Genomic DNA, 124,801 nt, shown 5'->3' on the forward strand with positions numbered 1-124,801 from the left:
TGCAGGGTGTGATGTAAAGATGCTAGTTAACTTGGGGCAGATGCATGCGCATGAAGCTAATAAAACAGTGTTTTCATACAAGGTCTTATGCATTCGCTAATATGCGACTAGTTAACAGCGCAATTGTGCGTATTAATGTGTGTATGAGGAATGGTGCACTTAAATCTCACTTACTAAGTGAACACCTAGCAGTGTTGAATGCTGAGCCTTATAGTTCCACATGCCCCCTCTCTCAGCAGCCCCCACCTTTCCCAGGCTCAAAAGAAAAGCCCATTATTCTCCCAGACTCTTGTGTGAATGCAAATTAGCCAAAGACCCAAACCTAAAATAACACTCTTGGCTTTGAAGTTATTTCATTGCAGGAAGCTTGCTAATGTAAGGTGTGTATTCTAGCCGGGCCACCTGGAGTGAGAGCAGACGTTATCCAGGAAGCTTATCTACACAGGCTAGTTATGATGTGGCCATTTGCTCTGTTCTAGCTAATGCAATATATCCTTTAGGGGAATTATAATAATATGCACTTTATCCAGAACACCCAAACTACGTAAAGTCATGAAATGGGCTTTTGGTGAATCGCCGTAATGTGTGGCGATGGTCACAGATGCAATCACATGATGCTAACAGTATTATCGCCACATGTACTAAACTGTGAGTTTATCTAAAATGGTGCTTAGGCGGTCATTTGCAAAATGGCATCTTGCGGCCAGTCACAAGATGGTGTCGCTGCGATTCAATTTTAAACTGATCTTGTCTCAGCCAATAATCCAGTTTCGACATTTGTACTAAATTTTATTTAATTTTTTCATTCCGAAGCAAATTTATGAGTGAAGTGGGGAGAGCATGGGTGAACAACATGAGCCATGTTTGGCCCACAAAATCAACCTGGTAGTTCAGAATAATTTTTTTAATTAACGGGCATGCAGGAGATGCTGTGTGTGGCCATAAACATTTCTGTACATTTTTGTCATTCAGCAACCACATGTCAAAGATTGCAGCAGCTGTGGAAGTTTAACTTCCAACATGGCACATCAGGAAACAAATGTTTTTATTATTCAAGAGGCCTGAGGGAGTTGGAGAATGTATGTTATTGAAGGCAGGGAAAGGAAAGGTGGATTTGTAGGAAATTTTATAAATTTTTTTGATTCTGAAGCAAATTTATGAGGGAAGAGGGGAGGGGAGGAGGAGAGGCATTTGCAAAAAATATTTAAACAATTAACAACAGTCCTTGTTCCAGTAGAATCCTTGAGCACTACACCTGCTGCTGCTACTCGGAGTGGATCTTCATCCCAGAAGGGGACCAGGAAGACTACTAATAGTAGTTTAAGAAAACAATTGACTGTTAAACAATCTTTTGCAAGGGGAAGCAAGTATGACAGCAGTCACCCAGTTGCACAGCAGATCACTGACACCATAACATCTATGCTGGTATTAGATGTGCACCCAATACCTGCCAATAATGCAGTGGGTTTTAGACAGTTAATTGAGGTTCTATGTCCCTGCTACCAAATCCCATCTAGATGCCACTTCACTAGAAAAGCAATTTCCCAGCCTGTACAGGGACATTAAAAAATACATAATTAGTGTCCTCCAAAATGCCAATGTGCCCACTGTCCACCTAACCATAGATATGTGGACAAGCGGAATAGAGAAAACACAAGATTACATGACTGTAACAGCCCACTGGGTGAGTGTAATGCCTTCAGCACTAACAGCTGCAGCATCTAAGAAACAGCAGCTCACTCAGGCTACTCTGTGAATCACCGCTTTCATTAAGAGGCATACTGCTGGCAACCTTTTAGAAAAACTCAGGAAAGTCATTGCAAAATGGCTTACCACGCTTGGATAACACCAATATTGTGACAGCATTACGGTTGGGTGAATTCCAACATGTCCTATACTTTGTTTACACAATCAACTTGGTGGTGCAAGTTATATTTTTTAAATGACAGAGCTGTGGAGGAGATGCTCTCTATGGCCTGAAAAATTTATGGACATTTTCGCCATTCAGCAGGTGCATGTAGAAGATTGAAGCACCTGCAAGAAATGTTGACTTTGCCCTGCAACCAGCTGAAGTAAGAAGTAGTTACAAGGTAGATCTCCACCCTTTATATGCTTCAGCAGATGGAGGAACAGCAAAAAGCCATCCAAAGCTACACAGCAAACTATGACATAAAAAGATTAGGGGGAATGTACCTTACTCAAGCTTAGTGGAAAATACTTTCCGTGTTGTGCAAAGTGCTGAAACCCTTCAAAGTAGTCACCTGTGAAGTGAGTTCAGACACTGCCAGCTTGAGTCAGGTAATTCCCCTAATGAAACTGTTGGAAAAACAGCTTGAGAAACTGAAGGAGGACCTGAAACAAAGTGATTCTGCTAAGTATGTCTGACTTGTAGATCAAGTTCTTTATTCACTTTGCCAGGATCCAATGGTTGTCAGGATATTATAATCGGATCAATATATTTTGGTGACCATGCTGGATCCTAGATTTAAGCAATACATTGTGTCTCTTTCCCAACAGGCACAGATTGAAAAGATACAAAGAGCTGTTGGTAAGCAATATGTCAGCTCAAGTGGCATGTGATGCAGCAATGGCTTCTCCTTTAGTTACTCCAGCAAGTGCATGTGCCGAGAAAGAACTAAACTTTCCCAATGAGACCTCTACTGTGACTCCATCTGATATGGTCACCATTCAAAGAATGGTTGAGGACTATTTTACATTTTTTAATGATAGCGTCCAAATTGGCATGTCAAACAGTTCATTTGACTACTGGCAGGAAAAAAAGGCAAATTGGAGTCCCTTCCACAAACTGGCTTTGCTTTACTTGAGCTGCCCACCTTCCAGTGTGTACTCAGAATGAGTTTTCAGCACAGCTGAGAACATTGTCAGTGATCTGTGTAGGAGGCTACTTAAATGTGGAAGATGATGTCCATCAAAATGAACTATAAATTCTACAAGGAAGAACTTTACCACCAATTACATATTGGATTCCGGCGGGGACAAATTAATATTGTGTGAAGATGATGTACACAGTGATGAGGGAGAGGAATCGGATGATCATGGCGACAACATCTTGCCTCTGTAAAGCCAGTTTGTGCACAGAGAGATTATTGCCAGCAATGTCAGCTGCCCATTGGTAGCTTGTTTTGAAGGGGCAAAAACAAACCAATCACTTCATGATTGAGGATATTGTTGATGAAGGTGTTGGTGGTGGTGTTGGTGATGAAGATGTTAGGTGCTTGGATTTAGCAGAGAGATAAGAGCTAGCTGATGCTGGACTGCTCGTTGTTACATTTTTAGCCAAAGTTTCTGAATTGTGCAAAAACTTTTTTTAAGGATGGGCTGCAGATGATGTAACAGGGTCCCTAGATGGTTAAGGTTCCTACCTCTACTTACTCCGGCTTTACAAAAGTTACAGATAGCTTTACAATTGTCTGGTTTTGGGTAGAAATAATTCCACACATAAGAAGATAATCTTTTTGTCTCATACCCTGGCATGACAATGGACTTTTCCTTATCATGGGCAACAATTGTTTCCACTGGTGCCTGATTTACAAAAACAACATCCTCATCAACAACATTATCAACATCCTTATTAGCATCAGCTTCACAAATATCCTCCTCATCCTGGTGCACTTCTACAGAAGCATCCTCAATTTCTATGTCAGCATGTTGACTTATGCTGCTCATCCCCACATTTGCAGAGGACACACAAGTGGTGTAAGGAGGCTCCTCTTTGAGTACAGTATTGGAGAGGTAAGGCTCAGACATGGCACCCACCAACACACTTAAACGCTCCTCAGGGATTTGTGACATTTCTGAGTGCACAGTTGGTACCTGTGCCTTAACAATTTTAAAGGCCAAGGCCTTAGCCTTTCCTTGCCACTTCGTGTGGTGAAAGGCATGTTGCCAATTTTATGTCTTTCTGCAGCTAACTTTCTCTTTGATGTTTTTTACTTTGCCAATGTTTGATTTTAGATGCCCTGACTTAAGCTCTGTATTCCCTTGGCACCAGCTTTAGTAGATGACGTAGACAGACTAGTATCATAATGACTGGTGGCACTGTCAGCAGCTCCAGCACTAGTATGTGGTTCCTGTTCTCCTCTCAACTTGGCATTCTCCATATCAGCTATCACAAACGAAGTGGGGTACAGCACACACATCAATTTGTACCAATTTTAAATAATACACTGCGGTATCTATGACCTACAGAGTCATAATATTTTTTATGAATATTACACTGCAGTTCCACTTACAGTGTTGCAATACATGTATGAATATAACACTGTGCTACCACTTACAATGTCACAATGAATATTACACTTCAATTTCACAATGCATGTATGAATATTACACTGCAGTTCCACTTACAGTATCACTATATTTTTATGAATATTACACTGCGGTTCAACTTAGTGTCACAATACATGTATGAATTTTACACTGTGGTTCCACTTACAGTGTCACAATACATGTATGACTATTACACTGTGGTTCCAGTTACAGTACCACAATACGTTTATGAATATTACACTGCAGTACCATTTACAGTGTCACAATATGTGTATGAATATAACACTGTGGACTGACAAGCAGCATCACAGTACAAAAAAAATAATTAAAAAAAATAATATAGTACTCTGGGGTACAGCACAAAAAAATATATATATATTTTTAATGATATTATTAATATTATTAGCTTTAATCATTCTCCAAATCAACAAACACAAACAAAGTGGGGTACAGCACCCACATCAATTTGTACCAATTTTAAATACTACACTGCGGTATCAAAGACCTACAGAGTCACAATATTTTTTATGAATAATACCGTGCAGTTCCACTTACAATGTCACAATACGTGTATGAATATTACACTGCAGTTCCACTCACAGTATCACATTATTTTTTATGAATATTACACTGCGGTTCCACTTACAGTGTCACAATACATGTATAAATATTACACTGTGGTTCCACTTAGTGTCACAATACATCTATGAATATTACACTGTGGTTCCACTTACAGTGTCACAATATGTGTATGAATATTACATTGCGTTTCTACTTACAGTGTCACAATACATGTATGAATATTACACTGCGGTTCCACTTAGTGTCACAATACGTGTATGAATATTACACTGCGCTACCACTTACAATTTCACAATACATGTATGAATATTACACTTTGGTTCCACTTACAATGTCACAATACATGTATGCTATATTACACTGCGGTTCCACTTACAGTGTCACAATACATCTATGAATATTACACTGTGGTTCCACTTACAGTGTCACAATACATGTATGAATATTACATTGCGTTTCTACTTACAGTATCACAATACATGTATGAATATTACACTGCAGTTCCACTTAGTGTCACAATACGTGTATGAATATTACACTGCGCTACCATTTACAATTTCACAATACATGTATGAATATTACACTTTGGTTCCACTTACAATGTCACAATACATGTATGAATATTACTTTGCGGTTCCACTTACAGTGTCACAATACATCTATGAATATTACACTGTGGTTCCACTTACAGTGTCACAATACATGTATGAATATTACATTGCGTTTCTACTTACAGTATCACAATACATGTATGAATATTACACTGCAGTTCCACTTAGTGTCACAATACGTGTATGAATATTACACTGCGCTACCACTTACAATTTCACAATACATGTATGAATATTACACTTTGGTTCCACTTACAATGTCACAATACATGTATGAATATTACATTGCGGTTCCACTTACAGTGTCACAATACATCTATGAATTTTACACTGTGGTTCCATTTACAGTGTCACAATACATGTATGAATATTACACTGCAGTTCCACTTACAGTGTCACAATACTTGTATGAATATAACACAGCAGACTAACAAGCAGCATCACAGTAAAAAAAATTAAAAAATGTATAAGTACACTGGGTACAGCACAATAAAAATATATATGTATTTTAATTATATGATTAATATTATTAGCTTTTATCATTCTCCATATCAATAAACACAAACGAAGTAGGGAACAGCACACACATCAATTTGTACCAATTTTAAATATTACACTGCAGTATCAATGACCTACAGAGTAACAATATTACACTGTGGTTCCACTTACAGTGTCACAATATGTGTATGAATATTACACAGTGGTCTGACCAGCAGCATCACAGTAAAATAAAATAATAATATAGTACACTGGGGTACAGCACAAAAATATATATATTTTTAATTATATTATTAATATTATTAGCTTTTATTTGTACACTGGGCACTCTTGGGTGGACAGAGCACCCAGAACACCCATAGAGCAACAGAGCACCCCTGAAGGACACAGCAGCCCCTTTATGGATGGACAGATCACTCCTAGACCGATAGAGCACACCTGGGAGACACAGAAGCCCCTTGATGGATGGACAGAGCACCCCTAGACCAACAGAGCACCTCTGCAACACACAGCAGCCTGTTGATGGATAGACACAGCACACAGAGCACCATAGACTGACAGAGCAGAGCAGTACTGCAAGACACAGCAGACCCTGTTAGTACACTCTCCTCAGCCGATGTGAAATGGTGCAGATGACCGGGGACCTTTATATATTCCAAAACCCATGAGAATCCGACAGCAAGAGGATGACGTTTTGACTCGTTTTGGGACCTGAGTCTGGCGGGAAAACCAATGCCTGAATCGGATCCTACTCGGATCCCCTATGTTTAGATGGGTATGGGTCTCTGAGAACCAGACCTGCTCATCTCTCATATATATATTGTATATATGCTATATATATATATATATATATATTATTTATATATATATATATTAGGGGTGTGCACCGGCCACTTATCGTGTTGTGTGTTTTGGTTTTGGATCTGGATCTTTCTTCGTGTTTTGGATCTGGATTGGTTTTGCCAAAACTACCCTTCCGTGTTTTGGGTTCTGCGTTTTATGTTTTGGATCTGTATTTTTTTTTAAAAAAGCATAAAAACAGCTAAAATCACAGAATTTGTAGGTTTTTCTGCTCCTATGCTATTATTAACCTCAATAACCTTAATTTCCACTAATTTCCAGTCTATTCTGAACACCTCACACCTCACAATAGTGTTTTTATGTCCAAAAGGTTGCACCGAGGTAGCTGGATGACTATGCTAAGCGACACGAGTGGGCGGCACAAACACGTGACCCATCTAGGCGTGATACTGCTGTGGCAGACAGGATGGCAGTTTCAAAAACTAGGCCCCAAACTGTACATAATGCAAAGAAAAAAAAGAGGTGCAAGATGGAATTGTCCTTGGGCCCTCCCACCCACCCTTATGTTGTATAAACAGGACATGCACACTTTAACAAACCAATCATTTCAGCGCCAGGGTCTGCCACACAACTGTGGCTGAAATGATTGGTTCGTTTGGGCCCCCACAAAACAAGCTGGCAATTAATCTGTCCCTGCACAAACTGGCTCTACGGAGGCAAGATGTCATCCTCATCCTCCTCATCCACCGATTCCTCACCCTCTTCAGTGTGTACATCCTCATCCTCACAAAGTATTAACTCGTCCCCACTTGAATCCACCACCACAGGTCCCTCTGTACATTCTGGAGGCTGGTCTCCCTGGAAGAGCTGATAATTCATTTTGATGAACATCATCTTCTCCACATTCTGTGGAAGCAACCTCCTACGCCTTTCGCTGACAAGGTTCCCGGCTGCACTAAACACTCTTTCGGAGTACACACTGGAGGGGGGGCAACTCAGGTAAAATAGAGCCAGTTTGTACAGGGGCCTCCAAATTGCCTCTTTTTCCTGCCAGTACAGGTATGGACTGTCTGAAATGCCTACTTGGATGCTGTCACCGATGTAATCCTCCACCATTCTGTCAATGGTGACAGTATCATATGCAGTGACAGTAGACATGTCAGAAATTGTTGCCAGGTCCTTCAGTCCGGACCAGATGTCCAAACTTGGTCCTGCCTGCCCTGCATCACCGCCAGCGGGTTGCTTAGGATACCTAAGTTTTTTCCTGGCAGCCCCAGTTGCGGGAGAAAATGAAGAAGGAGCTGTTGACATGTCACGTTTTGCTTCAGCTGACAGTGTGTTCACCAGCAGGTCATACCCCCTCCTTTGCCTATGTCATAGGTGGATGTATAGGCTTGAATGGCCTCTTGCTGCTCCTCCATCCTCTGAAGCATATAGAGGGTTGAGTTCCACCGCGTCACAACCTCTTGCTTCAGGTGATGGCGGGGCAGGTTCAAGAGTGTTTGCTGGCGCTCCAGTCTTCGGCACGCAGTCGCTGAATGGCGAAAGTGGCCAGAAATTTTTCGGGCCACCCAAAGCGTCTCCTGCATGCCCATGTCGCTTTTCAGAAAATTCTGCACCACCAAGTTTATTGTGTGAGCAAAACATGGGACGTGCTGGAATTTGCCCAGATGTAATGCCCGCACAATATTGGTGGCGTTGTCAGATATCACAAATCCCCAGGAGAGTCTAAGTGGGGTAAGCCACTGGGCGATGATTTCCCTCAGTTTCTCTAAGAGGTTGTCGGCGGTGTGCCTCTTACTGAAACCGGTGATACACAGCGTAGCCTGCCTTGGAACGAGCTGGCGTTTCTGAGATGCTGCGACTGGTGACGCTGCTGCTGTTGCTGTGTAAGGTGATACATCTACCCAGTGGGCTGTCACAGTCATATAGTCCTTAGTCTGCCCTGTTCCACTTGTCCACATGTCCGTGGTTAAGTGGACATTGGGTACAACAGCATTTTTCAGGACACTGAGGACACTTTTTCTGACGTTTCTGTACAGTCTCGGTATCGCCTGCCTAGTGAAGTGGAATCTAGATGGGATTTGGAATCGGGGACACACTACCTCCATCAATTGTCTAAATCCCACTGCACTAATGGCGGATACCGGACGCACGTCTAACACCAACATAGCAGTCAAGGCCTCAGTTATACGTTTTGCTTCAGGATGACTGCTGTCGTACTTCATCCTCCTCACTAAGGACTGTTGGAGGGTCAATTGTTTAGTAAAAGTAGTGATGTTCCTACTTCCTCTCTGGGATGATGAACGACTCCCAGCAGCAGCAACAGCAGCAGCGACAGCAATAGGCGTAGCAATGCAGGATCCTCCGGAGGAATCCCCGATAGGAGAGTCAGTCATGCCAGTGACATGGCCTGCAGGACTACTTCCGATCCTGACTAAGGAGGAAATTGATGAGGAGGGAGTTGACGGTGTGGTTTGCAGGCGCTTGGATACAACAGGACAACGGGATTTAGGTGTCCCTGGACTGCTTACGGTCTTAGCCAAAGTTTCTGAACTTGACAGTAACTTATTATGAACGCGCTGCAGGTGCCGTATAAGGGAGGATGTTCCTAGGTGGTTAACGTCCCTACCCCTACTTATTTCACCTTTACATAAGGTACATATGGCAAGACAGTTGTTGTCCGGATTTGGATAGAAATATTGCCAGACCAAAGAGGTGGAATGTTTGGTCTTCTGCCCAGGCATGACCGTGATGGGCTTTTTCATCCCACGGACAACAACTGTCTCCCCCGGAGCCTGATTTAAACAAACCACATCACCATCAGAATCCTCCTCGCCAACTTCCTCCTCAGCGCCAGCTACACCAGTATCCTCATCCTGTTGTACTTCAACAGTGACATCTTCAATTTGCATATCAGCAAGTGGACTGTGGGTGCTCCTTTCAGCACTTGCAGGGGGCGTGCAAATGGTGGAAAGAGCCACCTCTTCCCGTCCAGTGCTGGGAAGGTCAGGCATCGCAACCACCACCACACTTGGACTCTCCTTGGGGATTTGTGATATATTCTTAGAAAGCACAGTTCTTCGCTGTGCTTTTGCCAGCTTAACTCTTTTGATTTTTTTAGTGGGAGGAGGGCTTCCATCGTCATGTGAAGCTGAACCACTAGTCATGAACATACTATGGATCGACCTTAGCCGTTCCTTGCCACTCCGTGTCGTAAATGGCATATTGGCAAGTTTACATTTCTCTTCAGCTGATTTAAATGTTTTTTTCAAGGTCATTTTCCTGAACTTTGTCATTTGGGATTGTATGTGCCCTCTATTATGACATTGGGCATCGGCCTTGGCAGACGACGTTGATGGCATGTTATCGTCTATGTCATGACTAGTGGCAGCAGCTTCAGCACTAGGAGGAAGTGGTTCTTGATCTTTCTCTATTTTATTTTTATCGGAGAAAGTTTGGTCCTCCATTTATGTTATATCGATTTGATATATACGTGCGGCTAAACACAGAAAATATTTTTTAATTTTTGCTGGAGAGTAGTGCACTTTGTGGGTTACACCAGCCTTTAAGAAATGAGCCAGCCAGCTCTTTACTTATGGGACACAGGCGCACGCTTGGCACTACTTTGTTGATGCACGTGTGGCTACTGCGCACACAATTCACAAACACAGAAAATAATTTTTTTTTTGGTTTGGACTGGAGTGTACTTTGGGGGTTACAGCACCCTTTAACTGTCAAGCCAGCCGGCCCTTTACTTATAACACAGGCGCACGCTTGGCACTACTTTGTTGATGCACGTGCGGCTACTGCGCACACAATTCACAAACACAGAAAATATATTTTTTGGTTTGGAGTGTACTTTGGGGGTTACAGCACCCTTTAACGGTCAAGCCAGCCGGCCCTTTACTTATGACACAGGCGCACGCTTGGCACTACTTTGTTGATGCACGTGCAGCTACTGCGCACACAATTCACAAACACAGAAAATATTTTTTTATTTGGTTTGGACTGGAGTGTACTTTGGGGGTTACAGCACCCTTTAACGGTCAAGCCAGCCGGCCCTTTACTTATGACACAGGCGCACGCTTGGCACTACTTTGTTGATGCACGTGTGGCTACTGCGCACACAATTCACAAACACAGAAAATATATTTTTTTTTGGTTTGGACTGGAGTGTACTTTGGGGGTTACAGCACCCTTTAACTGTCAAGCCAGCCGGCCCTTTACTTATGACACAGGCGCACGCTTGGCACTACTTTGTTGATGCACGTGCAGCTACTGCGCACACAATTCACAAACACAGAAAATTATTTTTTTTTTGGTTTGGATTGGAGTGTACTTTGGGGGTTACAGCACCCTTTAACTGTCAAGCCAGCCGGCCCTTTACTTATGACACAGGCGCATGCTTGGCACTACTTTGTTGATGCACGTGCGGCTACTGCGCACACAATTCACAAACACAGAAAATATTTTTTTTTTTGGTTTGGACTGGAGTGTACTTTGGGGGTTACAGCACCCTTTAATGGTCAAGCCAGCCAGGCCCTTTACTTATGACACAGACGCACGCTTGGCACTACTTTGTTGATGCACGTGCGGCTACTGCGCACACAATTCACAAACACAGAAAATAATTTTTTTTTTGGTTTGGACTGGACTGTACTTTGGGGGTTACAGCACCCTTTAATGGTCAAGCCAGCCGGCCCTTTACTTATGACACAGGCGCACACTTGGCACTACTTTGTTGATGCACGTGCGGCTACTGCGCACACAATTCACAAACACAGAAAATATATATTTTTTTGGTTTGGAGTGTACTTTGGGGGTTACAGCACCCTTTAACGGTCAAGCCAGCCGGCCCTTTACTTATGACACAGGCGCACGCTTGGCACTACTTTGTTGATGCACGTGCGGCTACTGCGCACACAATTCACAAACACACAAAAAATATTATTTTTTTAGCACTTGGGGGGAGCACCCCTGATGGACAGAGCACCCCCTGGACAACACTACAGCACCCCTTTAGGACTGGGACACTGCACAGGACTTTGGAGTGGACACAGCCCCTATGGAGAACTGACTGCACAACACAGTCCAGCCAGCCCCTATGGACTTTGAAGTAGTGGACACAGCCCCTATTAACAACAGCAGCACAGCACAACACAGCCAGCCCCTATGGACTTTGAAGTAGTGGACAACAGCAGCACAGTGCAGCACAGCACAGCACAACACTACTCTGCACTACACTACACTACACAGCCCAGCCAGCCCTAACTCCCACCCTCCCTCTTCACTGTCCACAGCTGAGTGAGAAAATGGCGCTGACGCGGGTACCTTATATAGGATCCAAAACCCGCGAGACTCGGAAGGCGGGATGATGACGTTTTGCCTCGATTTCAGATCCGAGTCAGGCGGGAAATGTCGAGCCTGACTCGGATCTGCCTCGGATCGGGGGGGCTCGGGGGGTTCGGATTTCAGAAATCCGAACCTGCTCACCCCTAATATATATATAATATATATCCAACAACAACCAAATTTAGGTTGTTCCGAGACCGGAATCCCTTTGGTGTACCGAGTTGCACCAAGTCCCGATACGGATATTCCAGCAGTTCAGTTCAAAATGCTGCTAACAGTTCAAAATGCTGTCACTTTAGCTTTTTTTTTCAATAAAAAAAATACAGATCCAAAACCGAACATGTGAGGGCGGTTTTGCAAAACCAAGACCAAAATATGAAGGTGAATCCAGATCTAAAACCAAAATCAAAACATGGGGGCCTGCGCACATCTCTAATATAAAACAAGCAATATAGGTGGAACTCAGGTAATAAACCAGACCTTAACAGCAGTTAAGTAGCCAACATTTCATCATCAGTGTTACCTGATATACTAGCAACCCAGGGCTGCTTGGCAAGGGAGAGATTTCATCTCGCCCAAGCCCCGTGCATCTCATAAAAACCTATGCCATGTCACCACAGTCTCCTGCATCTCACCATAACCCCTGCATCTCACAAGTGTCACCACAAACCCAACTGCTGCTGCAAAGCAACAGGGCACATTTCTATCTCTGATTGGCTCTCAATGTCTCAGAGAGCCAAACAGAGTGCAGTCCTCAGCCCTGCTGCAGCCAGTCACTCACATAGCAAAACTGTTTTTTCTGAGACTTGCTTAATTCCGAGCCTCAGTCTCAGATGTTCTTTTGCTGTTTCAGCACCCTGATGAGCTCCTATACAGAAGCTTGGTGCAAGATTATTTTCTGTGACTTGCTTGCGAATTGTCACTGCTCGTCTCCCTGTTATCACAGATGAATGGTTCATACATCTAAAACTAGGGGTAGATTTTTACTAAGTGTGGTTCTATAGAAGTGGAGGTATTACCCATCGCAACCAATGGGATTATATAGCACCTTCTAGAGGATAATAGCTAGAATCTGATTGGTTGCTATAGGCAACACTTTTACTTCTATAAACGAGCACCCTAAATATACCCCCTAGTGTCAAGCATACACAGATCAGTTGAAGGTGCATACTGACTGTGCATGTGTGTGCATCGCAGTGTGCATGATTTAGCATTGTGATTCCTCGCAGATACAAAACCGTCGCAGAGCAAGTGATGTCAGGTGCATTTGGGGGCTGGTGACAGGGGAGTGGTCGGAGAAATGCAGGCGTGCCTGTCCGTTTAAATGCTGTTACTTGGGTGTGCAAAAATTAGCCACTGCGACATCATACGTAGCTTGAGTGCTCACTGCATGCGATGAGGTTAGCAATTTCTGAGTAAAATCAGACCTGTTGTAATTGTGCATGAGGAGTTGATGTTACTCAATGTTCCTGATGTATATGCAGGATTGCAAAGTATTACAGATGTGTGAACGCGATAGTGGGCATCTCTATGCTGGCTTTGGGTGTCTCTGTACTGGGCTTTGCAATTGCAGTCATTAGCATATTTTTGCAGCAGACCTACATGTGTAATCGCAGCTGAGACTGCAATAGTGATCCGTAGTGAATCAGGTCCAGTGTCACTCAGCAGACCTCGAACCTGCTTCCCCCAGGCAGTGAAAGACTGCCCAGAAATTTTTTATCACCCTCCCCCAGGTGCTCTGGCAATCAAGATTGCTGATCACCTGGTGAGTAGATTAAAGCAGTGGTTCCCAAACTCGGTCCTCAATACCCTACACAGGTCACGTTTTGCAGGTCACCAGCTAGTGCACAGGTGTATTCATTACTCACTGACACAATTTAAAAGATCCACACTTGTGTTCTATTCACCCTCAATAGAACTCATAATCATACAAAAGCTTTCCTTTTGCTGAAAATATGTCACATGCACTGTATTACACACAAACACCTTGATCCCAGTGCTAATTTGTATATCCATGATTTTTAAAAAGTCATTGCTATGCATTTAAATGCCCAATTTATACAGCCAAAGTGCCCCACATGCTTCTATTCCATATTTTTTTCCATCATATTTAGTTTTCAGACAATGCTACATGAACTAAAATCAAATAAAACTGTTTCTCATGATTCTATTGAAAATGGCGATTTTGGGTCGATTTTCAAATTGACTGTTAGTAAATAATTTCTACTGATGGTTATAGGGAAGTACCGATGGTCTATTTGAAGTTTGATTTGTTTGTGCAGTCTAATTTCTTGTGATTTTGAGGGGATTTTGAGTCGGTTTTCCCTTTAAGTCCTACCTGATTGTCAAAATCACCACCAATTCACCTCAAAATTAACACAAAATTGGATGGAACTGAAATCAACCCTTAGTAAATTCACCTTGAGAAGTGTTCATGAGGTCAAGCAAGTGGAATCTAGGCAATGGCATAGCCAGGTTTTGAAATGAGGAAGAAGGGATGGTAAAAATAGGCGCTAAATGTATTAGCAATATGTACCACTGATTAACAATAGACTATTGCATGCCCTCACACAGAATCCAAGAGAAAATTGGGCTCAATATCCATTAGTGAGAATCAGGGTGCCAGCAGGGAGCCAGCTAATAGCAGGATACCCCAGGTTCACAAAGATTAATTTAGCCAGGAGATGCTTCCACTGTCACAAGAGAGCCATCACCAGCTGGGACCCAACAAGTTCAATTTTACACATTGATGGCATGATGTAGAGTTGGACATAAGTTGGTCACAAATATGTGATTTATTGCATTGGCAGTAAAGAAAACAGAATTTTAAGTTTAACATAACATACACTTCCTTTACCTGAATGGGTTGGATTGGGTCATGCAAGCATAAGCTAGTTACAGTAGGGGAGAGGATGTGTTCACTAGGAATCCCTGTAGTCTGGCCCTGTAAAGCTGGCTATGTACATTCTTGAGTCCCTCGACACAAATATATTCTGAAATTAATCAGATAATTCAACTTAACTTAAAATTAAAAAGTACTGATCTGCACCTCTGCTCTCTGACTCGGGGCTGATTCTGAGTCGTACGCAAACTGGCTGTGGGTGCAGGCAGCCACAGAAGCCAGATTTACTACCTTACACTAATGCAATAATCCATTTAACTAATGTAGGTGTTTGTGCATGTGCACATGGAAACGATACCCATGCCCTACATTGATTTTAGCTTGGCTGCATTTGTATCTGCACTTATACCAACCCCATGCAAGGTGCAAAAGTTCTGTCAGAAACAGGCTTCCCTTATCTGTACGCACAACTCTGGATCACATGGAGCTTTAGATACACATCCACAACACTCTCATGAAATTCCCATGACACTCAGGTTGATTACATGCGATCGCATTTTCTACTCCCAGTTCCCACCTATAAATGCTATATTTCAACAAAAGACAGATCAGCCAAGTTCTGTCTGTCTCAGGATAGATGAAGATCCTTAAAACTGCTTAAATTTGCTTCTATACATGCAAAAAACTCACCATTTGCATCTATGCTAAGAGATCCTCCAACTTAGAATAAGGTCCTCTGTTTCTATCTCCTTGCAATCTCCTCACAGCTCTGTTGTGGCTAAGAGAGGAAGCAAGAGACTATAGGATTACATGTCTCTCATATACAGCCATAGACAATCTTTTGCTACACAAACCCCTCTGTGCTGGCTAATGAGGCAGGCATCCCTTGGCTGTGGAATGGTGGCAAGAGATGTCCATGATATGTCTCTGACAAGGAGTTGAAGAGATTAGGCAGTTCAGGTAATGCATCGGGCTACAAGAGCACTAAAGCTAATCAAGGAAGTCAGCTAGCACTTCACCCAAATAAAGCCCAATACTCAGAGTCAGAGCTTCTGCCCCTGGTGGTTTCAGCAGTGCCACACACATATCAAAAGGTTATGGGCTCAGCACATAAACGCCCGGCACCTAAATGCCAGAAGACACATATCAGTGCAAAATGTCAGCAAAGCATGTCAGTGCAGAGTATTACTAAAGCAAATCAGTGAGACTGCATAACTGAAAGATAAAGATCAAATGGTGGCGCTGTCAATTAACTGCTGGTTCAAAGGAGGGTGTCAACCTCCTAACATATAATACATATACATATATAATAATAGCAATTGATTTAATCTAAAATCACTATATTCAAAATTAATAAGCATTAATTAGCAACATGCATATTCAAATTTTATACACTTATCAATGCAGTGAATAAAAATCTGACTGTATACGGCTTGAGATGAAAAGCATAATTAATCATTTATTGCTGCATAATAGAAAATATAATATAAAATGAAGTGTAAAAGATATAATATATAGTGTCCAGTTAAAAGTCTTAATCCAAATAATAATTAGTATATAAGAACAAAGTCATTGACCTCAGTGCTATGATCCGGGAGAATATTCAGTTTTGAATATAATTACCAGCCTCAGGATGCACAATCACGTCCTAACTTTTGGCAAACAATGCCTGCAGTGATGAAAAGTTGGAGTGGTATTGCTGGAATCAGATGGATGGTGCCGGTCCGGAAAGTCCAAGATGAGGTTACAATGTCAGATCAGGTAAACGCCAGTGGGTGCTAGACGTGTTTCATTGTGGAGAGCCCACAACTTCCTCAATAGCAAGACCCCCTTAGTCCAAGATGATGGCTTTAAATACCCTTATGTGGGTGTAAACAAGCAGCAGCTCTATAGGTCTGCACTTTTCTTACCATGGCGGTGCCCTGGGGCAGCTTAGCTGGGCCAGTTTGGGGGTGTCCTGCGCTCTGGATTTGAATCCTAGTATGTTAGGGACCTACCCGACAGAGGTTACCCGGATGCGGTGGGTAGGCCCATAACCTTGGCCAAGATTATGCCAAAAACCTCTATTCATTGCAAAAAATTATTTATTTATATACAATCAGTTAATTTGGAATTGAGCACCTGTACTTCTTTTTTTGTGCAGATATCAATTCCCTCCACAGGTAGCACCTCCAATTATATATATATATGTTCAAGGAGTGCAGTCTGAGGCCCTTTTCCCATATAAACTCAATTAGTGCATTGCTTTGCACACCTGGAAAGCCTGAGACACTTTCCACTCAGGCTAGCACCCTTATTACATTGGTTAGAGCATGGAGTCTGGCATTGTAATATGCACACCAGTCAGAGGCACAATATAGGTAAGTCCTGCAAATATTTAGACTGTATAGTGCAGCTTTGGTTCATTTTCGGGGCGTGGGTCCCCCTGGATTGCTTTGGCTGATCTGTTTCAGGGCACCGCATTATAGCACATTTTTCCTTTATAACACATTTTAACCCTTCACTGTTTGTTTATTATATATGTACTTCACTTTTTATTTTCATTCTTTATATGCAGCCTTGGCTGCTCTTAACTATCTCTTTTACACTGCACTTTTCTTACCATGGCGGTGCCCTGGGGCGGCTTAGCTGGGCCAGTTTGGCGGTGTCCTGCACTCTGGATTTGAATCCTAGTATGTTAGGGACATACCCGACTCAGGTTACCCGGATGCGGTGGGTAGGCCCATAACCTTGGCCAAGATTATGCCAAAAACCTCTATTCATTGTAAAATGTTATTTATTTATATACAATCAGTTAATTTGGAGTTGAGCACCTGTATTCTTTTTCTGTGCATATATCAATTGTCTCCACATGTAGCACCTCCAATTATATATATATATATATATATATATATATATATATATGTTCAAGGTGTGCAGTCTGAGGCCCATTTCCCATATAAACTATTCTGCAAGCATGCTGCAGGTGTTTTCTAGAATAGGCTATTAGCGGCAGGTGCATTTTTGCAGAATTAATAAAAAATGACTTTAGGGACTTAAAAATATGCTAGTACCCATGTTCATGTACCCCAAATTTGATGGGACCACTTAAAAAAATGAAAAAAAAAGCCTAAGTGCTCTCCTGCATCATTTCTTCAATGTCGGGAAAAAACACCTGCCGCGGCTATTTAAAAACCAGACTTTCTTTTGCAGGCAAAAATGGGGGCACCCATAGTGATCCCCCATGCCTGAACATCTTTAGAATTATTATTTTTTTCCAAGATCCCAATTCGCCGGTCCCTTTTTCGCTGATTTTAAATTGAATACGGGGATAAAGCAGGCACGCACCCAATACTTTATCCCAGGAAAAGCTCCGATGTGGAGTGAAAAGTCCAGCACAGACTTTTCACTCCCAAATTGAAGACGGGCCTAAAAGACAGTAGTAGAGATACAGGGCCTGATTCAGCATGGATCGCTATTCTGCTTATATGCATGCAACTGCATTGCTGATATCAGCAGTGCTATTTAAATGTGTGCATTCACATTGCATATGCAGCCTGACATTAGGACACCCACATCCCCTTACTCACATCAGTATACTAGGGCAACATAGTAAAACAATTGGTAACATCGAGTAACATCAGACCCATACACACAGTTAAGGAAGCCCAAACCTCACTCAGGAATTGCTAACTTCTGCGCACGCTATGAGGCCTCAGGAGGCATCAGGTATCGCAGTGGACAATTTATGCACACCCATGCAATGGCATTGAAAAGCACTGGCACGCCTGCATTCGCCCTACTACCCCCCCCTGTCACCACCCACAAACGGCACTTCCTGTCAATCACTCTTCTTTGGGTCTGCATAGCCTCAGAAAATGCAGATTCCATCACAATTGCTAGTTTGCGCATGCGCACTGAGGTGCATACGCATGCACAGAACGCAACAATCGACCGATTGCGTGCATCTTTATTACTCCATTCCTTGCTGAATCAGGCCCACAAACCATTTACAAACTAAAGGTCTAATAATGGAGAAGAATATCTCAAGAAAGATGTGAAAATCTTCTTGAAGAAGTATGGTATTGAGCATCAATTTACCTCTGCATACACGCCACAGCGGAATGCTATAAGTGAGCGTGTAAATTATACTTTAGTGGAGAGAGCTCATTCTATGAAATATATATATATATATATATATATATAGAAGCACTGTGAATAAGTTAAATGGTTTAAAATGTTCCCCGTGACTGGCATTGCGATAGGTATTGGGTATGATAAACTGTCCCTACCTTTCCCTGTTTGCGGTTTTCCTCCGTATGCAATTAAATGCTTTTAAGCTGCTGGTGTTGGATCAGTCAGCTGTGTGCTGTCTCCGTCTCCCGCTGATAGAAATTCAACCCACCGGGACCACGTCCTCTGCTCGGCTTTGTTTGGGGAGCCACTTCGTTTAGGAGTCCAGTTACCTCACGCTCACTCGAATGTGACATCAGTGGGGGGTCAGCTAACACCAATGTGTTTCATCACATGTGACTTTTTCAAGGGTCAATCTATGCTGAAAGATGCGGCCTAAATAAGTGGTTTTGGGTGGAAGCAGTGCCCATAGCAGTCCATCTGAAAAATCTTGCTCCCACAGTTGCCTGAAGGGTGAGACACCAATAAAGGTGTGGTCTGGGAGAAAACCAAGTATCAGACATCTCAGAGTTTTTGGGTGTACTGCCCATGTACACATAGCCAAAGAGAGAAGATGTAAGCTGGGTTCAAAGTCCATGAAATGCATCATGCTTGGATATTACCAAGAGAGTAAAGGTTACAGACTCTGGGATCCAAAGACCAAAAATCGTGTTAAGTATAATTTTTCAAAACACAGCGCCACTTAGAGAAAAGGTGGAATTGGATTTGCAGAACAAGTGATATGCCAGCAGCTAGAAGCATACCTGAACCAGAGGCTGCCAGCATGGACATCCAACCACAGAAAAGAACCTCTGCAAACAGTGAAAAAAAAACAAAGAGATAATATAAGGAATTGAAATATTAAATTTGGTGACCCCCAAAATATCCAAGAGGCAAAGTCAAAAAATGACTGGAGTGAGTGGAAATCAGCTATAGACAAGGGGATGGAGTCAAGTAATGACAATCGTATGTAGACTGAAGTTGAGAGACCAAGTCACCTAAAGACAATTAAGTGTAAGTGGATATTCTGCAGAAAGAAGAAGGCAGATGGGACTATTGTCTGTTACAAAGCCCATCTTGTTGAAAATGGCTATAAGCAGAAATCTGGTATTGGCTACAATGAAACTCTCCAGTAAGTAGCAATCTACAGCACACTACTGTACATCTGGTCATTGCTATATCTGCCTTGCATAACATGCAGTTGTACCAATTGGACTTCAACTCATCTTTCTAAAATGAAAAACTGACAGAGGATACATGGAACCTCCAGAACATTATAATGAGAACTTTTTAAAGAAGGAGAAGTTTATTTCCTAAAGAAAGCATTTTATGACCTAAAGCCAACTGGTCAATGTTGGTGCATCAAGTTAGATGCTACACTGCAAGAAATGGATTTTAAATGTTCAAAGACTGATAATTGTCTCTATCACAATTCTATAGGGGAAATTCTTTGTCTTCGTTGTATATATGGATGATTTACTGTTAGTGGGCCAAGAAGAGTACATTGCTGAAGTCAAAGAGTATCTTGGACAAAGATTCAAGATGAAAGATCTGGGACCTGCACATTATTTGTTAGGTCTGAGAATCAATCAGGACTTAGAGAAAGGGATCATAACCATTGATCAGCAAACTTACATTGAGAATATACTTGAAAAATATGGTATGAAAATTATGGTATGTCTGATGATAAGCCAAAAGGCACTCCTTTGACAAAGGTACCAAACTAACTAAAGACATATCACCGATAAGTGAGGAAGAAGCTGAAGACATGTAAAATGTTCCTTATCAAAACTACATTAGGCACTTGATGTACGCAAGCATTGGAACTCATCTTGACATTATGCATGAGGTAAGCATAGTGAGTCAGTTTGCCACCAACCCGGGGATGAAACATTGGAAAGCTGTTAGAGTTTATCTGGTCTGGAAACTCCACACTAGAGACATTCTATGATGTCAACTGGGGAGCACATGAAGATTATCTCCAGTCTTATACTGGATACTTGTTTCTGCTGGCAGGCATAGTGATAAATTGGTCAAGTAGGAAACAACTCAACATTGCCTTGTCTATCACCGAGGCAGAGTACATGGCATTGAGAATGTACATGGCATTGTATATGATACTCCAGGGGCAGAACTAGCGGTGGTGCAGCCAATGCCTTGCACCAGGGCCCACTGTGGTGCAGGGGCCCATAGCCGCCTGCATCCGACAGTGCTGCTGCCTGCCGACCTGGTCCCTACTAAGTAAATGGTTGGAGCTGGAGAGGGCCCACTCTGCCGCTCCGGCTCCAACATGACCTGACCTACAGTCCCACACCCGCCGTGGCCCGGCCCCTTGTTATGACACGCCACGCGTGACATCATGCACCATGTCATAACAAGGGGCTGGGGTGCTGGAAAGAGAGGAGCAGCGAGGTCGAAGCAGCCAAGGAAACAAGGTAAGTGGCGGCATCGGTGGCGACTGCGGTGGTATTGGAGAGGGAGGGGGGCGCATAGCTGAGACACGCTGGGGGGGGAAACGGGACATGCTGGGGCTGAGGTGGAGAATGTTTGACACGCTGGGGGTGGGGAATGAGTCTGACATGCTGGGGGGGGTGAGTCTGACATGCTGGGGGGTGAGTCTGACATGCTGTGGCTGGGGGGGAGGAGAATGAGGCAGACATGCTGGGGCTGGAGGGGAAGAATGAGGCTGACATGCTGGGGGGTGAGAATGAGACTGACACGCTGGGGCCGGGGGGGAATGAGGCTGATATTCTAGGGCTGGGGGGGGCGGAGAATGAGGCTAACACGTTGGGGCTGGGGGGGAGAATGAGGCTGACATGCTGGGGCTGGGGGGGAGAATGAGGCTGACACACTGGGTCTGGGGGGGAGAATGAGGCTGACATGCTGGGGCTGGGGGGGAGAATGAGGCTGACATGCTGGGGTTGAGGGGGGAGAGTGAGGCTGACGCACTGGGGCTGGGGGGGAGAATGAGGCTGACATGCTGGGGCTGGGGGGGAGAATGAGGCTGACACACTGGGGCTGGTGGGGAGAATGAGACTGACACACTGGGATTGGGGGGGAGAATGAGGCTGCCATGCTGGGACTGGGGGGGAGAATGTGGCTGACACACTGGGGCTGGAGGAGAGAATGAGGCCGACATGGTGGGGCTGGACAGACTGGATTTAATGACTGGGGGAACAGTGAGGGGTGGTGAAAAAACAGGGCTGGGCAGCAGGAAAGACATTGGATTAAATTACTGGGGGGCAGTGAGGGGTGGTGAAAAAATGTTGGGGTGAGGGGTACTAGGAATGGGCGGGGGCCCAAAGCATATTCTTGCACCTGGGCCCACCACTCTCTAGTTCCGCCACTGTGATACTCATATACAAAGAAGACACAATCAACATTAAGTGTGATAATAGAGGTGTGACTGATAGTATAGCAACAAGCATTACAGAAGATCCAAGCACGTTGTGATCAGGCATCACATTATTCATGAGCTGGTGGAAAAAGGATCTGTTGCTGTTGTTTAAATAGCTAGTGAGAAGAATCCTGCTGACATGATTATGTTACAGTCATTTATCATGTTTCTAGAGAAATATGGAGTAGAATTTGCTTCAAATGTTGATATGTTCTTCCTTGTGTAACCCTGAAATTTTTACAGGTTGCTGCAACAGATGTATGAGAAATTTTTGTGTAACATGGAGAAGCTTGCAGCAAGGGGGATATTGAAATATAGGGTGCACTACTGCACTACCCCCATGAATGCTCCTTAATTGAAGCATTCTACTTTACCAAGATGGCCACCATTTAGTCTTCTGCTCTATCTTGTCATTGTGTATGAGTGCCACAGTGGGACACAGACATGTTCCACTTAGCTCCAGAGACCCTGCCACATTAACCTTGAATATGGTCTGTGTATCCTACGTATCATGCTTAATCTGCCACCATTACCTTTATTCATCACCAGCGGTGCTCTGCATGTTCTGCTCAAGCTGCACTCCATCCAGATTAAGTGTGTAACTGTGAGTATGGCTGCACCAGCAACTACTACTACACTTCAATAAACCTGACAACTGGCTAAGCACCTTAATTGTTTAGTGTATCTGGAATTCTGGTGTTGATATTTAACTTTGCATACCACTGCCAAATAACACATGCATATCAACAGGGTGAAAGACTCCTGGCTCTGATCCTGTTGTAGCATTACCAAGTGCTTTGTTCCTGACTGCAGTATCTCCTATTAGGATTACCAAGTGCTCTGGTCCTGACTGCAAAATCTCCTACCAGCATTACCAAGTGCTCTATTCCTGACTGCAGAATTATCCACCAGCATTACCAAGTGCTCTGCTCCTGGCTGCTGTATCTCCTGTCAGCAGTACCAAGTGCCTCTGGTCCTGTCCATGGCATCCTCCTCCTGCATCTATCTCACACACGTCACTGTGGGTTCAGTCTCCCATTGGTTGCTTCACCAGGTGCCAGTTCTGAATCTACTGTGGTTTGTTCCAGCTCTGAGTTCCCTGTAGCAGGTTCCAGGTCTGTGAACCTTTGTTTTGGTCTCAGTCCTGAGTGTCATGTGACCAGGTCCAGTCCAGATTTCAGTTTTGAGTGTTCTGCAGCAGGTGCCAGTTCTGAGTCTCCAGTGGTTCATTACAGCTCTAATTTGCCTATAGCAGGTTCCAGGTCTGTGCGTCTGTGTTCAGGTCTCAGTCCTGAGAGTCCCATGACCGGTTACAGTCCTGAATTCTATAGTTCAGACACCAGTTCTGAGTTTCGTGTCTCAGACCTCCAGTATCCACAGAAACTGTGCCACTCTTCTGAGTAAGGCCCAGATGAGCAGAGCTTCATCAAGGCTCCCAGCTTCAACTGCTCATCTTCTAAACCAGCTAAGCCCAAGGGTCTCAATCCGTATCTTCAAAACACGACATTCATGACAGTGAGGCTCTTCTGTGAGTCTGGACCTGCCCCTCTGATGATGGAATTGGATAAATAATCTAGGCACTGCACAGGCTTGAAGGCTGCAAATGCTTGTGACTAATGATGATGATGCCATCAATATCCAGTGACAGATACAGATTAGTTACATGTTAAATCCCACTGAGACCACATAGGAGCCAATTCCCAGACACATGTTTGATCTTCCTATAGGTATCAGATAAATATATTTTATATTGATTTAATTTAGGTATTTAAGTATTGGAAGAAATATGCAAATGTCATTTTGTTGATATTTCTTTATTTATAACTGAAAAACTGAAAATAAAATTGATCTATTTATTTGTAACGTAAAAAACCTATATGTCCAGAAACAGTAACGAATAATTCACTTGTGTACATTAAGAAATTAGATATTTTAAGCAATACCAATGCAGTGAAAACTATGAAAATGGATGAAGTATTTAAGGGGTTATAATAATCCCCAAATTTCATTTCAGCAAAAGTATTTTCAGATTGATATTTAACCACAACACACAGATTTTGCTCAGTGTCTGGGTATAAAAGTCATACTTCTCAGTGACTCACATAACTTACTTTAGGTTTGACAACCCTGACAAGTTGAAAATGAGTAGGGATAATGTTATCAAATCCAGCTGTTGTTACATATTACAAGATATATGCATTGATCTTTGGAAAAAGCAAGTGTTTCTTGCTGTATGGGGTATGACCCTAAATACACCTCTCATCAAACCACATGCTTTACCAATATTTCTGAATCTTAGCCTTGGATTCACCACATGCAGATGTTTCAGGCATCTACCAATGTCAGATTACTATTTGCAGTTGACCTTCTGTAGAGCAAGCAAAACAAGATTAATATACATGTGTTTTACCTCTTAACCTTCATCACCATCAATACAACATTTCACTGGTCTTTAGACCACACTCCTGACAAATGTGTTCAACTGGGATTGCCTTAGTGTAACAAGGAAATGTTTTACATTTAAGGATGAGTTAACAATTAGAATAGGCTATTGATTAAGATAGTTCCATTATTTGTCCCATTATTAGCAAGGTTGAAAAATGATCAAGGCCATGATATTTAATTTTTGTTTTATAAAACATAATGGTGCTGCTCCTTAAGGAAAATTGAAAATAAATCCCAAAAATTCTTTCCTGACCCCAAAATTGTGATTATAATACATTTCTTCAATCAATAATCCCCTGTCTGTCTATTTATGTCTTATTATAAAAGCTAATTTAAACAACAGATGCAAAATGCATCCATTTCATGTTTATATTTATCCAGTTAATTTTCCATCAGAATCTCCCCTGGTAAGGAATGCACACCTTCACCACCCTTAATGCTATTACATATACAATGGTTTGTCTGTCCAGAACAAAATGGTAATTTTTATTTTCCTGTAGACTGTTTTCAGTTAAACGCAGAAATACATGTATGCTTTCAGATGACACGAATACGGCATGGTCGCTGTGTTACAGCCGTGAATAACCATTGACAAGGACAGCTGCCGTGCCATCACCGTAGTGAAGTACATGTATTTATGCATGCTTTAACACACCATGGTATTTAGTTCAACGTTCACCTTCTACCCGTCCACAGTCTTCAGTTTTACAAGTGTGTCTACACGGCACAAAACCGTTGCTTGTAAAAATGACTTGACCACGGAATAAATACTGACTTTTTTTCCGTCCTGACAAAACTGATGTGTGTATAATAAGCCTTACAAACCAAAAGCCCTTCCTATTCTCATCATAGGGCGCTTTTAGTCCATTCATAAAATTTTGACACTTTGTTCACTGTGTGGTCATTGTTATTAAAATTCTATTAGACCAATTATCTTCAAATGCTTTATATTTATACATAGTATTTTTTTCTAAGAAGAGTGCTCACAACACAGAGTTCTTTCCCTTCCTCTTGTGTTTCTCTAATTAGGCTCATGCAAAATATTTACCCAAGCAAACATAGCTAATATTTCTAACCTCTTTTTATCTTTACATCCTTATATTTCACTAATTAAGTTGCCTGTCTCTTATCCCTCTTTTGTTCTTTTGTGTCCTTATTATAATAGTGTACCACAAACAGTTGAGGAAATCAAGCTCTAAGGCAGACTTCCTTCATATCAAATTTATTCTCTCATCCTACAGTGCTGCCCTCTTCCTCTCAAAACAGTCATATTTCAAGAACCTCATCTCCACCAAGTCCTAAAACCCCCGGCGTCTCTTCACTGCTTTCAACTCCCTTCTCTGAACACCCCACCCTATCCATCTTACCAACTCTGACATCTTTCTCCCCTGTATCTGGAGAGGAAGTCATTGCCCTCATCCAGTCCTCTCACCCTTCCATCTCCCCCATTGACCCTATTCCCTCCCGTCTCCTCTGCTACCTTTCTCATTCTGCCTGTTCCCATCTTGTCTGCCTCCTCAATCTCTCCCTCTCATCAGGCACTGTCCCTTCTGCATTCAAGCTTGCACTAGTCTCCCCCGTTTTTAAAAAATTATCTCACTCTCTCCAACTACTGACACATCTCTCTCCCCCACTTTGCCCCCAAACTCCTTAAATATATTGTTTACATGGTCCTTCATGGTCCTTCCTCACTGTCTACCCCATTCGTGTCTTCCCTATCTTTCTGCCCCTCCCCTTTAGATTGTAAGCTCTCATGAGCAGGGCCCTCTTCTCTCATGTGCATCTTCTACCCTTACTTATACTATTATTTACTCCTAACAACGGCACCTAACACTTGGTTGATGATGTCCTGCTGCTTATATAAGTGTTATGATTGCTAATGTAGCAAATTTTATAAGCCATATCCTTCTGCATTGTTTGGTACTGTTAATACCTGTTTTCTTGTGTGCTCATTTCCTTATGTATTTTGTAAGGCGCTGCAGAACCCTGTAGCACCATATAAATAAAGCATTATAATAATAACTACACCCTATGTTCAAAAAGTGGTCTAACAAGTGACTATACAATGTTAAAATCTCTAGGTAGCTGGGAAAGCACATGTATTTGGTGCACCCCCTAGAGGAATGGACCCAATTCTGAATAGCACAGGCCTATTATAGAACAGGAAGGGAGTCTAAGCCATGGACATTATCAGGGTTGGTTCTAGGCCAAGTAAAGCCAAGGTTGAAATGTCCCTTTGGTGCCCAATGTTTTTGATCCTTATTTGATGTGGGCTTTGCCATGAGGAAGGCCAGGTTACAGCCGAAATCTCAATTGTCCTATAATGTTATCCCAATTTTGAAGAATAAAGTATTTTTAAAAAAGTCCCTGGTGAGTGCACTCTATTACTTTTTTTAGGATTATAATTGTGGAACCCCAAAGGGTGACACTGGGTTTGCACCCTAGGGATTGAGACTGTTGTTGCTGTGCATATAGGGTTTTTTGTGTACTAAAAAAACCTCTGAAGAAATGTATCTTTCCTGTGCCGACAGTTGGTACTCATTATTCATGTAGTAGATCACATGGTCTGCAAAATGCTTGCTTGTTTACGAATGTAAACAATGTTATCATCATACAACACATGTTCAACCAGACTCATGCACCCTGTGTCACCTCCTGCCCTGTGTCCCCTCCATCCTCCAGTACCCTTGTGTCTCTCCAGTCTCATGCCCCCTGTCACTCCAGCTTCCTGTCACTCCAGCCTCCTGCCCCCTGTTACTCCAGCCTCTTGCCCCTTGTCAATTTAGCCCCCTGTTTTTACCGCATCCTGCCCCCTGTTAATCCAATGTCCTGCCTCCTGCCACTCCAGCCTTCAGTCATTCCAGTCTCCTGTCCCCTGTTACACCAGCCTCCTGTCCAACGTCACTCCAACCATCTGCCCCCTGTCACTCCAGCCTCGTTCCCCCAATCACTTCAGCCTGCCCTTGTCTTTCCAGCCTCTTGTCTTTCCAGGCTTGTGTCCCATGTATTTCCAGGTTCCTGCTCCTGTCACTCCAGTCTCTTGTCCATCACTTCAGCCTTCTGTTCATGTCACTACAGCCTCCTGTCTTTCCAGCCTCTTGCCCACTGTCACTCCAGCCACCTCCCTCATCACTCCAGCCTCCTGCCACCTGTCACTCCATCCTCCTGCACCTTCACTCCAGCATGCTGCCTCTGTCAATTCAGCCTCTTGCCTTTATCTTTCCAGCCTCCTGCACCATCACTCCAGACTTCTGTCACTCCATCCTCCTTCACCTCACTCCAGCCACTCCAGGCTCCTGCCCCATCACTGCAGCTTCCTGCCCCAACAGTCCAGCCTCTGTCCTTTGCCAATCCATCATCCATCCCCATCATGCTAGTCTACTGCCCCATCACTCCAGCCTTCTAACCCCTGTCACTCCATCCTGCTGCCCTATCACTCCAGACTCCTGTAACCACATGTTCAACCAGACTCATGCACCATGTGTCTTCCTTGTCTCCCTTCTATCCTACTGCTCTTTGTGCATCTTCAGTATCCTGCCTCCTGGCACTCCAACCTCCTTCTCCCTGCCACTCCAGCCTCATCACTTCAGCATCCTGCCCTTTGTCACTATAACCTCCTGCCCCCTGTCACTCCAACCTTCTGCCTCCATCACTAAAGAATCCTGTCTTTCAAAAAGAGGTTAGACCAGACTAATGTTCTCTGTGTCACCTTCTTCCACATTTCACCTCCAGCCCCTTGTGTCTCTCCAGTATCATGCCCCCTGTGGCTCTCCACCCTCCTGCCCCTTGTGTCTCTCCACTCTCCTGTCCTTCCAGCTTCCTGTTGCCTGTCACTCCATCCTCCTGCCCACTGTCATCCCAGCCTCCTGTCACTCCAGCCTCCTTCCACATCACTCTAGCCTCCTGTCCCCTGGTACTCCAGCCACCTGCCTCATCACTTCAGCCTCCTGCCCCTTCACTTCAGCCTCCTGCCCCTGTTACTCTAACCTCCTGCTTCATTCAGCCTTCTGCCCCATGCAATACCATCCTGCTGCCACATAACTTCAGCCTTCTTCCCCATCATCCCAGCTTCCTGACCCCTGTCACTCCAGCCTCCTGCCCCCTTTCACTCCAGCCTTCTGCCGTACTACTCCAGCCTCCTGCCCCTTTTCACTTCAGCCGCTTGTCCCATCACTACATACTCCTGCTTGTCTTTCCATCAACCTGCCCCATGTTTTTCCAGGCTCCTGGCACCTGTCACTCCAGCTTCCTTCCCCATCACTCCAGCATCCTGTTCCCTGCCACTTCAGCCTCCTGTCCCATGTCACTCCAGCTCCTGCCCCCTGTAACTCCATGTTCCTGTCCTAACCAGCCTTCTGCTTCCTGTCACACAATCCTCCTGCCCCATAACTCCAGCCTACTGCCACATTGCTCCAGCCTCCTGCCCAATCACTCCAGTTTTCTACCCATGGTGACTCCATCCTCCTGCCCCATCACTCCAGCTTCCTGCCTCATCACTCCAGCCTCTTGCCCCCTGTCACTCCACCCTTCTTCCCAATCACTCATATCCTTCCTCCTGTCACTCAAGCCTCCTGGCCCTGTCAATAGAGCCTCCTGCCCCTGTCACTCCAGCCTCCTGCCCCCTGTCAAACCATCCTTCTGTCCCCTTTCACTCCAGCCTCCTACCCCATAACTCTAGCCTCTTGTCCCATCACTCCAGCCTCCTGCCCCCTGTCACTCCATTCTTTTGCCCTAATAACTCCATCCTGCTGCTCCATCACTCCAGGCTCCTACCTTTTCATCCTCCTGCTCCATTACTCTAGCCTACTGCCCCCTATCACTCCTTCCCCTTGCCCAGCCTCTTCAACTTACCTCCTTCTTAGACAGCCAGCATGTTCCAGCTCCTCTCTTTCAGTGGTGCAGTGTGGAGGAGAGAAGTGAGCCGTGCCTGCACAGAAAGCACATGTCAGAGAATTTGCCTCTGTGGAGAGCCACTGGGCACTGTTGGTCAGGCCTGGCATTAGTAAAAGACAGCAACTGAATTGGTGGGATGATTGCAGCTGTGCCTACAGGCTGTAGTGCCCTGGGCAATAGCCCTCTCAGCCCACCCCTTGAACTGCCTATGAATATGATGGTTATAAATTTAAAGCATATTGGAACAGTCTACAAAATCAGAGTCTATTACATTTCCCCTTTAGTCTTTAATAATTAGGCTGAATTCTCTAGAACTTCCAAAACAATGTACCCAAGGTATAAGAACACCATGCTGAAGGTTTCTCTCTAAGCACCCCTGCTGATTGGTGTTGTGCTTATATATAGTTATTTAAGAAAAATCTGTATTTTTTCTGTAGCACTAGTTATCCCAGAAATCCTTAGCACATGAAGAACTACAGTACAAGCCAGCAAGCCCTGGCACCAAGTGCCCACTGGGACCACTACTGCAGCAGGGATAAAGCACCTTTTAATCCATGTGGAAAACAATAACAAACCCTATTAACAGCAAGCACTTGCTCTTTGCCAAGTAATGGCACTAAATCAAACAGTGGTTAACAGCAAGGCCCTCTCTATGCAGTGAAAATGAACGCACTCCCTAGACTTCTATATTTATTCCAAACACTTCCTGTACGAGTCCCTATGCATGTACTACAATCACTGCAAACTTGTTTGGGAGGTTTATCTGGGGGCGGCAAAAAACCACGGTTGAGCCGTTTGACTTTGTCCAAGTCTACAGTTACTGGCGGACTAGGCCTTCCTTTACTGCAGAATTATTACTATGCTACCCAATTGAGTCATATCATCTCATGGCACTCTTCCACTGGTACAAAGAAATGAGTTGATATCGAAAGTGCTTCATCCCCAGACCTGGGTGTGGACTTTCTCCCCTGGTTACCGCATATTCACAGACCGGCCTTGGCCTATACTCATCCTTCTACCCAATTTACACTGTCGACATGGGTCGCAATTAATAGACGTTTCTCACTCACATCCTACCAATCTCCCTTAACGCCTATTTAGAAACACCCTCTATTTCCCCGCGGGCTTTTCCACTAGATGGGCTACACCTTGGCTTTCATCTGGGACTACACGGTTTTTGCATTTTTCTGGAGAGTGTGCTCCACCCACATTTGCAGACTTTCAGGAACGCTAACTGTAATCTGGAACAAACCATGTTGCAATGCAAGGGGTGCAAATACATTTATTTCATTTTTTTTTTTGCAAAAAAATGGAAAGATGAATCCACACAGGACAAGCAATTAAAAGATGACCAACTAATTTGTGTATAGTTTCAAAAAAGGAATAGATTCCACATGTCAAATAAAGGTTGGTGATGGTGCTCCCATGGATAAATGTCATTAATACATGTCACAGAGGTCTTTCCTGCAAGAAGGCAGGGGAGAATAAAGAAAACTCCTTCTTGGGGCACACTTATAAATAAAGAATTAAAACATATCTTTTAACAAATTCATATATAAAAGATGGAAAAAAAGACTTATACATAAACATTGTAGGTGATGCTGTCAGAGCAGAAGACCACACATCACTATTAAAAGCAGATTTAAATGCAACAATGTATGTAAGGCTCATTAGTCCTTACTTATGATCAGAAAGTGGTGAAATATTGTTAATAGTTAAATAACGTATATTTAATTAAACAGTAGGTAATTACTTATTCCTGCGCGTAACTCTAAAATCATATTGACTAAACTTTATTTGTTATTTTGTGAAGAATTGGCAAAGCAGGGGTCATGTAACTTATCTGCCAAAATGCTTTGTAGAGTTTAAAGAGCCTACTCCATGTTTGGCAGGGCTCTCTAATTTATAGCAATAACCAGAGGCTGAATAATGTGTCATGTCATATCATTTATATTGTCTGCATACAATTACAGGATAAGTGGAATCCATATTGCAAAGGCATTTTATTTTGGACTTGCTGTCTCATATTTCTGTTCCTGAAGAGTTTACAGACAAATTGATAATATTTTACAATGTTTTCTTTTTATCTCAAGTGTTTATGAATATTAGATATGAATTCGGTGTACTAAATCAATTTAAAAACTGGAGATTTTTTTGGTTGATTTAGTATTTAGTAGAAAACTTTCAGCCAAAATAACAGTGGCAGCTGTTATCATAAAAGAGAAAATTGTCAATGTGAAGGTAGATGTATCAAGCCTTGGAGAGAGAGAAAGTGGAGAGAGATAAAGTACTAACCGATCAGCTACTGTCATTTTTCTAATACAACCTGTAACATGACAGTTATGAGCTGATTGATTGGTACTTTATTTCCACTTTATCTTTCGCTAAGGCTTGATCTAGCTCCCCATATATGACTGTAATCTATCTACTGTATCTGCTTATCTAATATATATATTGGCACAAAAGTTATATATAATACTAAATCAAAATGTCTGCAGCAAACAAAAGCTGTAATTGGAGGGAAAACAGCCCTGACCTGATATGAAAAGAGCACTAGACTAGCAGCATTATGGTTTGTGAGACTAAATGGTAATGAATAAATAAATTTAATGGGCAAACTACTGAATATTTAAACAACATTATAAGTAATCAAATATAAGTATATAATGTTTACTGTATACAATAAACTCACGTAAAAAATCACATGAACAGTGGCGTCACAAGGTGGGTGCAGGGGGGGTGCGGGTAGCACCCGGGTGTCACCCGCCAAGGGGTGACACCAAAGTGCAGACTCCCCCTCTGGTGACAGGAGCCCGGTGCTGCACTGTAGAATTACGTGCAGCACTCGTCTCCTGTCACAGTGAAGGAGCCAGCAGTACAAGCACACTGGTCCCCCCGGGGGCAGCCCGCACCTCCTGGACCCCCGGAGACACTAAAACCGGGGTTCGGGTGCATGGCCCTGCCCCCACACATGAGGCCACACCCACTTGCCCTGAGGGCCTGCCCCCTTTCCCCGGCGAGCACGGCTGCGCCACACTCATTCTTGTACACCCGCACTGGGTGCAACCAAGGGTAAGGACGCCACTGCACATGAAAGAGAAAATAGTAACAGACTTTATGACACGTATTTACCAGTGAGATTGAAGAATGCAGAGTTTGTGCTCTATAAAGCTGCTCACAAATTAGAATATTTTATAAAGTCATAAAAGATAGTCAATTAGTAGGTATATTTCCTTGTTTTGTACATCCAGCTTTAGGGGTTCTGAGTCGCACACAAAGGAGCATATTCAATTGGGTGCAAGAATAGTAAAAATCCTGCACCTGCGGGGTTTTGCCTGCAGGTGCAGGATTTTTGCTATTCAGTCAGGAGCGGGGTTCTTGACTTTTTGCGCACCGGGAGGTTTTTATTCTCGCACCTCCAGAGCAAGTGTGATTTTTTTCTAAAATGGTTAATTTTAGGAAAAATCAGCAGGACTTGCCCTGGGACCCCGGCGGCACACCCCCTGAGGACTAATTAAGCAATTGGACGTTTCCAATTTGCTTAATTAGTCAGTAATACTCACCTTCCGAAGTGCTGTCTTCTGCATCCAGTGTCGGGACCCAGTCTCCTGCAGCAGCAGTGAGTATGTAGTGTGTGTGAGTGTGTATGAGTGAGTATGAGTGAGTGTGTGTGTGCATGAGTGTGTGTGTGACCTCCGGTGTATGCCCCACCAGAATGGGCACTGGGAGAACTACATCTAACAGCAGTCCTGCCCCTCACACCGGCCCCTGGAGCCTCCCAGAAGCCCCCAGGTCTCCCAGCAGCCCCCTCTCCATTGAGAAGATAGAGGGGAGGCCACCAGGAGACGTGGAGAACACCGGAGACCCCCAGGCAGGTAAGTTCAGAATTTATATTTATTTTTTTATGCGGCGCAAGGTTTTTCTAGCTGAAAGCCCCATGACCACTTTTTTTATTGGATACTGTGGGTATCGGGAGTGTGCACACCCACGGTAATCCAAAATTGGGCACGTTGGGCTCAGGGATTTTCCTTGCTAAACCTCGCACCCAATTGAATATTCCCCAAAGTGGCTGTAATTGTGGGCAGCTATGGAAGCCAGCTTTACTACCTTATTCTAATGTGTGATTCCGTTCTGATACTGTGAGGGTCCATGTGTCTGCAAGAGGAAAGCCATGATGCCCTTTGACTTTACACTAACCACTAATACTGTCATCATTAGTATAGACACTTGCACCAGCCGCTTGCTAGATGGCACTCCCATGATACTCCCCCAAGTCAGGGCAGTTCCATGCATCTTACTCATAATAGGAAGTAAGCAAAAATGCGTAAATTAACAATTGTGCATAAGCAAAGACTCACCATTTGCATCCCGGCACAGGGATTTTGATGCCTCAGAATCAGCCCCTTACAGTGCAACCCAAAGGGGAATAAAGGCTACTAAAGCTGGGTACACACTGGACGATGTGTACCGGGACGATATGTCAGCCCGTGAGGTCAACATATTGTACTGTGGGTACACATCAGAGCGATGTTACGAATGACGGAATGATCACTCGTTCCATCCTTCATTAACATGAATAGGTCTGCTTGCAATATCTTCAGGTGTGATGTGTAGCAAATCAAACCTGTTGACGTTACATGCGACCACATGAGTGTGCATATCGTGCATACACGCTGGCCAAATCGTAACAACATCATCCCAGTGTGTACACAACTTTAGACTTCTATTTGAGCAGATTCATTAAGTAAATAGTATTGTTAAATCAAAGTGGTATAGAATGCTAAATGTCAGTGTTATGTGATCCCTTAATCTCAGAAAACAGGGTTCACTCAATTTAGCTGAACATATTTAATTACTATCCTACTTATTTCTTCAGAGGCATATGACATGTGTATATAAGATACATGAAGCTAGTCAGTACACACATCACAACAAATTATCATATCTAATTAATTATAAGCATATGAATTCAGTATGAATAAAAATAACTATATAAATTAATAAAACTCTATTTTATTGCATGTAATAAATACATTTGAAAATAACATTTTATTCACATTACTTTATAAACAGCAATGTATCTAAATAATTTGATTTAACAATCTATAATCTTATTAATTAGCTGTTTCGTTGTCAACAGCACTGTATCGGAACAAGAATCAGTAAGCGCTTATCTTAGCTCACTATTTCTAAATCTTAAGATTACATATGTTCTGTTCAGTCTGACATAGCAAAGAAATATATGTTTTAAATAAGATTTCACATGTACTTGTAAACTAAATGTGAAATAATCAGTATATATATATATATATATATATATATATATATAATTCATAAACCCTTAAAAATAATATTAAATATTTCCCTTACATCGTATTATATGTCTCTGAAATAGTCACAAATAGTAAGCAGTCACTGGATATTGCATCAATGTTTATATTCTTGTGTTTGTATTCTTGTTGTGTTGAGAACCCCATTCAAACTTAACCAACTATATCTAATATCCCAAAAAATCCTTTGCATTATGAAAACATCAATTTGCACCCACAAAGGCAAAAAGTAGTCAAAATAATAGTAAAACCCCTTTAACAATGTATATGCAGTACAGACAGCCCTGTAAGCTTGAAACAAAAAACGTTCCACTACTTCTTTGATAACACAAAAATATTGTTTGAAGTTAACCCTCTGAATCCTAATCTGTGAAAAATAATTTTGTCTAAAATATAAATATATAGAGACTGATTCAGAGTCCGCTTTAAGGACGGATCTGCAATTATCAGCAACTGTGCACGCACTGAGGCCGGCATGTGCAACTTAGAGCAACTGGACCTCAACGACTGATGAGTGTCATTTGTGCGTCATCATAACTAACTTAAAAGATCAGCTATTTTTTAATAAAAATAATAAAGACTTAAAAACTGGTGACATAGAACGGACAGCCAGGAATCAGTATAGCCCAAACAATGAAAAACTCCATCACAAAATTCATTGCAGACGTGACTGCGCTGGGTGCCTTTATAAACATATTAGGATATCCAACTCCCTCCCTTAAATCATGAATAACACAGCTGGCAGGGTGGTGATGCTATCTCCATTAGGGTGGTAAAGCCTTTAAAATCTTATCATTGAAGATGAGTACACTCAAGCAAATGACACGATACCCAGGCAGGTGACCTATCATTACTTCCCACCATGGAATAGCTAACAATTATTTATATTAAAATGAAAAACAGGGTTAGGAGGTTAAGAAAAAAATCTTCAGGTTATGAGGCCTGAGCCTTAAAGATACAGAGGTTGATGTATCAAGTAGTGAAAAGAGTGGATAAGTGGACTAGTAAAGAAGTTGCCCATAGCAACAAATCAGGTATCAATGTAGCATTCATCAAGTACAGAACATTCTATAAAATGATAGGTAGAAGCTGATTGGTTGCTATAGGAGACATCTCCACTGGTCCACTTCTCCACTCTTTCCACTGCTTGATACATCAAAATGTAGGTCCTTAAGCACACCCCCACAATCTGATTAGCTCTCTAAGCACAAGTGACATGTAACACAAGCCAGTCCCTATCCTTGTAGTTTAACTCATTTCAGGCTTATTCAACCTTATGTTCTTCTACAAGCACTTCAAAGTCATATACATCTCAGAAAAATCTTATTTCCAATTCCATTGGAGTCAGTTTAACTAGGCATTCACACATAGAATACATGAGTGTGTCATTGGCATGTAGACAAAACTGCATGCTATACATAGGTGAGTGTACACAAAGATCCACCTGATTTCTGATGGATCATTTGCTCCATCAATAGGTAGAGTGGAATTGTGTGCTGAATTTGATGCAGCAACTTTCACTAGCAGATGTATAGGGCTGGTGCAACTCCATAGATGCAGCCAACTCTAAATACAGGCTGATATTCACACTTGTTTCAGAGCATGCAATGTGGATGCAGATGAGGCCTAATTGTATGTAACTCTGAATCAGCCCCATAATGTTCACAAATAGTGTCAGTATTACCCTTTAAGAAAGAATAACAAAGGGATGAATAAGCATTTATACTACAAGTCAGAGCCAGATAGGGTTTATAAGTGTAGATTGCTGGCTTGATTACTTGGAGTGCACTCCCCTTTAATACACTGGGTAGTCTGATTTCACCCTACTGGGGTCAGCGGCATATTGTATTGATATGGGTGTCAATGGGTGTCATTCAACTTCCTTAAAGGGATAGTTGACCCTTGCTATTTGTGCTATTATTTGCTTATGTCAAGTGGATGTTAAATAACTGGCTGTTCTGTCTTCCACCACCATACATTTATTAAATAAAGCTACCCATTTTTGAACGCCACATTTTTGTCCCGTGTTTTTATTTTAGAAATGTTTTATTAATGTTAAAGTAAAGTCATTTAAGGCTTATCTGACCGGTACTGATAGGAAGTTTACTTTTGTATTTACCACTAGCTGTTGACCTTGGCACTGTCTGGAGTTTTTCTCTTTCTCACTCTTTCCCATTCTCTCTCTCTCTTTCCTCTCTGTCAGTGCTCCCCACTCTTTTTATCCTGCTCTCTCTCCCCCTCTTTCTCTATCTTTCTCTTTCCCATCTTTATCTCATCCATCCTCTCCCCTCTATCTGTTTTTCTTTCTCACTCTGACACTCTTTCTCTCCACTTTTTCATTTTTCTTTATCTCCCACTACTCCCTCTCTCTTACCTCCTTTCTCTCTTCACCCCTCTCTTGCTCTTTTATCTCTTCTTGCTTTCATGTCCCTTTTCTCTCCTGCCCCTCTGTTTGTTGTTCTTCTCTCCTCTCTCTTTTTGTTTCTTAGTCTTTAATCTTTTAGTCTCCTACTCTGTGAGCCTGTATTCAGATCTTCCAGTTGTTGTTGCACTGTGTAGACACTGGCTGTGTTACCTTACTGCACCTCACTGTAATGAGCCTCACTTTGCTGGAAAGTTCACTTGTGCATGGTGGTCCACACACTTGCATACCTGTGTTTGGAGATTGTAGGTGTGCTATGCCTGAACTCTCTGGAAATAACATTACTGACAATGGTGGGAGGGGTCATAGTTCATGCCAACTGCCATTAAATGCCAACATGATGACATTTTTATCAGCAGTTGATTTTATTATATAGCTATGCAATATAACATCTATTTGTATTTATTTTAAAAAATTATAACAAAAATAAAATAAAGGAAATATGTAGTATAGCTATATGTTATTAATATCTATCATTTATTGAGACCATCAGATATAGTGTCATTAAATCCTTGTGGAATTCATATGTTATTAAGAATTTGAGAGTGTCAGGTCTACTACAGCAATTGTGAGAAAAAGGTCTATGAATAACTTGATTTGAGTATTTAGTAACATATTGTAGGCAGCATCCACATTTGTTCAATATCTTATTTCATATTACAAACAAGCAGAACAATATCACGCTCCACTGAAAGGATATAAAAGTGGGATATACAGTATATATTATTATTACCCTCCTTGATCCACTTTCATGGAATCCAAAATGTTCAAGTCCATTTAGATTCTTCAAGGTTGTTCTCTCCACCATACCATAAAAAATACAGAGATAAGTCTTATAGAGTAATAGACTCAAAAACACAAATGTCTTATTGAGAGGTTAGGTTCAGAATCCAATATAGAGGTAGATAGCTCTGTGTCTTATTATTCAACTAGTAAAAGCACCCAAACGTGTCTCAAGAATTCAGTAGTGCATACTCAGATAGAGACTTGATGCTTCAATTAGATAGATCCAAACATATAGCAGTTTTTTTAAACCTTGTGTCCTCAATCACAGCAACAACAACACCCCGTGCTTGAGTGCAAAGGTACGTCAGGTGCAAACTCACATGTATGCTTACATTTATCAAATGATATGTAAACCCATCAAGGCTTCTTTTAAATTTTCTCTTCAAAGAATTGGACTTTTTCTTATTTCATATATATATCACAGAAAAAGTTATTGAAAAGTCACACATATAAAACCTTTTAGCAGCATACAGGAAAAATATCTTCATCAACAAAAAAAACGGAAAGGACAAAGACTTCCTTCTAATAGTCAGTTAACAGCAGATCTTAAAAATAACCTTCCATAGGTGAATAGGATGTAAAAAAGAGGGGCCCCCAAAATCTCTCACCAGACCTATGTGGTCACTGTATCCTGGCTATTCTGGTCCTGGAACTGAGAACACCACCTACCCACCAACGTGTTTCAACTAATCCTAGTCTTTTTCAAGGTGGAGGTGTACTGAAAATAAAGCTCTTTTAAAGCCACTTAGGTCCTGCCCTCAAAATTCGGGCTCCTAATCAATTCTTGTATTATAGTGATAATGTCACTACTTGTTCATCTAATGGCTTATCTACTTACCTTTCCATAAATAAGCCATAAAACATCTTTTAATCCGGTTGTGTAATGCTACGATCTTCTTTACATGCCGTCTTATTGCTAACGTGGTTACCTTGGTAACCCGCAAGCCGGCCAATCATTTGTTGTAAACTCATTCTTTTATTAGGGCCGACTGAATGCGGCCTCTAGTGGTGTACAGGATCATGTGGTCTCTTCCGGCTAGCATTCCAAATTGTGCAATACAGAAGTGACAGATCCGTGTGATGGAGTGGTGGATAAGCTTTAAACTATAGATAATATATACCCTGATGACTGGGACTAATATTTATAGAAACCAGGATGTATAATCATATAACTGTAGATATTAATATCATGGGAACCTAAACTGGTAGTCATGGAGACTTTGGTTGTATCTTATCACATTACTGTGATTTTCTCAATGATGTACCTGAAATAATAATCTTGAAAATAACATATTTTTAAATTATTTTTGTTTCACAAGAACATTCATTTTTCTGTTTACCATTGTACTGTTTTACTGGTATTTACAATTCTAGGAGAATACTTTCTTTGTTTGATTTATTTCCCCCTCAACAAAATTGGTCTTACCTATCTATATCTCTAGAGGATAAAAATCAATACAGCATGAAATAGCTATTTCTCTGTTTAGCCACATATTGTTGAACAGAGTTCTAATCTCCCCTTACTCTTACTTTCATTAAAGGCTTTTTATTGCATTTTATAGAAATTGAGACACCACAGGAACACATTTTAGCTAGGCAGTAAATATTGCTGTCATAAATTTGTCCAAACTAAATGTGCATTTTTTTTATATAGAAAATAAACCAGAGCAATAATTTTGCTAAATAATTCTAGTTATGCATTAAGGGTATAATATCTAATACGATCCTGTATGTTTTAATATATATTTAATTATAGAGTTTTTTCCTGTAAATTATAATTTAAGTTGAAGGTTTAAAAGTATTGACTGATTTACTATTATTTATTGTACAAATATTTTTTTTTTATTTGTGTGTTTATGATATACTAATTCAAATGATTAAATATTAATTAGAATATACTAAAGTGAATGAGCAGCTAATTGAAAAGTTTACTAAATTATATATTATTACACTGTGACTTACAATATATAACCATTAATTTTTGTAATTATTATTTACAATGACACATTAAATTATGTTTTACATAAACTTTTCACAATTGTCAATACCTGTAATGTATTAATGCTACTATTACATTATCTTCTATTATTACTAATGTGAGTATTACTTTAAAAAGGGAAGTGACCCACTTTTTATCTGTTCAGTCTTATAATTTTTAAAGAATATTCAATGGTCACATAAAGAGAAAAAATAAAAATTTAGAGATGGAACCACCTTTATGTAAAGCAGGGGTAGATAAACAGTTCATGTTTTGCAGAACTCCCGACAGGTGCACAGTTGTATGTATTACTTGCTGACACATCCACAGATGGTCTAGAAAACATGAACTATTATGGTTGTTTGAGGTCTAAGTTTGGACACAGCTGATCAAAGATATAAAAGTGTTCTCTATCATCATGTAAGACACAATTTTCAATATAGACTTAATTTAATGCTATAATCTTCTAATTATACAGAAGATAGGACAAAATGTATTCACATTCATAGGCTTACTGTAAAGGATTCCCTTGGCCTCAAGGGAAACAAAAACATAGAACTAGCCACTGGTCACTTTCAAGGGATGTAAAGGTACCATGCTTCTGTTCCCAAAATTGACTGTTAGCTCATGTTAGGGAGTAGAACTTGCTCTTTTAGATTTATAGGCTAATGTATATATGAATTGTCAAATTGTAAAAAAATATAAAATGGTAAATACAATAAATGAAAGAAAAGAATTAAAAACCTTTAAGATAGATGGTAACTGTTGTCACCTGCAAAAGTTGACATTGTAATTAAAAATTACAGTATTTTAAAGGCTGATATGACTTAGTCAGTGTTTTGTTCATTAAACATCTTTAAACTGCTATATAGTGATGAGTTACAATGTGTTTGTGCATTATATCTGAAAGAAGTGCACATCTCAGAAATGGCTCAATCATTTCTGCTGATAGACCGGTATTGTGCATCAGTATTGTGAATTCAGTATTCACTTTACAAATAACAATTTATGATAAGAAATGCAGTCTAGGGGTGGAATTCAATTGTTTCAACCTCTCTTCATGCTCTGGAGCTATTCAATTGTTGCTCATGTCGGGCGCAATCAGGAGCTGGCACCGGCATTTCAGCTCGCACCCCCCGACTGGGAAGTGCAAGCTGAAATGCATGACAAGTGACCCGTTTGGGAACCAAAACTGCACTTTTTACAATTGCGCCCAACACTTTGGTTGGGTGTAGCCATTTTATGCGGCTAAACCCGACATCTTTGGGCACGGTCAAAGCAAAGACTGGCATCAATTGATATGCACCCAGCAATCTCCCGTCACTTTAAATGCAAAATGGGGTGCACTAACCTAACTCAATACTGCCCATAAAATGTAAAATATGAAATGCAGCACTTATTTTTTAAGCTTGTATTGAGAAATGATTTCTTGTCACAGTCCTATAAATTTCTAATTGACTTGAATATTCATAAAGAATACCTTATTTCATCATTTATCCTAATAAGTTATAATGAGGCATTCATATAATTGCATGTGCAAATATATCTGATAGCAATAAGGATTCTCATAAACTTAATGCAAACACCATAGTCCTAAGTATCAAGAAAGAGAATGAGGCTAAGGGGAATTATTTTAAGTAATAAATCCCCTTTATTTTGATTTATATTTTTTTTAAGTTTGGATTTCATTATTTTCCAAAGCAATGATACAAAATGTAAATATAGTCTATACTAATAAGGAAACTTCAACTTCACATTCATATATTTGCTAAAAAAAATCCACTAAATGTTGCCTAATTTGTAATGCCAATGCATTGCCTGTTATTGATTTCAATATTTTCCAAACATATATAAAACAATCAGAGGTACAATCAACACCTTAAATCACAATTCCTCAATTTAATCTGAATGTTGTTAAATTCAGATAAAATAACAATACATTTTAATGTTGAAAAAAATAACCCCAAGGGGATTAAACATCCCGTGTTTTTTTATACTTAAAAAATTCTCATGTAAAACTGAGACTAAAGTCTGAGACAGAAATCCACACAAAATTAAATATTTTTAACTATATTTTTAAAACAAAGGAAAAATCTTCACATAATAAATACAGTTTATACACAATTAACTTGAAATTGACCTCAGAAAGCTATGTACAATATAAATAATTATAAATGGGAATACTTTGCAAGATATCATTGACATAGTTTAGTCATGTTTCCTACATTACATTTCAAAAGGATACTTCAAGTTACAGATAATACTGTACATACAATGTCACTAGAGATATACATTGCAAGGCAACTGACATTTGAGGCTGCACATCCAATATCATAAATATTTCAATGTGATTTAAGGGCACCAGTCATAAAAGCAAACATAACAGGTTGAATTATTTTCATTTTCTAATGTCAGACACCCTTTTATTCCCAATGTAAACACACCTTTGTATTTTAAAGTGCTGTCCACAGCTAATAGTGTCCACTATTTATTATAACAGGCAATATTTAAAACCCATTATTTTGCATCCAAGAAACTAATAAAAAATAATTTAGGATTTAGAGCCATGTTGTATTATTTTATTGATACCCATGGGAATAAAAACAAATTTAATTTGAAGGTGCATCATAAAATTATTTCAAAGCAACCCATTATTTAAATTTTTTTCATATGATTACATTTAGCAATGCCTTTTATATGAAACAAATAATAAGTATTTTGTAATGCTGCTCCTGTTAAGTGTATAATATTTTAGGTAGTATATTAGTATATTTTTCATAGCCAGGAATTAATTCAGTAGCAAACTGAAGATGAAGTGTACAGAACAGAATGCTAAATGTAAAATATTATGTTTTTTAATTATATTTAAGATTGCATACCATATGAAAAATGTATCATAAAAAAAAGCTCCACTGCAGTTGAGTTGCAAACAGAATTAACATGCTGTCCTGTGTAAGGAATTGAACAAAGGCACCTTAAATTAACTTTTATAAATAATAATGTATATTGCCAGATGAGTTTTTAAGAATTACTTTTAAATGACCAAACATCTTTCTAGTATACAGAAGAAAATACATATACATTCAGCTGAATAATAAATATTTATTGGAAGTTAAATTCTAACAATTATTTGAGCCATAATTGATAAGAATAAAATATTTGTCTTTTTAAGCCCATTATAATAGCAAGGAGAATTAAATTGCTTTAATACTAAGATGTTCAATGAAAAAATTGCAATGTGCCTCCACATACTGTGCAGATTAATTGAAATATAGGTACAATGCAAGTAAGAAAATACATATATCTTAGTTAAAAATATTCTTATTTATGTTTACTGGGACATTTATATTATCAGTATTACTGTGCTTGATTCTTATTTTTTCAAATACCTAAATATGGCATTGCATTTGAATGCAGTTTCTGGTATGCATATCACTGTTTAATATAAAACACAAATCAATTACAAACATATGATCAAATTAATAATCATATGTAATATGCAAGTTATAGTTAAAAGTAGAGGTCATTTATGCTGAGCATGCATGTAGAAATATCACAGCCATTTGTGGGCAATTATGCAATTGAAAACAACTATGATGCTCAATAATAATCTTAAATAAATTATTTAAGTTATTAACTGGCATATTAGTAAATGGTATCACAAGATGACAGCTAATGTATGAGCGGTCAACTTTCAACCACAAGAAGAAACATAAGTGATAACTGAAATAAACTGGCAATTTCATTAAATTTGGGCATACACAAATGAGGCTAAATCTGACACTGGTTAAGTGCAGTCACAAAATTATAGGATTGGATGTGTCTCAGTTTACTGTCTACCTACTGTATGAATTATATAATGACACACATTGTTCTCAAACAAAGGCATTTAAGGAAGCTCTGACATGACTACACTGCTCGGCAGACTCACCAGCCTGTTTAGTTTTCATTGTTCTTCCTATTACAGATGTCCAAGTAATTAAGGGGTCAATAATTCTTAACATAGAATTTAACATTAACAACATTTCAATTCAAAAGAAACTGCAAACTAGAACCTAAATATTGGTACCTATGAATTGTACAATTGGATTCAAGAAAACTCACAGGCTTAAAACCATCAAGAGGCAAGAAAAACACTCCAGTGCATAGAAATATAATTTAAGTCCTATTTTATTTATTCTATACAGCCCATTTATGAAGAGACACAATTATTTTTAAGAGACTATAATAATAACATAGGCTTTGCAAGATATTTGGAATGTTTTTCCCCTGATTAGTATGATGTAGATTTTCAAACACAATGTGCTCTATTGTATACAGATGTACCATTGTTTTGCATACTACCATAAAATACTTCTGAAATTAAACATACTCTAGTCTATTTGAACAAGCATGAAACAAGAGAATTGTTGTCCGTTCTAATTTTAGGGCACAAAATATCTTATAGCAAAAAATCTGCATGATACAAATTAGAAACAGGGAATTCAGATACAAAAAACTCCAGGTCTCCAGGTGTCATTCGCATTCAATTTAGTCAAACTGCATCAAATTTTGCACAGAAACTTTGCTACAGTGAATTTAAGAGCAATTTTACATCATCATTATTAAAGCCACAGTGATAGTATGGTAAGGGAACGTATGAAAACAAGCTGTGTATTTTTATTATTTATGTTATTTATTTCATCTTCAAATCTACCCTTAATGTAATAAGAGGCTGTAAATGTAATATAAGCCAACATATTATGATGAAAGTAACAAATGTATTTTGTATTCATTCTGTTTTCTTCATATCATAAACATATAAAGATCATGTGCATTTGAGCATGTGTATACATAAAGTTGTGTTGTACATTCAACTTTGCTTCAAGTTCTATGTGCATAGTATTAGGGGATTTTGTTTTCTCTTGTTTTTATTTATTTATTTTTACTTTTAATGTAAAAAAGGGTCTTTATGTACATGCAAGTATAATTAGCAAAAACCTGTAGCATTTGAACAATGAATTCCTATTTTTTTAAAAGCCAACACAACTGGCTAGAATTATACATATGGCATGTACAGTTTTCTTTCTCAGAATCTCATTATTTCTGCCAAAATGTAAGTGTTATAAATACAAAATCCAAACCTAGTCTCTCCTTCTGTCACATCCGGTGCAAGGTAATTTGTCAGATGCTGATAGTAATGGCATGAAAAAGACTTACTATAATTCCATTGTAAAGATTACAGTGCATATGATATATCAAATAAATTCATCAACTTCCATTCGTTATTATAACTGAGGTGCCCTTGTGCACCTGGGTAGAGTCCTGTTGCATTCTTAAATGAGAAGTCACATCAAAGTGTGATCCACTACAGCCCAATGAGTAGTTTCTAATAGAGTCAGTGTCATATAGATGTTCAAGAGCATATCCAGTAAATGTGTAAGCATGCTTATCAAAATATGGACGGTGGGCACTGTAGTAGTTTGGGGATACAGAGTGTTCAGCTGTTTGTTGAGGAGATACATTTGCATGTAAATAGTCTTTTGCTATAGTTACTCCTGTTTTAGAAATTCTATCAGAATTTGGACTGTTTATCCTGGACAGAGTTGTAGGACTGTTTTCATATTCATTGTCATGTGGGCTCAAGATTTTTCCATCCCTTTGCTGTAGATGTTCACATGGAGAAGTGTTAGTAACAGAAGGGCCACGACACACGACTCCAGTTAATTGGGGTTGTTGGTAATTGGCAAAGCAAATTGAATTTCTTTTTGCTGCTCCATTAATAGAAGTTAATTGATCTGGACTAGATTTACGTATCTGTAACCTGTTTTCTTCCTCTTTAATCATTTGTTGAGTTGCACGTATAAGGGTTTCAATTTTGCTTGGCTCATGATGACTATTTTGATATTGCTCAGTACGATAACGATCTCCTGATTCACTTGCAGAACCAGGATCTGGAGAACTGACAACACTGTCTTCATCCCAATGATTTCTCCCTAAATATAGCAAAAAAGACAATAATCAAATCTCATAAAGTATAGAAACTATATAGGTAGACCAGGGTGTCACAATTTATTTTTGTTAATCCTTAACATATGATAAAACTTAAAAACATCAGATGCCACATTTGTTGTTAAATACAAATAAATATCACACCAATGTACTTATTACAGCTCTGTGTAGCAATGTTCCCTTCCAGATATTAATAGAAACCATTTCAACAGTTGCAGGCCTGACAGTCAGTCCCTCCCAGGTTTTGCAGTGACCTATGTTAGCTGGGTTGAGTCTGTGGGAGACTCCACTTTATTATTTAGGGTTACTTTATAATGAACTAGAATGTTCCCTTTAACATAAATCTTGGCCTACTTACTACTTTCTTGCCTAATAAGTGAAATGGTATGGGTCACCAAGCCTGATCTTTCTGGGGCCTTAATGCCATGTTAAATTTGAGCACTTTTATGTAGAGGACAATACCCTTGAGTACAGTGGCTTCCAGTTTGTCTGGGTCCTGGCCTATAATGGGTCTCCTTGTTACTGTGAAAGCAGCTTCTGCCATGGACATATCTATATTGGATGAATGTGTGCAGTACATATGTGTCCCTAGGTCCAGAGGGCCCACACTGCACACCCTGAACCCACTCACAATACTTACCTCAGCCTTGATCCCACAGATATCATTGGGCGCCATGTTTCCATATATCTGTGCATGTCCAATACAAAAATCCCCTGCACAGTGCAAGAGTCTACTTGGGACATGCACCAGTGAGAGGGGAGCACAGAGACTGCACACAGAGCCCTATCTTAAACTGCCCCTGGTTTCTACTTATATTAATCTTTGAGAGCCTGGGGTATACTGCCATTAGCTGGTGGCTTCCCTACCTAGACCAAAAACTTTAGCCACGTGACTCATAGTCCTGATGGCCCTGCCATCTGCTGTCCTTTTAAGTCTCCTTAAACCATCACCACTACATGTGAAAAGTTCCTCACTGCTTACCCTGCTCTTCTCACCTAATGGTCTCTCTTTGACATCTTGCTCTTAACTATTAAAATCTTAAGCTCGCAATTTATATCTGACTACCTGACATACTTTGCCCACATCAGACTGCACAGCACTGCCATGGTTGCAGTGGTTGTGTGAGTACATTTTGCTTTATGACAATTTATTTATCTGACATTCTGACTTTGAAAAACAGTTGTAGTTTTACTCTTTGCTACCCCTCAATTCAAAACCTGGATACGCCAATATTTGAATGTGGTAAAGACTATATATTGTAAGCTATACTGGGGTAGGGACTGATGTGGATGAAAATACAGTATATTCTATATGATGAAAATAACAATAAGAATAATGTTCTAACCAGATTTCAATATTATATTTTTATTCAAAATGTGTTTTTCTTACCATGGACTCTCTGAACTGAAGTTATATGTGGCATGGAGCTCTCATACCCATCTCTGCTTTCTGGGGACGATTTTGGCACAGGCAGAGCTGAGCGGGAACCCCACCATGTTTCCCTGCCAGCTTGTGGACTTCCAAGAAAGTATCTACCAGCCTCACATCTGCCACTGTCACAGGACTGACTATGATGGTGTCTCTCATCACTTAATCTTGAATGGTCGAGGGCAAATCCAAAACACAGGGCACTTCTTTCTGGATACTGTCGATATGCACAAGAGACATCATGTTGCTGGGAGTTTGGTCTTTCTATTGGATCTAGAAGCTGTGGTGAAGTGGTATCAGTTAGAGGGCTACCACCCCATTGACTGTCATGGTCTGATTCAGATCTTTCTGTGTGAAATCCAGAATACTGGGGGAAAAAATATAAAATCAATACATGTATCAATATTTATGATGTCTATGGGCATATACATAAATATATTTTCTTTAAAAAATATATATTTCTCCTGGAATAGTGGGTAAGCTCCCTAGACCACTAACCATGGTTATGTTTTTATTGTTATACTTGTATTTCTCATGTTACCTTTGGTCTTCTTTTTGTACTATTGTACTATTGTTTGGAGAACATTTTTCTTAGAATATGTCTTCTATTATGTACTGAAATTACCTTTATTCCTGATTTTCAGGGTTTTTTAATTTCTGTCCATGGAATCAAGCCTATTAGCTATGAGTAAGTGCATGTATGGTACCTCCATAGGTCTGCGTACAAAAAACTGTGATTTCAAGGCGAGATTGAGCCATGAAGGGGTGTTGTAAGTATAAGCAACTCACTCCCCCTTGCACCTAATAGGACTGTTTTTTGTGGCATCTTGTTCTGTTGTACACTACTGTGTGTGTCAATCTATCAATAAGCTACGTTTAAAAAAGTAAAAAAGTTTGTATTTAAATTAACATGGTTTTGAAAATAAAGAATAAATAGAAACAGATTATGAAAGCATAATAAATAATGGATTGCATTGCACATATAAGTTTACACATTGATAAGCATGCACTTATATTAATGTTTTAGAGCAAAAGAAAAACATTAGAATAAGTGTTCATTTCCTCCAACTGCCTCTTTTCCTTCCACATGGTTCCCCTTTTGAATATGATATATCTATTTAATTTGTTCACAAACATGATTTACAAGCTCCAACATCATAACATTTAAATAAAAGCATCCACATTTTGTTTTCATTGGCTGGTAGGTGTACATAAGCCCTAAAATGTGTGTTTTTGCTGGAAGTATGCCCTTTCTCTATTTAACAAACACCTTGTAGGGTATAGCTATCACCGGGTTTAGTGGGCGATAGATATCACTAGCTATTGCTGGTGATAGCTTCCCCATGCAAGGCATATTTAAAATGCAAGACAGCTGTACATGTCTCAGGATGGTGATAGCAAAAATAAAACAATGGAATAAAATATTATATTAATTAAAATAATAAATTTTTCTGAAATTAATTCCAGATTGATTAATCTATGTTTTACATATTTCACCATCTAATTTTTATTCAAAAATGGAATTGGAAGCCCAAGTTGGGCTTCCAGTCAACTGTTCGGAGCATAATTAATTGGTCATAAGCTTTTGCAGGCAAAAATGTACACAACCAATTTTCTATTAGTGCAGAGTATGCTTGCTACCAATACCCATGGTATCCAATAGAAAAAAATTGGTTGCATATTTTTTTAGGGCAAAACCTAGTGGAAATGTTTTTTTAAAAAATGGTGAACAGTCTGTACCATTAAAAATAATTGGGTAACAGTAATAGTTATTACTGTCCCAATTAAAAATGTTACAAAAATGCATTAAATAGCTGATTTGTGCATTTTTTTATAAAGTAAAAAATTATTTTAAAAAAAACAACATTTTTTTTTCTCATTTTATTACAAATGAATAAAACAAAAACTATTAAAAAAAAGTTGAAAAGAGTGATTTTGGTGTTATTTTAGGACAATTAAAAATAAAAATAAAAAAGATAAAACCATAATTTTTTATTTAAATAAATGCTTTAATTTAATTTGGGGTGAAAAAATTCATGGAAAAAAAATAAGTTGGGGGAATTTGAGGTCATTATCGGTTCTAACAATCAATAAAGACGTAATTATTGAATTAAATTGAAAACTTTGTATTGCTTAATTACTCATTATGAGGGGTGATCAAGGGGCTCTGAATGGGTTCCCAACATTTTTTGCTTAAAATATGGAGTTTTATTTTTTTTAGACCTGTTCTGGAGCTGCGAGAAAATAGCCATGGTAATTCCTATAGAAATTACGGAGACTGATCTTCTACCTGGCAATTGAATAGGAAAAACCTTGCAGCAATGGGAAAACCTGAAATTGGATATGTCCCTCAAAGTATGTGCAATCCATGCATATATATAGAGATCCAGACTGGCAGTGAAGAGGTAAGTTCAGCCTTGCCACTTGGGGTCAATATCACAGAGTAGCTGAGATATTCAAATAAAAATGTATTGTTATATTCCAGCAAGAAATTTTTGATCACTGAGATAAGTAACATCAGAAAATCTTACTTATTGAGAGAATAAATAAGAAAGCTCTTATTTTAATTTTCCAAATGTTTACTTTAATTTGCATCTGTTTAGACCACTGTAAAATATCCTATTTTAGAAACTCACTGTAAATGTATTACATTTCCCTGTGTTACAAAAGGTTGAGCTCATATCCTATTACTATAGTCTTTAGGTGATGTTCAGCATATTTTTTAAAAGCATAGCAAAACATATTTATTAAGCATATTTCCTTTAAATTTATTGATTGACTAGCTGATGTATCCGGTTTCACCTGGATAGACCTTAGATATTCACTGTTGTCATTTCCATCTCACCACTCCAGTAACACATTAATCATTCACCTCTATAGTAATGCATCACTGCTATAGTAAGACATTACCCTCACTCACCTGTGTACTAACACATTCCACTCCTTCACCTCTGTAGTAACACATTATCCTCACCTCTGTAGTAATACATTTCACTCTCGCCCATATTGTAACACATTCCAAAATCCCCCTCCATTACCTGTGTAGAAATACAATCCGTCACTCATACCTGTAGTAAGACATTACCCTCACTCACACTTGTAGTAACTTAATTACCTCCCTCACGTCTGGAGAAATACATATCCCCCCCTCACCTTTGTAGTAGCAAATTACCCCCACTCACCCCTGTAGTAACACATTCCCTTCCCTCCTCTCTGTAGTAACACATTACCCCTGCTCGCCCTAGTAGTAACACATTCCCCTCCTTTGCCCATGTTGCTACACATTCCCTTCCATCACCCTGTAGTAACACATTCCCTTCCCTCACATTCCCTTCCCTTACTTCATCTGTGTAGTAACACATTCCCCTCCTATACCTGTGTAATAACACATTCCCTTCCCTCACTATTCAAATAGAGGAGCCACACCATATGCTAGTGATTTTTGGCAACACTTGGGTTGTCAGTTGGTGTTTGAATTTAATTTTGCTGCAGCCACGATGAGACAGTCAAGACATTGCAAAGGGGGAGGAAAAATTGTAGCCCTTTTCACCCCCTTAGGTGGTGAATTTCAAAATTTCCTTCTTAGCGGGTACCTATGTAATGGAAGGATTTATTCTCCCTGATTTTCAAGTTTCTAAGTCCAGGAGTTTGGGCTTTGCATTGATGAGTCAGTCAGTCAGGACATTTCATTTTATATATACAGTCAGGTGCATAAATATTGGGACATTGACAGAATTTTCATACTTTGGCCTCTATTCACCACCACAATGGCTTTGAAATGAAACAAACAAGATGTGCTTTAACTGCAGACTTTCAGATTTAATTTGAGGGTAATTACATCCAAATCAGGTGAACGGTGTAGGAATTACAACGGTTTCTATATGTGCCTCACACTTTTTAAGGGGCCAAAAGTAATGGGGCAAACTAAACAATCCTAAATCTAACTTCCACTTTTTAATACTTTGTTTCAAATCCTTTGCAGGCAATTACAGCCTGAAGTCTGGAATGCATAGACATCACCAGACGCTGGGTTTCATCCCTGGTGATGCTCTGCCCGGCATCTACTGCAAATGTCTTCAGTTCCTGCATGTTCTTGGGGCATTTTCCCTTCAGTTTTGTCTTCATCAAGTGAAATGCATGCTCAATCGGATTCAGGTCAGGGGATTGACTTGGCCATTGCATAACATTCCACTTTTTAGCCTTAAAAAACTCTTTGGTTGCTTTTGCAGTATGCTTCGGGTCATTGTCCATCTGCACTGTGAAGCGCCGTCCAATGAGTTCTGAAGCATTTGACTGAACATGAGCATATAATATTGCCCGAAACACTTCAGAATTCATTCTGGTGCTTTTGTCAGCAGTCACATCATCAATAAATACAAGGGAACCAGTTCCATTGGCAGCCGTACATGCCCACGCCATGACAATACCACCACCATGCTTCACTGATGAGGTCGTATGTTTTGGATCATGAGCAGTTCCTTTCCTTCTCCATACTCTTCTCTTCCCATCACTCTGGTACAAGTTGATCTTTGTCTCATCTGTCCATAGGATGTTGTTCCAGAACTGTAATGGCTTTTTTTAGATGTAGTTTGGCAAACTCTAATCTGGTCTTCCTGTTTTTGTGGCTCACCAATGGTTTACATCTTGTGGTGAACCCCCTATATTCACTCTTGTGAAGTCTTCTCTTGATTGTTGACTTTGACACATACACACCTACCTCCTGGAGAGTGTTCTTGATTTGGCCAACTGTTGTGAAGGGGTTTTTCTTCACCAGGAAAATAATTCTTTTGTCATCCACCACAGTTGTTTTCCGTGGTCTTCCAGGTCTTTTGGTGTTGCTGAACTCTCCGATGCGTTCTTTCTTTTTAAGAATGTTCCAAACAGTTGATTTGGCCACACCTAATGTTTTTGTTATCTCTCTGATGGGTTTGTTTTGATTTTTCAGCCTAATGATGGCTTTCTTCACTGATAGTGACAGCTCTTTGGATCTCATATTGAGAGTCGACAGCATCTGATTCCAAATGCAAATGTCACACCTAGAATCAACTCCAGACCTTTTACCTGCTTAATTGATAATGAAATAACGAGGGAATAGCCCACACCTGTCCATGAAATAGCTTTTGAGTTGATAGTTCCATTACTTTTGGCCCCTTAAAAAGTGGGAGGCACATATAGAACCCATTGTAATTCCTACACCGTTCATCTGATTTGGATGTAATTACCCTCAAATTAAATCTGAAAGTCTGCAGTTAAAGCACATCTTGTGTGTTTCACTTCAAAGCCATTGTGGTGGTGAATAGAGGCCAAAATATGAAAATTCTATCAATGTCCCAATATTTATGCACCTGACTGTATACATATATATATATATGTATATAATCTGTAAACTTTTAAAGCAGAAAAGTCATGTTGTATTCACTACCATAACACTGCCCCTTCTATTGTAATGGTAGAATGCAAAGTTAAATACAAACCGTGCAATTGGTCCACTGTATGACTGGGACTCAACCTCTCCATTTGTCAAATATATAAGTTTAATCTTAATGATTACTGATTGCAGTTTAGAACAGTGTTTCCCAAACTCATTCCTCAAGAGGCACTAACAGTGCATGGTTTTCGTTTTTCCTAGTTGGTGCACAGGTGTATTCATTACTGGCTGACTTATTTTTTCACTTGTGATTCTGTGAGGAGACCTGGAAAACATGTACTCTCAGTGCTCCCTTAGAAATGAGTTTGGGAAACACTGGTTTAGACAAAAATAATTTTGAGTGCCTTGTATGTTAGGGAACTGTGAATTTCAGTGGCGTAGGGACTCATATGAATGACATATATTCTCTGTACAGCGCTGTGTAAATTAGTGGTGGTATGTAAATAAGAATTAATAACCAGGTAATCCTGTTTTAACACAGAAATAAGCATTTATAAGTGCTATCCTTTTGTCTATACCAAGAGGCTGAGAATAAGTTAAATTGCAGTAAGTTTAAAACTGTGTTTTATCTTATTTCTGTTAATAAATTTCACATCTCAAGAAATGCTTTCAATGGAAACACTCATCAGAACCTTTCACTTGTGATTGTCCATTCTTATGTCATGAATAAAAAAAAACAATCATTACCACAGCAAACAAAAATGAAATATTCAAGTATGTCCCAACACTATATTAGCAGCTACTATTAAATAATTGTGGTTGACTTTTTTGTTAAAAATAAATAATTTATAGAAAATAAGAAAAAACTTATAATACAACACATTTTCTACCTACAAATTTAAACCAATAAGTTGTGCTGCTTTAGTATTTTTCTAAAATGTGCAACCTATGTTTATATATGTTTATTTACTGTAAATAATGGGGGAGGGGTACTGCAATTCATCTTTGAACAATCTAGAAGATGAAAAGTAAAGGATAAAAAACTTATTTCCAACAGAAAGGATATAATTCTTTTTTCTGGGAATATATGAACAGGCCTTAAATTCTCAATTCTGATCTGTACCTGAACCAAAAGGAAAATGCCACAGATGTCTTACGCTCTGGCCAGATGGTGGTCATTAAATCACTTTTATCTTATGTTTTGCTAATGTAAACCTCAAAGTTAAAATATGTTTTTGCATTGAATATTATAGCATTATACAGCTGGCAGAAGTCTTCTGTAAAGTAACATCATATAACCATAAAAATAAAAGACAACATGTAATAGCTTTTAATATGTTTTCTGTATTTGAAAATGTTTTAAAACTGAAAACACATGGCCAAGCAAACATATATGCATATTACTACAATACCAAATGCTTTGCCCTTAATTTTAAATATAGGTTTTGACACGTATTCACATTTAGATAGTATCCATAAGTCATCAAATAGTTATATTGAAACTACTGTATGGATATAAATTTAATTGTAATCACTGAATTGTTAGTAACTGTAAACTTTAATTTTTTCAGGAGACACTCAAATAATGTCATGGTAAATTGTTAGAAACTTCTTCTTTTCTAGCTCCAAAATTACTGGGTGTTTTTATTAGAAACTCCTTGTTACATCTATTTTATCTCAATATAGCCAAGAAAATTACCATCAGCAGTGATACATACCTCACCTAAAAGATTGCTCCTTTGTAGACCAATCACATAATTATCAAATGCTACCCTAGGACAATCTCACTAGACATGACCTGTTGCTGCTCAGTCATGGCAGCATTGTGATATACATTGACGTGCTTCCAGATGTTTCCCATTTAGTCATCAAAACATAATTATTTTTGAGACAACAAAATTGTTGTAAAAATTTTTTTTCGCTTTCCTCTAAACTATTATCCAGATAGAACATGCACACATTGATTTTTCACCTTTATATTTTTCATATCTATCTCTTGTTAACAACCTCAGGGTTAATGTATCAAACATTATTATTATTATTATTACCAGTTATTTATATAGTGCACATATATTCTGCAGTGCTGTACAGAAAATATATGGCCATTCACATCAGTCCCTGCCCCAGTGGAGTTTACAATCTACTGTATATTCCCTTTCACATGCTCACACACATACACACTAGGGTTCATTTTTTGAGCTAATTAACCTACCTGCATATTTTTGGAGTGTGGTAGGAAACCAGAGCACCCAGAGGAAACCCACGCAAGCACAGGGAGAATATTCAAACTCCACACAGTCAGGGTCATAGTGGGGATTGAACCCATGACCTCAGTAAACTTTGGGGAGAGATAAAGTGGAGGAGTTGCCCAAAGCAACCAATCAGCTTCTAAATGTATCTAGCACAGTCCATGAAATGACAGCTAGAAGTTGATTGGTTGCTTTGGGCACTTTATCTCTCTCCAAGGCCTGATATATCTCCTCTCTGTTACTTTAATATTAGCACAAAACAAAATGGTTCTATATAGTGAATGAGGTACTGGATGGACAGGTGCTGCTGTCATCTAACCTTTACTGATCACTTTGCTGTATTCAGAATTGAAGCTGCCCTAGGTAATATAAGTGACTATGGTCTGATTCAGCATTGTACTCAAACCCGATGGTTTACGCATAACTCTGATGTTTGCTGATCACCGCATGCGCAGGATCTGTACTGCACATAATCTGATCGGTGTCTGTGACGACAGTCACAGTGCCCCCAAAGCCACATGATTGACATGCTGTGGCCATTTGGGGGTAGGGAAGGTGCAGTTTTGATACAGGTGTCTGCATCTACTGATCAGCTTCACCTGCCCAAGTAGCATGAATTTCACGGCCATCATGGGTTACTCAGATGGCCAATGTTCAAACAAGTGATCTGATGGCTGCTTCCTCAGACAAAGCAGCGGATCACAGAAGCTGCAGGCAGGAGGCATCTATTTACACAAGACGCCTCTTGCAGCATTTGCATATTTTAGCACAGTCGCTGCAAAGATGCAGCCACTGTTGCTAAAGCATACAACTCTGAATCAGGTCCTATATCCTGAATTAGTGATTGTGCCCCCACCAGTTATCTTTCCTATACCAACCTCTCATGATCTAATAACTAGAACAGCAATTGATTGATAGAGACCAAATAGCAATAAAAACATATAAGTTAAACAGTAAAATGAACATTTCTGTGCAGTCCCCTAGACAGGGATGCTCTGGGCATGTGCTGAAATATTCCATATAATACATGTAGCACAGACTTCACAATCATTTAAGAAGCCTCTAAATAGAACATGTTTATAAAAACAGATGAAATATACTTTTACAATTCTTTCTCATTGAGGGGCATATTAATTATGGTAATTGACATTCTGACTCACAGCGACCAGCGGAGCAATTCAGCATTGCTCTGGCTCGGAGACACCTGACCCGAAAATCAGTTGTCTTCGTGAATCTTTTCACGGCTACTACTTTCGTAGCAGTGAAAACTAGCACTGCTGAGTCTGACTCAGCAGTGCTAGTGCGCCTGTGTGAACTTGGTATCACACAGGCGCACAAAGCCCTGGCATCCAGCAAAAGGAGCTAGATAGGGACGGAGGGATCTGAAAGGATCTCTCTTCACAACCAAGGACTCTTTCCCAAAGGGAAGGAGCAGGGTGCGGGAGCAAACATCATCTGAAGGTGTCAAATGTACATTCAAGCTTGGAAAATATTGTATTTTCAGAGATTGATTCATTTAGGTCCACATACTAGTGTATGGGGACAGCGGGACAGATCAGAAGTGAAAGGTAAGCAGAGGATATCAATGATATCTCTTGTGTTACCTTTATAAAGAATGGCCACAAAACTTAATTTCTACAAAAGTAGGTGAACATGTTAATTTTCACCTGCTTTTGTAGAAATGAAGTGATGATGAATAGATCCCTAAACAACAAATTAGATTACACAGATTACTTTGGAGGAGATTTATCAGAGCTTGGAAAGAGATAAAGTGGATGGAGAAAAATGACCAACCAATCAGCTCGTAATTTTAATTTTTCACACACAGGGGTCTATTTACTAAGCCTTGGATGAGGATAAAGTGGACGGAGATAAAGTACCAACCAACCAGCTTCTACCTGTAATTTTTCAAACACAGCCTGTGACATGGCAGTTTTGAGCTGATTAGCTGGTACTTTATCGCCATCCAAGGCTTAGTAAATAGACACCACAGGCTGTAAAGTCACAGTTATGAGCTGATTGGTTGTTATTTTATCTTTCTCCTCTTTATCTCTCTATTTGGACAATTTTCATTTTGCAAGGATCTTTAATTCAGAAAATTACCAACAATTCTTTGTTACTATTATTATTATTATTATTATTATTATTATTATTATTATTATTAAAGTATTTCAAGAGACATTCGTGATCCTGAAAGATATTAACATGAACTCAGAACCTTACAAAATGTGCATCTCATAAAACATGCTTAAAGCAAACAAGAATTTACCAAAGACTTCCACAGAAAGTTTAAACTACATATCATCATTAATTTATATAAATCCTTCTAAAAACCAAAAACTGAAAAATTCAGAGACATATCTTCTGGTTTATGACTGGTTTAGAGATATATGTACAAATTATTTGAAAATTGAAGTAATAGGAAATTCCAGGAATATTTAATATTTTTATTAGGATGTATGGGGCTTAACTGTCTATATTGACTTTCAGGTATAACAAACGATTCATCAGCTATCGCTAATCTCCTTATATTTAGGTAAACATCTGGGGTTTAAATGCCCCAGAATTTGAGAAGTAGGAAGATATGCACACTGACAAACAGTTACTGTACAGTTTTAAATTGTACTATTTAGAGCTAGGGCCAGGTCAATTATGTCTCTATAGTAGAAGACTAGTAACTTGCATTTAAAATGATTTACCTTAGACATTTATGGGATTTAACAGAAAAGCATAAACATTATCATGCTTTATGCCAACTTGAAAATATAATGTCTACATAATTTTTACACTCCCACATGCTGTAAAAATAAAATGAAAATACACGATGTTTATCATCTTTTGCTAAATATTTCACTCTTAGTTAAAAGCTATCAAATATAATGCCTAAACTCTAAACATGAATATAAAAAAACACAATTTATCTAGGCATAACATACTTAGACAAGAACAGGAAATAGAAGGAAGGTGCGCTGGTTTTCACACAATATTATCTTGAATTCGGTTCGGCAGCTCTCACAGTGGGCTCTGCTTCCCACAATATGACAAGACAAAGAAAGGGAATAGTGTAGCGCCGTATGGAATTAAAAAAAAATTAATCTGAAATTGGATACAAACTATATGCTCACAGCTTCTGCTTCAGTTGTATCAGTACATGAAACTATGGACTGCCACGTATTAAGTGTGGCTTAGTTACCATCTTTAAATATACCCACTGTGTTGCTATTACCATTCATTTATAGGTTGACAGTATATTGCTGCTATATTCGTATCATTACTCTTGAGATCATTTATTTTTATTATATATTCCTTGTCGAGAAGTATTTTTATCTATATATAGCTTTTTTATGATCTATTGTGAAATAAATCTTTCTATATTGAATAACATATTTAGAAAGCATTACTCTTGATAAGCACTTTATCGCAGCTTCAGAATTTAATTTAGTAAATCTTGAAATTAAAATCTTGCAGAGGGAGCTGAGTATCGCTGAGTTCCCTCTGCAAGATTTTAATTTCAAGATTTACAAAATTAAATTCTGGCAATAGTGGTCCTGATGCGCAAGGAATTGATACTGGCTTACAGTACCACTTAGAAAAAATTATAATATTAAATATATATTATTTTAAAAATGTAAATTAGCCATTTGAAAAAAAAGAAAAAAATGCTTGATTCAAAATAAAAAAATTTTATTGAATTTATTTCGTTACGCCATCCTGATCTGAGAATCATGTTAAACAGATCTCTTAATGTATGGCAAAGCCCATACTCAAATATCCATTTTCATCAGAGGTAGGTTTTTTCACCATTTATTAAATAGGCCCCATACATTGTAACCTAGAAACACACAGCCAGATTAACTTTGTAGTCATCCTTTCTACTGCAATAATAGTAAAAGTTTTGCAGCTATTTTATAAGATGTGTAACCACAATTAACAGGTTTTATTATAATACTTTGCTAACATTTAAGGAACTCCCCAATATTGTTCAGCACAGTAAATTGCAATTGATAGACCTATTATAATGTAAAGAGCATTTAATATATGAAGAATGTATTGAGATGTGTGAATTAAAAATATACATTGATATTTCCAAGTTCTCTAAAAGCTATTCTCTACTGTGCTACTACTACCCACCCATCTATTTATTTGAGCTCACCCTACTGCCACCTACCCACCGTAACTGTGGTGTATTACAAATGTACAATAATAATCATTTTTAGAAAACTATACATTTTAACTACAAATGATAAGGTTTTGGGGTCAACTGAGTACCCATGATTGTTCTTACCTATAATGCAAACAGGGGCTGCTAAAGGTACAGCGCTCAAGTAGCCTAATTTTTGACATTTACCCAAGCTGTAATGTGTTTTTTCATCAAAGATGTAGTTATTAATTATTATTTAATTGCAAAAATATAACTTAGAGGCTGATTATCTGGTATCATGGCCTAGCAAAACATGAGGTGACTTGTGAAAAGTGCTATGTACTAAATCTCTGTTCACACTGCTGGGATTGCACCTGCTATTAGCATCTGTCATAGAACCATGGGTACAAAATTTAGGGGCCATGTTGATTACTGGAGTTGAGCACTCCAGAATTCTTACATGGAAACATAGTAAAATAAATTAAGTAATATGCTAAAGAACGCTACAAGAATTTCTGGGTGTTATGCTGATCACTATTTGTACAGGATACAAGTATCTACGGCCTTAGTTAGATGGCAAAAGAGTCAAGTGTGCTGTCACATGGTCCCATAATTAGTGTTCAATGATTGTCCAATGTTTAGTGTAGCTATTGTCAACCTGCAGTGGTTTACATTGGACATCTCCAAACAGCAAAACTATAACAGCAGGCACTCACACTCAGAGAGTGAATACCCAGTCGCTGTATTAAGAACATTGTTGTTCCAATGCAATTTATCGCGATATGGACCCTGATGTCATTACTTTGAAGGAAATGCTGGGCAACTGCTGGAATACGCTGGGTCTCCTGACAGAGAGCAATACAGTTTGTCTGGTGCATACGAATGATCTGGACACTTTAGCTCACTCACACATACAGCCTAATTAGTGAGGAGCTGGATCCTTTCCTACATTATACTAATCCAGGATTGTGAGTATATGAAATCCACTCAGGACATTCTATAAAAAGGATCTTTTTGAAGTGTGTCACTAGAACTTTACTACAGTAACGTATTAACTTTACTGCAACATTGTCTGCTACATTATAGGATCATTGTGGCTACATAAATATCAACTTTCAATTATTTGAAATAACACAGGCACCTATTTGCTTAGTACCGTGTGGAATCAGGATATACAGTATATAGGCCATCTTTTAGGCCCCTGCAGAGATTCATTTTACTGTTTGGATATTTAATATGTACCTGTGAATGGTTTTTTTTTAGGAAATGTGTATTTTGCATTTTTATTGTGATATTGTGATTGTGATTAAAATAGGTTATTAATCCTTAATGCCTTGTGTCTGATAAGCGCCACCTCATACCATTCCTTTGTTCTGTTTTGATTGAGAGAAGATTGGCATAGCTTCTCGTGTAGGTGTGCAGCATTGTGACACTTTTTTGCAATACACCGCTGCTAGCGCAGGGTCCAATATTACGGTTTGTTATCCTTTTCAGGGCCTAATATTTTTATGAATGTATAGAATAAAGAAAGCAATATAGAGGTTTGTTTGATGCATCTTTCTCACATTGGACTGAACTGTATATCAATGCATTTACATTATGGGTTTTATCTAAGATCGTACAGGTGTAGACCAGACGTATTTACAGCTGCTGCCAAACATATTACAGGTGAGTAGTTTAATAAACAGGGTTGTCTAAAACAGAAATAATGATATGTCATGGATCACATCAACTTTAAACACTGTAGTGTAGTACAATGAGTTAGAATGAGCAGAACTGCTATGGAAAAAATCCTGAAATAATACCCATTACAGATAAACTAAACCTGTCCTGCTGTTGCTTTGGACCAGATAGTTCATTACTGAAGTGGGAGGCTCTTGTGAAAAACAATTAGCTTTCAATCAAAGTCTAGGATTGCAAATCCCCCATGCAGCTCTGGAGCAGTAGGGAGTAGGGCAGTAGAGTAGTCCCAGTATAGGGATCGCCGCCAAACTTGACATTGTGGGTCCATAGAGTAACTTTTAAAAAATTCACCACCTGGGAGGGTCTTTTAACCCCTACAAATTTTGGGAGTAAAGGACATAAATATCTCTTAGCCTAGTAATGAGGCCATGTGACATGGAAGCTACCTACCATCCATCTCCTGGTGCAGAGGGACACAGCATAAAAGATTAGTTCAATTGTGGCACTGAATACTACAGTCCCAGCCTGATGCACACAATTACAAATTGCCCAATGTCTTGGGCAGAAAGCAATAATAGAAAGCTTCTTGATGCTTTGTGTCACCAGAACCATTCTTTCATGCCCAAAGCAAAGCCAACAACCATAAAATTGGGAGGGTGGGAGGGAATTTCCATCAGAATACTAGTTGCAGAATCCTATAAGGAAATAACCCAACCACAATGTACAATGCGCTATCCTAATACACCCAACAAACTATCTAAATAAAACCTAGCAAACCCCACCTACTTTACCAGAACACTGAAAAGGGGTGCCACAGCCTGTAACAGCAAATGGTTTTAATCCCCTTTGTTATATTAAAATACAACTTTGTAATTTTTAAGTATTATAAGAACCACCAACAAAACAAATACAATTAATTTGGACTTTAAAATCAAGAAAATGATATAACTGTCAACCGTGGCTACCTCATTTCCATGGACATGGTCGCTTGTTAATGGTTTCCTCTGGGGAATTTTTGCCCCTGGTAAAGACTAACAATGCAGTGCAAATCCAGTCAATCTGTATATGTAATTCAATTACAACTATCTGTTTTTATACTCTGGGCTTTCTAAATTAATTATTTTTCAAGAGTACTATTTGAAACATAAAATAAAAAATATTGTTATAAATAAATGTATCAATATACTGTGTATAACAAGCTGAATCGCATCTGTCCATTAGTAGTGTACCTCGAAAATATACATGACACCTATAGGAATCATTGCAGACCATGCTATCCGGCTAACAGACTGCGGCACATCAACACCGCTCACCACTAACAGCAGCAATCAGCAGCGATAAGTGTTAGTAGCTGCGGGTGACCCAGACCAGACATTCAACATCAGAGGGAAGTCAGACTCCCCGCCGGTTAACAGCACTGCCACGGGTTTGAGAGGACTGCCGGACTCACAGCACAAGGCATGGATGGGTAAGTCTCAGCGCGGGATGCCGCGCCTGCAGACTTTTCTCACTAGACTCTGACTATCTACATATTATGGTGCCCACACACTAGGCGATCTGGTGACGATGCGATATCATGTCGATTTCTTCCCCGGCAGTCATAGGCACGATATGGTGTTAAAAACTATCCAAATTGACCCACGATCTATCATGCCTCCTACACTATTCCAGTGCATTGTGACTGAGATTTTCAGATCTTGCCTGCAGCAGGCAAGATCTGAAGATGCGATGTACGACCAGTGGGGATGCACATCGGCATCATAATCGTGAGTGGAGACTCATGATTAGGACATATTTTAAATGATCTGTCATCCCGATGCGTCATAATCGGGCTGATCGTGTAAAATATCGCCTAGTGTGTGGGCACCTTATCGCTACTGTGCAGGGGTGAAATATGACATCTCTCCATACGGCAAAGGACCTTTTCACCAAGGTTTCTGACAACTCCCTTTAGAACACACAGAGCCTGTATTGGCAACAAGATTTTAATGTAGGGGACATAAATACAAGTTACATTATGGAAAGTAGCCCCCTCAAAGGGCTCACTTACCACCAAAGATTTTGATAAAGGTGACGTAGGCACATATTGCAATACGGAAAGTAGCCCCCTCAAAGGGCTCACTTACCACCACAATCCATTACCATTGATGTGGGATGATCTGACCTGGGACAATCTGATCTGGTATGCACTACAGGTGCAATTAGGAGCCAACTAACTTCCCAAACCACCACCCACCCAATTGGACATTCAATACTAAAATCATCAGATTAAGGCCCTGATTCAGAGCCGGACGCTCTGACAGAGCACTCGCTCTGAATCAGGGCTGTCCTTCTTCATTTTTATAACGGCCTCCTGGCCGCTCGTATAGCTGTGGGTGACCACCCACAGCTATAGCGAGCGGCCAGGAAGATGGTTGCAATGGTCAAAACCATTGCGACCATCAGGCTTGCGACGAGACCCTTGTGGTAGGGTCTCGTTGCCGCAAACCCTGGAGTGCTTTTGGCTCTATCAGAGCCGAGAGCACTCCCACTGACATCACTTGTGATGTCAGTGGGGCCGGCCCTAGACGGTAGGTGTTCCCATGGGAATGCCTCCGTCTGGGCAGCCATGCCCCCGGCACGCCCACCAAAGGGGGCGTGCTGTCACTCACCATCGACAGCACGCCCCCTTTGTAGCAAGACCCGGAGTGACGTCTTGCCCGTCGCTATCCGGGACTCGCGCATGCGCATGACGGAGCCGCCTCCGTCATGCGCATGCGCACTGGGCCAACATCGACCCGCTTGCGAGCGCTCAGCGCTCGCGATCGGGTCTGAATTAGGCCCTAAGTGTGCAGCTCTTCCTCTTCACGTTTTATCAGAGGACTGTGTCTCCTATCATAAAATAAAATGTCTTTATTTTAGCATAACATTTTTGTCACTTTGATATACTACATCTTATCTAACAGGACATCATATACATATATCACATAGGTGTAGCACTTAGCACAAATCCTTTGATTAATACCTAGAAAATAATAAACAACTATGAAATTAGTATTTTAAGATTAATTGGCTTAATTCTGCTGCCCTTTAAATCTTGTAGGCTGAGACAGTGGCCTCAGGTTTACCCATTATTGACACCCCTTGTTTACAACCATGCAGATATTCTCAGGATTATCTTCCATTAGCTGTGAGCTGAAACCAAAGACAGGTATCATGGTTCAGATCAGCATGAAATGTTTTCGATGGGTTTTGTATTTCCATTGAAACTAATTAATTTAACAACGCAGCATCCTGTTATTTATAGACAATTTCATGTTCCCTACTTAGGTGTGAACTGTATCCTGTAATGAAACATATACTGTACACTACACTACCAAACCTATTTTTATCACTTAGTATTTGCTAGCAGGGAAATACATGTGTCAAAAATAGATAGCTTTCCCCCCAACATGACCCATTTCATTCAGGACATTCAGGACACAATGTTCTGCACTTTGTGATTGCTACTAATTTTCTAATTACAGTAGCTTGAACTGAGTGATGTCTTATAGCATGAATTTTATTTTCATATTAAATCACCACCTTTCGTTGTTTCCTTCATACATGTAACAAGCTATATAAATGTTTTACTTTTTCTGTGCCCGTGATAAATCTTGTATAAAAGCTTATACAGCTTAATCACCATCCACCTATAGTACCAGCTACAGCTGCTTTTCGGTCTGGTGATCTACCAGCAACTTATTATTTAAAGAAATCTTTGAAAATTGCCTTTGCATAAAATCCAAACATGAATATCTTTCTGCCCTTGGGATTAATAAGGATGTAGAATAAATTATATATTGGCCAGACAGAAACTATATAATACATACAGAACTTGAAATTAACATGTGTAAACTTTGAAAAATATTCATATATACTTTAGTAGAAAGTGTACCTTAAAAAGCAACAAAAATATCCACATATGGAAATAAGAAAGCAACTTTTATGGTTTCAGTATAATAAATTAATACAATGATTTACATGTGGAGATACAGTGGGTGAGATGTAATAGGGTCCGAGTTTTTAGTGTGAGACAAACTCAGACCTTCCTGCACGTTTAATGGTCCAAGTTTGTCTTACAACTCATCAAATGTAATAGCCTAAGAACTTGTGAGTTTGAGGCTATTATATTATGCAAGTACCGGTGAGTTTTCTCCTATGAAAACTCAGACCTTTTAATTCGACTAGCATTAAAAGGTCTGAGTCATACAGAAGCCATCACAGATCAGGGAGATCCATGAAAGCTTCTGTGTTTAAAAAAAAAGTAAAGAGTTGGTACTCTGTACACTTTATGTCTCTCCAAGGCTTAGTACATAGACCTCATGCTTTGTAAACAAGTGTACCTTCAACTCAGCATGAGCCCCATAACTTCAAATCTTATACCTAAATATTGGCTAAATGTACTCTCTAAAAGAGCATATCTAACGTACTTTTTCCTACAGATTAGTGAGTTTTGGGAGTAATTCATATGCCTCACAAGGAAGATTGATAGTGCTGATATCTGTAATCAAGGCAAAACAACTTCCATATATGTACTAAATACTGTGTCCCTGTGCAATAAATATTCACAAGGCAAGCAAAGATTACTTTAAGCAACAGTTTTTAAATACATGTATATCTAAAATAGAATGAATTGGATGATAAATACTTTTTTATGTTACACATGTTACTGTTTGTTCCCTAGATTGATTAACTTAAAGTCGAAAGTTGTAAACGATTATTGATATATATTTAAAGTGGAATATTGAAATGATATGTAAATGGCACATACCTGTGGATATGGTGATGTCCTAGATTTCGCCTTTGCACTAGGAAGACGTGACTTACTGCCCTTCCTACTGTCATTTATGGCTGGATTTGAATTTGCATAAGAGAATGTCGGCTTTGTTGTTACTTGATCCAATGATAGCTGCAGTCCTTTATATTCTGTATCTCTGTATAATATATTAACATACAGACAATTAATTTTATATCTGTCATATAAACAACATATTTGCCTTATTCTTCACAAGATCAAAATCTTTCATGGGATTCTATTGAGAATTCTACAGTATAGGGAACTTGTAAGTGTACTTATGTGCCATACACCTTCTGCCCTCAGTAGTTTAGGACTTATGACCAGGAGAGTAGACACTTTGGGTCATTGTCGACACTGTTTTCTAAAGTCTCATAGTCATGTGATCTGCACAACATCTGGTCACACACGTTATGTGCAATTGATAAATCTATCATAACAGGCCATGTGAATGCCCAAAGTAAGGTATCAATAGGGCCGCTGCCTTATTGTTTCTCTGTACATACACACACACACCCTTTCCATGGGACAAGAGATCCACCTAAATGCAGATGTAACTTTGTATACGCACAACTCTGCATAAGCCACAGTTGTGTCGACACACCCTTGATAAATTTTGTGATTGCCTCATTACCACCCATTTATGACCCTTCACCCGCAAATGGAGGCACTCTGACTCATCCATAAATGCATTCTCAGACACCAATGGAAGAACAGATAAATGAAAGACATCACAATGTTGCCTTGTGAACCACTGACAGGCAACAGTGAAATATTGTGCAATGCGTATATAATTCTTCGTTTATTGAACGTCATAAAAAAAGGAATTGATTTAAATTACTGTAAATAAATATATAAACAATAAAAAAAATAACAAAAGAGCCACCTATAGCATCTAGCTTTTGTTTCTCTCCAGTATTTGAAATCATTTGGTTGCCAGTGTTAGCGCCCCCTGAGTGCTACCATAGCACCACTACACCATTTTAATTGTTTTCTCTTTACACAGTGTATACTAGGAACTTATTTTCTCTTTTCTTTTCTTGGCACATGTAAAGACATCTGTTGATTGAGGCTACATTGGAAACAAGAAATATCTAACTTCAAGGTTGGGAGAGCACTGGATTATTCCCGTTTCATATACTGTAACTATCAAGGAATTCTGTTGATTAGCTACTTTATTCCTGGTGGCATGTTCAGCACTCATCACCAGTGACATTTCTGGTGCCAGTCTTCAACCAAACATTTGTACATAATTTTAAGTCAATCAAATACATACTGTTCACAGAACCGGGAATTAGTGCGGATGTGGAAAGTGGTGACATGTCCTCATACGTGCTTATGTTAGTGAGGATAGGCTGCATGACACTGAGGTAAGCAGAAAGCCACAGGCTGAGAATAAGATAGTGGACAGAGCAGTGTAACTCCGCAGAACAGACTATAGACTCCAAAGATGTTTCTATTCATAGCAAGTCTTTCCTCTGCCAGCAATATAACTGCTAAAGCATGACAACATTTTATTTCTCACTCCTCTGTATTCTGCTCTCTGTGACTAGGGGGCGCTGACAAGTCTTTTTGTTTCCCAAACAAAGAAGTTTAAGCATGGAATCCTGAAAACTGTGATTGCTTGGCGTCTATGCTCATTAATATTTTTTTTAACACAAATGTTGTACAACTCATATACCTGATTAAATCTCATCTGCAGCCAGCCATAATGTTTTGTGCAAACAGTTGATTCATGTCTCTGATATAATGCATTTCTTAGACAGCTCCGTTAATTACTTTCATTTATTTCTAATCTACTTAATGCCGTAGTACAGTAATGCTTGACTAAATATGCATTATGCTCTTTTATTTAAACTCCTAAAACAATTTTCTGCTATGCCAAATGCAAACACTTCTTATACACACAGTGAGTCACGGTGCTATGAATAACAGTGCAGATGTCTAGAATTTATTTCTTATTTCCAGATAAAGCATCTTTTATAAGTATTTACTTACTACAGTTCATATATCCATTACCACTATTTCAGCAGAGTTAGTAACAAGAGAATATGAAAACACATTTTGTTTTACATGGAAACATTGTTTATTGGAGTCTTTTTTATCTTTGCTTATATTTGTATTTTGATATCTGATATTGACTTCTATTGGTTTATACAAATACCTCAGAGGGCAGAAACATATATAAATACTGTAGTAAGGAAATTTGGATATACAAATACTGTAGTTATGTGTGACACCACAAGAGCTATAGCTATTTCATGTCAGACTGCTTTGTCAAAATATTTCAAGACTAATACCAAAGTTTTCAATTAAAAAAAAAGAAAAACCTCTAAAATTGACACAAGAAAGAAAAAAGAAAACATATTACACATGTAAGACTATCATGCATATTTTATCCATACACATGTTGACAGATCCTATTATAAAATGATTCAGATGACAAATTGTATTGTATTGCTATCCCCATCAATGAAGCATTGCTACCACCAGAAAATGTACCAGTAAATAAAATTTAAGATTTAAGTATACTGAAAATATCTACTCTACAGATGTAACAATGTCATCTGATCTGTCAAGGCTCCTCTCTTGTACTCTGAATTAGTTTATATACTGTATAAGTAACCAGGTGTAATCTCTAGACCAGAGGTTCCCAAACTTTTTTGAACCACGGTGCCCTAGAGTATCAGAATTGCTTCCACGGCACCCCTAAGCCAAACATTTAGCAAAGTAATAAAGTGAAGTAATATTGTGCTGACCTGTCATCCTTAGGTTCAGTTATGTGGTGTTGGACAGGTTTGAGCTTCTGTTTGTCCACATATTTAGATTACACTGACCATAAATAATTTGATTTGGTGCTGGACCACCAACCTGAGTCACCCCTGCAAGTGTCCCGAGGCACCCCAGGGTTTGGGAACCACTGCTCTAGACTAAAGTTTGTTCTTCTGAAGTCTTCCCACTTATTAAAATCACCTATGGTCTGGACAAATTGATATTTCCATAATTCCAAATGTCACCTTATTACATTGTCTTTATAATTTCATGGCTCAGGTCTTGGCAGTAACTTTATTGCAAAATAATTAGAATTTAATAAAAGTATATGAGTCTGTATTAATGTTCCTTTAAATAATTAATTAACAGTAATATAAAAAGACAAGGTACTATATTTGAAGTGAGGACAACTTTATGGAGAGTATTTAATTCCAGTTCTAAATAGCAGCAGTTAATGTGTCTGTAATAGATCTGTCATTGACAGATTCTCATCCTTATGAGATAAGCCTGCATTAGGCAGGCAGGAAAGGTTAAAGTAACTAACCAAGTTGTATGATTTTAAATGTGTAACTAACCTCTAGTCTATTTTGCAGTGATAGGTATCATTACTATTGTACAGACTCTGCAATTTCTCTATAATAAATTTGTTCATTAGAACTTTTTGCCACATGCAGTAATGTGTGTGAAGAAATTGGATTCAGCCAGATCAGAGCAATAATTCAATATACTGAAGTCGATAAACATAAAAAGAAACTTTTAAAAAAGGCCAGATGTAGAATATCCCAATTGCATTCCTATTTTCATCCATTTTTTATTCATGCACTCTATATTAAGTATTATAAGTCACGGACAACACATCTTCTATTACTTATAGAACCTTACTCCAGAGAGACAATGGCCAACATTAATTTACAATTATTTTTGTTGTCTAAAGAAAATTAATTGGTTATATCACTGTTTGATTATTCAGCTATTACAAATGTGTATAATATATAAAATGTGTTATTTATAATAGGCTGTAAACTTTGTTAATTAGAGGGACCAGCCCAAATTCTCAGCGTTTGACAAGACAAACCAGTGTTGCTATGGGTAACTTCTCCAATCATCCACTTATACACTCCTTACACGGCTTGATACAGCTTCCCCTAAATTAGGGTGGTGCATTTGCCTTAAATTGTAATTGAATTGGCATGGGTATGTTTACAGCATTTGCTTTAAGGGCTCAAATATAGAAGAGAATTATAAAACCATAAAACAATAGCCTTTTAACTGCAATTCAGTAAGCAGCATCAACCATACAGCAAGATTTGTTGTCTCTATGGTAAATATATTTTACAAAGTCACTGCAGTACAGCATTGTTTAATATGTTAAAACCCTTCCACCCTTTAAATATACTGTTAGTCTCATTCCGATATGAGTATGCCTCGGGCATTGACAGCATAGACACAGGGTTGCTGAGACTGCTGGGACACAGGGCTGCTGGGAATTAACAACATTTTGGGGAAAATACAATTGCAGGTGAAGTTTTGAAAAACACTGCAGCAGTGGGTTTTTCCCGCAGCTGCAAGGTTTTTACTATTCAATTGCTGAGTCAAAAATCAGTCGCTAGAATTTTTATAGGAATTACACTGTTTATTTTCTCAAAGCCCCAAAGCAGGTAAAAAAAAAAACTTAAAACCCTATCCTATTTTAAACTTATTTTAATGTTAAAATGTCAGGGATTGGACAACCCCCATAATGACTACTTAGGAAAATGGAAGTTTTCAGTTAACAAAATTGGTCCAATAATAACATATCATTGTTGGTTGTTAAACCCAATAATGACTTCAAATTACCCCAAATTAATTTGTTGTTAATTTTTGTACCACATTTTTAATTAAAGAATACATTTAAATGAAAAATAATTGTGATTATCTTTTTATCACCATTTTTTACTTTTTTATGCATTTTTAATTTTATTCATACGTTATAAACTTTAAAAAGTTAGCTTTTTATATATTTTTTACTTTAAAATAAAAATGCACAAATCAATAATTTTAAGCATTAAAAAAAAACATATTTCTTTGGTACAGTAATAACCATTATTACTGCTACACAATATTTTTCTAATTTTTTTAGGGTACGAACTGTACCCCATTTTTTCAATTTCCCGTGGGGTTTTGGCCAAACCAATTTTGCAACTGATTTTTTTCTATTAGATACTGCAGGTATCAGGAGCACGCATACTCACAGTAGTAGATAATTTTTCTTGGGAAAACCTTGTGGCCAATTCAAATTCCCCCATTGTGACACAATCATACTTATTAGTAAGATTAAATGTTTGACTACAACCAAGCGTCTGTTGCAAGTTCATTGGTGCAAGTTTGTTTTTTAACTTGACTAGAAAGATGAGATCAAGGAGTCTTTATTATTCGGAAATTACTAATAACAAAGAATAGCTTCAACTCAGCAGCATAAAAAATTTAAACTGAAAACTATACATTTTACATGTAAATTTGTTCATACCATAAAGTTAATTTTTTAGATTGGATCAACCTAATTTGATTTAGAAGCCCTTATACAGCAATATTTACTACTATTATAACACAGTTTAGAAAATGTTATATGACCTGTCTTAACTAATGCGATGATATCTTCACAATAATGCATTTTTGTGTTTCCAATTTGAACAAACATTGTTGTTCCAAGTGTCATATACCCAAAACATATACTGCCATTTCATATTCATGAATTTATTGGCATGCAGTGTCACCCAGTCAGTAAACCATTGCCAAACAAAAATGTAATGTCATTTATGGGTAATTCACAGTAGTGATAACTGCACTAATATGATTCTAAATGAATTTTTATAGCATTCAAGGTAAAATTACAATGTAGCCTTTGCCTAGCACAACTGGATATTGCATATTATAAAATGAAACTACAAGAAATATTGAATAATTTATTGACTTTGCTTATATGAGAGTGTAATGAATTGGAAAATTTATACAAGCGTAGTCAACAAATGGGATTCAATTAGTGATTGATCTCACAGACTTGATATCAGAGAGTCATAGAGGGGAATTAAATTCCCTGGCATTGATGTGATGTACCATTCCGAAATGGTATATCACGTGTGCCGTCATTGCATGTTTTCCTTAACACCCTATAGAGGTTCGACAGAATGCTTGTGATGTTGGCACTACCATAACTAGCCAATATGTGTGCAGCCAGATATTGCGGCAAACCGCATAGAATTGAATTTCCCACATACTGTAGACCAAAGCATAACTGAAGATGGCCACCTTAAATGAAGATGGAGCACATTTGACTTTAACGCTCCGAGGTCAAGGAATACCAATAAAATAATAGTAATACTAATAATAATAATAATAATAATAATAATAATAATAATAATGCAACTCATTAGAAATTCAGAAATACTGGAGAATAGGAAACATGTTAGATTGATTATGAATATATGCATCTGTGTTTTTGAAACTGTCCTGCTATAACTAATTTGTATAATAATTAGGTGCTATTTAATGTTATTTTTCATGTTAACAATGAATAGATCAATTAAGATGATTTTTTTCAGTGTCTGCTTATTCTGAGGGAGATCAATGATCTCAGCAGTGCTGTACACTAATCTGTTTAACTCTCTCCAGAGCCATATAATAATCTAAAAGTAATTTATCTAGTCACAACAAGTAGACTCTGTTGCTATGCAATATAAATATATCTATAAATTACATAAACCTTTTTGTTTTCACGATTATAGTAAAATTATTTATGTTAAGGTTAACAATTTGTTCAGTAAACTAAACCAATTCAAACAATGTACACTTAGGCTACTTTGCTGACAATTTAGCAAATTATCTGTAAAACCTATTATCATGAAATATATTGGCATATAAACATTACTGTTATGGGAACATCATATTACATAATGATGTATTACATTATGATAGACTTCAGGACAACATGGGAAGAATCTTACACATACAACTAGGGGAAAACGTATCTAGGTTTCAAGATGATTCAGTCCCGTTTCTCAACATCATTTGATGGCCAAACACCTATTTGTCTTCTCTGCTAGTTTATTATGTGAAAGGCATGAAGGGTTCCCCAGAGAACTGATTATGTTACTACCAACTGCATTCACATTTTCTACTAAAATCTGAAATTGCTTTTCCATGTATAGAGCCACTGTCTTATTTGGAGATGCCCATGTTACTTTAACTCTTTAAGACTCTACTGATACTAAACCAACACAATGGAGCCATATACAGAAAACTCCAGCCAAAAATGAACATGCCAGCAGAAACAGTAAATAAGCTGGCAGTATGTTTCAATCTAACACTTATAGCTCCAACAGTTTCTAGCGTAATGGTCGCCAACAGGCAAAGTGATGAGAAAGGGCAGCTCATTTCTGTAAAAACCAATTGTGCTTGTGTTCTTTTCAAATGGAGGCTTTCTGGAGGCTTTATCCAATTTCATGCTATCATTTCTAGTAATTAATTTAAGACCAACTATCTTGAAATTACTTGTAAGAGTCATTTGTTATTATAATAGTTACACTAGAAGAATCTATTGATTTTCTACCTACAAATTCTAAGGATCTAAAGGGATACAGAGGAGTCTCATATAGTTTGTGGTGGTTGTCACACAACGATACAGTATGAAAGCAATTTGTGCTTAACATCCTCATTTGATTTTACACTGAATGCACACTGACCAATCTTGAGCCCTGTGCTGCAGGATATATTTTCAATTTGGGCATACTGTACATGGACAGGTTAATCGAACAGGTGAAGAGCTATACTAAAACCATACTAAACAGTCAGACATTTTATTATCTCTTTTGTACTAGACAACTTAAAGCTCATTGCTAATGCCTTCTACAGTACAGTAGTGTCAATTACAAGAGCAGGGAGGAGTGCACAATTTGTCTGGAACATGCTGCAGTAAAATTCAAAGGCTTACATCTTGTAAGGAGTGTAAGACCTAGGCCTTGGCCATACAGGCAGTGCCATAACAGGGCTAATATATGCCCTGTGCTGGCCTGGCCCAATGAACATCATATCGAGGGAGCGGGGGTTCCAGGACAGCAAGCAGAGGAATACTGGTCCTATGGACACTCCTGGTGGCTCTACTAGCTGCCGAGTGAGTGCCCAGAATGTCATTAGGACACTACAGGTGGTACCCTGCAAGCCATGTGCAGGTGACATGGTGACAATGCCACCTCCTGGCCCATGTGCACTGGGCAGCAGCACCGATCACACACCCTGCATACTGGTTTGTGGTTACTGAACATTTTATGATGCTGTCATCTGTGATTTTTTTTCTGTGATATAAAATGTGTAAATAAACTCTGAAAAATGATTTGTGTATAACAGTGTATAAATGCAACACAAACATGCCCCACACACTATAGACACAAAAAATCAGGTACTGAATATGCTATAAAATAAATGGTATACATATACAGCTTGAAATCCACAATAAATAAACCTGTCTGATGATGCAAACAAAAACAAAATCACAAGAAAAGAAGCACTGACTAGATTAAGAACCAATGTGACAATCTTAATAACAGATAAGATAAATCTAAAGCCTATATATATAATAAAAATAAAAACTATGCAAATTTAGAGCTGCCAGTTTGAAAGTTTAATAAAGTCACAATATTGACTTTATATAGTATGCTGTTAAACTGGATAAATATTTTTTATAATCTATTCCTGCATGTGATAAAGAATTGTTTGAGTTGGTTAGAGATCTCTTGTTGAATGTTTAAACATTATAGGCAGAGCCATATTAAGGTTTTGGGGGATATATATCTTACTTTTAATTCAGTCAAATTGTGGCTGATAAAGCCTACCTTGGAAGTCCTCTGCTGTTTTCTAGAAATGGTACAGAGCAGTGGGTGGCTGCCGCTGGGGCTGTACTGAGTCCCCTGTCATATGACAGCTGAGCTCTTCTCCTGCTGTTTTAGTTTGGCTGCTTCTTCTTCTGTGTGAGGACATATGTAGCTGGTTACGCCGGGGACTTAGCTTCAAGGTGCATGTTAGGAGTTGGAGGCGTTCATACAAATGGCCGGTGGTAGTCAGCAGACACAGGGGGCCCCTGAGAGAGGGGGGCCCCGGGTAACATTGTCCTTGAGCCACCCCATGCTTAATCAGGCTTTGATTATAGGGGCTACAGCGTACTTGTGGGAGTAATCAGCAATCAGCATGCTGACTTTCAAAATATCGAAAACTTCATGTTGGTCAGAATGTCAATATTGAAAATGTCGACATGTCCAAAATGTCAATATTTATCATGTTAACATTCAAAATGCAAACCCTAACCAAATGTTGATATGTCCAAAATGTCAACATTACAAATGTCAACAGAATGTCAAAACATTAAATAAGGGTTAAAGTTATTGTTAGGCTGGAATTAGGATTAGGGTTAGGCTGCAATTAGGGTTAGGCTAAAATATGAGTGTCAGCATTAATAATGTTGACATGTTGAATGGGTCGACATTTTGTCAGTGTCAACATTCTAAACAAGTTGACATTTTAGTGTCAACATAAAGAATGTCAACATAACATACTGGACACATCTACTTGAAGTATTATAGAGACTACCTTTCTTTAATAACTTTTTTAAGTACTATCAGAGTACTATAGTACTCCTAGTACTATAGACTACCTGTGTTTATTATATTACTTAAGCATTAGATAATTAGAGTAAATACTGTCTGTTTTTGAAACATTTGTTGTGTTTTAGCTGTTCTAATGTTGCTCACTTGCTGCTGCATGCCTTTAATTTCTTGCTGCTCATTTTCTTTTTTCTTTTTTTTGCTTAACATAACATTGTTACCTTGAAGCTAAGTAGTCTGTCCTGTACTAGTTTTGGCATCATGAAAATATGGGATCTTTCCCTTACTGACAGTGAAGCAGTGCCACAGTAAAGGTGTTCTGCCAGCAGTAAGAAAATGCAGGAATGGGCGTTAAGCCACATTGTAGTTTGGCACTCATGTTTTCTGGAAATGCAATGTAAAAATATGCCCGGCCAAAATAAATATGCAAATTGGCAATTGATTTGAGTGTAGTCACCTTCCATTTGTCAGCGCTGACAGCTGACTTTTATTATAGAGTGTGAAAGACAATTGGTCATGGCCGATAAGACAGTCATTAATTAGAATAACTACCTGAGGGAAGTATGTGCGGCATCTGTGTTGAAAATTATGTACAAAAATTATTGGAGAACAAAATATGATCATTTAAATTGATAAAAGATTATTTTTAAAAAGAAAAGGCGATGCAGGGAGGGTTTTGCCCCAGCAATGGGTCTGTGTTAGTATTTATCAGGACAGTGGAGACATTTTCTTCCTTATAGAACTCCCAGACAGAAGCGCCAAAACTCTATTTCCTCTGATAAAGCATAACGAGTCTCCATGGCACCAACAATAATGGGCGAAAGAGATCTATTTGAAGCAATTCTATCAGCAATACATGAATTTTGGGAACTGCAAATCAACTATTAAATATGTCACAAATGTTTGAAATGGTTGTTTTTTTTGTTCAAAATATAAAGGAAAACAGCCAGTCAAGTTAATAAAAAAGTTAGTCCCTATAACACTTAAAGTAGACAGGAGGTGCCTGTAATATTTAAGTACCAACTTTTCAATGTACCTGTGTAATCACAGTGGAGTACTGTAAAGTTTAAGATTTTGCAAAGTGGACCATAATCCCGATGGCTGTCAGAGCGTGAATGGTCCCTGTGTACTTTCTGCAAATGCTGGAAATCGGATCGGTGAATAGGTGCTCAACAGCACTAGTCTGAAGTAGGGCTGGATATCAAATTTCAATGATTTAACACCATCAATTCAATGGCAGCTTTCCCATGGCAGTCACCATCGAATGGTGTGAAAGCAATGGTCATTTGATGTTACAATACACTTGTATACAGCAGTTAAACAATGAGAATGGTAACGGGTCGCTATTGCAAATGCGCAAATATGTTTTTTTGCGCATGCACAAGCCATCACATATTTATTTCATCAAATTCTTGTGATGTAATGGTTAGTTACCATTGCATCGAAAGTTTTGAAGATGGAAGCACAGCCATCATTTCAAGGCCGGTTTCCGATGTCCATCCCTAGTCTAGAGCAGGTGAGTCAACCAATCACAGCTCAGCTGATCAAAGATCATCTTAACAATGACCTGAAAGAGAAGAAGAAATCAGCTGCTTACATGTGAAGCTGCTGTTGGCAATGTGGCGCTTGGCTATGTCACAACCAAATACCACACTCCCTGTCTGAGAAGCTGAGGAGAAACCCCCACCTCCCACATGCCAAGTAAAAAGTGGAGGGGGTGGGGCGAGGCTCCCCTTTAGAGTGGGGAGGGGATTATTCCAAGTGGGAGGTTGCTACTTCCAAGTAACGGTGAGGGGTACTATATGGGGCTCACCCTGGGCTTACACCAACCCTGTACATACCAAAGCATTTAACTAAAGCATACTCTGCTATTATAGGGGACACATGCACAAGTATAGAACAGAAATTCAATTGTAATTTATTGTACTCTCATCTCTATTTGCGCCATCTTACATTTATGTTAACTGCATTCAATAACAATTAAAAGTGAAGATTCAAATGTCCAAGTACACATGGGCAACTAATTCTCACATTATTTAAAAATACATTTAGATTTTAACTTATTAGTCCTATCCTATGATATACAACAGGCATGCTTAAACCTTAAATGACAAATGAATAAGCTTAGGCTATAAGTAGACATTTGTTTCTATTTGTTATATTTTTTTGAGCCACAGATATTAAACAAGTGATGGCTGAATGAAAGATAATCCCAATCTTTCATATATTGATCCATTATGTTTTGAGATGGATGGCTCAAAACAACAATTTTGTGAGCCCCTGAGTGCTTGATTATTTTGTTATTACATTGTCTTTGTTTGCAGTTCTTACTTGCTCAAAAGTCTTCTCTTGTTCTAGTATGTTTACAATTTTAATGGAAGTGTACCGGCCTTATTGAATGATATGTTGGAAGTAGTACAGATATGGTGTAATGTGTATCAAACAGATATTTTATATCATAAAGAGTCCATTAGAATGATCAAAACTAATGTTCAGTTGGTGCTGTGGATTCAATTTGTGCTATTTACATCATGTTATTAAATAATATTTTTCAGTTGTTAGAAATTAACACACAAAACTAACACATTACCAGCACTGTAAAATATAAACATGATGGGGCTCAGTTAGAATTAGACATACATACATATTTTTTTTGTATAAGATACACATTTTTGTACTGCACATTCACACAAAAATATGTATGGTTATGTCAAAGTCAATTTTTTTGCGTACCTTCAACTTATGTTTTTAGAGACAGTATGGAGAAAATATAGGGTGGCCAAACTTGGGACAAATAGGATGCCCAAATACTGACCATGGTGATTCTGGCACTCAGAATGCCGGTGCGGGAATGCCGACACCTGTCAGAATCCCTGCGCTGGCATTCCAACCGTCGGCATCCCTAAGGTAAGTAGCAGGGTTAGCGGGAGGGTTAGGGTTAGGTATTAGGGGGAGGGTTTGGGTTAGGCACTAAAGGGGGATGGTTAGGTTTAGAGTGTTGGGAGGTTAAGTTTAGGCACTAGGGGGAGGATAGGTTTAGGCAACGTGGAGAGAGGGTTAGGGGTAGGGAGAGGGGGAGGGTTAGGATACCGACAGGTGTCGATATCCTATCCCTGTTGGGATGCTGGTGTTGGGTTTCTGACAGCTAGGATCCTGAGCGCCGGCATCCATTACCCAACATAGCCAAATACAGTAAGTTTACATAAATACCACTCCATCAGACATGGATGCAGACACAGATACACCAGTCTAGATGCAAATATGTTATGGGTACTGGAGGACAGGTGCAAATATAAACAATTAGGATAAATATTAGTAGCACTCGCTAGCCACTTTCTCATTGACTGTGGAATGACAACAGTTGTGGCCTTGTTGTATTTAATTTTAAATTGTAAAAGCATCACTCATTCTTTTGTGTATTTTTACACAATTAATGAATGTATTAAAACATATATTTTATATTGTTAGGTTGTGAAAGAATAGGGTAATGACGCTTCTGCACTGAGTACTAACATATGCCACACTGATACTCCCAGCAAATGCAGGGCATCAGTACTATTCTTGTTGAGTTGTTTGCATTGCAAAATATATCCGAGTACCATGAGTACTATTTTCCTTGGGTGCATCTTTCCCTGAACCAAAAGTGCATATGCATCCTCCTGTAAAAAAGCCCATGCATGCATTTTTTTTTAAATAATAATAATAATTTAAGCATACAAATAGAATACAGTTATCAAATAGATCTATTTTATAATTTAAGAAATATTAAATAAAATTTTACTTATGAAAATATTTATTCAGCATGGTTATGCTGTTTACTCATGTCATAATCTGATAACTTTGTATTCTTGCAATTTGATCAGGTCAGCAAATTGGAGTAAATTTCACGGATGTACTTGAAGTGTAATGAACCAATAGGGTCATAATCCAATTAGAATTCATGATTATTGGTAACACACTCTACCTTATGGTGGCCAAACACATAGGGGTCTATTTACTAAGCAGTGTTAGGAGACAGAGTGAAAAGTGATAAGAAAGTGATAAGGTGCCAGCCAATCAGCTCCCAACTGTCATTTTTCAAACACAGCCTGTGAGATGGCAGTTGGGAGCTGATTGGCTAGCACCTTATCACTTTCTTATCACTTTCCACTCTATCTCCTAACACTGCTTAGTTAATAGACCCCATAGCAATTTTGCTGTTTAATTTTGCACATTTAGAACAATTTAGTGACTTATTATTAGGAATCACCATATATGCCCAATGACATCTCAATCATTCACAGCCCAAAAAAAACCATGCAGCTGGGTGGCCAAATTGGATCTAACTCCTGCCACTTTGCAGTCAGGCCAAATTGCCATATTTAAATGTGTGTGATCACATTTGCTATATAAAGATAAATCAGTGATCTCACACTTGTCATAATGAACATCTAGTAGCCTGTTGTTACACTCTGGTTAGATTTAATCCAATCATAAAATATGTGTTTACGATGTCACCATTTTGAGCAACCAAAATATTATTGTGTATGGACAGCCCATATTCCAGAAGTATATTCAGCTTATGTCTGCTTCATGTTTTGCTATTATAAGTAGTTTCCTGTAAGCAAGCGTCACCTTAAGGGCTTTTCTCTGTTCTAAAGATTTAGACATGTTTTAAATGTGCCAATATATATGATGATGGGTCTCATACAGACATGTAAATAACCAAATGTAATGGATTCCATCATTCAACATTCGGTCTGAACATCCAAATCTGACAGTTCTACATAAGTGAACATGTACGATAATGACTGCATACGCAGATGGGGTTATCATCTACCATCTCCCCCTACTCCAAGATTTGTGGTCTTTGGTTGCTGGACAAAATATAAGTCACTCAGTGTTATTATTTCACCAGCAATCTCTCTGCGCTGAGCACTAGTCACTGGGGAATTAAACACTCACCATCTTCATTGACTGACAAGGTCAAAGTGGGGAGATAATTATGCAATATTCTGGCCCTTCTATCCACCCCTTTTCCATTTCTTACCTTGTAGACCAGGTGGGCAGGGGTATGACATATCACTTCTGCTCCTCAGTATCGGTTATAGGCTGGGAGCATGGAGCTGCGCTGATGTCACAGCATTTATTTGTGTTTCTGTCATATAGACAGGCAGTGCTTATTTCACATGGGAACCCTACAGGTTTTTTCTGTATAAATATTTTATTGGATATTCTCAGTTCTTACATGCCCAAAGGCCCTTTCTTCTGGTAGTATTTTGTCACAGCCTATATATGCATTTTACATGATATATCAGAAGAAAATGTAATGCAATGGTTTCCGCAGCTATCCTTTGGGAAAAACAGTGATAGCAGATGCATGCACATTCATATGGAAACAAAGTGGATTTCTGTTTGCTTTCTACTTCATCAATTATTTAAAAAAAAAACTTATGATGGTTGCAGGTCTCTAAGGAATGATTTACAAACTGCTATAAGTCTGTAGGCAAGTGGGCTGAGAACTTCTTCATGGATTAGATTGTACAGACAGGAAGCAAACAATATCCATTGCTTTGTAATAAAAAGTCAAATATTGAATAAATTTAGCATATATTTTAAATACATAGGGACCGAATGAGTGTTGCAGGCACAGAAATAAATGCAGATCTTTGTCCATCTATGCGGCACGTTGCCCCTATCTATCTACTTGTGAAGGTAGCCATCATCACTATCAGCCCTGTGCCTGGTGCAAGAGATCCATCCTCAATCATCAGACAGATAACAAGGCCAGCAAATTTCACCAACACACCCATCACACGCTCTCAGAACACTGAGCCTACATGCTAATGCCCCAATTCCACAAAATTGCACCCATTAATCCATAAATGGAGATGCCACTGAGATGTGTACAACTGAGTCACCCCTAACTGCATACAGTCACAAAACATGCCCAGTGCTAAAAATCACAAGATCCATTTGCAAAACAAAGGTGCGTGTAACTACAGTGTGTATCAGCCCCATAATCCATAGATTAATCAACAGTTTAAAGCACTGGAGAGCTCAATGATATTCACAGGGATGACAAATGTAACCTCTGTTTTATTAGAGGAACATCACAAATAGGTGAATTGTGAGGGATCTATTACATCTTTATAATAGCATTTATACTTTGACAAAAAGTAAAAGTAAATGCATATGCAAATCTTGACTAAAACATACCTAATCCAAACAGCCAGCATATAATACAATCCAATGTCCATTACATACAAGAATAAAACATCTTTTTCATATACGCATTATCCTGAAAATTCTGAACACTAAAATGAAGCCAGTTGACTTTTGTTCCCATAGTGGAGTACTCTTCCCAAGGGGAGATTGACATCACTATCTCTCAGCCTTTGGCTCCTCTTGTTTTTTTCCCATCCTCACATCATGACATTTCTCCTGTCTCATACATGTTCAGGTTAGTGCCTCTCACAAGATCAGCACACTCAGTTAAATACTTTTTGGTACTGTGAATATTCCAATGCTCTAGTGGGCTACAGGTGTTCTTTCACTGCCCACTTCACACCGAGGACATACCAGATGTGCAGAATGTGAAGAATAAAGTGCTCAGGCCATTGGCCGGATTAACAGTGGGGATATGTATTTTGCCAGTGGCGCCATCTTTTGTGTGACATCTTTTGAGAGCTGACACAGGTGCAGGTGATAGCAAAGGCTCTGGCACTGTGTCAGAGCCTTTGCTGTCACCTGCATATGCAAATCTTGACCAAAATATACTAATCATTTTGCTGAAAAGAGGGTAATATGGCAAATGGTATGTGGGGGTACTGTACGGAGGAGGAGACCACTGTACATGGGCCCTCCCTAAGCATGAATATGCCTCTGAAGGAGGGATCCAATTAGAGGCATTTGGGAAGGTCATAAAGGCATGTAGGTGGATCTAATGGACATGGAAAAGGCATGTGGGGAGGTCTGTGGGCATGGGGTTGGATTTGATGGCCATAAAGAGCATTTGGGGAGGTCTAGGGGATTTTATGTGCATTTAAAGGGCATGTGGGGGGTCTGAGGATTTTCGGGGGATCTGATGGGCATTTAAAGTATATGTGGTCTGAGATGCATTTAAGGGGCATGTGGGAGATTTGATGGAAATTTAAGGGCATGTGAGGATGTCTTAATAAAGCCCTGCCCTGACACTAGTTAAGCCCACCTTGAAATAATTGTTGCTAATGGCTAGATTGTACTAGGGTTATTTATACAATGGTGCAGAGGTTCCCAAACTTTTTTGAATCACAGCGCCCTAGTGCATCAGTATTGTTTTCATGACACCCCTAAGCCAAACGTTTGATATTGAGAAATTCAGAAAAAAATGTAGTGAAGTAGTACAGTGCAGTATATTGTGCTGACTTGTCATCCTTAGGTTTGGTTATATAGTGGTGGACAGGTTTGTGCTTCTGTTTGTGCACATATTTACATTACAGTGCCCATAAAGAATTTGATTTGGTGCTGGACCACCAACCTGAGGCACCACTGCAAGTGCCCCGAGGTACCCCAGGGTGCCGCGACGCACAGTTTGGGAACCACTGCCATGGTGGAATTCTTCAAAATTAATTATGTAATATAAGTAATCAGTTCATTTAACATATACAAATAACAGTTCAACCAGCATGAGCAAAGGTCTTTCTGACCTTCAAAAAGTACACGTAAATAGGCTATCTTCAACATATCCAAACCAAAGCTGTCCAAATTACAATACCAAATTCATAGTTATATGCAATGTGTCAGATTGCTATTCTAAATACCATTGTGTGTATTATTTAATAAGCTGTAAGAAAAAAAAACATTCTGTATCCTCTTATCACAGCAATAGAAAATCAGTTGTCTACTGAGAAATGCTGAAATAACAACTTTACCCCTCAATCTGGATACATATGTACTGTACATGCACGTACCAAGCTTGCCAGTTCACACATGAGCAGTGGTATGGAATGGCATTTTTTCAGTGGGCTGTCCCTGCAATCACCATTCTGAGATGGCGATAAGTACGCATGTGTCCTCATACAATTTGGCTTCAGTTGCTCCAAATAGCCCCTCTCGGTGCACCAGTTCCTGGGCGACTCCAAGCATCTTCCTAGCTGAAAATATATGCCTTATTCGCACAAATAAAACAACTGGAAGTGACAAAACTACTTTGCTGATCAATTTGATGTGTGACATTTGTACATTTGTGTGCGAATGAGTCTGAATCTGTATACAAAGTGCTACAAAGCAGCAGCCATGGCTTTTTCTCATGCCAAGTTCTGTTGTGCTTCGTATGTGACTTTAAAACAAATTCCTGCGCAGTTAAAGTCACAGCCCAGCGTCTCTAGTACACTGTAAGAGGTGTTTCGCTGCAACTGAGATGTGAATAAGATGCTAAATTTTAAGAGAGTACGGTACACCTCTCACAGCGGCTCAGTTGGGTGTATGAGGCCACATCTGTATTAGAAGATTACTGGAGTACATGTACCACTACAGGTCTTCTTAAGTAGTCTTCCTCATGATATGTTTGTAAAAACATTTGCAGGCAAATAGTTCCCCCACCGTATTATCCTGCCGGCTATTGTAACCCTCTGATAAAAACACCCGTATTCTGTATGGGAAAAGGGCTTATCTAGCTTTAATAAATGGACCCATAGATATACAATCTTTGGATTAGCAACATATGTTATCACACAGGGCTATTGTCAACAGCCAACTAATAATGATATAATGTAGTAATGCAGTCTGTAGCTCTAATGCTTTCAGAATACTGTAAATAATCAAAAGGGTTTACTATTAATCACAGATGCCTACAGTAAATAAGCTGCTTAGCTCTATCTCTTGGCTCAGTTCATCATAAGTTCTTGAAACGGGGTGATGAGTGAGTATGTCATGAGCAAAGAGCAGCAAACAAGTCCCTTAGCCTTAAATAAGAGCTCTCTGACTGCCAGGATTGCAAACGTATGTAGGAAATAGTTTACACGCTCTTGAATAAAATGAACCATTAGATAAACGCTGAAACTGATAAAGGTTTCCTTCTTGCTTGTTTTTTCCCTGCAATTATTTCTGTTGATTATTTGTATAATTACAAATAAATGATTTTGCATGTGATTATATTTTAATCCTTAGTGCATTTCCATTATTTTCTTAGCAACAAATACAGTTGGGGGCATTTCTGCTTATGCTATGTTATAAATAAACAGTACACATGATCTTACACTTGTGACAACATAGATATCTGTACAGTTATATAGTAAACTTAAATGTATTATAGGAGCTTTATCAACAAACATGTTTATAAATTACTATCTTAGCAAATATGATAAAAGTCAACAAGTACAATATGAAGAAATACATTTTATAGGCTTTTTCCCTACATAATTCCAGCATAGAAAATTGCAGCTAATTCAACACATAGTAAACTTAAGGAATGTTCATAAAAGCACAAAAGACAGTAAATATGATTTACCAAATATCAAATCCTAAACTCTATAATTACAATTATCACCTAATAATTGTATCACAATTGTGGCCAGATGACTAAGTTGTATATTTTTTATTTTCTAGTGAACAGTATAAATAAAGCCAAAAATTACCGTCTGCATATTTATATGCTCAATAAGTTACATTCTCTTATATATTCTTCAAGAGGCCCTTTAAAAACAAGCTCTGTGCGCTTTGTAAGCTGGACAACTTGTGGTGCTTTGCAGTACAAAGAATTGTGATCTCTCTGCGGTACTCATGTGAGCAGATCAAGAGAGGAAACAAAAGCATGCGTCCAACATTGGAATGGAATTGTGCGCCCTGTAATCAGGGGAGGTGTTTCTCTTTCAGGAGAAATGAGCCCTTTCAGAAGGATTTGCTGAATAGTGGAATGCAGGAGCGAGCAAACAAGGGTTTGTGTGAGCCATGAAATTTATCTCCACACAAATAGCAGCCATCAACTCTGTTACTAACTGTTTCATGGTTATTCTTTTCATTATAATAAGCTGTAGAGGTTTATGCCATTTTAACTTTTTACAAATGTACTTATGTCCTATTTCTACTATCACCACCTATTTTTGAGCTTTTGTATGTCTCGAATTGGGATATAACTAATATTAATTAATGAATTAATTAATTAAGATTAATATTCTGTTAATATTCCAATGTCTTCTTGCCACTGCAATAGTTAATTGTCACTCATCACTGCTGATCTCTGGGGTAGTCTACTAAAAGGTGGTGTACACGACAACAGCATGGAAGTACAATGAGGTTAACTGTGGCAGCGTTCAGTGATGTATTTCAGTAGAAGCCCGGTGATATCCCTCTTGCTGAACTGAATTGAGTCCTTGTATAAAGGACAAGAACTTCCATCCACCCTCCTTTACCCTCGGCCTCACTCTTCTGTCTTCCATCTAATGTAATCCAAAGGTAGATGACAAAATAAAACAAAAACAGAAAGAACAAAAAAACCTAGAAAGTTCCAAAACCTATCAATGATCAAGCCAGATATAATATAGTTCTCTTCACCAACCGACCAATCAGAAGCATTAGGGTTTTTGTTTCCATGTTTCTGATTGGTGGGTCAGTATAACCATGCATGCACAGAATAAGTGTATTCCTGACTTCATTAACTTATAACAAAATTAGTTATGCAGAGTTTCTGCATATGTTTCCAGATTGTTGACTGAGCAAGGGGAGGCTAGGGGATAAATTTACTAAAGTGAGAGTTTTTAGAAGTGGAGATGTTGCCCATAGCAACCAATCAGCTTCTAGCTATTATCTTCTATAAAGTGCTATTTAAATGTTAAGTATAATCTGATTGGTTACTGTGGGCAACATCTCCACTTCTAAAAATTCTCACTTTAGTACATTTTAGGGGTGAGCGGGTTCGGATTTCTGAAATCCGAACCCCCCGAGCCCCCCCGATCCGAGGCAGATCCGAGTCAGGCTCGACTTTTCCCGCCTGACTCGGATCTGAAATCGAGGCAAAACGTCATCATCCTGCCTTCTGAGTCTCGCGGGTTTTCGATCCTATATAAGGTACCCGCATCGGCGCCATTTTCTCACTCGGCTGTGGACAGTGAAGAGGGAGGGTGGGAGTTAGGGCTGGCTGGGCTGTGTAGTGTAGTGTAGTGCAGAGTAGTGTTGTGCTGTGCTGTGCTGCGCTGTGCTGCTGTTGTCCACTACTTCAAAGTCCATAGGGGCTGGCTGTGTTGTGCTGTGCTGCTGTTGTTAATAGGGGCTGTGTCCACTACTTCAAAGTCCATAGGGGCTGGCTGGACTGTGTTGTGCAGTCAGTTCTCCATAGGGGCTGTGTCCACTCCAAAGTCCTGTGCAGTGTCCCAGTCCTAAAGGGGTGCTGTAGTGTTGTCCAGGGGGTGCTCTGTCCATCAGGGGTGCTCCCCCCAAGTGCTAAAAAAATTATATTTTTTGTGTGTTTGTGAATTGTGTGCGCAGTAGCCGCACGTGCATCAACAAAGTAGTGCCAAGCGTGCGCCTGTGTCATAAGTAAAGGGTCGGCTGGCTTGACCGTTAAAGGGTGCTGTAACCCCCAAAGTACACTCCAGTCCAAACCAAAAAAAATAATATTTTCTGTGTTTGTGACTTGTGTGCACTGTGGCTGCACGTGCATCAACAAAGGAGCAGCGCCAAGCGTGCGCCTGTGTCCCATAAGTAAAGAGCCGGCTGGCTCATTTCTTAAACGGTGGTGTAACCCACAAAGTGCACTACTCTCCAGCAAAAATAAAAAAATATTTTCTGTGTTTGTGTGCGCTTTAGCCGCACGTATATATCAATATAACATAAATGGAGGACCAAACTTTCTCCGATAAAAATAAAATAGGGAAAGATCAAGAACCACTTCCTCCTAGTGCTGTTGCTGCTCCTGGGAGTTGTTCATCATCCCAGAGAGGAAGTAGGAATATCACTACTTTTACTAAACAATTGACCCTCCAACAGTCCCTAGCGATGAGGATGAAGTACGACAGCAGTCATCCTGAAGCAAAACGTATAACTGAGGCCTTGACTGCTATGTTGGTGTTAGACATGCGTCCGGTATCCGCCATTAGTGCAGTGGGATTTAGACAATTGATGGAGGTAGTGTGTTCCCGGTTCCAAATCCCATCTAGATTTCACCTGCATCCTCAAAGCAGCAGCGACAAGCGTGCGTCTGTCTGTTAAAGGGTGGTGACACCCTCAAAGTGTGCTACACAAACAATAAAAATATTGTTCTTTTTTTCTCTGTCTTTGTGAAATGTGTGGGCTGTAGCCGCACCTGCATCCTTAAGGCAGCAGCGACAAGCGTGCGTCTGTCTGTTAAAGGGTGGTGACACCCTCAAAGTGTGCTACACAAACAATAAAAATATTGTTCTTTTTTTCTCTGTCTTTGTGAATTGTGTGGGCTGTAGCCGCACTTGCATCCTCAAAGCAGCAGCAACAAGCGTGCGTCTGTCTGTTAAAGGGTGGTGTAACTCTCAAAGTGCTCCAAAAAATAAAAAACTATTTTTTTAATGTGTTTGTGACTTGTGTGCGATGTAGCCGCACTTGCATCCTCAAAGCAGCAGCGACAAGCGTGCGTCTGTCTGTTAAAGGGTGGTGACACCCTCAAAGTGTGCTACACAAACAATAAAAATATTCTTCTTTTTTCTGTCTTTGTGAATTGTGTGGGCTGTAGCCGCACTTGCATCCTCAAAGCAGCAGCGACAAGCGTGCGTCTGTCTGTTAAAGGGTGGTGTAACCCTCAAAGTGCTCCAAAAAATAAAAAACTATTTTTTTAATGTGTTTGTGACTTGTGTGCGATGTAGCCGCACGTGCATCAACATAGTAGCAGCGCCAAGCGTGCGCCTGTGTCATAAGTCAAGGGGTGGTTTGGACATCTGGTCCGGACTGAAGGACGTGCCAACAATTTCTGACAAGTCTACTGTCACTGCATATGATACTGTCCTCAAAGCAGCAGCGACAAGCGTGCGTCTGTCTGTTAAAGGGTGGTGACACCCTCAAAGTGTGCTACACAAACAATAAAAATATTGTTCTTTTTATTCTGTCTTTGTGAATTGTGTGGGCTGTAGCCGCACTTGCATCCTCAAAGCAGCAGCGACAAGCGTGCGTCTGTCTGTTAAAGGGTTGTGTAACTCTCAAAGTGCTCCAAAAAATAAAAAAATATTTTTTTAATGTGTTTGTGACTTGTGTGCGATGTAGCCGCACTTGCATCCTCAAAGCAGCAGCGACAAGCATGCGTCTGTCTGTTAAAGGGTGGTGTAACTCTCAAAGTGCTCCAAAAAATAAAAAACTATTTTTTGAATGTGTTTGTGACTTGTGTGCGATGTAGCTGCACTTGCATCCTCAAAGCAGCAGCGACAAGCGTGCGTCTGTCTGTTAAAGGGTAGTGTAACCCTCAAAGTGCGCTCCACAAACAATAAAAATATTCTTCTTTTTTTTTCTGTCTTTGTGAATTGTGTGGGCTGTAGCCGCTCTTGCATCCTCAAAGCAGCAGCGACAAGCGTGCGTCTGTCTGTTAAAGGATTACATCGGTGACAGCATCCAAGTAGGCATGTCAGACAGTCCGTACCTGTACTGGCAGGAAAAAGAAGCAATTTGGAGGTCCCTGTACAAACAGGCTCTATTTTACCTGAGTTGCCCCCCCTCCAGTGTGTACTCCGAAAGAGTGTTTAGTGCAGCTGGGAACCTTGTCAGCGAAATGCGTAGGAGGTTGCTTCCACAAAATGTGGAGAAGATGATGTTCATAAAATGAATTATCAACTCTTCCAGGGAGACCAGCCTCCAGAACGTACAGAGGGACCTGTGGTTGTGGATTCCAGTGGGGACGAATTAATACTCTGTGAGGATGAGGATGTACACAACACTGAAGAGGGTGAGGAATCGGTGGATGAGGAGGATGAGGACGACATCTTGCCTCCGTAGAGCCAGTTTGTGCAGGGACAGATTAATTGCCAGCTTGTTTTGTGGGGGCCCAAACGAACCAATCATTTCAGCCACAGTCGTGTGGCAGACCCTGGCGCTGAAATGTTTGGTTTGTTAAAGTGTGCATGTCCTGTTTATACAACATAAGGGTGGGTGGGAGGGCCCAAGGACAATTCCATCTTGCACCTCTTTTTTTTCTTTGCATTATGTATAGTTCGGGGCCTAGTTTTTCAAACTGCCATCCTGTCTGCCACTGCAGTGCCACTCCTAGATGGACCACGTGTTTGTGCCGCCCACTCGTATCTCTTAGCATAGTCATCCAGCTACCTCGGTGCAACCTTTTGGACATAAAAACACTATTGTGAGGTGTGAGGTGTTCAGAATAGACTGGAAATGAGTGGAAATTAAGGTTATTGAGGTTAATAATAGCATAGGAGCAGAAAAACCCACAAATTCTGTGATTTTAGCTGTTTTTATGCTTTTTTTCAAAAAAATACAGATCCAAAACACAAAACCCAGAACCCAAAACACGGAAGGGTGGTTTTGGCAAAACCAATCCAGATCCAAAACACGAAGAAAGATCCAAATCCAAAACCAAAACACGAAAAGTGGCCGGTGCACACCCCTAGTACATTTACCCCTAGTTGTCAACCAGCTTTGTATTTAGTGCCAGTTACTGTTCCTATCTTTTATTATTATTATTATTATTATTATTATTATTATTATTATTATTATTATTATTATTTGAAAGTCCTTTCCTCTTATATACAGACTAATATTTCCTACATGCTCTGTATTCAAGACTTTTTCACCTCATCATTGAATATTATTATGTAATTACAATTGATATGCCTGTTACTAGTATTACACTTGTACTGAATATAATGCAAGTATCCCAATAAGGAGCATATATTTCAAAATTAACTAAAATGGGGAAATCATCATCATAATCCTCATTATCATTGTAGATTATTTATATGGAGCCACAGATAAGATAGAGGCTGACATAAGTGACATACTGTAGAGGACAAGACAGTGCAAACATTTCTGAGCTTGGTTCACAAACAGAGTTCTTAAAACAGCTGATCTGGAGTGATCCTGCTTTTCCTATGAGAGAGAGTCCAGTGTCAGACTTCCTCGCCAGGAAATATGGGAAATACTGCCTGGGACATTGCCTGAGAGCCTTGCCTACTATCCTATGTAACAATTCTTTCTACCCTCCTACTAAACCATTAAGCAGTGCGCAGTTTCGTGGACCCCTTTCCTAGGTGAGACCTTTATACCTCAGACCAACACTGTGAATGTCATACAGTCAATGTAGTTACAGTACATATTTAGTGCAGATATGTAAAATAGAGGAGTAATTAAGAGGCACGTGTAATATATCCTGCACCTGAACTAAATACGCAGATTCTACTCCTTTAACTCTAATGTTCGCTGAATTTAAGACCCACGATGAAAAAAATTATAACCTTTGTCCTAAAATAATGGATATTTAAATAGCAAGTCATTTGTTATATATCTAAAGCTGTGCTAAACTATGTTGAATAATAGTCCTGAAATGCATGAACTTAACTAAATTGTCCATCATGCTCTACATCACTCTTTTGCAGCAGACTATCATGCTAGGAGGAAAATGCTTCTCTAACTGAACAGTCAGTTTTGAGAGACATGCTGGCAGACTTGTTCAGTAAAACTGCTCTATGTGGATTGGCAGATTCATAAACTGGGTCAGTGTTAAAGATTTCACAGCAGCTGCTCAAATGGCTGTAGTCTTGATTTTTACTTGTATTAGATCCCATTAGTACACTATATTAAGTTGTCGGAAGGACTATAGCTGTCTGTCAGGAAGCAAGGAGGAAATACTTCTGTTTGCAGAGTTTTAGAGAAATTGCAACGTAACACTCTGCATTGCATTTTGCCTCCACTGTCCATATTTGAAAATAAAATGTTGGGATACAGTGGTGCTCTAACATGGGAGCTGGCCAAATGGGCTATCAGTAAGCAATGGTTTAATTTACTCTATGACGAGACTGCAACTGAGCAAAGTACAGAAGTCAGTACTATACCATGGTCCTGCACTAAACTGTCTACAAGCAGTAATATTCAACATGTATTGTATATTATGCATATTACATTATTTACAGATTAATGTATGTCTTTTTAGTGTTGTTTTGTATTGGTATGGTATAATTGTGTATGATCATTTGTGTGGTTTAGTTGTGTATGCTTCTCAATAGTTATTTACATACTTGTGTTTCATTTGTCCTGCAGTGTTGATTGCATGCAAAAACCTTAGTTATATATAGAACAGACACTATGGTATTCTCTGGCACTGCAGGCTCCCATAACAGCTGAGCGTAGATGTGGTTTATAATAATCTTTATATGCCTTATAGAGAAGTCTTGTTACATTACAGATACTGTATTCCCATGGAAAATCATCTTGGTCAAAGTGCTGCTATTCTCTCATGTGCCAGATTTCTATTAAATAAGTGCACATCAATGGCATCTAACTTCAGTTTCTTGTTATAAATAAGCAATAGATTAAAAAAAATATCCCATCACTTTTATTTTTATGGATTTATTGGCCAATCTGGTTCCAATTAAGACACTCAAACTGTACTGTACTGAAGAAAACCAGATGCACTGTTTAAGTGCTATATAAATATCTCAATACATTTAATGTGCGAACCATGAAGAACCAACAAAGGAGTTTTTCCCTCGGTAATGTCAGCCAAAAACATCACAGCATTAGCAAAGAAGGACACTGTTTATTAGCCGTTATGGAACACAATATGCCCAGGTTTACTTACGTAAGGACATAATTCACGCTGACAATACAGTGGGGTCTGGAGGATCGGCTGTTGTGCACAATTGTAGCATAGCTCTGCACCCACACCCAACCGCCATGTTTAGCCAGGAACCGATAGTACTTAGTCGTAACCTGTCCTTTCACCAGCACTGCAAAGAGAAACACAGACATTATTATTATTATTACCAGTTATTTATATAGTGCAAACATATTCTGCAGCGCTTTACATAGAATATCTTACCATTCACATCTGTCCCTGCCCCAGTGGAGCTTACAATCTATATTCCCTACCACATGCTCACACATATACACACTATGGTCATTTTTATGGGGAGCCAATTAACCTACCAGTATACTTTTGGAGTGTGGGAGGAAACCGGAGTACCCGGTGGAAAGCCACACAAGCACAGGGAGAATATACAAACTCCACACAGTTAGGTCCGTGCTGGGAATCGAACCCATGACCTCAGTGCTGTGAGGCAGTAACATTAAACATACTTTATTGTTGTGTATATGTCTGTAATGCAAGCCTATGTAGACTAAGCACCCCTTACATTCACAGATTGTATACTAAGCACCCCATACATTCACATAGTGTATACTAAGCACCACTTACATTCACATAGTGTATACTAAGCACCACTTACATTCACATAGTGTATACTAAGAACCCTTTACATTCACATAGTATATACTAAGCACCCCTTACATTCACATAGTGTATACTAAATACCACTTACATTCACATAGTGTATACTAAATACCACTTACATTCACATAGTGTATACTAAGCACCACTTATATTCATAGAAAGCAGTAAATACTAAGCACCACTTACATTCATAGAGAGTATACTAAGCACCCCATACATTCACATAGTGTATACTAAGCACCCCTTACATTCACAGAGAGCAGTAAATACTAAGCACCCCATACATTCGCAGAGTGTATACTAAGCACCACTTATATTCACAGAGAGTATACTAAGCACCCCATACATTCACATAGTGTATACTAAGCACCCCTTACATTCACATAGTGTATACTAAGCACCACTTATATTCACAGAGAGTATACTAAGCACCCCATACATTCACATAGTGTATACTAAGCACCCCTTACATTCACATAGTGTATACTAAGCACCACTTACATTCACAGAGAGTATACTAAGCACCCCATACATTCACATAGTGTATACTAAGCACCCCTTACATTCACATAGTGTATACTAAGCACCACTTATATTCACAGAGAGTATAGTAAGCACCCCATACATTCACATAGTGTATACTAAGCACCCCTTACATTCACAGAGAGCAGTAAATACTAAGCACCCCATACATTCGCATAGTGTATACTAAGCACCTCTTACATTCACAGAGAGCAGTAAATAGTAAACACCCCTTACATTCACATAGTGCATACTAAGCACCTTTTACATTCACATAGTGTATACTAAGCACCCCTTACATTCACATAGTGTATACTAAGCACCCCTTACATTCACATAGTGTATACTAAGCACCACTTACATTCACAGAGAGTATACTAAGCACCCCATACATTCACATAGTGTATACTAAGCACCCCTTACATTCACAGAGAGCAGTAAATACTAAGCACCCCATACATTCGCATAGTGTATACTAAGCACCTCTTACATTCACAGAGAGCAGTAAATAGTAAGCACCCCTTACATTCACATAGTGTATACTAAGCACCTCTTACATTCACATAGTGTATACTAAGCACCCCTTACATTCACATAGTGTATACTAAGCACCACTTACATTCACATAGTGTATACTAAGCACCTCTTACATTCACATAGTGTATACTAAGCACCCCTTACATTCACAAAGTGTATACTAAGCACCACTTACATTCACATAGTGTATACTAAGCACCCCTTATATTCACGTAGTGTATACTAAGCACCCCTTACATTCACAGACTGTATGCTAAGCACTTCTTACATTCACATAGTGTATACTTAGCACCACTTACATTCACATAGTGTATACTAAGCACCTCTTACATTCGCAGAGAACAGTAAATAGTAAGCACCCCTTACATTCAGCTAGTGTATACTAAGCACCTCTTACATTCACATAGTGTATACTAAGCACCTCTTACATTCACATAGTGTATACTAAGTACCCCATACACTCACGTAGTGTATTCTAAGCACCCCATACATTCACAGACCAGCAAATAGTAAGCACCCCTTACATTCACAAAGTGTATATTAAGCATCCTGTACATTCACAGAGTTTATACTAAGTACCCTTTACATTCACAGACCAGCAAATAGTAAGCACCCCATACATTCACATGAGGTATACTAAGCACCCCGTACATTCACAGAGTGTATACTAAACACCCTCTACATTCACAAAGTGTATAGTAAGCACCCTTTACATTCACAGAGCAACAAATAGTACACACCCCATAGATTCACAGAGTGTATACTACGAACCCCTTACCTTCACAGAGCAGCAAATAGTACACACCCCATACATTCACAGAGTGTATACTACGAACCCCTTACATTCACAGAGCAGCAAATAGTACACACCCCATACATTCACAAAGTGTATAATAAGCACCCCTTACATTCACAGTGTGTATACTACGTACCCCTTACAGAGTTAATACTAAGCACCCCTTTCATTTTCAGAGTAGCAAATAGTAAGCACGCCATACATTCACATAGTGTATACTAAGTATCCCTTACATTCACAGCCATAAAACAATTAAAAAAATTACAACCTTGTCTCTTTTGTCATATTAAAAAGGACAGAAATAAGACAAATAATAAAGATTATTACCCAGGTATTGTAATCCTACATTCATAGATAATAAGAGGTGCTAGCTTTCAAGATGACTCCCTTCAAAGGTAAAAAATTATAGCGTATTGGGCATGTCAATAAATATTTGTTATAATACTTATATGCTCATCAAGGGATATTCATGATATACATATGAAGCCAATGATTGCATGTAATTCATGGTACATTGTGAAATATCGAAGACATTGCGGAATCTAAATGTTTACACCATGAAATGGGAAATAATGTATACTTTGTACTGGCATAAACAAGGCTGCTGTAGTCAAGTTCTTGTGCAGTAAGGACAGATCGGCAATTTACAACTTTACATGATAATCTAATATATTGCAGTGTGCATGATCTTTCATTTAATCCTAAACCAGATCTTTTAGAAACTAAAGTGTACAATTTTAAAACAAATGGAAATGTGTGACAATATAATTTTATCGTTATTAATCATTATATTAGGGTAAATGTATAAAGAAAAATAGTATGAATAAATACCTCTTTCATATATGAAATTCTGTGAGACAAACAAAACAGCTACATCATGCATGTAAAACAAATTCATAGTATATATAGAAATGTATTCTGTATTTACAATTAAACACATTCTGATAATGAACAAAAAAATACTTTTATCATTTTTACATAAATACAGTTTTTTGTTAATAAAATAACCAAATAAATCTAATGTGATACATAATAAAGTCTACATTTGAAAAAGATAAATAAAATATAACAGATTACATCACATTTAAATATGTATCATGTATATTTATATATATATATATATATATACTCATGTATATATAAGATTTTTGAAAAACAATATAAATATTAACAGTTCAATGCAAGAAAAAATTTCATCTTATATACATGAGCTCATGGCACGAAAGTCATGCAAAACCAATAAGGCAATTTTATGCACAACGGCCCTGTGGTTCTTATTATGCATTGGGCGCAATAGCAAAGGAAGGAACTTAATTTATGTATTCATGTATTAACAGTTTCTTATATAGTGCAGCATATTCCGTTGCGCTTTACAATTGGAAGCATTAATAGAACAAAACTGGGTAATAACAGACATATATATTGGTAGGAAGGCCCTGCTCGCAAGCTTACAATCCATTAATGAACTGAGCTGTCCAACAGTAAATGACAATAATATAATCTTACATAAGAGAACTCTAGTGACAAGTATATACATGAACATTAATAAATATACAGAATTTGTATACATGCAGTGTTTACCAACATTTCTATAGATGAGCATTAGTGAGTCAGTTACAATTGTAGATCACATCATTAACTAGCAATGTATCACATTTGTGTCTTTTTACAATCTAGTTTCACGACACAATGTGCACAGGAAGTATCCATATCGCCTTAGATGGATTTATGCACATCCCTTGGCTTGCATGCTTTGCTGTCCCTGTGCGTGGAGATCACTGACTATCCATGATTATATATTACAGAACATTAGATCTGTATTTATGTAAATTGTCATATTGTGGATTTATATTTTCAGTAAGTTGGTTTATTTTCACTATATCTGTGTGCACAATTTATCTTATGTGCCCATAAATGAGCACAGGGTGCAGCATTTTACATTATTAATGTCACTTCCAAAGGGGTATTAAAATTGACAGTAAAAAAAGCCCTTTGCTGCTGTAACGGGACACAATTACATTTTCCATATTTTAAACGCTTGGTTATATCATTATCTTACATACACAAAAGAAATCTTATTTTTGCAATGTTAGCACTTAGATCATCACACAAATGTGACTAGATCATTATTGATTGTGGAAAGCCCCAATCTCCTCATTAGTTAGAAAATCATCTAAAAAAAAGCCTTTTTGCAAATATTCCATCTTTACCACACCACACAAAGCTGTGCGCAATAATGCAAAAACAGGTGCAAAAAGCACAAATGTGATTTTACAACAAAGGAAGTACCATGTAAGCACATAGGCACATGACAGAGCAGCACAGACTTATCACAAATCGCTCTCAAAGAATTTTGAAATAAGTGAAAAGTCACTAAATAAGCACAAATAGCATAACAATAAATTACAGACCATTGTACTAGCTCAATTTATAAACTTTAAATAAACGTTTACCAGTACAGTGTGGAGCAGAGCAGTATTCTCCAAAATAATTATGTGAAAGCTAATAGCAAAGACTGCACGTTCTGTACTGGAACTCTGCACATCTGAACGCAGTCTATTTTGCAGCAAATGTCACAGTAACATCACTTATCTCTAGATTTCAGCTAAAAAGTCTACTGATGCAAATTAATGAATACTTAGAATTCTTACATAAGTGATGGGCACAGCGCAGGTGGAATGTGTCGCATCCATGGACATGATGATATAATGTCTTTTCAATCAGATCTTGAGGTTCATATCCAGTTAACTCTGCAACTCTGTTGAAGATAAAATGCATAATTAGAACATTTCATATTCACCTTTCTAATTTATGAAACACATATCCTGTAACATATTCTTGGTGGATCCGTGTTCACCTCCAATCCTGTCCAATAAATTGGGGAAAAAAAGGTAGTGTGGAGAAACACTCAAGCTTCTGAAAGTTATGGGCTTAAATAAATAGCCATTTACTCTATTATATTATATTATACACACATCCTCCTCAAAAGAACTAAATAGTACATACTGTTGCAAATCTCTCTATCAACTCTTACATTCTATGTAGTGCTAAATACAAGTCATAGTTCAATCTTTTTATTTACAACTGGTATACTAAAGAGGGGAAGCCTTGACAAAGAACACAGAAGTCATTCACACCTGGGTAACAATGCAATTTAGGAGTAAATGACAGTGCAGGCAGGCATATTCTATGACTGTTTGGAATGGGGTATATCAGGAGCAGAGTGACTTACAGGACAGAAATCAGTACAGCTTCCCAAATCACTGTGGTTTCAGAAATCACTGCAGAATGAAATCAGTGCAGAACTGAAATCATTGCAGAGCAGAAATCTCTGCAGACCAACATTGGAGAGCATGGCATAAGAAAATGTGCTTGGAGGAAATGAGTAACTGTCAGTGAAGGCGCAGTGTGACAGTTGATCCTCCGACTCACTGCTCTTCCATTGGAGGTCTGCCTGCCCCCCACTGGTATATATCAGTCTGTGCCTTCAGATCAGTGCAGTTTTAGGCACTGGAATACATACAGTGAACTTGCTTAAACCAAACATTCAAATCGGAGACTCCACAGTCTACTTTGTAGAAATCCATGGCCCTGACAAACTACAAACATAGCCAAAAACCTAATCCTGATCAAACTACACCACCATGTCAAATTTTGTGGAGCTAGGTACAAAACTCTGGCTGTGCATAAAGGACAAACAGACAGACGTACATACACACACACTTTCTCGCTTATTATATAGATATTATCTAATAACTTTTTTATATCTTAAACTAAAGTGAAATTCACATATTTGATATACAGCACAATATCATGGTACACCAAAGAAACCCATCAGTTGTTAGAAAGCTTCTCTCGGACTATTGACTGGTGAAAGATAATAGCAATTTGTTTTTGTTTTTTTAATCACCTGCAATGTTTACTATCTACCTAGTTAATGAGGCAAACCTGTAGGTGGGATGTCGCCATCCCACCTTCCTTTACCCTTTGCATTTTTGGGCACCCTTGTGCTCATTCGGAGCGGTGGCATACTCCCAGGTGTTAGGCAGCTGTGTCTATTTAATTTTAATTACCTATTTATCCTATAGTAGTTGGTATACACTCCATTTTGGCGTTTGGTTATTTTTCTGTATCAATGAGGCAAACTTACCTGGAGTCTAGAAATATGAGCTTCATGTCAAGGCTGGCTCTGAACATGAACATATTGCTATGGAGTTTGATCTCAGTGACCGCACTGGGAGGAAGGGAGTGGCCAACAGCCACCAAGCCTACATTCTGGTAACAGCCATCAAAAGGGGACATGTCCAGGCTGTACTGTCTGATCTTGAGGTATCCGCTGCAATGAATCACCTGCAATACACAAGAATGAGGACCTCATGTACCATCATAATAGAAATGTTGCTCTCCCCATATCTGTTGTATTAAAACCAGGGATATGTAGTAAAACCAGCAGAGATGTATCAAACCTTGATTGGTTGCTATGGGCAACTTATATACTTTAAGGGAAATTCAATTTTTGTTTATCGTGCAGTAAATAGCTCCAGCTTTTATGCCCAGAGTAATTAAATTAATTGACATTTTCCCTGTGCAGTGAACCGTTAATGAACACTAACCCATAGATTTCTCACAAAGTGCTGGAATCTATGATGGCAATTCAATTAGGTAATTGAATGCGCTGCCTGATTTAATTAGCTTAGGGAACCCCGCACACTAAGCCTGAGGGTGAATTTTTCCTCGTAGCCTCAGTAGCTGCAAGGAAAAATTGGCATTAAAATGCAGACTGTATGTTAAAGCATGGGGAAACAATACATTCCACCACTTTGGGTGGAATCTATAGGTTACAGTGTGTTAACTCATGGTTTACCGTGTGGGGAAAATGCCATTTAATTGAACTGCACCAAGCGTAAAAAACTGAGCTATTCCCTGCGCAGCATTTTAACTTTGATTTTTCCTCGCAGTTTAACATGGCTGCAAGGAAAAATCCAATTATGGGACTAAGCATGCTGGGTTCCTGCAGCTTATTGAATCGGGCAGTGTGTTCACTTGGCTGTGGGGTAAACTGTGTGCCTAATTGAATTCCGCCCTTTATCTCTCTCAAAGGTTTGATACCTCTCCCCTTCAGTCCTGTACAGTATGCTCCCTGTTGTGTTAGTATACTGTATATGCTGACTCAGCAAGTGCATCCTAAACTCTAAGAGCACTGGCGTGCGCAGCACATTTCATTAAGATATGCACCAAGGGAAACCTAGAGAGGATTACTCTGCATGGAGAGGCATATATAGCACTTCCCAGGGGCATGCCTAACAATACTTTCATATCTTCAATCCACTCTCATTGTCATGTCCCACAATCCCCCATATCATGTACCCCAATCTCTTTCCATATCATCATATCCCCATCAATCCCTCCAACTCTTTCCTGTCACTTACCTTGCCAATCATTAGTGCCCCAATCTCTATTATACCAAACAGAAGTGCCCAAGATGAAGTATTATATATATATATATATATTGTGTGTGTATATATATATATATATATATATATATATTCAGAGAGAGAGAGAGTGAGAGTTGAGAGTTAAACCCAAAGTGAAGGGAGGATGTCACTGCGCTGCTGTCACAATGCTGTTATTAGAATACCACTGGACCAGCAATTTTGCTGTCAAGCAAATACATGGCATTTGGATGTGGCTGGACACACCCTGGACCCTATGTGTACATGGCTATAACTGAGAGGCTCAAGCTATACAGTCTTTAATAGTCCATCCAGTCCTATTTAATAGGGCTATGTGGTCTGGATAAAGTAGTCACGTAATGAAGGGGGGCTCTGATTGTTACAAGTGAGGACATTGTAGTGAACAATCACTTTTGTAAAGGTGTAAATACCATATTGGAAGCAGAAGTGGCTGCTGTGAGACCCACAGTTTGGAGGTCCTATCCCTCTAATATGGCTATGTCTGAATTGGTGATGTTTGAATTTAGCTCCAATGTTCAACATCAGTCTTTAAAATCTAGATGAATATCAGTCTTTAAAATATTTTGATTTGTTTTTCTTTTTTTCCAGTAGGCTAATAAAGACAGTTTACATTAAAAAAATAATACTTAGTTACATTTGAAGTAACTGTTTGAATTGAAATGTTTGCTCTGTTTTTGGTGGGTGTGTTTTGACATGAAATATGTAACACTGTTACTGATTATGGAGCTCATACCCTGCAAAAGAATGTACTTGGCTGTAATAGTTAAAATCACAGTGTTCCAAAAACTTAGCAAATGAGCCACTATTGATGGCAACCCACCTTATACCCCCCACAGGTCAGACCCGCATTCCTCTTTGCCAGCACACACTTCATCCGTAGGAAGAAAGAACGCTCTATCTCATATTCTGCAAGACAAGCAAAGTAATGTTACTGGTACTTCCTAATCCCTTGGCTTTCACATAATCAATTAACAAGGACACCCAGTAGTTTACCCTGGACAAAGTGGGAGTGGTAGGGCTGGTGGGCTGTGAGCACTGCAGTCATCTCATCATGATCAGCTGGGTGAATGTACTCATAGATGCTATTTCCAGTCAATTCTACCTACAAAATGAGATGATTTTCATTGTACATGATAGTAATATAAATGTACAACGCATGAAAAAAAAATCAGGATTACAATAATAATAACCAAATGGTCCCAATAGCTGTTATAATCCTATGACATTATTCATCAGGGAGTTCAAAGAAGGAAAGGAAGTAACATAGACAACAAGCATCACTGAAACATTTATTAAAATGCTACGGCTCCCCTAGTGGATCTGGGAATATTGACACAGTGTAATCTTCCACACTGCTAATCTATCAGTGTTTGTCTGATGATAACAATAGCTACAGAACACATCGCCTCATTAACACCTGCAAGTGTGAGTAATTGTACATGCACAAATAGTCACAGTCACCTACCTGCGATAAGCCCAGGTGAACTGAAGCAGTTTCAGAGATATACATGATTTTCCCATCAGGTGCCACCACAAAGATGAAACCATCTAAGGTCTAAGTGCGAGAAGGAAAAATAAAGTAAATGGAAAAATCAGACTCCCCTGTCTGTATACACAGAGAGCAGCAATTTAAATACGATTTACATTTAGGAAATGCAGGGGTGGTCACATGTCCCTTCACCTCTATTTTAAACACCTCATTGTTGAATCAAACATGGTCTGAGGCAAGAGAGTGCTATATGGGGAATGGGTTTAATCTTCTATTGTTTAACATATCAAAAGCTTATCACCTGTAAACACTGTGCAGATATGTGACTCTCAGCAGGAAAAGTGGCTTTAAGGTACTACAATGCAGAAATCGACTTTTCAGACTATTCTGTCTCTCACTTCACTGGTGTCTGATAAACAATTTATACAAGTAACAACAGGGGATTACATATGTATTTTCCTAAACACAACACTCATTCATTCTAGTACAATCTTATTTCCCAGACTTTGTATTCAGCAACAGTATGGTAAGAAGAATCTCCTGCCTTCATGGAAGCAAAGTAATATAATATACATTTCCCTATATGGCATAATCACAAGTGTCTTATTTATATATCAACAATACATAATCACTCACAGTGATTCATAATAATTAGTGCTTAAAAGCTAATAAAACTTCAACTACATACTGATACTAAATGAAGTAACAAATACTTGTAAACCCCAATTAATTATGGAATGGTAACATTGTTTTTACTTCATAGCAATGAGGCTAAAAGGAAAACACGTGAAAGTTTATAAATTGCAGTAGATGATTAATGATTCACTGAAAGGTCTGCATTCTTTAATCATTTATTGGATATAGTACTTTTCCCTAAATGTAATACCTGCAAAAGATGAGATCCCAGCTCTCGACCTACATTATCCAAGGAACTGGGCCTGCTGGAATGGCCCCAGGCTTCTCCAAGTCCTGTATGCATAAACAAACAGAAGAAGTGGTGAGAAAGCTGAATATGGACTCCTGGACCCAGAGGTCACATGCTACATTATCTCACTGCAAACAGAAGCTTTTCATTCCCAGAACAATTCATTTCAGATGAAAGGCTGTCTGGACAGCTGGAAACAACACAAAGTATGACAGTTCTAAGAAACGTATACATAAATAAGATGAAGATGGTCACATTTATAACTTACAGCAAAGCCACTACACCAAAACAAGAAACTACCCATTCTAAAGGTCTGTGTAATCAATTTAATAAGGAAAAAACTAGAAGCAACTGCAATAATTATTCTCAATGTAAATGTGGACTTTAGTGGGGGATGTGTGTACATACAGAGACAGAGAGAAAGTATAGAAAATTATATGACAACAGAAATCAGTGACTCCTTTTATTTTGTCTTTAAATGGTGTATGTAAAAAATAAAAAAGAGGAGTCCATTAAGGAAGGTTTTCTACTGTACGCTTCAAATAGAGCCCTTTTATTGCTCTAATGCAGCAAAGAGAGATCTGGAATTGCCCTTTACGCTGGGTACACACTTTTACAATTGCAGGCTGATCGGGTAAAACTGTCCCGATCAGCCATGCAGTCTGTCCCCAATGTGACTCCCTGTCAGCCGCATACACACTGCGCAGACATAACACAGTGTGTACGGGCTTCTATGGGAACGGGAGGTCGACCCGATATATATTAAACCGTACATAATATGCGACCTCCCGATCCCAACCATTGCAGGGGTGTTAAAAGACGTTTATCAGCTAACACTACTGCATCGGGACAGAAAACACACCTTTACAATGCAACGCCCATTCTCTCGATATGGATGAACAGCCCGATGATTGTATAGGTGTGTACTCAGCTTAAGATGCGACATCCCAACCGTTGCAGGAGCATTAAAAGATGTTTATCAGCTAACACTCCTGCATCGGGACAGCATACACACCTATACAATCCAACGGCCGTTCTCTCGATATTGGATGAACAGCCCAATGATTGTATAGGTGTGTACCCAGCTTTACAAACATGGCTGCATGTGGTGATTCCCTTCTGAATGTAACCGGAGGTTCTCTGACATACTGTAAAACGGAAGACAAGATAGCAGAGCTCACCTCCTACAGCATGTTCTACAGTGTGTTTTTTAATGTGTCATATACAGTATTAGAGCTTTTTAAAGTTTGACAAGTTTTATTATGAATTAGAAATTCATCTACAGGGTGTTGATGGCCAGTTAGAATGACATACTGAATGGGTAATGGCAGGGTGCAACATTTCTACATATGTTGTGTAGTACATTCAAGTAAAGACACAATAATACTATGCCCTATCTTCTACAGCACAGTATTTGGGGGTTTATTCCACTGTGATAGGCACTGAAAGGGTTTAAACAATTGTAATGTGTGAATAAATCATTTAATTTATCATTTAAGATATAATTGAAAGTTATAAAATTCTTACTGTGTGTTCCCCAATTGTATATTAATATATATTCAATATGATTGTGTAGAAAAAGCAATAATTTGTGCAGAACTGAAAAGACTGGTATGTGTGCAGCTAGCAAGATTTATTGTTAGAAACCTTGAATAGGAATTTGGGTATTATTTGCTCTATTGATAAAGCTTTGATAAAGTTAAGCTTATGGGAGGGTAAATGCATTTTCCACTTTCCTCAAATCATCTCTCAACAATGTTGACCACTGTATCAAGAAATAAGGTCCCTACTTTGGGACTCATAATGTCACCTGGTGACAAAAGATAAACCCAGCCATTTTAGAGAATGAGTCTGTCCTGTGACTGAATAAACTAGGAGGCAGATGAGAACATGTATGCCATGCCCTATTGGGCAGGAGACTTTACATTCCACCAGGTGTCTCATTAACTCCATAACTCTCATCTTACTGCTATCAAATCATTATCTCAAATAGAACAGTCTAGTTTCATTTATAAGGTAATGATTGATTGATTGATTGATTGATTGATTGATTGATTGATTGATTGGTTGTCATTTATTCATATATTGCCTGTATACTACAAAGTTCTTTGCAATTAGGAACAAAAACAGTAATAAAACAAGGCTGGGCATTAACAATGTGGTAAGAAGCTCCAACTTACAATGCTGTAATCTATCGGATAAGGGTTGCTTACTAGGGTCCCACAGTGTAACCTGAGTGTACATATCCTTATGGTCACCTATGAATAAATACCCCAAAAATCTTGATGGCCCAGAGAACATACATTTTTACCCATCATTAAAATGATGGCCCAATGGTTTCTTTTCAAAATTTACCTTTTATACAATTACATCATTTTACAGTAGGTACTCCTGTAAGGGCTCATGTACAAAGGAGGTTTTGCAGATGGATTATGGACAATGGATGTTGCATATTCTATTTTTCATCCGCCAATTATGAAAACAAAGTCCCTATTCATTATATCAAAGGTATAAATCTATACTCTCTATTTGCAAATTCTGTTAACTGATGTAAAGGCACCCATAATGCATGTACAAACAAGAAAAATGTAAAAAAATAAGTAAATATTTTAGGTGTGGTTTTAGCTGGGTTTGGTAAGGTAATATATTTTATAGTTTATATATATTTTATAGTTTAGCAATAATAGGATTTTGTTCTAGTTTTCATCTAAATAATTTTACTGCACAGGATGTGTGGGACTAATCAACTGGAATGGCTCACTAATTTGTCTGCAACAATGTAATGTAGCACTACAAGGCAACTTGGTTGTCTTCCTTTCTTATTTTCTAGTTACATACGCTGAGATTAAGCAGGGCAAATTCATCATTACCAAACTGACCTGGCAGACTTGATCTCTATTACATCCCGCCCATAGTACCTTAATCCACCTGTATAATTTTCTTTACTAACTTCCATTTATATAATGGGAAGGAGACAGTAGATTGGTGGTCTAACATTCCCCTGTTGAGCATCATGCTACATAGCATTTATTGAATGAGGAACATGAGTGTTGGTATTAAGGGCCCCAAACATTTGCTGGTCAATTCACTGATTGGACCAGAAACAGTCACAGCCATCGATGGTGGCTGTTCCGGTGGGGAAATGGTGAATTCCTACATGTTAAAAATCCCCAATTTGCTGATTACAATCAGATATTGATTGTGAAATCCAGCTTGTTGGATTTCACCAATGCCCTGTCTGGGGATTAGTGAATTGGCCCACTACATGGCTGATGTATGGGGTCCTTAAGTGCATTGTCTTTGAACCATTTTGTTTTTGTTTTTCATAGAATCAATAACAAATGAAAATGTCTTCCAATCTGGACATTTTTTTAATACTTTTTTAAACTGAAGAACTAATGTATATTATTCTAGATAATTGTCTATGTCATGCAAACTAACATTTAAACATTGTGTATGGTGTACAGATGGATTTCTACTTTATTGTGATCAGGTTTCACAAATTAACATTAGAACAATAGAACAAAAAACAATACCTAAAATACATAAAATAATACCTCAATAAATATCTAGAAATAAATAAGTTAGGGGCATATTTACTAAAATGTTGCCATAGCAACCAATCATTTATCCAGTACAGTCTAAAAAAGATAGCTCCAATCTGATTGGTTGCTATGGGTAACACCGCAACTTCTCCTTTTCAGAACTTTTAATAAATGTACTCCGCAGAAGTATGCCTTCTTGGTGGTCCCCCTTAATACCAATGATCTTGTTCGCAAATTAGATTATCAGTTAGACAGTGTAATGCTGGTCACACATGGGGGAGATGTGTCAAAACTTTTAAAGAGGAAAAGTGGAAAGGTTGCAAGTTGCCCATATCGACCAATCAGCTTCTAGATGACATTTATCTAGTACATTCTATAAAATGCTATGGAGCTGTGGACAACATCTCACCTATATTATGATATAACATCTTATATTGGTCAATTGGCCTGATGTTGCAGCATGTGGTTCAGCATCTGCAGTGCAAAAGGGACCACCCAATTATAATCCAATAGAAATTAATTAATTATTGGGCATGTAGGTTGTGGTTAGAATATGAATCTAATGACCCTTATTTTTGACTGCAGTCATCTTGTATTATCAGTATCAGGCCCCTGGAATACAAGTGTCTCCAAATTGGACAATCAAGGCAAGAGTTATGATTGGCATATATGTGGCCAAGTTAACTATTAAAAATAATGATGACCAATGTAATCGTATTAATGGGAATATTTGAAGGTGGGTCAAATGTTTCATTTCTGATTTTAAGGAACAAATAGGCAACAGCCCTTTCTACTTGAATCACATTTGATTTAGAATGCTGAAAAGTTAGGTCAGCTGATGACAATTGGTGCATCTAATTCAATGAGAGAATTGTCTGCCATATTCTTATTAGCAATTCAATCATTTAGTCTGGGCATCAGCAAAGAGATCTGTGCAATTTGGCCATTCATGAGAGTAGACAGATTAACAGATGTGACTGTTCAAGACTCATTCCAAACAACAGAATTGTAACATATATGGGCACAAAGTTACTTCATGTGGATATGAGGTGTCATATTTACTAGACAGAGAAGTATTCTGTAGCAACCTGTAGCCTGGATAGGACAAGCTGGAGAATTCACATTATCTTTTTGTTTCCCTGTAAGGAGATATGAGTAACCCTTTCAGAAATAAAGCACATCGAAACAATTTCACAGAGCACATTATGTTAAAAGTGCCTGTGTCTCCTTCCCTTTCAATAAATTAAGCTTATAGCACATGCTGCAAATTGACCCAAAATTTCCAGGTCTGACCCCAGCCAAAACCGACCAGATCACTTTCAGGCAGGCTCATAAATCTGATCAGAGGATGTCTCCAATTCTCCTGTATTGGCGGTCATCTGCCAGCCACCCTGTCAGACCCCCGTACCCATATGATTAGTTTGCCCTGAGTGAACACCGAAACGTTTAGTTCAGTTTGGTCACCAACGTGTGTGGCCAAATCGTATACAAATCTTGTCCACAGTCCGCACCAATGGGGATAAACTGGTAAACGATCAATCTGGTTAATGCAATAGCTGACCGCTGCCTGCAACTTCTGTATATACTGTACGTTTGCTAGGAATGTATGTGTGAATCGTTGTGCGTTATAGTATTTGATGCTGTGCTTCATAATTAACAATTATATTTTCATTACGTGTAATCTATGTAAATATTAAACACAAGTGGATGGAGATGAGCAGATACAGCGACTGAGGGACACAAAATACAACGGATCGCATACATACTAACTACTAACTTTGCATATCTAGGATATTAGTAACACAACTAGTGACCCTTGGCTACTTTGTGGAGGAAAATCTCTTATGTAAATAAAAAAGGGTGTAGAAACAAAAGCAGCACCACCTATAAAAATCATCATTTATGTAGTAAATGTGTGGTAGAAACGATATATTTATGTAGCTTTTCTACATGCAAAGGACTGATCGAAGCAGTGAACTGTATATAGTCGGGGGACTGATTGTACGATCAGCAGGAGTCTCCTGATTGTGAAGTTATTTTCATACAACGCCGGAAACGTACGTTGGTTTCACTAATTGTAGTGTGTTATTGTGTAGTTGTGTTAAAATGCAAAGTAAGTGTTTAATGCGTGAAATAGAACACACATTTGTCTCTATATTTAGCCTCAGAGTGGCTGCAGCACTACTCTAACATATTACTATAGCTGGATACCCGAAGCTCCAGCTAGATGCTGCTCTCCTCTCTTTAGATGGTTGAAATGTCATCGTCGTTGTGTCCCTGGCTCTGCCATTAAACGGGGGTTTGATACTGACAGAGCTGTGATTTAACACAATAGCCATACCCTGTGTCAAGAACACAATAGCTAGCGTGCTGCTAGTCCCATCAGACCTGCAGACACTGGCTGATAGCTCTATAAAGAGGTGCTTACTTTGGGTTGGTAACATTTTCCTCCACAATTATTATTCAGATCACTATAAAACGAGCGAGGGGATAAAAGCTGAACATTGGGAGACAGCCTGTGTCTCCTGTCCCTTTGACCAGACTCAGAGGGGCTTATGCAAAGGCTCCCAATAGCACTATCCAAACACGCTTCCTTTCACAGTGCCATCTGGCTTATACCGTCCCAAGCTTTATCTGGAAACTTCTCATTATTTCCATCCCTTTCACTATTCCTGGTTTTATTCCTGTTTTCCTATTACTCTTTTCCATGGCTTAATACGACTGCAAGACCACCTATCCAGATACCCTGGCTTACCAATGCAGCCCCTGCACACGCTCACTAGGAAAATGAGGGTCTGTCACACAGACTCAATTTATAATTACTTTTTTAGACCAAATTAGATATTGACTTCATTATTTATCGTGTTACATTTTTGTCATAGTACTTATATAATTATTTTCGCTGTGTATAAAATAATACATCACTATATTTCTCTCTCTCCATCCTATTAGTGGTCAGGCACTGACCGCATACTGATATACAATGGCAGCACACAGGCTTGCTATGCGGGGACAATAGTTGTTTATTAATCCTAGGTGAGCAGACTAATTGCTTTGGTCCTTTTAGACAGGAAATAAAGCGACAGTTTGGTGTTAATAAATAACCAGGTCACATTACAGTTTAACGCTAACTTTAATTTTCTCCATCCATTTCTTCACGGAGAGATGCCTTTCATTTGTACACCCAGTAATCCTTCCTTCTCTGCTACCTGTAACAAGGATCCCAGCTCTCCTGTTACAACTGTCATAGAATATATTTTTGATAGCAATGCATAAAAAACTGTGGTATAAAAGCGAGTTATGTGTAATTGTTATACTACGGAGCTCTCACGTACCACTCATTACTGAACATTATTTTCATACTCTACCTGAATTTATCATTTCATTGTGTTTCCATCCACATCACAATACTGATTTATAGAGATGCAGATACATATTATATGTACAGATAGATACTATGTAAGTGTAGTTCAGATTATTCCATGAATTGGGGAGGGGTAGCATGTGTGCACTTAACTTTTTCTTTATACACTTTTACACGTGATGTTTGCACTTGACCTACCGCAGTAAAGTCTACAAATCCTTTGATTAAGTCTATTTAAAAAATAAATGGAAACTCGCCATCCCTTTCATCGGGATTACACTGGAAACGAGATTTAAGCATCCCCTAGTAATTTGGAGAGGCTGGTGAAATAATAAGCACCAAATAGAATCAAGCAGCTTACTGAGAGGGGGTAAAACAACTAAATAACTCTCAGCATCGAATTTTCCCAGCAGCTGTGTCTAAGGAGATATATATATATATATATATATATATATATATATATATATATATATATACATACAATCAACGATATACAGTGTGAGAGTGCATCTTTCTACACTGTATATGTGTTGTACATATTTTTTATATTCTTTGCATTTTGAATGCTACCATTGTAATAACTAAGAGGGTTCCATTTTATTGTGAAATCAGACAGAGATGTCACTGTTGCTTTAAACTTTACAGCACTGTGGAAATCTATTTCCATTTTAATACAGCGTGACCTGTGGATTACCTCAATGGACTAGCTTCACGGTCTTTGTAATTTCCTGAAAATGAGATTTCGATTTATAAAACAAGAAACCAATTAGTAACCAAATGAGGCGGAGTAGATCCACTAAAATTGACCTAATCCCACAGGCATCATTTAGGCCAGTTCTTGGCGAATGAGTAATGAGCACCAGACAGCCCCGGCCTCACAGCTCATCCACGGCGTATGTGTTACAGGGGAAATTGATCTAGCTACTTCACAATGAATTCCTTACTAGGCCGATATAGATTTCATCCCCAGTTACAAACTCTTGTAAAGTAATTCATTAGTAACTCCTAGAAAATCCCATCTCCAGAACGATGCCCATGTACAGAGCGGGGACTGACAATCTTTCCTCTATACTTTTACGCACAGTTATGGATTTGGATGTTATTGCGTGTATCCTGAGCAGGCAACGCGTGCAGCTCCCTCGATGATGTAGAACTACAAGTCCCAGCATGGAAAGCAAATTTACACAAACCAGTTCAAGAACCACAGTTGCCAGAGTCTGTTGCCACCCTTGCATTTGTAGTTCCACTACAGCAGGAGTGCCACTGGTTGCCTAATCCGGTGGTCTATATAATAAGAGATATATAACATTTTCATCGGCTGCACATGATACGTTTATACGATGAATGTACATTATCTAATGGAGAGGAAATATTTGACACTAATTGAGGTGTTGGTTGCTTAAATAGAAGAAGGCATGTCACTGTGATATACATAATGACAGGATGGCACAGCAGGATCAGGAAACCGACCGAGATTCCACATGGCACAATTATACGGATTAAAAATAAAAACGGATCCGGAGTCTTGCATACATCACTAGTAGCTGGCTGCAGTAAAACATATCACATTCACAGAAAACGCTGAAATTACGGATTTTTTTGTTTTTGTTGTCGTTATTATTTGTACATAAATCAGACGCAGAGTGTTCTGCTGCCGCAGTCACGGTGTGCAATCTATCCAGTGCTAAGAAATGACTTGCAGCTGACCATCATTATCCGGGGCAGTTTCCCTGTATGGAGAAGAGGGGAGCACTCCAGTGCCCTGGACGGAATTTTCCATCCTTACAAAATAGAAGGCGTTTTGGGAATAATTTGGCCTACAGTGTCTATGTGGGGGAGGGGGGTCTCTTGCACGTTTGATATATTTATCACTGGTCATCCTTATAATGGCATGTTTGTGCATCGTTCTATAATATTGGTGATCTAATTTACTAAAGGACAACATACTTACCTTGCCTCCAAATAATAGCATATTGCAAATTGGGTTAAACAAGGCATTTCATAGCTGATAGCGGAATTACATTTAATAGACTGAATATTAAAAGGACAACACAAGATCACGTTGTAACTTTGACCCATTGACAATGTGACTACCTTCGTTACCGTCTTAATCAATGTTTCTTTTGTCTGTAACAACATCATTGATTGTCACTTAAACCTTGGTTTTATTCTTCCCTTATGGCTGTCTAATTAGATTAATTGCATAAAGAACTTGCTTCATCAGTTTAACTTTCGAGCAATGCAAATATAAAAAAACACGTTTAAGTTGTGTCATTACTTACTATCCCATCTTGGGAGCCTAAACTTTCCTGATCTTGGAAGGAAACTGACCAAACCACTATAATTCAAGTATTTTGTTTCTTTTTATAAAAAAATGTATTTTTTTATTTTACAAAGCACATGGTTCTCATGGCTAAATAGATAAACACAATACAGATTGATTTTGAAGAAATGTTCTTTATTTATTAGATCTTTTACATTGGCAAACTAAAAAAAAGGTTTATCAAAAACATTTTAAAATGTTTTCTGATGCTAAGGTGCTCAGAAAAAAATAACATTTTAAAAAACCTTAAAATAAAGAAATCAGTATATGGCATTTGTTAATGATATAGGTGTCAGCAAAGCACCCCACCACCCCTAACTAACCACACCTCTGCTTGCTTGCTTGTTTCTTTCTTTATAATATCCACCTACAGTATGTCCTTAGTCCTTGTCATACAGGAGGATCCTGTTCAGCTGTACAAGTTTCCTGCACTGAAGATAACCGATATAGGTTGTGATAGGACTTTTGGGAGATGTGACTTTCATCAGCATTGCAGAACAGTGTCTGCTTTTTAGGTTGTTACAGGTGTTACATGTGCAAAAATTACCTGACTGAACAGATAGAAAGAACATTAAGATGTCAGTGTGGGTGGAAATTACACCTTTAATTACCTCTTTCGATTGTGTTTAGAACACGTAAACAAAAGAACGCCACTTACAACGAAAAACATAGGCTTAGCTGGCGTGAAAGATTTAATATGGGGAGAAAAGTATAATTAATAATTGATGCACCATTGGCCAGATTACTCCTATTCCATGGCTCACATCATGCTGATTTCTAGGGTCACCAAACGGCCTCTTAAAACAAAAAAAGTTTTAAGCAGGTGTCGATAACCCTTATCCCACACACGTCCCATTCATGTGACTATGGAGAGCAAGGGAGGAGCATTGACACCTGCTCAGCTGGTTGAAAAAGATGAGGGCTAAAGTTGCGGTGTGGGTTAGTTTCATCGGGGACCTTGGCAAACCCAATGAGTGGGGGTTAAGGTAAATCTGCCTTTGTTTTCTACATGAACTCTTTTAATTCCACCTACAACATTTTTTCTTTATTTTTTGGTCCAGTTACCTTACTAGTGTTAAATCCACATGACAGAGGATTGCAGAGCTTTGGTCAGGTAGTAAACAAATCAGCTTCCCAGCAAGCTAAACTTATTTAACTACATTGGTGCTGGTCATATATTACTTTAAATAAAATGAGAGGGATTAGTATGTCATTGTTTGTTTGTATAAGTGAGCTAAATAGTATACCAGAGGTAACTGGGTGTTTATAAGTAACTATCTATGCTATAGATTAAGTAGATATGGCTTTGAAGGATGTACTTACCTATTTTGCAATACATTAAGGCAGGACAAAGCCAGAGGTTCTGTATATCACAGAATGAGGCATGACACACAGTAATGGTACGGAAAGCACCATTTGTGTGTCCTAAGAGCCTTTATCACATGAAAGCATTACTTGGATGAGTGAGCAGTTATAAAGAGGTAGTTACAGCTATTTCTGTGGAAGGACTAATAACCATTTCATGTCATTCACATTTAACACAAGAATAAACACCTAAATATATCATGCTTATTTAAACTTCCTATTTGAACAATGCTCCAGTGGTAAGTTGAGATTCAATTGAATAATGATTCCGTTCTTCATTTTACAATAAATTCAGATGATAGCATGACCTGATAGCGGACATTGCTGGAAGTACAACAGCCGACACATTGATATTTGGACGGCCCATAGGAACATGGATATTATACATGGCTAGGGCTTGTGCATTCACTCCCTTTTTCCATACAAATTGGCCTTGGTGTTTGAGGGATTTTTTTATACAGAATACAGAATATATTAGTCTTAAGTGAATGAAACCCATTGTCCAGAGAAATACTCTAAATAAAAAGCTTACTAAATGCTGTACGTTCCTTGTGTTATAATAAAATCATTTTGCCCTATGCTGTTCTCCCTTATTTCACTTATCACCAATGATTTCATCATCATAAACAATAAGACGTATGTGCTCATTTTCCTTACTGTTACATGCTGTTGTCTTGAGGTTGCAGTTAAACACTAATTTATTCTGCTTTTACTAATTCTAAGGCATACAGTGCTATATCATTTGTAATAGAAACAATCCACCGCATAGTATACACTCAGCCTACCACTGTGTCTATAAAATATATCAGCTGTCTTACTAACGCTGATCATTATCACTATAGTGGCAGGTCTGAGAGCCTCCATTCTACCCAGGCACTTGTTTTGGGGGAAAAAAACAAGATGAAATGAAGATGGGGTGTTGTTTCTCAAAAGCTGATTGGACAAGACACAATTGCAGAACCAGCAGCAGGCAGAATGTAACTTCGTTAGTAAATCACCCGCATAATGCACACACCGAAAATCCTTGTAGGACACTTACTACAATTTACATCTCTCAGATGGGAACATACTAAAAGCCAAGAATTATTTTAGATTAACTTTATTAGAAATTTGTTTTCTTTTTGCCTGCTTCTTTCAATAACTATATATCCAGATAATCATTTACAGAAATCTAACAACATTTCACCATATATTCATCTTATATTTTTCTGTGTTGTTAGGACCGTTTCATAAAACATGCGGGTTTCACATAGTTTTAATGAATATAAAAATGTGAAAATAATTGTAAGTACTTCAGTTTTATTTAACAAAGTGTGGAGGTGATTTTATGTAATAGAGGTGTGTAGGTGTGTGTTAATACTATAATACAATCTAGTAAATACACAATTATTACTTTTCATTTAGTACAGAAAAAATATACAAATTTTTATCTATATAACTATTAAAATGGATAATGAATATAATGTGTGAAAGGACTACAAATGTACACAATGAAGCTTACATGTATTTGGTGTTAGCTATATGCAAATGTTGTTGCACTTTTTATTATCACAACTTAGCTTCTGTGTATGGTAAATTTGTATGGTAGTACATACTACTATCATATTTATTTTTGTGCTAAAGGGAGTGGTCAACACAGGTTATAATTTAATGAGCAGGTACTATGCGGTAATATAGTTTACAAAAACAATCCTTCTGCATTTATCTGCCATACTTGATTAAAATGAGTAACTTAATCCTCATTTTCCACCCGATTGTCTGAACAGAGTTCACCTTTGTCCTGTCCAGCCGGGTGAGTAGGTGAGAGGGAATTTCCACATCTACTTGGACAGGATGAAATTGATAAAGATGTTGAAAAGTCGCACATTTACTACCCAACCGTACTTATAATAAAGGGCACATTTTCCCTAGATAGGGGAGCAGAGTTTGCATCCCAAAATCCAGTCAAAAAAGTAAAAATTAGTCCATACGATGTGGTTGAATAAAAACCCATATGCACCAGTTTGGGGGAAAATTACTCTTCAGAAAGTCACGCCCCTACTTCTAGAGCCATTATGTCTGTTGGGACAACACCAAATTGAAAGTGTTCCATGGCTGATTGCATATCCATAATTAGGGATGTTTGGAAACTTGCGTATTATGTGTTTGTTCAACAGATAGTTATTGCAGTACTGTCCATTCTATTTTCTGCCTCTTTCGTGGTCACAGAAGAATGACATGCTGAAACCAGAGGTACCAGCTAACATAGGTTGGTTGAGCACAACTACAGTAATAAAATAAAATAAAAAATGAACAAACGCACCAAAAATACAGGCTAACCTTTCATTAGACGGACAAAACGAAACAAATGCGATAATGCTAGGGATCAGAAAGGTGAACAAACTAAAACCCATGAGCATCTTTTCTAGCCGACGGTGATCTTCCATTGAAAACAATGCACTTTGGCAAAGCAAGCTTTGGTCTGACCTGGCATAGTCATATCTTTCATAAGGGGCATGACCAACACTGTAATGTATAGACAAAGCATACTGTAGGTGACATTCTAACTTCACTTGTGATAAATGCAAATAATTAAATACAATCGCACTTGCCCTATTACAAGTAACTTGTTCATTCGTTCATTCCTTTAAGTGTATATGTTTAATTATTTACTCAGCCACTAAAGTAGCACCGGGACCAACATAGCACGCTTAGAGGAAGCACCTTACCCCCTTATTCTGAAAGGGTAGGGGTCATGGGGGTAACTACCCTAGGTGCAAGGGGTATGAATGAAAAGATGTCGGTGATGGCCAAACTACCTCTCTATACAGAAGTTCAAACAAAAGAAAATCAACTAAAATATAAAAATATGTATATGGAAATTAATTGCAACTAGTAGTTTCCTCTGTTGGTTAGACATTCACGATGGGACGATTGTTTACTGTTTGGAGGCCACAGTTTGCTTTATGGATTGAAACATGCAATAGTAATTGGAGAAGTTATACATATAAGATTATATTACACAAACCACAATTAATACACTTGAATATCTATACTATTTCAGAGAGATCACACAAGGTAGTTTGTATATGCTACACAAAATAATTGTAAATCGTCACCTGTTCCAAAAAGTATAGAACAAGTACATTAACTGAACGGAGGGAGGTGTTAGATTTAGCGTGATGAATGATGGTTCTGACAGACCTACGGGCAGTGTCCTATACTTCTATATAACTCAAAACACAAGTCTGGACACTGCGTGACATGTTCATTCATTCTTCTAATAACGATTATGTCAATATTACACTTGTTCACAGGCAAAATCTAAACAATATTGACATTGATGTGAAAACCCCAACAAGGACATAAACTTCCACTTTCCATCCAATCTTCTTAATAATGGTGACGTTTTATTCAGCCCGCAATAATCCCCACTGACCAGTGTAGTGACACTACATCCTAGTCATGCTGGCTGCACTCGTGCAAACCCATTGAGTTTTTAGGTGATCACCCCAGGCTACAGAAATGTGTACTCATAGATCTAGCGCCGGTATCTCCGAAATGTAAAAGAAATCATTTTATTTCAACCCTCTTAATAGTCTAAATATGGATACTTTGAATAGTAATTCTATTTTAGTAACACACAGTTTAAACATGTATTAATTTTCTTTTATGACAAACCAGGTGCCTACAATATGCACAATCCTTAGCCTGGAAGGGATGAAATTATAGATACCTTAATGGTACACTATGTCCCAGGTTTGGTCTCTTACCTCTCCAATTATAATATTCCCTATTCTGTCTCCGGAAACTATTAATAAGCTATAAAATCTGTTGATTTTATGTAACGCGGTCTCCAAAAATGATCAGTGTTGAAAATTATTTCTAGTTAGTTAGATAATGCTGAAATGTACACCAATCGGGGAAACACTGTTTTACATATTATAAACGTGTCAGTTCCAGTGTGAAACGCCTTATTTAAGGACATTCATTCACTGTCTTCCTGTTGCATTACTTGATTGATGTCTGACGGCGTCTTTAACATGATAAGTGATCATAAAAATGACTACAACATAGAAAGTGTAATTTTATAGCCAAACCAATCTAATTGTGTGGCCTTGTATAATTACGTATAGTGGCATTTGTCAGGACCCCGGATATAAAGCTAGGTTTATATTCATTCTTTGTAGCATCCTGACCCCAGATAAGTAAGAGAATCCTATTCATAAAATCTAGCGCTATAATTATGTGCTCGCTATTTTATAATTCACGCTTTATACAGTAGCAATTAACAAGATGTCATAACTTCTAAAAGAATCATACGGCTAACTTAATGCGTCTCATTCATTTTAAGCACATACAAAATTTGCTTTATCCAAAATAGCAATTTGATGCTATAGGTTAACTATTCCTATAACTATTTTATTAATGTCGTTTATAACTGAGATCAACGATCTAGAACCACATTATTTAGAAGATGTTGGCCGGCAAAGATCTCATACTGTAGCATGTGACATTTTAGGTACTGTACCTTAACGTGATAATAAAGAGAATTTTACAGGCTGTATTTGTGCTGCATAATCATGTGCTGAGTATAGGCAGGGTTGGACTAAGATACCAAGCACAAGATATTATTGTCTGATTTTGGAGTTCGGCCATTCGACTTCCTTTTACTCTGTGATATAACGAAAGATAATATTTTATATTTCTCATAAATTATCGGAAGCAGTTTATTGAAACTATGAAGCGACTCCTGATGTTTTCTGTGTGTATATAATTGCGCTTTGTATGAGCCAACATGTCGTTTTTGTGTGCGCTTTCTTTCTAAAGTATAACAAATAATAATAATAATAATAATTATTATTATTATTATTATTATGAATATTATTATTATAAAAATAATAATAATAATAACAACAATCTGACTAAATGAAAAAGAAAGCAGGAATGAGAGAGGAGAGATAAGAAAAAATATGAAAAACATTATTCAAATTCTGGATTTCATGCTTCCCGAAATAATTTTCTAATATTATTTATCAGTAATGGTAATAAAAAGTAAACGCCATAACATAGGCTTAAACAAACTATAAATCTTGAGAGAGTGTGACAATGAATACATTATATAAAAACTAAAAGCAGACCCTAGACAATCAAAAGGTGAATTCATTTTCAGCGTAGGGACCAAAACGAAAAATACATTTCGATATACAAATGTATATCGGCTAAAAGCTTCCCACAAATAAGCCAGTTGTCATTTCATGGGCCTGAGTGTATGGGTTAATTATTGCTTTTATAGTTGACACTCATTGTAAAGCTAATTGTGATGTCATGATGACACCCCGTATATCTAGTGCTCTCACATTAACCAATACACGGATAGCATCTCATTTACTAAAGGGCTGAGAACTAGCTAGTATTTCACTTAATTTTTATTGACTTCTTTTTGTTTGTCTAGCCACCTGACAATACACTCTATCACCATGGGCTGAGATATACTCTAATTTGCTGAAGTGCTGATGGATAATGATATTTAGACCTAAAGTCAAATTATTGGTTATGTTGTATGGCTGCGGAACTTTAAATAACAGGTTATCATTTTGTAATCTCCCTACAGCGGAAATATTAGATAATTGCAGCAAACGTCTCTACTAATGATCTAACTAAAAGCCCTAGTTGAAAAGCTAGGGACATGAACACTATAATAGATGGATCAGGCTGATATCACATTAAGGGGCGAATTCAGGTTATATTTTATGAGGGTGTAAAAACGCTAGCTATAAATCCAATTTACAATAATTCTATGTAAGGTAAATATACATTACACATATTCATCTGTTTGCTGCTGGTAGCACATAAATCTCGGGTTTAACTGTTCTATTAGAAGTTTAGTTCAGCACATCAATGTTTAAGCCCACATCAAAAAGGGGGGATTAATGTAGAGAAGTAGCTGAGAGGAAAGTGCACAGTTTAAAGGCCCTGAGATGAGAAAAACTTCTGTAGGAAAAATAAACATTGAAACCCAACACCCATCGCTTCTTTACCTCTCACAGCAGCACAGTGGCACACAGGAACCACGTGGGAATGTGCAGTGTCCCTGCACAACACTACACACATACAAAGGTATTGTGCCAGCTAATCTGGGTGCCCCTTAACTACCGATACTGAGATATATCGGGTTTAGAATAATAGTAATAAAATAAAAATGAAGGCTCCACTCAAGTCAGTATTTTGTTAATAATGTAGGTGAGTAACCCTATCACTTATAGTTCATAATAAGTGGTCATAGCATTAATTTGTAATGGTGCGGTAAACATAAATAACATTAATTACTACAGTCATGCTATATCAAGTCTTGTCAGAGATAGATAGATAGATAGATAGATAGATAGATAGATAGATAGATAGATAGATAGATAGATAGATAGATTAGGTATTCTCAGAAAAGCTGGAGTACATTTCTGTATGTGTGCTTATGTTTCTCTTATTTCAGAGTAAATTCTTGATTGAAAAAGGTCGCTTGTACAATATGTAATCATATAATAGATGGAGATTTGGGATATTCCAGTAGCATTATAATAATCGTCAATTGATAATCGATCCGATAATTCTTATCTGACGACCGTCTAAAATGTATGAATTTCTAGTAAATAAGAGAAACACTCGTAATCATTTTTATTTTCCTCTTCCCGCAGATTTTGGAACTAAATTGATGTAATGTGCCCAGCACCTAATTAAACTATAATTTATATAAACAATTAGGGAGTGGGGGGGTGATCATGATTCCTAATGACCTCTAAAAAGTCCATACAGAAAAGTATTAGATTAATATTAAAGGCAAAACAAGGAGGCTATAGGTGTAACAATACCACCATTTGCTTGGCTCGGGCTAGTCTGGTAGTGTTGAGCTTTGTATATGTATTTTAGAGATAAATTAGCATATTCTTTGGACTGCTGTTTCTGTAGCTCTGCCGCACTATGCCAGGCTATCCCCAGGTGTATTGAGGTATTCTCTCCACACCCAGAGACAGGGAGCTGCTATTCTTTTCCTCCCATGATTAGGCACAGCCCTGCAAGCTGCACCATATGCTTCTTCTGATCAAACAAGCAGCTACCTAGGCAGAAATAATTGACGAGATCTGCTGGAAATCACGCAGAAAAGGAGCCCACTGAGACTGGGAGAGTTGACAAATCATAGCTAATAATCCTTTTAGGGACATCACTGACTTTGGAGTTTACAATAGGTTTATTTTTTTTTATCTAGTAAGCGATGAGAGAATGAAGAGCAAACGAGAACCCGTGTTTTATCAGACTATAATTACACAGTACAGCGACTGATCATACTGCACATCTGAGCCATGGGACTTACATTAGCCAAATACTGATGATGGATAGACAGACAGACAGACAGACAGACAGACAGACAGACAGACAGATAGATAGATAGATAGATAGATAGATAGATAGATAGAATTGTTATTCTGTTCCTAGCATCAGATAGTGATGTTGATGTACTCAGTTTTATTTATTTTAGCTATATTAATAATGACAGTGCACATTCAAAACTTACAACTGATTGCTGAATCATGAAGCCCTAGTGCAAGTGGGGAAGGTGCCTGGTATTAGGGGTGAGGGGAGGCCGGCCTGGCAGGGTGTGCAGAGAGAAAGTAATGTGTATGTTAGTATAACCGTGCTGTGTGTGCCGGCCTGTGGACAAAGGACTTAGAGGCAGGATCTCTGGCAGGGCTGAGACCCAAAGTCTGTGAGCTATGAAGCTGTCACAGAACCTTACATACTGTACACATTTGTCCAAGGTTTAGCAGATCAGCCCATGAGTGAGAGGAAGACAAACAAGTATAATGAGGACCTACCTTCAGGAAAGACCACTCTCATTTTTAAATAGCTGGTTGTCAGTCTGATTATAGACGCCTTGTCCAGCTGGGAGGTGATGGCAGAGGGCAGGGGCAGCAGCTTGGCCAGTTCATAGAACTCGCTGTTCTCTTTCTCCCGCCTAGTCCGGGCAGCGTTTTTGGACTTCTCCTTCATGGCTATGTACTAACCCTTTATTGGCGTATATATTACTCCACAGAATCATCAATATGGGTGAGAGATAAAATCAGCTCCTTTTCCTAAGCAATGAGCATGTAAAGGGAGAAATAGGCAGCCGAGGACACTAATAATAATAAGTGAAGGCGCTTCCAGTGATACGTGATATCCAGGTATGGGGGATTTTCTGTACACTTTAGCAATGGGGTCACTTTTTCTTTTGTCCAATACAGAAGCTCGTGTCATTCCAGGACAGGTACAGGGTTGCCGGCGTGTCAGTCTCAGGTCAGAAGGCCTCATATGCTGGGATACAGCGTTACCCTGTGCAGGGAGCAGAGAGATCAACATCAGCGTGACACTGGCATGTGATTCGGGCACAGCCATTCCCCGGGCATTGTACATTATACCTACACATAGCTCCAGGGAGGTGTCAGAGCAGGACCCTAGCCATCCATCCATCTATCCATCTATTTCTCATATCTATCTGTCTATCTATATCTAATGCCACATGTTTAATCTGCTATGAAATTTGTATATAAACGTACATTGATTGTGTATGTATTGAACATTATATATATATATATATATATATATATATATATATATATATATATATATATATATACATAGTTGCTTTAATATACACCTGCAAAATAAAATGCTGTTACAATTTGTAGCTGTAATGTTTTCTGACATTGTAAGTCCTGTGGATACAATGCATATTTATTTATATTGTTCACTGGGTTATCTTTACAGTGTTTTTCTCTCAAATATAAAAATAAAATCCAATTAGCACTTTACTGGTTCGTTTTGTTATCGATAGATAGATGATAGATAGATATAGATACTGTATAGATAGATAGATAGATAGATAGATAGATAGATAGATAGATAATGTGATAGATAGATAATGTGATAGATAGATAGATAGATAGATAGATAGATAGATAGATAGATAGATATGAGATAGATAGATAGATAGATAGGATAGATATGAGATAGATAGATATGTGATAGATAGATAGATAGATAGATATTTTTATTATATACAAACAGTGACACACACACACAGAAAATTTCTATGAATCGCTTCCTTTCCTACAGATACAAATAGTACGTGTGCAGAGAAGTAGGTACATGCAGATTATCCTATTATCTAGTCGGTGTATTGAACCTGTGGAATAGGATGTAATGCTGTACAGAATGAGATCTACACATCCCCCTCACCTCATTGCCTTGTGCCCCGTGGAGAGCGGCTCCGGTGCGGACTCCGGTGAGGAAGTGCCTGGGTGATACACAGCGGTAAGTGCGAGCTGAGGAAGCCCATTAACTTGTTCCTATCCCAGCGCTGTAGTTAGTAAACTTCATTCTTGGTCCAGCTCTCTGTATCCCCCCCTCACTGCCACTCACACAGCCCAGCTCAGCTCCATTGGACAGCTCCTTCCACAAGCAGCCGTCTGATTGGCTGCCGGCCGCCATGGCGCAGTAATGGTGGGACACATTGCGGGGCTCCGGCCTGTGACCCCTAGGAATTGTCCTTGTGCTGGGTCACTACCTGGACGCCGGCGCCGTGACAGTAGTGTACGGGAGTCCTGTGGTTGTGGCGGTGCTGTGGGCGGAGAACGGTGCTGCTATCACTACATGCTTGACGTTAACGTAACTGCTAATTACACATTTTACTTTAGTTAATGTCCAACTGAAGCCCAAGCTGACGGATTGCTATGTACAGTCTGTTGTATCCCATGTTGTCATCTTCCTCCAAGGCGGGGGATTCTCCAAATGTCCTTAGTAACCACTTGTTTATTGCGCTAAGATTTACCAAGTAATGATATGATTCATTCTGTCATTATGTTAAGGGTGCATAATTGTAAAGACTGTGTGTAATTGCACGAAACAGATTGTAGAAAATATTTGGAGAATGATAGATAGATAGATAGATAGATAGATAGATAGATAGATAGATAGATATTAGATAGATAGATATTAGATAGATAGATTATTAGATAGATATTAGATAGATAGATTATTAGATAGATATGACATAGATAGATTAGAGATAGATATTAGACCAAAATATATAGATAGATAATAGAGAGAGAGAGAGAGAGATCAATATATATATATATATATGTATATATATATATATATATATATATATATATATATATTAGATAGATAGATAAATAGATAGAATGTAAGCTCCTATGGGCAGGGCCCTCTACCCTCTTGTGCTTCTCCTTACTCTACCTTCATCTACTTCTTACTCTCTACCAGTGTACCTAACACTTGTTTGCTTTGCATTGTTGCATATCTGGGGTTATGGTCGCGAATGTAGCAATGTATATTACCCATTTTCTGTATTGTATTGTACTGTACTGTAAGTGAATGTAAATCAACCTATTTGTTTATGTACTTTGTAAGGTGCTGCGGAACACTTGTGGCGCCATATAAATAAACAATAATAATAATAATAGATAAAGAGAGAGATCAATATATATATATATATATATATATATATATATTAGATAGATAGATATATAATAGATAGATAGACAGATATGACATAGATAGATAGATAATAGATATATATTAGATAGAGATAGATAAATAATAGATAGATATTAGAGATAGATAACAGAGAGAGAGAGATAATAGATATAGGTAGATAATAGATAGACAGCTAGATATGACATAGACAGATAGATAATAGAGATAAATATTAGATATTAGGTAGAGATAGATAATATATAGATAAATAGATAACAGATAGAGATATAAAGATAATAGATAGATATTAGATATAGATGATAGATCAATAGATAGATAGATAATAGATAAAGATAGATATATATGAGATAGATATGACAGATAATAGAGAAAGATGATAGATAGATAGATAGATAGATAGATAGATAGATAGATAGATAGATAGATAGATAGATAGATAATAGAGATATATATGAGATAGAGACAGATAGATGCATATATATTAGATACATAGATGATAGAGAGAGAGTGAGATATTAGATAGTTAGATATGTATAGGAGAGAGAGAGAGATGAGATGAGATGATAGATAGATAGATAGATAGATAGATAGATAGATAGATAGATAGATGTAGGATAGATCAGAGCCGTAACTAGACTTTTTGATGCCCTGTGCCAGAAAGAGCATTGGCGCCCCCCTCATTTTTGAAAGGGACATAATACACCCAAATAAGGGCCATGGCTTCATGGCGAAGGGCCAGGGAAGAGATAGGAGAGACCAGGAGATGCTGGGGATGAAATAAGAGGAAGCTACAAGCAAGAATGATAATAAACAGAAATTTGAGAAGCCCAAACAGCACCCCTGACCTGTGGTGCCCTGTGCGATGGCACCGGCCGCACTACCCTAGCTACGGCCCAGGGATAAATAGATAGATAGATATGAGATAGATAGATAGATGTAAGATAGATAGATGTAAGATAGATACATAGATAGATACATAGATAGGTGATAGAGATATATGAGATAGAGACAGATACATAGATATTAGATACAAAGATGATAGAGATATTCGATAAATAGATATGTATAGAAGAGAGAGAGTTGAGATAAACAGATAGACA

At 38.6% G+C, this 124,801-nt stretch overlaps 1 protein-coding gene across 1 annotated transcript; it reads right to left on the reverse strand.

Moving 5' to 3' along the window:
* Nucleotides 1-45,632: 45,632 nt before the first annotated feature.
* Nucleotides 45,633-121,193, reverse strand: SIM1 (SIM bHLH transcription factor 1). The gene is made up of 11 exons (XM_088470962.1): nt 121,019-121,193; nt 102,536-102,618; nt 101,626-101,715; nt 101,154-101,262; nt 100,981-101,066; nt 98,837-99,036; nt 97,338-97,444; nt 92,181-92,328; nt 66,036-66,198; nt 47,764-48,169; nt 45,633-46,357 (listed from the first exon to the last, which is right to left on the reverse strand). Exons 1-11 carry the CDS (start codon nt 121,191-121,193, stop codon nt 45,633-45,635), a joined length of 2,292 nt encoding a protein of 763 aa, XP_088327088.1.
* Nucleotides 121,194-124,801: the final 3,608 nt, after the last annotated feature.

Source organism: Taudactylus pleione, unplaced genomic scaffold (genome assembly GCF_031769625.1).
Source record: "Taudactylus pleione unplaced genomic scaffold, aTauple2 ptg000015l, whole genome shotgun sequence".
Lineage (NCBI taxonomy): Eukaryota > Metazoa > Chordata > Amphibia > Anura > Myobatrachidae > Taudactylus > Taudactylus pleione.

Coding starts and splice junctions, on each gene's coding strand:
- SIM1 (XM_088470962.1), bottom strand. CDS start 121,193: ATGAAGGAGAAGTCCAAAAACGCTGCCCGGACTAGGCGGGAGAAAGAG. Junction 99,037..100,980: donor TGACCTGTGGGGGGTATAAG/GTGGGTTGCCAT, acceptor TGTGTATTGCAG/GTGATTCATTGCAGCGGATA. Junction 46,358..47,763: donor TTCAGTTCAGAGAGTCCATG/GTAAGAAAAACA, acceptor TGCTATATTTAG/GGAGAAATCATTGGGATGAA.